Source organism: Prunus dulcis, chromosome 3, assembly GCF_902201215.1.
Source record: "Prunus dulcis chromosome 3, ALMONDv2, whole genome shotgun sequence".
Classification (NCBI taxonomy): Eukaryota; Viridiplantae; Streptophyta; class Magnoliopsida; order Rosales; family Rosaceae; genus Prunus; species Prunus dulcis.
The window spans coordinates 22,232,358-22,364,812 of NC_047652.1; the positions used below are offsets into that span (position 1 = coordinate 22,232,358).

Below are 132,455 nucleotides of genomic sequence, written 5' to 3' on the forward strand. Positions count from 1 at the left end.
GCCTCAAGTCAATGCAATCATCAAAATTCTGAGACACATCCCGCATGAATAACACATTGATCAGACTAAATTTGAAATCAGCCAATGATGCAAAAGCAGACATAAGCATACCCAAAACAGAGCGTAGCCGTTGGATATCTTCAGGGGAGGGAACAATTCCGGCACCACAAAAGGAAAAGACATCCTTGCACGTCTGGTATAACCTCTGAACCGGCGACATCTTCCGATGACGTCGCCGGCACTTCCTGGTTTTGTTATGCGAATTCGTCTCCACCGGCAATCCGTAAATCTCCTTGTTACCTTTGCGATTGGGCGTCGTCGTCTCAATCCCCATTCACACTCAAAATTCCAGCTTCAATCAAAACCCCGAAAGATATAAAATTTTCGATCTGGGTGTCTTGAAAAACTCAAGAAAATGCAAAATTTCGATCTGGGTGCATACCCAATTGAGGAAGAACTAAGAAACAGCCTGAAAACGAGAAAAACAGAGCAGAGGAAACAGAGGAGGAGAGAGAGTGGAGAGTGATAACAAAAGGTACGGTTTTGAGAACGGTTAGTGTGTACTGGATGAGTGGTAAAAGGAGGACAGAGATGTGAAACTTGGCAGCTCTGTTGAAGAAGGAGAAGGTGGGTGAGGATGGAATGGGTATAAAAGGGGACAAATGGTCCTAGGGTTAGCTGAAAGAGAAAGACAGTTGGTTTTGGTATGAGGGAGTGAAAACCAGGGGCCATGTTTGGCTTTCCAGTGGGCTGTTCCAACAGCGGATTTTTATCCACTCCCTCCTTCTCTTTGGCTTTCCTATGTTTGCCCCTCCTTTTTCTAGTTTTCACAGTCCACTCTATATACGGAAATTTATATTCTTATATATTAGGGTTTTTCTTTTTCTTTTCTCTGTTTTCATTTTTCATTTTCTAATTTTCTCTTCTTTCTTTTTTTCTACTATCTAATATCAAAATATTGAGGGGATCCCCAGTTTGCAACCCAAATCTTTCAATTTTAGAGGCAAAACCACCTTCTGATATGGAGAATTTAAATCCATTCCTGTATTTTTACACGTCTTCCTAAGGAAGTAGACTTTGTATATACCTCTAACTGTTACGTCAGATTCTAATAATAATTACGTAAAGTCAACAACACAGTAACGTATTTATTAACTTTTTGTAGTCTAACATAATATGTCATACGTGCTTACTCATCTTAATTTTTCAATTAAAATATTTATACAAATTTGTCATACAATTTCTATATATGTCAAATGCTTGTATAAATTTATGAAAATTGCATGAATACAACTTATATTCATTTTGATTTCTTGTAGGATGATTCCCCAATTATAAACAATTATATAATATATGCGTGTACTTACCAACCCTTATCTTTTCATGAATATGATAGTTTGATAATATGTTTGATCTAAATTCGATAATTTATTAAGGTTCGTTTGGGAGTGATTCTAGATAAATCATAATCATTTTTAAGGAGAAGCAACTTCCATATGCTTCTTCATATAATCACTTTTTGTGATTTTAAGTGATTAATCAACTTCCAAATGAGCCCTCACTTAACAAATGAAATATAAATTACAGTTGATATCATCTGCTAATAATCCGATATGATTTAATACAATATATAAAATTCGAATAAGAGCATTTCAAAGGGAGATGTCAAATACCAAACATCAAATTTAAATTTGATGATTGATGTGGTAATTTGACATCTTACATAGCTTTACACTCCACCCGATATGTCAAATTAAATTATTATTTTATTAAATTTTAGTGTTGATTCATTTTTAATTAAAAATAAAAGAAATAATAATAATAAAATATTCATATGACATCTTGCTTTTGGGATGTCAAAAATAACATTTCAACCTCATGTCTTCATTCCACATCAGCTTTGACATATCGGTTGGAGTGATGTGAGATCTTATTTTTAGTTGTTGAATGTCTATGTGGCACGTTTGACACATCGGTTGAAAATGGTCTTATAAGTTAACATTTAAACCTTTTTAGTTAATTAAAAGGTTTGTCTCCTTTTCTTATTTCGGAAGGGTATTATACTTCACCCACCCGTGACAATAAAAGTATAGAATTATGTTGTTTATCAAGAAGAAAAAAAGAACAAATATATTGTATGCATTGGTAATTGACATTGAATACGATGTAAAATAGTAAAAGAAATATTTCCCTTCGCATTATTATTTATTTATTATAACAAGATTGAAAAGGAAACTTAAAATACACAAAACCCTTGACTTTAAAAAAAATAATAATAATACACAAAGCCCTCATTCTCTTTACCCGAAGGGGGATAGACAAGAACCCAACGATCTTTATTTTATTTAGTAATAATTATTAACTTTATTTTCATTTTTGGATATATACAAACAAGGTACTAAGATTTGTAAAATGGCAAAGAGTTGGTGGGTTTGAATGGAATTGACTGCAAGAAAAGAAGATAAGCTCTGCAAATCTGCAGTGTTTTTAGTACGTTTTCAAAGCCACACCTTTCTCACGACCCCGCAGAAAGAAATATGAGAGTGGCAAAAAAAGAAAAAAAACCAGATGACAGATCAATCCCCAAGTTCTAACCTCGTGAACTTGTAAGGTCAAGGAGCTAGCATGTTAGTCTTTGTTAGTCTTTTGGAATTATGGCTCTGCCTCTCTCTGACGCTCTGACTCTCTGACTCTCTGAGTTGGGTTTCTGAAAAAGCTTCTGTTCATCCCCAGCTCATCAGAATTAAGTATGGAAAACGTTTTCTCGACCCCAAGAAAAAACAAATAGTAGGGAAAAGTTTTTGACAATGTATTTAAATATTTATATAATATTATTAGCTATCTACATATATAAGATGCCAAACGAGAGAGTGCATACGTACGTGGTTTTATTAAAGGATATCAAAGGTAGTTTTAGCTTTTATAACGCTATACAAAAAATTGGCGCACACTCATAAATATATACAAGAAGAAATTCTTAATTTGGACAAACGAAACTTACCTTGTGTTTGTATTGTTCTGCGTTGTATGTATGTAATTTATTTATTTTTTGAATGCGGAAAAGAGAATTACATGACAAAGTGTTTAGTTCATGTAGACTTAAAAATGTCAAAATATAAAGAAAAAACAACAGATAAGGGAAGACGATGATCCCAAATACAAAGGGAGGTGTCGTTGCTAGTTTTTTTCTTTCTTTCTAGATGCTTGGATGGAGGTTATATGTCATGGTTTTCAAATTTCAATTTCAACGTAAGCTACTATTTTCCTGAAATTTGACAAAAGGAATGGAATATGTTTCCTTAAATTAACGATGATATATATATATATATATACATCATACAGCTTTTATTAGTGAAACAATTCTAAACCTAATTAATGGGGTTATTGACTATTTTAGGATTTGGTCGTGAAAGCAAAAGCTTGACTGAGATCGATTCACACTCAAGTGATCGATTCAGGACCCGACTTGAGAGTTTTACGTACTACACATGCTTTTTCAGTTTGGTCTCTTTGATCTATAACTCTCACTCACTTATGTTGGAACGAAGACAGAGTGTAGTCAAGTCAACATGATCAATAATGATGTTGAAAAAACGTTGCCCATTTTGTGTATGTATGCATCATGCATGCGTAACACTTGATATATGAACACAAACATAATTATAGACGAGTGGAATGCGTGAAGCCCAATCAATCGTGTGTCACGTTTATTCATTAAATGATGTGACGTGTTACTTATTAAAATTAAATTAAATTTAAAATATGAGACATCATTAATTTGATCAACAAAATTTAGAGAAAAAGGAAAGAAAAGAGTCTTGTATGCATTTGTAACCTGCATAAATCCTTGGCGGATCAGCTGCCTGCTGAGCATGGTAACATTGCTTGCTTGCTTTGGTTTGTTGGACCTTGGAAGAATCGAGACCGACCGTTAAAACAAATGTACAAGTGTCGTGTACGGGTTGGGCGTCTATCATCATCGTATTGTGTAAGCAAGCAATGACCGCAGAATATAATAGGTATTGGGTGATGATGGATGCGTCTTTCATATATATATATATATATATATATATATATATCCTTTTATGGCCGGCCAGCCACCCCTCCCAAATACTCTAGATAATGGCGCGCAATTGGTCACGTGCCCAATGAAATCTTGCTTAGCGCTTCCACATGGAAAACCTCCTAGGGCACGTGGGATATAAGTTGGTTTAGTTTTACGTGGCAAACAACGACAGGAAGGAACACACAAGAAAAATAAAATACAAATTTTGGGGGGAAAAGAAGAAAAACGAAAGGTTTATATATCACACCCACCCACTATGTACTTGGCTTGGCCTTTTCAAAATGATGTCGGATTAGATGTTTTGTAGTTGTTTTAAGATGGCGGACATAGCTTGAGCTTCTTTTAAATATTTGGTTTCCCATAACCTAGAGATTCGAATTCGATTAGTCCGACGATACGTTTTGATATTATAATTAATCACACCATGCTTATTATTAAAATTGTGGAAAGAAAATTCATGGTTGGTCCTTATAGTTTATTGGATTTTTTTATTGTAGTTTATGTGATTTCAATTTTGGTAATTTGACCTGAATAGTTTAGTGCCCTCGCAATTTGAGGACACGTTTAAATATTTCGTTCAATTCCGAGTTAGAGTAAGCAGGTATCCCTAACATATTTAAAACGTAATTGGAAGAAAATTGATATAATTTGAAACATGTCATTGAATTAGGATAAATTTAAAATCACATAGATAAATTTAACATATTTGAAATTAGGAGGAGTGATAAAAAAAAGAGGGGCAAAATTAGAGACCAATAATGACATAGCAAAGTTAAAGACCACTAATGACATTTAAGTTTAAAGTCTATGATCCCATATGTTGAACTTGATTAAATTTATGAAAAATATATGATTCAGATTTCATATATATAAAAGAAACAAGAATCACATTCTATACCAATAGAAGTTTTCTTTCGTTCTCAATGATGAAGTAAGACTAAGCTCATGAGCTTATTATTCTAAGTTGGAACAAGTTGATAGAATTCCCTTTTTTACGTCCCTATGTCCCTACTGTGTGACAAAGTGGGGACGTAAAAAAGAAAAGATATGTATTATCCATTTGATGATTGATGCTTTTCATTCCAATTTAAATATTTCTTGTTCCAAAAAGTAGTTGCAAAGAATTCCAAAAATTGCCTATTCAAGTCAATGATGCGTTATATTAATTAAAATAAAATAAAAATGGTCTCTTGTAACTTTTTTTTTTGTGTGTGTGTGGACAAATCTCTTGGTCAACGGACTGATTTTTTTTATTTTTTTGTACATGGGTCCAAAAGATTGGGCCTTACGATGGGCCCACCAATGGCCTTGAGGCCTGATAGTGTCAAAGCTACGGCGACAAAAAAGCCTAGCCCAATATATCACCCGCCACGGGCTACCCGCCACCACGCGAAAGGGTTTTGGGCATTATACAAAATGAAAAGGGCATTTGTGTAATTGCACACCGTCTTCTAATGAACCAGATTTGTTTTCTCTGAATCTGAATTGCTATCACATTCGAGCTCTCGTCACAGGTCATCGTCTCTCCCCTGATTTTACCCTCTTTAAACCTGCGATTAAGCTCCGTCTGCTTCATTAGGGTTTTCATTTTTCTTTCATTGTTTTTTTTTTTCTGCAGAAGGGGGCCTCTGGTTTTTGATCATCCCCTTTCTCTCCTGCAACATCTTCAATTTTCAGATCGGGCAGTGGCAGATCGCGTAAATTTGAATTTGACAAAATGTACGGCTTCGAGGCAATGACGTTCAACATTCACGGCGGGTACTTGGAGGCCATAGTACGGGGACACCGTGCGGGCCTTCTCACTGCCGCCGATTACAACAATTTGTGCCAGTGCGAGACCCTCGACGATATTAAGATGCACCTTTCTGCCACCGAGTACGGACCCTACCTCCAAAATGGTGCGTTCAACATCTATCTTTCTCTAGTTTCTTCGATTTTGTGAGCCCTCTGTTTGTTTCCTGAGGAAATTGAACAGAATTGGAAAATGAATTTTGGATCGTATGCTTAGATTTAGGCGTTTGTTCTGGACTAATAGTCTAGCTTATCGATCTGAGATGTAGGTTATATTAGGGCTTGGATTCGGTGTTGGTTCAATTGAATTAGAATTAGTAAGAGCAGCACTATGATCCAACCTTAGTGTTTCACGAATGCTATGGTTTTAAATGCGCGAACTTTGCAGGTGGATTAATATATTAGGGTGCATTTGGATATGCGTAATACAAAAGGGGATTTGGGTTTGGCTGCTTAGTTTATATTGTTTGCATCAAATGTTAAGTAAAGATAAAAGAGTTTGATACTTTTTGTTAATGGATTGAAATAAAACTTTTTGTCTAAGTGATTAAAGAGTGAATTTGATCTGCACCTCTGTATAACTTCAATTGTGTTTCTGAAGAAGAGTATCACAATTAAGGTGTTCCAAAAATACGTGCATCATTGGGACTGTGTGAAACTGAAGGAACAAAAGTAGGCTCAACTTAATGGAAGACAAAAGGATCAATCTTTTTCCTTCTTATGCATACAACTACATTTGACAACTCTCTCTCTCTCTCTCTCTCTCTCAAGTCAATATTCATGCTCTGCTTATTTGACAACTTTCTTGCAGAACCTTCCCCGTTGCATACAACTACAATTGTGGAAAAGTGCACCCTTAAATTGGTTGATGAGTATAAGCACATGCTATGCCAAGCCACAGAGCCCTTGTCAACCTTTTTGGAGTACATTACGTATGTAGCTTGCTGACTGATTTTTGTTATTTTTTTTAGATGTAGTTTATTTTGTATTTTATTATAATATGAGAAAAGGTGTTGGGACCATAAACTTGATTTGGGCCTTGGCCGGGGTAGTACTGAGCATATAACACTGGGCCACTTTCTGGCCTTTATTCAAGGCTGGAGGATCTCTATGAAGTGTGAAATTACCACCTGTTGTGAACTTTATAAATAATTCATAACTAAAATTGAGTTGTGATTGGGAATTTAATGTTTCTTATGCTCCATCTAGATATGGCCACATGATAGACAATGTTGTCCTGATTGTTACTGGAACCTTGCATGAGAGAGATGTTCAGGAACTCTTGGAAAAATGCCACCCTTTGGGCATGTTTGACAGGTATTGCATCCTCATAGATTTCTGTATTTCATTTTCTTTTATTTTTCCTTGTATCTACGTGTTTTCTATGGCTTTTTTACATTCTATAAAACGCCCAACTGAATTTCATTTTTGTCTCCTCAGCATTGCCACCCTGGCAGTTGCACAGAATATGCGGGAGCTTTACAGACTGGTGCTTGTTGACACACCACTTGCTCCTTACTTTTCGGAATGTATTACATCTGAGGTACAAATTAGTGATCCCGTACCTTTATTTTCCAATTTTTTCTGTTTCTGTTTCGGTAGGCATCCTTAATAACATGTGTTATTGCATTGATGGATGAGATTTTTAATGTCATCATCAAGACAATAATGGAGCCTCATTAGTGTGTTCTGATTTTGTATTGCTCATTCTTTTTTACAGGACCTGGATGATATGAATATTGAAATAATGAGGAATACTCTTTACAAGGCATACCTTGAAGATTTCTACAGGTTTTGTCAGGTAAATTTTTATTTATAAATCAAGAGTTTCATTCAAATTTTGTATCTTCTCATTAGTTTGGTTTTGATCTTTTGGACAGAAACTAGGTGGCGCCACAGCAGAGATCATGTCTGACTTACTTGCTTTTGAGGCTGACAGAAGGGCGGTCAATATTACCATAAATAGGTATGCAAATATTGAGGTGCTGACAAGTTTTCTTGAGATCATAGCTTATGTGGTTTCAGCAATCTTTTCATGTCCTCATGCTATTTTTCCTATGCTGCAGTATTGGAACTGAGCTTACTCGAGATGATCGCAGGAAGTTGTATTCTAGCTTTGGTTTGCTGTAAGCTCTTTGGTCATCCTGATTTGTTGGTGGCTTTTATATTTTTAGGTTCTATTCTGGATTGCTATCTCTGATAACTATTTGCTTGTTTCTTACAGTTATCCCTATGGCCATGAAGAACTCGCTGTCTGTGAGGACGTTGATCAGGTATGCTGTGTGTTTCAAGTGGTTTTATTTCTTGCCTAAATGGTGCTCCAGCTCTTGCTCCGTCTTTTCATAAAGACCTTCTGCTATTTGGGGCAACAATAATGTGTTTCCTTCTGCATTATTATGTTTGAAGAAAAAGAATTAAAGTTAAAATTTATGACATTGTTTGTGTTCTCTGCATGATATCACCAGTCTGAATTTATTTCTGCCATACTTAACTTCCTTCTCATCATATCTGGTCTTGATTCTGTCAAATACCAACATCAGTTGGTTATGCGATCTCGTTACTCATATTCTTAACATTTTCAAGTTGTAGTAGTGGTTTTCTCTGAGCCATCTACTTGTTTGTTGTTGTAGGTCCGTGGTGTCATGGAAAAATATCCTCCATATCAGGCTATCTTTTCAAAACTATCCTATGGTGAGAGTCAGATGCTTGACAAGGCATTTTATGAAGAGGAGGTGAAAAGGCTTTGCTTAGCATTTGAGCAACAGGTTGGTACTGCAGTTACTGTGAATCCATGTCTGTTTCATTTTCTAGGCCACACTTATCCTCAGTTCTCCATTCAGTCACTTGACATCTTTGCCTTTCCTCTGACCTGCAGTTCCATTACGGTGTTTTCTTCGCATACATGAGGTTGAGGGAGCAGGAGATCAGAAATCTTATGTGGATATCTGAGTGTGTGGCTCAGAACCAGAAGTCCAGAGTTCATGACAGTGTGGTCTTCATATTTTAGTTGGATTGGGACTCGAGACAGATCATTAGAGATAATTATTTGTTCTTTTGCATAATCTTCTGTAAATCTCCTCCCCGTCTTATCCTGGAATGAATTGTAGAGATGGGGGTGCAGTTGCGTTGTTTGCAATATCTGGTGTTCCTAATAAGCACTTTTGCATATATTCCAATTGTTCTTTTTAGAGGGAAAATGCCTTAAATTCCGAGATCAAACATGTTTCAGTTGTGAGGATAAACTGAATTTATGTATTGTAATTTGAGATATAATATAGTAGCACTTATTTAAACTCATTACTATTTAGCATCTTGCATTTGGAAACGATTCTAACTTCCTGAAGGCTGTGGGCTGAACAGATTGAAGCTATAATCGTTGTCTGTAGATGTTCTCTTCCAAGTGGAAAAACAAAAGTACAATTAACAATACAAATGTGTCGGGGTTCGTCCAGTTGGTCAGGCTAGCGTGCCCCTTCCCTCACCTTTCAAATCTCCATCTCATAAATTTGATTCACTTAACTTGTATAAAAAAATATAATAAAAAGCGTCATGACACCTTTGTGATTGATCAAAATTCTATATCGACCAAACGTATATTGGTATGGTAAAAAACGGCATGACGTTTCTCTGATGGAAAACACACTTTCTTCGCCCGGACAGAATTGTAAAAAACCGCGACTTCTTTACCATTCTGTACTCTTCGCTCCCAATTGTTAGGGTTTTTATTAATATTTTTAAATATTCATCTTCGATGGAAGCGCCATCATCGTCATCTTCGCCGATGAGTGAGAACCAGAGGCCGTCGTTACCGGCAACAAGCATCACTGATGTGAACGTCGACTCGCTGGCTCAATGCGCCGGCTACCTCAGCCTCCGAGACCTCTCCAACATGTCCATGACCTGCACGTACCTCAAAAAGGTTGCATATTCCGACTCCATCTGGCAACGTTGGTTCAGGTCCAATTATAGTCTTTTTCAGATGCTATTTCCTTACGCTCTGTTTACTTCCTGTATTTTTCTGTTTACAGAAAACTCTTTCAAATTCATTTGTTGCAGAGAAAGCTGGCCCCGGCAAACACCTCCCGCCACCTCGCAAAGGGCAGGAGTGAGGGAAGCTTATTTGTGTAGGCGCAAGGATTTGCTGCAATTCAAGTTTATCAATCCCGTCGTCGCCGATTTCTATACCAATTCAAGTCCTTTCGACCATGTGTTATTGGACAATAACAATATAATCTTCTCTCAGGTAATATCATGCGTAACCCTTTCTTTTCCATGAATCTCTGAGTTTGAATAGTTGGGCATCTTTAACTTTGCTTTATGTTACTTACTTAGGGCTCAATGATACAAGTGATAACGATTGATAGCTGGTTAAGTGGAGTAAACTCACCTGTCACTTTAAGTGATCACAATGCAAGAATTACTTGCATGAGGTGGGCTGTGTGTGGTTTTTTAATCCTAAAATCTTGGAATGTTTATGATCTTTTAATCGTAAAATCTTGACATGAACTGCAGGCTGTTTCCACTGAATGAAACATCTTTATATCGAAGGGAAGCACAAAACGAGGAGAATGTTTTGGTAACTTCAAGTTCTGACCATTCCATTCGGCTATGGTGGAAGGTATTACATTAATTAAGAATATTTTTATACGCTCTTATTTGTCGGTTTTTTCATACCTCTGGTTTCTTCATTTTTAATTCAATCTTATAAGTTAGGATGGGTTAGGCTCTTAATGTTTTGCTCTTACCCAATTTATCAAGTATCTGTTTTTGTAATATATCGTTCCCTGTGTGATTTAGTCACTATTATTGTACTGTAATACCGTCGTCAGTAGTTTACATTTTCTGTCCTCTAAAGGTCCTAATCATATTATTTTGTCACAGGGTTCTTGCCGACGATGTTTTAGAGGTCACAGTGGCCCAGTTTCAGCCCTGTCAGATAAATTGTTAGGCAATGGAGCAGGAAAAGTATTGGCAAGTGGAGGGGAAGATGGCACAGTTCGCCTTTGGTCTCTAAGTTCCAGTGGGAAACGTGGCCAGCATGCTTTAAAGGCTACTTTCTATGGGCATGAGAAGCCCATCCGGTTGATGTCAGTTGCTGGGTATGAGGTTGTTCGTTAAGGGGTTTCGTGTTTCTATTTAGTAAAACTAAATAAAAGTTGTGCCATTAATGTCTATTTAACATCTAAAAGGATGATAAGCTAATGTAACTTAGAAGATAATTTCCAGATATCCACTGCATCTCATATGTAATCATTTACAAACGTTTCTGTGCTTTGGGTGACACTTCTCCAATTATACTGATCTATGTATTTTGGTCCTATTGATAGGCACAACACCTCTCTCTTGGTATCCGTTTCAAGAGATTCTAAGGTATCCTCAATTATCCATTCAATGCTGTTCTTATCGGATCTGGTCATCCTCGTGAATTTTTGTTATTTGTCACTGTCTGACGATTGCGGTTTGTAACAGGTGAGGGTGTGGGATACAAATACATCATCCTCTGTTCGTTCTTCATGCTGTGTGGGGATGACCTCTGTTCTTGGTGCCCCTATAGACATTAAGTGTCATGAACAATTGGTCTATGTTGCTGCTGGTTCCTCTGTTATGGCAATTGATTTGAGGACAATGCAAAAAGTTGTCATTGCTACAGTAGATGCAAAGCTGTACTCTTTTCAGGCAACGCCTTCAAAATCTTTATTCTGCGTAGGCAGCAATGGCAGGTATGGCGAGTAGAATTCCCTGGTTTCACTTGTTTTTATCCAAGTTGTAGAACTCGGTTTATTGAGAAAAAGATATGCCTGAATGGTGCAGGGCAATGCTTTATGATATAAGGAAGAACCAGGGAACCCTGAAATCAGAACCAATAGCGGAGTTAGATGGTGGACACACAGCGCCGTTGACATACTTGCACATGGATCCATACAAAATAGTTACAGGAAGCCCGGAGGATGTTTATGTTAATGTTTGGGAGGCCAACACTGGTGCAAAAACTAATTCCTTGGATTGTTCTCATCCAGATGAAACATCTACCAGTTTTGGGTGTCGTGCTCTGGCTGTAAATGGGTGTCGAATTGTTACTGGCATTGCCAACTATGATGAAGATGTGGGATGCTTATGCTTCAGGGACTTCACAAATGCTTCTTGTCCTGTCTTTAATCGTGAAGATGATCATGTTGCAAAGTTTTGGAACCCACAATCTTACAGTGATTCCGATAGTTCATATGACTGAATAAATTTTGCTATATATATGTTGTATACAAATATTGATCATATTACAAGTTTGGAGTTGGTTTCTAGCTATTGTTATTTGAGAGAATCTCTTCAACCATCTATGGGCGGCCGCCACCACCATAGCTGTTATCCTTCACCTTATCCTAATTACTGCCATAACCACCACCAACTCAGCACCAATCCTCGGCCTTGACGCCTTCCTGACCCACCAATCCATGGTCGTTAAAAATGTTGTTTCACACTGACTTCCATGGTCAATAAAAATGTTGTCCTTTCATAACTAACCGGAAAAAGTTGAACTTGCAGCTGTTATTGTCCTACAAACAAAGTATGGACCTTGGGTTTCACGGACAAATGTTCTGTGCATTTCTATTTATTCTCAACAGAGAAGACAATAGTAATATGGCAGTGGAAATCAGTTGAAAAGTTCGATTTTCCCCATCACACCAATCAATGCTCATAGAGTAATGCTCCGAAATAAAGCTAAAATGGCCAAATACAAACAATTGTACTCTGTTAGGTAAGAACCATTATTTTACTTGTCAATTTTACATATCGGTGGAGGAGACAATTGAACCTCAATCAAAAGTGCATGAGAATGTACGGATGAGCAATTCAGAGATCGTTTATATTTATCTATGTCATTTTGGAACTCTCAAAGTTTTTATATATTTTTTTTTCTCTTGTTATCAATCTCAGTCCAATAGGAATATAGATTAAAACGAGGTGAGATGCAAAATCCAAAAGAGTTGGTGTGGGAGCAAATTTCCCCCAAAAGAATATTCGCCAAAGATTCCCCTTTCTTCTTCGCTGCCTCTTTCTCCCTGCAAAATAGAACAAATAAGAGGACCACACCCAGGGGGTGTTGGCCAAGGGCCCTCCGATGCCTAAGTCAGTTCAATCGATCCGTAGAGAAACGATAGCTAAAATAGGGCACGGGATGTGTTTATAATATAAATTGGGTGGCCGGAGCCTTATGTAAAAGGGAGAGAGGAAAGAGGTGGCTAGGGTTTGAGAGGAACTCTCTGTAGAGATTTTAGTAGTAATTCTGACGTCCCTCATCCTTGTGCTTAACCAGGTATTTATAGTAGCTTTGGAGAGGTTGGTGGGGTTGGTGTAGTTGGTGCGGTTGGTGTATTTAGTGCGGTTGGTGTGGTTGGTGGGGTTGGTGTATTTAGGAGTTATCGATTAACCAAATCCCTAATTAAATTGGGGATCAAGTAACCCCCAATTTGATTAGGTAATTCCCAATTAGGTTAGGTAACTCCCAATTAGGTCAAATAATTCCCAAATTGATTGGCCTAATTAATTGACCTAGGGTTTTGATTTAATTAGGTTCCCACAAATGCCCCCCAGCTTCTGCATGGCGCGTGGTGGCATGTAGGAGATGTAAACTATCCGTTGGGCTGTCTAGCTGTAACTGGGCTTCCTTCGTGGACTTGGGCTCCTGCGTAGAGGAGGTGTTTGACTTGCCAATTTTATGAACTCCCAGGTTGGAAAGAATTTGCGATTCCTTGTAGGCCAAGGAATTTTTATTCTTATAAATGTAGGGCTCCTCCAATTTATTCTTCACATCCAAAATCCATTCCGATTTCATTAGTGAGAGAGAGTAAGCTTTGGAGAATTTTCCCTTCTTCTGGAGCTCTTGTCTTCATCGCACACCCAAGGTATTTTAGTTTTGAGTTATATATATATATTTATATATATATTTTCCTTTGTTCCAATTTTTGGCAACTTGGATCATGCTTCTAGCCGATGTGGGTAGCCGAATGGGATGCATGTCTATGCCTTGGAGCATGGCTGGAGGTGTTGGCAGTTCAGCAGATTTGGGTTTGCATATCTTGGGCTCGAGCATGGAGGTCCAGGGGCTATGGGCTCTTGCTGAAGGTGACTGGCTGGAGCTGGAGGTCTGGAGGCGCTGGGCCAGAAATCTGGATCAGGGCTGAATGCGTGCTGGGCCAGTGCTGGGAGAAGCGGAGTGGGCTGGAGCGAGGTGGGCTCGAGCTGTGCGTGTGGAGCGAGGTGCGCTGGGCTGTGCGTGCGGAGCTAGGTGGGCTCGAGCGAGGTGAGCGAGATGGGCTCGAGCTGGGCGCGGGCCAGGCGGAAGAAGAGCGCTGGGCTGAAGCGAAGTGGGCCGCGAGCTGGATGGGGTCGACGGGCCTGGTCTTGCGCGATGGGCCGAAGGCGCTGGCTGGGCTGCGCGCTGGGCTGATCCAAGCAGCCTTGTTTTTTTTCTGTTTTTGTTTTGTTTTTGCTGTTTATTTTTTATTTTTTATTTTTATTATTCTAACATATATAATTTTTTTTCTTTTTGCAGCTACTTGTTGATCAACCATGTCCTCCGGAGATGGTAGCAAGGCTCCCAGTTCTCAAGTCCCTTTGTATTTATGGGGAGGCTCCATAGTGCACAGCAAGAAGTTTGTGGCCAACTTGCATCGCGTCACGACTGATGCTCAGTTCCAAAAGTGGCGAGCTGATGCGTCTGCCATTCCGGATGACGTTCGAGTTAGGCTACTGAAGTCTCGGAAGGACAACGAGCCTTTGGTGGATGCGAATGATCCTGATGCTAGGATCATCACCTTCCGTCCCTTTTACTTCTCCTTGGGCTTCAAATTCCCGCTGTCAAAGCTTTTCAAGGAGGTGTTCTGCGCCATGGGGTGTGCCCCGAGCCAATGTACTCCAAACGTTTACCGGGCGATCATGTGCTTCGAGAATCTGAGTCGTTTCTTCATGTTGGAGCTGACGGTGCGAGAGTTCTTTTATTTTTTCGAAGTGAGGCACTTCGAGCGGTATGCCCAAGTTCGTGTCTACAATGCCAAGTTGTTCAACAGTTTTAGTCAAGGAGATCACGCTTGGCATGACGATGTGTTGGAGGTCAGCGGACGGTGGGAAGGCGACGTTGGCGACGGCCCACTCGTTCCTATCACCTACTGCGATGGTATGTCTCTTTGCCATTTTTGATGCGCTCCTTTTATTTGAATTTCTTGAAGTGTGGCTGACTAACTTCTGTCTTCTGCTTGCAATGAGTGACATCAGCAAGCAGTTGGAGTTCGGGCCGGATATGGCTAAGGTCCGTCGTGCTTTGAACATCCCTCCAAGGTTTCGCGAGTGGCGCTGGCTGTTGAGTGGGTACCGGGAGGAAGATGGTGGTTTGCCCCCTGTCGAGGATGTCAAAAGGTGGAAGTAGAATGGTCCTGACCTTGATGATCTGCTCGCCGGACAGGAAGAATGTTCTGCTGAATCTCTCTCTAAGAGAAAAGCTGCCGCCAAATCTCCGAGAGGTGAAGCTACCTCTCCGCATGCAAAGGATAGGTCTCCATCGAGGAAGAAACCAAGGCCTTCTTCTGCTGAGAAAACACAAGTGGGGTCTACTCCTTCATCATCTGCCAGGGTCAAGCATCTCGTGGGTGCAGACAGCACGAAGGTTGGTGGTATGCGCGGTATTCGGGGTGTTCTGCCCGAGTCTCCTGCTGACACGCCCGAAACCCATGATATGTTTCGTGAAGCGGCTCGTGCCCGACCGAGTTCTGCCGAGCGTCAAAGAGATGCAAACATTCCTCCTAGAAGTTCGAGTCGTTTGCACCGGTCCAAAGATGAAGGTCGAAACAGGAAGTCTGCCCGTGATCCAGAATCATTGACTCCTTTGGAGATGAAGTTGGCAGAGGCTAAGAAGATGAGAGAGTCATCTGCCCGGGCTAAGGGCTCTTCCTCCACGTCGGCAGTTGGTCCTAAGGTGAACAAGCCTAGTTCTATAGGGGATGCATGCATATCTGATCTGCTTAAGACGAACTTCTTGTCAAATCCATCGTCCTGTGCTGAGTTGGTTGATCACATCCGTCAAGCTGGCGATCTTGGTACTTTCTCGTGCCTTTCCTTGGAAAAACAAAGGGAAGCGTCATTCCATTTGATTCAAAAAGGACTGATTTTTGCTGCTGAGACTATTCGGAACTCATCTGCTGTTGCCCCCTCTTCTGCCCAACTCAGCGAGTTGGAGAAGAAGAATGCTGAATTGGCCTGCCAGCTTTCCGTCGAGCAGGCCCGCTATGAGAAGAAGTTGTCTGATTTGAGGGTGATGATATCTGGGCTGAAAAGCTCTCTTACCGAGAAGGATTCCGAGCTCAACTCTTCTGCTGTTGATTTGGCTAGTCGAAAAGAGGCCTTCTTTCGTCTTGAGCGTAAGAATGCCGACATCTCCCTTAGCTATGATAAGCTCCTTGCTAGATTTCATGCCTATCATAAGTCTGCTAAAGAATCCAAGTCTGAAGCCACCATAGATGCGTACAAGTTGGGCTACCTGCACTGTGCAGATGGGATTGATTCCTTGTATGCGATTGACGATGCAGACATCGAGACGCTCCTTCCCAACTCACCTCTTATAGAAGGGGAAGTTGAGGAGCAGGTAGTCGGAGAGGATGATGCAGAGGTCATGGTACAGGCAGATGGAGTTGCTGATGACGTAGCTAGTCAGGCGGATGCCGAGGAGGCTGCCGCGTAAAGAGTCTTCTGCTGGCGTCTCCAAGTAGACAAAGACTCTTTTTTTTTTTCTTTTCAGCCCTTGTAGTTTGTTTAGAATAACTGGTCTTATTTGACCATTTTCTTTTTGTTTGAACTTTGGCCGGTTGGTCTGTTTGTTATGGAGATTGCAGTTACATTTTCCAACTTCAATTCGCATATTTGACTTGTGAACTGCTTGAATAACCAGCCTATGTTTCGATTGCGCGTCCTCCCTTAGAGATTTGCGAGTACCAGGGTCCCCCTTAAAGGACTCCGGGCATGCACTGCATATCCCGTAGGACGATTTCCCTTAGGAAGTTGGTGAGCACCAGGGTCTCCCTTGAGAGACTCCGGGTGTATTCTGCATACCTCGTATGTGATTTAGTCGTCGCCCTGCGTCTCCCGTAAGACGCTGCTTATGGGAAACTTACATGATTATCCTGCCTCCCTTAGGAAACGGATAGGAACCTGGATATCTCCCTTAGGAAATTCCTGGCGCACCCTGCGTCTCCCTTAGGACGCTTTTTTTTTAGTGGGCTGCGTCTCCAAACGGACGCTTTTAGTCGTCACCCTGCGTCTCCCTTAGGACGCTCCTTATGGGCAACTGTGTGACTATCCTGCCTCCCTTAGGAAACGGATAGGAACCTGGATATTTCCCGTAGGAAGCATGGAGACCTCCTTTTAAGAAATTCCTGGCGCACCCTGCGTCTCCCTGAGGACACTTTTTTAGCGAGCTGCGTCTCCAAACGGATGCTTCTAGTCGTCACCCTGCGTCTCCCTTAGGACGCTCCTTATGGGCAACTGTGTGACTATCCTGCCTCCCTTAGGAAACGGATAGGAACCTGGATATCTCCCTTAGGAAATTCCTGGCGCACCCTGCGTCTCCCGAAGGACGCTTTTTTAGCGGGCTGCGTCTCCAAACGGACGCTTTTTAGTCGTCGCCCTGCGTCTCCCTTAGGACGCTCCTTATGGGCAACTGTGTGACTATCCTGCCTCCCTTAGGAAACGGATAGGAACCTGGATATCTCCCTTAGGAAATTCTTGGCGCACCCTGCGTCTCCCGAAGGACGCTGCTTATGGGCAAATGTTGTGTTTTGTAGGCAGATGAGACATTTTGGAATGAGAAACTGAACTTATATTGATATTCATAAGATTACAGTCCTTTATTCGAAAATGGAAACAACTTGATACAAAACTTAGAACTTCTAGCAGTCAGGAAGGAGCATTATGGATAATACTTTCGAAGATGGTGAGCATTCCATTGTCGCGGTATTTCCTTCCCTTCCATAGTGTCGAGTGTGTAGCTTCCTCTGCCCCCGAGTCGGCTGATCACATAAGGGCCTTCCCAGTTAGGGTTCATCTTTTTTGACCCTTGTCTTGGTGCAGTAATGAAAGCCTTTCTCAGTACGAGGTCGCCTGGTTGAAATCGTCTGATCTTAGCTCTTTTGTCGTGGTAAGACTTCAACTGCTGCTGATAGGAGGCGACTCGGATAATGGTCTTCTCACGCTCGCCCTCAAGTAAGTCGAGATTAAGCCTCATCTGCTCGGAGTTTTGATCAACACTGCCCACTTCCAGATTTATGGAGGGGACAGTAATGTGAGGTGGTATGATTGCCTCCGTTCCGAAGGCGAGGGAAAATGGGGTTTCACCAGTCGATCTTCGTTTGGTGGTGCGATAAGCCCATAGTACTCCGGGGAGTTCATCTACCCATTTTCCTTCGGCGCCTTCCAGCCTTTTCTTCAAGCAGTCTAATATGATTTTGTTAGATGCCTCGGCTTGTCCATTTCCTTGTGGATATCTCGGGGTAGACAAGTGTTGCTTGATCTTGTATTTTGCGAAAAAGGCGGTGATCTGCTTGCCAATGAACTGTGAGCCATTGTCAGTAACCAGCGACTGTGGGCAGCCAAACCGGCATATGATGTTTCTCCAGATGAATCGCTCCACATCGGCTTCTTTAGTAGAGGATAGAGCTTCGGCCTCGATCCATTTAGTAAAGTAGTCGGTGGCGACGATCATCATTTCTTTCTTGGCGGGCGCTGGTGGCAGGGGACCTACTAGGTCGATGGCCCATTGCATAAACGGCCATGGACTGTTTTGCGGATGATAGACTTCGGCAGGCAAGTTAGGGATTGGCTTGTATCGCTGACAGCGATCACACTTCTTGACATATTCAGCGGAGTCGTGACGCATGGTAGGCCAGAAGTAGCCTATGTTTAGAGCTTTCTGGGCGAGCGATCTGCCCCCAGAGTGGTTGCCACACTCGCCGTCGTGAATTTTGCAGAGGACCTCAAGTGTTTGAGGGTACTTTATGCAGGTGAGATGAGGACCGGAGTATGATCTGCGGATGAGCTTGTTGCCGAGCATGTAGTATCTCGCGGCCTTTTGCTGGACCTTTCTAGCTTCGGACTTGTCCGTTGGCAGGTTTCCATTTGTCAAATAGTCGATGATGGGGTCTTGCCAACTAGGGTCCTCGTCAATCTGCATGGTATCGATTAGCTCTATTTCTTCTATGCTTGGTCGGTCAAGGTGTTCGACCGGGATGGAGCGTCTGAACTGGGTATCCAGCGCTGATCCTAGGCTTGCCAGTGCGTCTGCATGAGCGTTCTCTGCCCGGGGTACTTGTTGAATGGTGAAGGTTGGAAATGCCTTCAACAGCTCTTGGACTTTGTCAAGGTATAGGATCATCCTTGGGTGCTTCGCCATATATTCACCTGAGGCTTGATTCGTGATCAATTGTGAGTCAGAGTAGATGGCTAGCTTTTTGATTGCGAGCTCTTTTGCTAAACGTAGGCCGGCAAGCAATGCCTCATATTCTGCCTCGTTGTTCGAGGTCGGGAAGCCAAGCGTAATAGCTTGCTCCAACAGGGTTCCATCCGGGGTGGTGATGACGACTCCTGCTCCAGCTCCTTTTTGGTTCGACGCTCCATCTACGCGCAACTGCCACATGTCTCTGGGTTGGCTAGGTTCTGCGGAGGTCCCGTCTGCTTTTGAACTTTCCTTCTTTTGGTTGACCAACTTCTCTTTTTCGGCCGATGGGGTGAATTCTGCTACGAAGTCTGCTAAAGCCTGGGCTTTTATTGCAGTTTTTGGCCGGTAGAGGAGGTCATATTGGCTTAGCTCTATAGCCCACTTCATGAGTCGCTGAGAAGCATCAGGGCTGTGGAGGATTGATCTCAAAGGAAAGTCGGTCATGACGATGACTCGATGAGCTTGGTAGTAGGGTCGCAGCTTTCTCGCGGAAACTACAAGAGCCAAAATAAGTTTCTCCAATTTTGGGTAGCGAGTCTCTGCATCGAGGAGAGCTTTTGACGTGTAGAATACTGGATGTTGGGCCCCCAGCTCTTCTCGGATGAGAGCTGAACTGATAGCTGAGTTGGACACTGCCAAGTATACGAACAAGTCCTCACCAGGGACCGGCTTTGAGAGCATGGGAGGTGAGGTGAGGTAAGTCTTCAGATTTTGAAAAGCCACTTCGCACTCCTCATCCCATTTGTCTCTTTGCCCTTTCTTCAAAGCTTTGAAGAATGGTCTGCACTTGTCGGTTGATCTCGAGAGGAACCGGTTGAGGGCCGCTGCTCTGCCCGTCAGACTTTGTATTTCTTTCATCGTGGAGGGCGATTTCATCTCGAGAATGGCTTTGATTTGACGTGGGTGTGCCTCGATACCTCGTTGCGTGACTAGGTATCCCAAGAATCGGCCGGAGGATACACCAAACGTGCATTTACTTGGATTCAACTTCATGCGATATTGGCGGAGCAAGCTGAATGACTCGGCAAGATTTCCAATGTGATCTGCACGTTTTGGGGCTTTGACCAGCATGTCATCCACGTAGACCTCCATAGTTTTGCCGATCTGTTCTTTGAAGATTTTGTTTACGAGCCTTTGATAGGTTGCTCCGGCATTCTTCAGCCCAAAGGGCATGACCTTGTAGCAGTAGGTCCCTCTTTCGATGATGAAAGAAGTTTTCGCCTTGTCATCCTCGTGCATCATGATTTGGTTATAGCCGGAGTAGGCGTCCATGAAGCCGAGCAGCTGATTGCCAGAAGTGGAATCCACGAGTTGGTCGATTCTCGGCAATGGGAAGTTGTCTTTGGGGCATGCTTTGTTGAGGTCTGTGTAATCGACGCAAACTCTCCACTTGCCCTTTTCTTGTTTTGCCACCAGAACAACGTTGGCAAGCCATTCTGAGTAGGAGACCTCTTCGATGAAGCCGGCAGCTAGGAGTTTGTCAATCTCGGCTTCGATGATAGCGACTCGCTCGGGTGCGAAGTTGCGTCTCTTCTGCGCCACTGGCTTGCATGCGGGGTTGACGTGGAGTCGGTGACAGATGATGTTCGGGTCGATGCCAGGCATGTCTGATGGCGACCATGCGAACATGTCTTTGTTGCTCTGAAGGAATGTGGTAAGCTCCACCTTCTCTTCTGGGCTTAAGCGCGAGCCGATCCGCGCCTTCCTGTCTGGCTGGTCAGGATCCAAGGGTATTAACTCGACGTCCTCCTCGGGTTTCCATCCTTCTTCTGGAGAGACCTCTGGAGGGATCTCCTCGACTTGGTCCTGACGCTTTGATTGCTATAAGATAGTAAGATTCGGTTGCTCAACCTCCTCCAGATTTGCCTGGCTCACGGGGAGAAACTGCGCTTGTTTGCCTTTCTTTAGCCCTTGGGCGGAGCATTTCCTCGCCATTGCTTGATCGCTGCTGATTTGGCCGACACCGCCCCCAGGGATTGGGTACCGAATTTTCTGATGTGTGGCGGAGGTGATGGCATTGATCTTGCCAATCCATGGTCTGCCCAGGATGCCGTTGTAGGGTGAGACCTCATCAATGACCATGAATGTTTGCAAGCTGATTACAGGTGGGGAGTAGACGTCGAGGTCTATCGTGCCCACGGTAACCGTTGTTGCACCATTAAAGCCAGTCAGCGATCTGGCTAATTTGTTGATCTTTGTCTCCAAGCCCATCTGTTGGATGACCGTCAGTTGCAGGATATTGGCTGCGCTGCCCTCGTCTGCATGGATTCGGTCGACCATGGCCTGAGCGATTTGAATGCTGATGACAAGGGCGTCGTTATGTGGCATGTCGAGGCCGATCAGATCTTTCTTTTGGAAGCCGATCACAGGATCGTCCTCTGCTAGTGGAAGGTCGGTCGAGACTTGGGAGATCCCAGTGGCCTGTTTGATCTTCCTCTTCTTTTCCTTGCTGGTCAGCCCAGACTCCTCGGAGTCGGCTAGGATGGTGTTAATCCTTATGACCTTCTGAGGCAGCTCTTTGGCGGTGTCTCGATCTTCAATTCGTTGGATGGCCTGCTTCGCAATGAATTCTGTGCAGTGACCTTCTCTCACGAGTTCTTCAAGATGCGCTTTCCAAGCGAAGCAGTTGTTCGTAGTGTGTCCGTGCGTTCCATGGAAGGCACAGTATTTGCTAGTGTCCCTCTTGTCCGGATCTCCTTTCAATGGTGGTGGTCTTCTTACCCAAGGTTTGTTCTTCACTTGGGCTAAGATTTGATGTATGGGGATGGTGAACTTGGTATAGTTCTCTCCTGCCGTAGCCTCCTCTTGTGGGTGCGACCTGCGCTTGTCCTTGTTCCTGTTGTTAAATGTCGCCTCTTTGGCTTGCCCGTTTAGTCGGCTGATCTTCCTGCTTTGTAGACTTCTTTGCGGCGATTCGATCATCATCCCAGAGCGCGTAGCGTTCCGCAGTCGCGTAGACCTCTGCCAGAGTCTGGCTGGGAGTGATAGTCAGCTCGCGGTACAAGTCGTGCTCAGCTGGAAGACCTTTCTTGAAAGCGGAGGACGCGATTCGGTCGTCACATCCTACAATGTTCGCCTTTTCCGCCTTGAATCTCTTGATGTAATCTCGAAGGGATTCGTCAGACTTCTTGCGCAGGTTGTACAAGTGGTCAGGGTTCTTCTTGATCGTCCGGTAAGAGGTGTATTCTTTGGTGAAGACGTAAGCTAGCTCCTTGAAGCTGCTGATCGACCTGGATGGTAGGGTGTGGAACCAGTCTTGGGCTGCTCCTCGCAAGGTTATTGTAAACACTTTGCACATTAGCGCGTCGTCAGCCTGGTGGAGGATCATAACACTTTTGAAGTGTTTTAAGTGGCTCTCGGGATCAGAATCCCCTTTGAAGTGTAGGAAGGAGGGCGTCGAGAATCGCTTCGGGTGAACAGCCTGCTCGATATCGAGGGTGAAAGGCGTAGAGTTCACCTGGTCCATCTCCTTGCGTAGTGAATCCTCGAAGTTTCCTCCGGTCTTCAAGTCTCGGAGTCGGTCATTCACGAGCTTCTCAACGTCCTCTGCACACATTGCTAGTTTGTTGCGTTGGCGACCTCCATGGGATGGATTGACTTCCTCATTGTCCTCCGAGGGTCGACCTTCTCGCCTGCGCTGCCTAGTTGGAGTGTTGGTGGACTGCGCCTGCGAAAGATTCTCTGTAGCTTGTTGACGAGAATTGGTTCTTCGAGAGTGAGTAACGGAGCGTCTTTCCTCATGGTCCTCATTGTGAGGGTTATCCAACTGGCCTCCCTGGGGGCCTAGCCTTTCGAGAACGCTTCTCTGCGAGTAGACAGCTGAACGCCTTTCTTCGCGATCCTCGTTGCGATGGTTGTTTGGCTGACCTCCTTGGGGGCCTAGCCGTTGATGTACATTTCCCTGCGGGCCCAAGCGGGCACGGACGTCGAGTCGTTCACCGGCGCGTTCGTCCAGCCTTCTCTCCTCGCTCGGTTGTCCAAGGCCAAGGTTTTGAGCAAAACCTATTTGGTTGATGAGCTGCCTCATTAGATTGCTTTGGTCGTCCATTCTCTGAGCTAGCTGGTCAACTCTTAGATTAACGTCTGCTTGACTTCGTGGATCGGGAGGAGAGAAGTGCGTGGAGCCCAACTGCACACGGGCTAGGTTTTCATTGGAGGTGTATGCAGGAGCGTGCGTCGCGCGTGGAGGCAATGAAGGGAATGCTTGGAGTTGCTCCAAGACCGGCCCCGGGTCGGCGGTGGTAACGAGTCCACCTTGATGGGAAGTTCCACCATGTTCGGCGGCGGTGGCCGGTGCGGTGGTGAGAGGTGGCGGTGCCACCATGTCGATCGCGGGATCGTGGGTGGAGTGGCTTTGGGCCGTCGCGGATCTAGCCATCGCGGCGGTTTTGCCTCTCGTGTTCATGCTTCCAACCATGGTTGTTTGGAAGGCTTCGGTGGATTGGAAAATAGGAGGAACGGATTCCTTGAGCACGCGTTGAGTATAACTCGTGCTCTCAATGAAAGCACCAATTTGTGGGAGCAAATTTCCCCCAAAAGAATATTCGCCAAAGATTCCCCTTTCTTCTTCGCTGCCTCTTTCTCCCTGCAAAATAGAACAAATAAGAGGACCACACCCGGGGGGTGTTGGCCAAGGGCCCTCCGATGCCTAAGTCAGTTCAATCGATCCGTAGAGAAACGATAGCTAAAATAGGGTACGGGATGTGTTTATAATATAAATTGGGTGGCCGGAGCCTTATGTAAAAGAGAGAGAGGAAAGAGGTGGCTAGGGTTTGAGAGGAACTCTCTGTAGAGATTTTAGTAGTAATTCTGACGTACCTCATCCTTGTGCTTAACCAGGTATTTATAGTAGCTTTGGAGAGGTTGGTGGGGTTGGTGTAGTTGGTGCGGTTGGTGTATTTAGTGCGGTTGGTGTGGTTGGTGGGGTTGGTGTATTTAGGAGTTATCGATTAACCAAATCCCTAATTAAATTGGGGATCAAGTAACCCCCAATTTGATTAGGTAATTCCCAATTAGGTTAGGTAACTCCCAATTAGGTCAAATAATTCCCAAATTGATTGGCCTAATTAATTGACCTAGGGTTTTGATTTAATTAGGTTCCCAGTTGGTAAACCTTACAAACCCAAAATCATATCCTCGATGTTCTTAAGAATTTTACATGCAGCCAAGCCAATACTCGACGTTATTTAATTTACATGGATATGCAGTTTCATGCTATGTACTTCTGATGTGCCAGTTCTGCTATTTACAAGTGACACAAAATTTCTTCCACATGAACAAGTTCTGTTTCCCATGTTGCATCTAAGAAAAGAAAAATAGAGAGTCCGAGGAGGAGGCATTTGCTTTTGATGGCTGATTGAGCAAAATGGTGCTTGCAATGCTGCTCCATGAGTTGTCTCCATCAGAGTTGGACGAGCAAACAAAAGGGTTGTCGCGGATTCCATCATAGAAAATTCCACTGAACTCATCATCACTACCAACCTGTGTCTGGTTCTTCGTTTCTTCACCGTCAGTACTTTCATCCTCCGAGAAGTTTGCATTCTTCTGAACCAGTTCTCTGAAGACTGAAGACTGAAGGAGTAGGCCAAGTGCGGTGGGAGAAGATGACTTGCTACCAGTGTTAAGTGGGACGCTACTTCTGGTGACTTTTTGCTTTTGAGGAGAGCTCAAGTAACCAGAGGCAAAAAGGTTTGTGTGTGAGAATGAGGGCTCCTCTGTTGGGATGTAGCTGTTGGCCATGAATGCTGGTATATTCTGAGGCTCTGCAACTGTCTCTGGTTCTTGAGTGGCTATCGGATCGTCAGCTCTTGGCTTTAAACATCTTATGTAAGAACTCAAGTCGAAGTTTGTCACAGCATTGATCCCTCTGTACTCAATTGCTGCAATGTCATAGGCACGAGCAGCTTCCTCTTGGGTGCCTGCAATGAATGATACATTGATTGTTTTATGATTTTCAATTACAAATACTTCACAAATATTCAAACTAGTTTTTGGACATTACATAATGTTATAATCAGATGCAGAAATAACTTACTGTAAGTGCCAAGGTAGAGGTACTTGTTTCCAAAAACTCTTCCTATTCTTGCTTCCCATCTACCATTATGATGGTGCCTGCAATTATGAACCAAATAGTCTTTAGAAACTGTTTGTTCGTTTGTAGTTTTTTTAAAGAAGTTGATTTGATTTGATCACCACAATATTAATAAGAATATTACCTTGCTACTCCTCTGTACTTAGATACACCTCTTGAAAAGCCACTGCTCTTTCTGAAACAAACATACAAATCATTTCAGGACACCGGCCAAGGAAATTCCTCAGTTCAGAAGTCTTTCAACACAAAACAAAAAATGTTTGAAGTCCTACCTTCGTAACGAGGCCAAAAACTCTTCTTTTGTTACAGTCTGCATTATCTCAATTTCTTCCTCATAGTCTGATATCTGTAAACAGCATCAAGGTGTGAGATCATGAATTTTTACCCCTTTTACTACCAAGCTACATATTGTGTGTCTGATCAGTGATCAGGTTCATACCGCGAAGTTTGTGAAAGTTGACGTTCCCCAATACTTAAGTGCAGCTAAATCATATGCCCTTGCAGCAGATTCTTCTTCATCATAAGCTCCTGAGAACACAAAGATTAATAAAAGATTAATATGTTTCACTTACAGAATTAGCAAGTAAGTTTTAAGACTCAAACTGAACAAACTCAACCATGTAGCAAAATATACTCACCAAGATAAACTGCTCAGTCCCAAGAATCCATTCCGAATCACAATGCAATAGAACACAACACAGGGAACCAGATATCAGCATCCAGGAGTAAAAGCAATAGATAATTAAACAGAGTGAAAGAAATGCAACAATGATATTTACCTTGTTTCCCTTTCTTCTTCTGCGTTGCATTCCAAGAGAGCTTATCCCACAAGTGGGCTTCAAATCGACCAGTCCATCGATGCCTGTTGACAAACAGTTTACCTTAATATTTCTACACATGAAACAAGAAGAAATTTCTGCCTACAACAATCATAACACCACTGAAATTTGTTTCAGATTCAAACCTGCTGACACCGCGAAATCTTGAACTTCTCTTCGTTGTGGTAGCAGAAGTTTGATCAGCTGGTTTTTGTGGGAAATGCTGCTCACTCTGGCTGTTGTCACAACTAACCGCAACTGCAGCCGGGTCTCTTCTCCTTTTCTTGACACACCGTGATTCCTGAGCCTCACGATCCACTGTGGTCAAGCGGAGCCTCCTAGTGTTCTCTTCATTCTTCACCATCATCTTCTCCATTTCCTATAATAACTAAGCACTCAGGATTCTTTCCTCTGCTTTCTACAATTCTGTTGTTTGTTCCTATGGTTGCTTGAACTGGAAGGATGCTCAACTGTATTATATAACATGTGTGCTAGTTTTGGCCTTAAGCTGTTTTGTTTTGTGTTGCCACAACAATATTACATCAACAAAGGAGACGATGATTTCGGAGCATCTGAGACAAATTTCAAAGTCCGTACTCTGTTTGGTAATCCCAAAGATCCAAAAGTCATTGTGGTTTTGGATTTGCTCATATGTGAGGTGAGGCCTCAAATTTTAGTGCCAGTTACGATTCTTGAAGGGTTTTCCTAGTCAATTCAATGAGTAGATTTCCATAATTCACAAACACCAAAAGCAAATCCTATAGATTTAAATATACCTACGGATATGCCAATGCGTATTTGTTCATATTGAAATTCCAATGCTTATTTGTTCATAATGAAATGCCAATGCTTACCCCATTTCAGCCCCCAAGCAGTCCACTCAAAGTTTTGCTTCATATCACAGGAAGCTCAGAAACAACCCTGAAATGACGATTATACCCCACTAAATGACAAGGGCATTTTTGATAGTTCAAGTTTGGTTCACATTTTTTTACCCCAAGAACAAGCGATACTCTAAATTAGTATAATTTACGAAGAAGTACTTGACTAATATAGTATGTGCTTCTTTAAAAATCATTTTCTAAGCTATTTGAGAGTGTTTCTGGAAAGACTAAAAGCACTTTTGACAGCATTTGACAACAAAGTTTAGAAATACTTTATGGAGAAACACCTACTATGTACTTCTTCATGAAGCACTTAGATTTTTTTCAATGGAAATTCAATATTTTTATAAAGCACTTGGATTTTTTTTCAATGGAAATTCAATATTTTTATAATAAACGTGATTTTATTAGAAGCACTTATAAACAGAAATACTTCTTAGAGAAATAGTCCCAAACGAGACTTTGAGAAATAATTGACTTTTCAACATTATTCTAATAAACCTACTTCTAGAAAAACATTTATGAACAAAAGTGCTTCTTATAAAAGCAAAATTTCCAGTGTAAGTTGGGTTTGTAGTGAGCTGGAAAATAAGACGGGCATCAAACACTGTCTCATTTTTTCATTTCCAAAAAAAAAAAAAGAGAAAAAGAAAAAAAAGAAAAAAATTGGCTTCTTCAGACCCCCAAACCGCAGAGCTCATCTCAGTCCCAAGTCACAGAGACCTCGACGACCACCATGGCGGTCATTACCACCGCCTTCTTCCTTCTTCTGATCCTAACTACCGCCATAACCACCACCAGCTCCGCCCCAATCCTTGGCCTCGACACCTTCCTGACCCACCAGTCCCGCCTTGACCGTCAAGCCACCAACGACTCCTTCCTCTCTCTCTCCTCCACCCTCAGAAACTCCCTTTCCCATTCTACCCCTCTCTCCCACACCCCTCACTCCCTCATCTCCTCTCTCCTCTCTCTCTCCCTCCCTCTCTCTCTCCACGTCCGCCTCGTCGGCTCTTCCTTCCCCTCCTCCTCCGCCTTCCTCCTCTCCTCCTTCCTCTCGGCCTCCCAATCCTCCAACCACTTCCACGTCATCGCCCCCTACGAAACCCACTCTCACCGCCTCGCCGTCCAGCACTCTCTTCACCTCGACGTCTCTCACTCTCCCTCTTTAGCTTCCCAACTCTCCAAAACCCTAAACTCTGAGCTCGAGAAAACCCCTTCCAGCCTCCGATCCCCGCTTCTCTCCATCCCCTACGACCCGATTGACCAGATCATCAAGCAGGACTTCGAGAAAGAGAAGCCCGTTTCTGGGGTTTACTTGTATTTTCTGAATTTGGGTCCCCAGTCCAAGCCTTATGCTTATAACTATGGATCTGGGGACTCTTCCGCTGCTTTCACCAAGTGTTTGGGGAGCATCTGGACTGGCAAAGACAGGTATATCTGGATTGACTTGGGTGCTGGCCCGGTCGATTATGGCCCGGCTCTTTCCGGTGATGGGGTTTTGCCCAGAGGTGAGTTTCATCCTCTCGCGGCATTGCACGGTCGTCCCAAGGCTCAAAAGGCGTTGCTTGCTGACTTGGCTTCCTTGGTTTGGAGTGCTTACCAGGTTCTTCTTGTGCCCTCTTTGAGAATTCCTGTTCAGTTTGAGAATTCATTGATTGTTCAGTTTATTCATGTTTATGGATCTGAGGGCAGTAAGGATTCTAGTGGTTTGGATTGGAAATCGATTGAGAGATCGTTTATGGATGAGGCCCATGATAATGGGTTGTTGTTGGGGGATCAGTCTTTGAGGTTCAAGACTTATAGAGTGAGTTACTCGGAGTGTCCAATTTGTTCATTTGCAATTTCTCGGTCTATCAATTCGTATACGTCGAGATTCTTGTTTGATAACTATACTTTGATTGCAAGTGAGTATTTGGACTCGAAGCGATTGCATCAGATATTGTCTGATTCAGCTGAGGAGTTTAGGAGGGTGGCAGGGTTTCCTGAGGAGGATTTCGGTAGGGTTCTTCCCGTTTATGTGTTTGATTTGGACTATAGCATGCTGTTGTTGCTCGATAGGTATCACCAATCTGTTGCTTTTAAAGACATGGTCATTGCAGTCAGGACGAAGAACACACAGACTGTCAGTGATTATAGCTGTAACGGGCGTCATGTGTTTACACAGACAAGGGAGCTTGAGCGACCACTTGTTGGTTCGATTTTACAGAGCATGTGGGGAGTGTCACCAACCCATATGCTGTGGAGCCCTAGGCACAATACTACATTGGTGGATTACACATGGAGTGTTGGGCAGACTCCGTTTGGGCCGTTCTCTGAGGTTTCATCATTGTCATTTGTGCAGAAGGATGCTGCTCGTAGAAATGTTCTTTTGACATCACTCAATTACAGCATAACAAGTGCTGTGGATGTTCTTGAATCCATAGCTGCACATGGTGGGGAAAGAAAGCTCCTTAAAAGTAGTCGACATGTTGAGTTCGTACAAAGGTGGAACTTGTTCAAGTACAAGCTGGACAAAGCAGTCTCTGCATTGTCACATTTGGATTTTGAGATGGCTTTGTATTACTTGAGGTCCTCAGATCACGACCTATATGCCATCCACTCTCTTGTCTATCATGCCTCCCAAGAAGTGGAGGCGTCCCTTATATGTTTCAAGGATCCACCAGTTCCGTGGACTGGGATCTGGTTGATTGCATTGGCTTTCCTTTTTGTCTTTTATCTTTCTAAACAACAAAAACTCTTCAGAAATAAAAGTAAGCAATTTTGAAGTTCTTGAGAGGAAATGAAGTTTGTATCTTTTGAATGCAATACATGTATTTCGGTAAGGGACATGATTCAGAGGTCAGGAACTAGTATTCAGTTTACTCATAACTTTACTGCATTTTAAGTTTGTACTTTGCCCATTATTTATCAAGTTCATAGTATTTGCCAATTGCAACCTGTAATTTCATCACTTACAGAATTGTCACTTATTATATGATGTTCCTAGGATTTCTAGGGTATGCTTCTTTTATGAGGTGGTTATTTTGTAATTGTTCTTTTAGGCTGACTTCCATGGGAACCACTGAAGATGTTTTATTTCAAGGTTTAACTTGCAGCTGCTATTGTCTTACAAACTAGTATGAACACTGGGTTCCCCGGATCAAAGGGTAAATAATATGTAGATTTCTATCCAACTGAGGATAGTGTCTTGTGGAAGTCGTGTTTTGCTTTCTTTTTCATTTATCTATTTTTTCCAGTGAACTTCCTTTTTAATTTATTGATACCCTCAAATGACATGTCTCGAGAAATACTTACCTGTATCAGAGTGTATATGGAAGTCCCTCGCGATGCTCCCAACCAAGATGGGATCTGCTGGTTTTTGGTTTTCAGCTTAGCCAACAATATATCACAGGGTTAAAAAAATTGAATGTGAGTGTTTGAAGTAGAATATAACCACATGAAATGAAAGGAATAGAAATGAACTAGAAAACAGAGTTCAAATGGCTAAAATACAATTGTGCTACATATTGGGCACGACCCACTCTATTACTCGTCAATTGTGCATCTTTGTAAAGGAGGCAAACTGCAGCATTTAAGTTGAATGAATCTAGGACGACGAACTTAAACCGAAAGTACATGATAATGTATTCCGAAATCATTCATACGCAACCGTGGAAATATTTACACTTTTTCTTTTTCTTGTTAATAATCACTCAGCCTATATTAATTTACATCGATATGCAGCATCAATCTCATCACGCCATGTACTTTTTTTATGCGCCAATTCTGTTATTTACAAAGTGAAACAAAATTTCTTCCACATGACTAAGTTCTGTTTCCCATGATGCATCTATGAAAAGAAAAATAGAGAGTCTGAGGCGTTTGCTTTTGTTGGTTGATTGAGCAAAATGGTGCTTGTAATGCTGCTCCATGGGTTGTTATCTCCATCAGAATTGGAAGAGCAAGCAAACCGGTTGTTGCCAATTCCATCATAGAAAATTCCACCGAACTCATCATCACTACCAACCTGTGGCTGGTTCTTTGTTTCTTCTCCGTCAGTACTCTCATCCTCTGAGAAGTTTGAGTTCTTCTGAACCAACTCTCTGAATATTGATGATTGAAGGAGGAGGCCAAGTGCAGTGGGAGAAGATGACTTGCTACCGGTGTTAAGAGGGATGTTGCTACCGATGACTTCTTGTTTTCGGGCGGAGTTCAAGTAATCAGAGGCAAAAAGATTTGTGTGTGAGAAAGACTCCTGTGTTGGGATGTAGCTGTTGGCCATGAATGGCATATTCGGAGGTTCCGCGACTGTCTCTGGTTCTTGAGTGGCTATTGGATCGTCTGCTGTTGGCTTTAGCCATCTTATGTAAGAACTCAAGTCAAAGTTAGTCACAGCATTGATCCCTCTGTACTCAATTGCTGCAATGTCATAGGCACGAGCTGCTTCCTCTTGGGTGCCTGAAATGAGATTAAAAAGACACATTGCTCAGTAAGTACAAATTCTCTTCATTATAGTTTTCAATTTTCTCTTTTATGACAGTTTATATTGCAGCTAGTTTTTGGATAATGTTATAATCAATTATGGAGATAGGAGATCAGAGATAACTTACTGTAAGTGCCAAGGTAGAGGTACTTGTTTCCAAAAACTCTTCCTATTCTTGCTTCCCATCTGCCATTATGATGGTGCCTGCAATATATGAACCAAATAATCTTTAGACGCTGTTTTTCCATTTGCAGTTTTTTCAAAGGAATTGATTTGATTTGATCACCAAAATATTAATCAGAATATTACCTTGCCACTCCTCTGTACTTAGATACACCTCTTGAAAAGCCACTGCTCCTTCTGAAACAAAGAAATAAATAATTCTTTCAGGAAATTGGTCAAGGAAATTCATCAGTGCAGAAGTCTTTCCACAAAAAGAGAAGTTCGAAGTCCTACCTTCTTAACGAGGCCAAATACTCTTCTTTTGACACAGTTTGCATTATCTCAATTTCTTTCTCATAGTCCGATATCTGTAAACAACATCAAGGTGTGAGATCATAAATTTTTCGTTTTTTCTTTCTCTAATGCTGAACTCCATATTTACATGTTGTAGCTGATCAGTGATCATATTTATACCGGAAAGTTGGTGAAAGTCGACGTTCCCCAATACTTAAGTGCAGCTAAATCATATGCTCTTGCAGCAGATTCTTCTTCATCATAAGCTCCTGAGAAACAAAGAATAAAAAGATTAATATGCTTCACTCACAGAATTAGCAGTAAGTTCTAAGGCTCAAACTGAACAAACTCAACAATGTAGCAGCATTTACTCACCAAGATAAACTGTTCAGCCCCAATAATCCATTCCAAAGCACAACACAATAGAACACAACACAAGGAACCATATATCAGTATCCAGGAGGAAAAGCAATAGATGATTAAACAGAGTGAAAGAAATGCAAAAATCAATATTTACCTTGTTTCCCTTTCTTCTTCTGTGTTACATTCCAAGAGAGCTTATCCCACAAGTGGGCTTCAAATCGACCGGTCCATCTATGCCTGTTAACAAACAATTTATGTTAATATTTCTACACATGAAAGAAGAAGAAAGTTCTGCCTATTAAACAATCAGAAAACCATTGAATTTTGTGTATATGTTCAAACCTGCTGACACCGCGAAATCTTGAACTTCTCTTCATTGTGGTAGCTGAGGTTGGATCAGCTGGCTTTTGTGGCAACTGCTGCTCACTCTGGTTGTTGTCACAACTAACTGCAACTGCAGGTGGATCTCTTCTCCTTCTCTTGACAGACCGGGTTGCCTGAGTCTCACGATCTGTTGTGCTTAGGCGACGCCTCCCAGGGTTCTCTTCATTCTTCACCATCATCAACTCCATCTCTTATAACAAGTCCTCGGATTCTTGTTTTCCTCTTCTTTCTTTTATTCTGTGGTTGTTGTTCCTGTGGTTGCTTGAACTGGAAGGAAGGATGGTTTTGGGCATATATATAACTTGTGTGCTTGTTTTGGATTTATGCTGTTTTGTTTTCTGTTGCCACAACTGTATTATATTAGAAAACAAGGCGAACGATGATATCAGAGCATTCGAAACAAATTTCAATTTCAATGTCCGTACTCTGTTTGGTAACCCCAAAGATCCAAAAGTCTTATGGTTCCATGTGGTTTTGGACTTGCTCATATGGCCGGTTTGGTGCTGCTGCTGCATGCCAGTGAATAACATGTGCAATGGCTTTTATGCCAGTTTTAATTCTTGTAGTAATTTACAAACACCAAAAGCAAATCCCATAGTTCATATTTAATTTCCAATTTGAATCTCCCTATTTCTTCTGTATTATTATTAGTTCAAAGATTAAAGATTTATATGAAGTAAAACATCATAAATGGAACTCTTCTTCTACAAGTTAAGATCGAAAGGTGAAAAACTTTCATCCATGCAGAACATATTTCCTGCAGCTGGCATGAAGGTGACCAAAGCCCAACAAACACAAAAGACAAGAAATGAATGCCGTGTTCTGACTCTGGTCCTTGATACCGACCAGCTGCTAGTTTCCTGCAAATTAACAAACCATGTTTATCTTTTATGTGCAAGAACACTCGAGAATGCCCTTGCATTTGTTTGTCTGCATGAATAAAAAAGTGGAAGATGAAATAATGGTTTTTTTTTTTTTAACAGTTGGGGCTGGTGGTGCTTTCAAATCCCATAGGGGTCATCGGAGAGTTTGGACTGTTTATGCCGAGTATTTAAATATATTCAGATTCTGATGCTTGTGGGTTGTGTGCGCTTTTTCTGAAGCTGATATGGATTTTGTTCCCCATACGTATAGACGACGGTGTTTTCTAGAAAGCAGATGCTTTGATAATATTCTTGAATAAACAAAATTATTTTTCTTAGAATATTACAGCTGATAGGGATATATGGCGCAAATGGACGGTCATGTACTTGTTAAATTGCACTAGTTTTAAAAGCAGAACCAAAACCAATACTTCGCTGTCGAAACTTCCTCTCCTCTTCCCAACTCAAAAACCAGTCCAGATTTGAGCTTTCGGAACCCTTCGAAAGCTTTCATCTCCAATGTGAGATACTCTCATCTTGTTATTACAAACAGCGGTGAAATGGATGATGCCATTTCGATCATGAGTTTGCTTCTAATGGAATGTTGTTGTGATTTCGGAGTCTGGAGACATTACAGTTCAGATATAGTTTTTGCTCATTGCTGCCACATGAACTATATAGCTTGGCTAGAACTTCAAAAATAACCCTTTTTTATTATTTATATTTTGTAATGGCCTTTCTTATTGAGAGGGGCGATAGTATACTAAACTCATACACATTATATAAATGCTAGAATCTGAACTCATGATTTTTTATGGAGGAGCAATTGCTCCAAACCACCACAATAGTATCCGGTGGCTCATTTGCTGAAAAAAAAAAAAAAAAAAACTTAAGTTAATAAACATAAAGTTGCACATAAATTCTATCATTTTTCTTGAAACATTAATCTTATTCTATTGTGGTCAAAACCTTGATCCTCAACCGTTTGCATCTGTTATTATAAAATTTTGATCCCATTTTAACAACATTTCTCTCTTAATCTTCAATAAGAATCACATGCTTACGTGTTTATGTTTTTGTCCTTTGGTCCAAAGTGGTATTAACCCGAACCCGAATAGATTTGGACTCTAACTGACATCAGATCCATACAAACGAAACGGGCTTGTGAGCTGTAATCGGGATCAACCGGTCCAACCCAATTATTAATTTGAATTGGGCTTCCCTGGTTTTCAAAACGACATCGTAACGCCCATATCGCTTCTCAATTGGCGCGCATTGGGCGTGGTGCGCATTGCGCACCGCCAGTTCAACTATATAACACCTTCAGCCTCTCGTTCTCAAATGCACATACTCTCTTCTTCTTTCACTGGTTTTCGACTTTCATGCTCTCAGCTATCTTCACAGTTGGATTTGATCCCTAGGTTGTGAACCATGACGGACGGCCACCTCTTCAACAATATCTCTCTTGGAGGCCGTGGAGGCACTGTGAGTCTCTCTCCTTCTACTCAGTCTGATGACTCTTTTTGGGGATTCGTTTTTCGATTTATATTTATTTTGAGTTTTCTCAATGCTATTTGAAACCTGGGTTCTCCATGTATATCTTTTTTTAATGTCTGTGGTTTCGGTCTCTTTAGTTCGGTCAAAATTTGGTGTAGAAATGCGAATTTGGGGTTCTGATAGCTGTGTATTCTTTCGGTTGGTCGCCTTGAAACCCTAATTTGTTCTTTCCTGGAGTTGTCTGATTTTTTTGTAGTTTGCTTGCAGAGAAAATTGTGATTTTTCAATTTTGATTAGAGCGAAAATGATAGGGTTGGGGATAGGGAAATGGGGTTATTTTCTTCGGTGTAAAACCCTAGTTCCATCGTGTTCGATAGAAGTTTCTTACTTTATATTAAGAGTTTCCCATGTTGAAGTTTTGAATTCGTTGCAGACAGTGAAACCTGGAACGTAATGACATAGGCTACTCTCTCTTTGTCCATCTTAAAAATCTCTAATTCGTTTAAGAAGATGTTTTTCAGTATCTTCAGTTTTTTTGATAAATTTTCACTTTTTCTTTTTGTTCATATTTCTTGATGTCTTTTTAATTGCTGGAGGAAAGGAGTGACAGGATGAATGTGTCAATTCTGTGGCTTAAAAAACCCTAAGTCGTTGCATTTCATGGAAGTACACATTGCTAATAGTCGCAAAAGGTTTTACAAATTTGTAAAGCTATAAGCCCACGTTATCATTTCATTGCAAAGTTTTGATATATGCATTATCATATGTGGAATGCAGAATCCGGGGCAGCTAAAAATATATTCTGGAGGGATTTCATGGAAAAAGCAGGGAGGTGGTAAAGTAGTTGAGGTTGATAAAGCTGACATTGTTGGGGCGACATGGATGAAGGTCCCAAGGACTAACCAACTTGGTGTTCGGATTAAAGATGGGTTATACTACAAGTTCATTGGATTTCGTGACCAGGTTGGTGAGCATTTGCGGAGAATGTCCCACTTCTGTTTTTGTTTGAAAACTTTTGTTATAATTTAACAAATGAAAGTGCATATGAACTTCTTGTTCGGGTCAAACCAAGCTTCCTCCATACATCTAATGCATGCTAATGGCAATTTTCAATTATGATAGGATAAAACTAGCTTTTTGTCAATAATGTTGTGCAGGGATGTGAACAAATTGCTAATTTTTGGCTTGTTTCCTCTATGCTTGCGTTGTAGGATGTCACTAGTTTGACCAACTATTTCCAAAATACATGCGGATTAACACCAGAGGAGAAGCAGCTTTCTGTAAGCGGACGTAATTGGGGAGAAGTCGATTTAAGTGGTCAGTGATATTTTCATCCATTCAAGTTGACTACCTCAACTAATTTCTTATCACTTATTTTATCTTTCTCACATTCATTGGTTATGATTCACTTGTTTCTTGTAAATTGGTTTTTCCATGGGGGGTTATTTTTTTGGTGTGGATTGTTTCTTATAGGATGGAAGTTGGGAAAATGCTTCCACCTTGCTACATTCTTAAGCAAAATGTTCTGCTGAGTCTGCTTGAAGTTGGTTCTTTTGTTTTCTTCTTTTTTCAATTCATCATTTATGCCCTTTAGGAGTCTTACAGAGCCTGGACATTTCCTTTTTGTACCTGATCCTAATGAATGGTCTTCCACAGTTCTGTTGAAATTCTTTACTTTTCATCCATGTATGATTTCTTCTGTGATGATGTGACAATCTTGGTTGTATATTTGGTTCCTTAAAGGCAGTACACTGTCTATGTGTCAGTTTGAGTGATTTTCAGTTCTTCTTTTGCTATTTTGCAGGGAACATGCTGACTTTCTTGGTTGACACTAAGCAAGCATTTGAGGTATCTTTGGCTGATGTTTCACAAACTCAGCTTCAGGGAAAAAATGATGTCATCTTAGAGTTCCATGTGGATGACACCACAGGAGCTAATGAGGTTTGTTGCTTATATTTGTGGGTTTTTTATATTTATAAAGATAGTAGGTTTTTATACAGTGATTCTATAGATACCCAGAATTAAATATAAGACCTGTTTAGCAAAAGATTTAGGTTTTTTGTTACAATCTAATAATTTCATTTTTGTTTACACTTATATTATTGATCACAGAAAGATTCATTGATGGAAATAAGTTTTCACATACCGAACTCCAACACTCAGTTTGTTGGTGATGAGAATCGCCCCCCTGCTCAAGTGAGTTTGTTCATGTCATGTGATACGACTTTTTTAGGTCTTTTAGTATTGATCTTGCGATTGATTTACTGAATCACTTCTGATTCAATGTTCTGTAGGTTTTTCGTGACAAAATCATGTCTATGGCAGACGTTGGTGCTGGAGGTGAAGATGCTGTTGTCACATTTGAGAGTATTGCAATCCTCACACCTAGGTAGATGTTAATGAGAATACCAGGGATACTGCACCTACTTCCTTCCGCACTAGACTAGCTAGCCATTTGTATTAGATTATGCTTCTATGTCATATGCTGCTAGTGCCAGGCTAACGGAAGTATTTGCTTAATGCAGGGGTCGCTACAGTGTGGAACTTCATCTTTCATTCTTGCGGCTACAAGGACAGGCTAATGATTTTAAAATTCAGTACAGCAGTGTTGTTCGACTGTTTCTTCTTCCTAAGGTTTTATCTTGGGCACTAATATTACTTGTTCACTTGTTCTGTTTTCAAAGGTTCTGTTGTACATGTTTATATAAGCACCTATGACGTTGTTCAATGTACATTAGTTGAGTTCTCTCTTCAAGGGCTGAAAAGATTAACAGCGTCATATTTACTCCATTCTTGTAGTCAGTTAATGTGTCCTTTGAATATTTTATAACGGATTCTTCTTTGCTTGTGCAGTCTAACCAGCCACATACCTTTGTTGTTGTTACTCTTGATCCACCTATCCGGAAGGGGCAAACATTGTACCCTCATATTGTTTTGCAGGTATTGTGTGCTTCATTGCCTTTATGATCATCAGTTTAAGTTTTTCCATAATTGCTTCCTTTCATTGACTTCTTCTATCTTGTATAGTTTGAAACTGACTTTGTGGTTCAAAGCGAGCTGTCGATGAGCGAAGAACTTATGAACACCAAGTACAAGGACAAGTTAGAACTATCTTACAAGGTAAGATAGTTCCTTCTCATCTTCTGAAGCTTGTAATGTAACTAACAGTTGTTTCATTTGTTTAACGACAGTGTGCCAGTTAACATGGGCTACTATTGTTTTATTTTATTTGAATAAACAGGGACTAATTCATGAAGTGTTCACCACAATATTGCGTGGCTTGTCTGGTGCCAAAGTTACGAAACCGGGAAAATTCCGTAGTTGTCAAGATGGTTATGCCGTGAAATCTTCATTGAAAGCTGAAGATGGAGTTCTATATCCTCTTGAAAAGAGCTTCTTTTTCCTACCTAAACCTCCCACCCTTATTCTTCATGATCAGGTAGAATTTGCATCCGTCGAGACTATATTGCTGGTCTAACCAAAACCTGATTGGAGTTACTTGGAATCTCACTTTTTTTCTTCATTCTAATACTAGATTGACTATGTGGAGTTTGAGAGGCATGGCGCTGGAGGCTCAAATATGCACTATTTTGATCTTCTGATCAGACTCAAAAGTGAGCAAGAACACCTGTTTCGAAACATTCAGAGGAATGAATATCATAATCTTTTTGACTTCATCAGGTTAGTATGAATACCAAGTAGTTTCCACTGTAGGTCATTGGTTGTTGGAATTCAAAATTTGACATTTTCGCACACATGCAGTTCAAAGGGTCTCAAGATCATGAACTTAGGAGAAAGCCAAACAGCAGATGGTGTGGCTCCTCTTCTTGAAGAGGCAGATGATGATGCTGTTGACCCACACCTTGTCCGTGTGAAGAATGAAGCTGGTGGTGATGAGAGTGATGAAGAGGTGTTACTTCTATCTTATTTTCTTTATGTTGGTGTTTTTCTTCTTTTGTCTGATTCTCTTTTGAGAGTGATGATGCTGCTGACCCTATTGCTATGTATAAAAATGCTTTCTTCTATAGTTTGTCCAATCACTTGATTTAGAATTTGCCTTTCATAAGAAAGTTGTGCAAAATTTGTATTTTTATGATCATTTTCCTCTAGTAGTCTGTGTGTGTAGTTAGCCCTGGTTGTTTCGTACATCCGTGTGTGCATTACACAAGTGCACCTTTGTGTTCACATGCTACTCTGGTTTCGTCACCACCATTTTGGAGTGTCTTGTCTCCAGTCCAAGTGTGTTAAACATGGTGAACTTTGGCAGGATGAAGATTTTGTTATTGACAAGGATGATGGAGGTTCTCCTACTGATGATTCTGGGGAGGATGATTCAGATGCTAGTGAAAGTGGAGCTGAGAAAGAGGCAAGTCATTTTGTTAATTATATTTGCTTAGATCTTTAAAGAAGGCTATAATGTAATCTTATATATAGCATTATTAGTATCCCATTTAACATGAATGGCCAATTTCAGAAGCCTGCAAAAAAGGAGCCTAGAAAGGAACCTTCAACTTCCAAGGTATCATCTTCCAAGAAACAAAAATCCAAAGATGGAGGTGAAGATGGTGCAAAGAAGAAGAAGCAGAAAAAGAAAAAGGATCCAAATGCACCAAAAAGAGCAATGTCTGGTTTCATGTTCTTCTCACAAATGGAGAGAGAGGTGGGTTTGTTATCTATATCTTATGGTACTAAGTTTGGTTCGGGTATGGGAAGATGTGTTTGCTGATAGGTTCAGGTTGATGAAACGGATTAATTTTGTCACTGTTGTGTGATAGTCTGTTGACTATGTTTTTGTTGACCACAGAATGTAAAGAAAAGTAACCCCGGAATTGCATTTACCGACGTGGGGAGAGTACTTGGAGATAAGTGGAAAAAGATGTCAGGTATGCATGATTCGAAAATTACATATTGTGCTTCCACAGCATTTTTGATAAAATCTGCCATTTACAACTTGTGCCATATTTTCCATCTTGCAGCGGAGGAGAAAGAACCCTATGAAGCAAAGGCTCGTCAAGATAAATTACGCTACAAGGATGAAATTAGTGGCTACAAGAACCCCCAACCCATGAATATAGATTCAGGGAATGAATCTGACAGCGGGTAGATTAAGGTAGAAAATGGAAGTAGAGCCCAGTTTTTGGTTCAAATGTACTTCATTTGGCTCATTTGTATTGTGGGATCTATAATTATGGAGCATGTTTGTATCATGTTTGGTTAACGTTATACATGATGAGCTAATTAGGGCATAAACTTAAAATCCCCTTTGTTTTGGGTGCCAAGAAAACTAGTTTCAGTTTCAGATGCTTTGAGCATGGCCCTGTTCAACATGCATTGCCACATGTACAGAAGCTTGAATCTCTCTGTAATTTTGAGTTTGTTTTCACTCTCATTCGTACTCTTCAGTTCCCACCAAATTTAACATAATTTATTAATATCTGCTCTCTCCTCCAAAATGTAAAATGTTATACATAGGAAATCAGAGGCCCCTTTTTACTAAGATATTCTTTCAAGAAAATTCCAGTCACTCTTTTTCATTTAGAAGTTGTCTGATCTGATTAGTGTTTGTTGGGTTAGCTATACGTTTCTTCAATTGTTTACAATTACCAGTTTAATACTACATTTTTCTCTTCTTTTTGTTTTTTGGGTCAGATTCTACATTTTAAAAAGAAAAAAAAAAAAGGAGAGAATAAAGTCTCACGAACTTTCATCTGTCATGGTCAGGCAATAGAACATGATGTAATAAATATTTTCTATTTAAAGGCATATCAAGCCTGCTAATACATCTACATGTCCTACTACAAAAGAAAAAGAAACCAAATGCTTAAAGATATAATTAAAACAAAATAAACAATAACAACATTTCTATACAATTTTCTCTACTTGTTTTGTCGACTTTATTTGACCTTCAATCTTAGTTGCATGTACAAATCGAAGGGTTATCTTTTCTTTTTATTGCTTAGGGTATAATAGTACTCCAAGATAACCCTTGGATTTGCAATGCATATTTAAATTAAAAGACAAAGTAAAAAGAAAAACAAGACAAGTAGATAAATTAGATCAACATTATTTCTTCATCGGCACTTGAGTATTGATCACACTTGAGCTTCCGGCCGGCATAATTTCATTTCGGTTCTTCTGACAGTTAGTATATATAGATGGATATGGATGGATCGCGAATTCTAGCATTTTTGGCCAACCCTGCAACCAAGTGTACCTGCAAAGCGTGTGAGCCTTGTAACGAATGTGCCTGGCTTTGCAGTCATCATGTCCAACTTTCCAAATCCATGGTTCTTTTTAGCAAATCCAGATTCAACAAAGAAGGCTCCATTCAACATGAGATCTCCTTCTGATCTCCATTGCCAATTCTTCCACACATCCACCGGCGCATAGTCCCTCTTCGTCACCTATAACATCAAATTCATCAGTGATATATATTACTTATAATTTTGAAAACACCATTGTTAATATTATGATTATGGAAAAAGCTTTGCTCCTCCTCAGAACAAATGGAACTTCGACACGAACCTCCTTTGCAGCGTGGTTTGGTGGGGCTATGAAACGGTTACCCTGGCTGATAATAGTTGGGTGTGAGCTACCTCCGATTGCATACATGAGCCAGTGTGTATAGTCATTGTTCACAACATGGATAAATCCCCATCTGCATCTTGGCATTCTCTGCACCAATCCCTTTCCAAAATGGTTGAACGCAACCGTAATTTGCATAATCGCATCCCCTGAAAATGAATCGCTCGCCCCAAACAGCAACACCTGCATCCACCATTATCATTAATAATTAAATTCACCTTGCATTCTCTATATATGATTATTTTTTTTGGAGTGCCAATAAATAATAAATTGTGTCTTACGTCATTGTGACGGGTGAAGTGGCAGTTGGAGATGGTGATGGCCGTGGAGCCTTGGATGACGTCGATGAGCCCATCACCGCAGTTCCACATAGACAGATGGTCGAGCCAAATGTGAGACGACCCAAAAATGGAAATCCCATCTCCATCACTCTGTGTTCTGGTCCCGAAGTGGTCCACAGAGTCCCTGATCGTGCCGCCGCTTCCCGGAACAATGTCGTGTATGTGGAGCCCATGTATGATGACATTCTGGACGAACTGGAGCGTGAGCCCAGCACCATGAGCAATGCGCACATTTGCCCCACGTGCGTCAATTGTCTTGTGGCTCGTCATTATGAGCTCCTGCGTCAACCTGATAGTCATGCTGCGTGCAAATATGATCCACAGCGGCTGCGGTTGAATGACGGCGTGGCGGAGAGTCCCTGGCTTGGGGTCGACGACGTTGCTGTCGGAAGGGTCGGTGACGACGTAGAATCCCCCTCTCTTGCCTCCACGTGTCCTGCGCCCGAAGCCCTTCACGCAGTTGGCCAACTTCTTCCGGTCGTTGGCCCAGTCCTTCCTGCATCGCCAGCAGCGGTCGATTGGGTTTGTGGCCTTGCAGGGCCCTTTGTATTTTTTCCCCAGTAGATGCCTCCCTGTGATGTTGCTTACCTGATCATCATCTTCAAAGTTTAAATCATCGACCCTGCATTATCATGCATGATCACGTTAACATCTATATTGGACACGGAAGATTCGAACATAGAAACTCGGTGCATGGTACTTGAGCTACAAGCCTCTCTTACGTTAACATATATAAGTTAAAATTAATGGTACAAATAGTTTTATATATAAGATACAAAATTGATAATAATAATAATAATAATGAATGGAGATGGTGGATGATAATGAATTGACTTACTCTTGAACACTTTCGTTGAAGTCGTCGGTAACTTTTTCAGGGTTGGGTTGATAGGCCTTGAGGGCAGTTTTCTCAGCTTTCAGCTCTCGTTCCTTCCAGACAGCATCAAACTGACCAACGTTGCTGTCGTTAGCAATGGATGCTCTCAGGCTTGGAACCAGTATGCAGAAAGAAATCATGAAAAGGACTAAATCGAGCTTCGACGCCATTGGTCCAAGTATAATTTGGCCCTTTTTTTTCTTTTCAACTTTTTTTTTTTTAAATCTAATTTTTTTCTTTTATCTAATTTTGATAGATATGGTCAAGGTCTATGTGATTGAGCCCAGCTGTTCACCGGGGTCTCAGATTCAGCCCAGCCAGACCTTGCCAAACTAAAAATTGGTTGAAACCGAGGCTAAACTGCTAAGTACTTGCAATACTATGTATTGCTTATTGCTTGGTTTGAGCAGAATGAAAATTTGGAGTTTTATAATGCAACCAGTGTCTAAATTTAGGAGGGCGCAGAAGATGGGGAACCACCTTCTTTCAACCAATGACGTTTTGAATAATTGAACTGGTTTGAGCTCATCATGGTAACAGAATCACTAGTTTAATAATCAACCACAGTCAAGTATTAATTAGCATGTCCTTAATTAAGTAATTATGGGTTATAATTGCTTTTTTAGTTATAACCATTCTTTTTGTGTAGCTCATCCTATCCACAAAACACCAAAGCATATTTACCAATTCTTGAGTTAAATTAGAAAATAGTTGGTTTGTTTTCAGCTACATGGTCAAAAGAATTTGAGTAGACCAATTTGCTGATGTGAAATTAGGCACCCTTTCTGAGAAAGATAACTTTGGCTTGGGCTCTGCTTCACCTTTTCATTTTCTAGTGCAAGATAAAGCAAAGGAAACTTAGCTTAGAATTACAAATAAGAGAATAGAGATTTGAAAAAGGCTTTCCAATCAGGAATTTGGTCTTGGTCTTTGTCAAATCTGTCTGACCATGTAGCTAAAAACAAATGCAGTTTAATAATTAATTGCCTTTTCTAACCTACACAGAAAGAGCATATTAGACATTCCTTCCTTCAATGAACAGAACATTGATGGGCGTACTCCAATTTATTCCCTGGCTACCCTTCATCACGTTCAATTGCAAATTGCACTTTCATTAGTCAGTGTATGCTAACAGAGAATCATAGATGCACTAAATTAGGCTCGTTTAGGACTGATTCTAGATAGGCCAATAATCATTTTTATGGAGAATCACTTCTTCAAATAATCACTTTAAGTGATTATATATGGAGAATGATATCGCATGGGAGGTGCTTCTCCCCAAAAGTGTTTTTGGCATATCCAAAATCACTCCCAAACGAACCCGAAGAAGCACTTTAAGAAGAAAGAAAGAAAAAAGTGATCATATATTTCATTTCCACTGAAAACCAAAACCACAAAAAGCTGCATATTTGTATAATTATATAAATTTGAGGGCTGCATAAGGTTTTGTTTGCAGACACCAGCACCAGGATATATGCTAGCTGTTGCCACAATATGCTGCAGGAAGGAATATGTAAATGCACTACAGCAGAGATATATTAATATTCACCTACTTTTCAGATGTATAAAGTTTTTCCATTGTGCATTCATGTGATGATATCTGATGACAACAATAGATCGAACAAACAGGAACTCAATATTCAAAGACAAGTTGAAGAAAGAGATATTATCACATCATTTTTAGAAAACAAAATTTCGCATTTTAAAAAGCAAATTCCCCCACAACACTTATTCTAACACTTTTGACCATATTTAGCTAAAATTCTTCCTTCAAACTGTTAAACTCAGCGGTTCAATTACTTCCCTTGCAATTCACTCCTTTATTCTTCCTTCCTACAGTTGAAAACCCTCCAAAGTAAACCAGCCATACTCATAATTTACAACCATTGGGGTACCCTTTCGGCTCAAAATCATGAAGAAATAAAATCATGGCAAATAAAATCCCTTGCGGCTCTCTAAAATAGCGAAAAACTATAAACTCAAAAGGAAAAATCACACCCAGAAAAGGGTTCAGAGCTGCCATGTCAGCCTAGCTATATAGCCCTGCTTTGCCTAAAGAACATGGCCGCAAGAAATTAAACTGGAATCTACCTTTTGATATTTGATGACAAAAATACCCTGACTTTTCATTTAAGATTAATTAAACTGGAATCTACTGTTTATATAGTTAATTAAAACTTCAGCATCACACAAGGGAATAAAGCATGCACCAAAAGTTAATTAATGTACATTAGCATGTTGGCAATGTTTTCTTTTAACTACTAGATAAAATAGAAAGGCAATAATCAAGTTTTCACCCTGAGACAAACAATCAGTGTCTAAGGTCATTCTGGGGATTAAATAAAACTTTAATAAAGATTCTACAGAAACAAGCATTCTCTCCTTAACTTTTCATATCTGACAAAGCAACAAACAAGCACAACAAAGGGTTTTCTTGTGTTTTTGTTTTGTTTATAAGCAGCATATAAAGAGTTCATCACCAAGAATGGAGAAACAGTTTTAGATATTTTCGATTCTTCAGCCGCTAGAGCCACCATGATTTCTCTAGCTGATGTCTATCATGTTGTGGCAGCCACTGTCCCTCTATATGTTGCCATGATTTTAGCCTATGTTTCTGTGAAATGGTGGAAGCTCTTCACACCAGATCAATGTTCTGGCATAAACAAGTTTGTGGCAAAATTCTCAATCCCTCTCTTGTCGTTTCAAGTGATTTCTGGGAATAACCCCTACAAAATGAACCTCAAACTCATTCTCTCTGACTGCCTACAAAAACTAATTGCTTTTCTAGCATTGACAGCAATCACTAAATTCAGCTCCCATGGAGGCTTGAATTCGATCATAACCGGTCTCTCTCTGTCAACTATGCCTAACACATTAATCTTGGGAATTCCTCTGTTAAAGGCCATGTATGGGGATGAAGCAGCCATGCTCGTTACTCAGATAGTTGTGTTACAGAGCTTAATCTGGTACAATATGTTATTGTTTCTCTTTGAGTTCAGGGCTGCTAAGGCAGCTTCTGTGACACCTTCATCAGAATCCACTGCAGGTTAGCATTCAAAGATTGCATTTTAAATTAATAGTATGACAAAAAAGCATCACAAATATCGTACACGTGCGGCTGCAACAGCACAAACCCCTCTTTTCCTGGATTATAATCTGCACTCACTAAATACAAATGGTTGAGTTGAGTCAGTTTCCATTTTGTTCCTCTAACTTCACTAACCTATGGTGACTCTTTTGGGTCCTGAACCGAATTCAGATTTTTCTTGATTTCAACTGGAATCTTAGCATATATAATTAAGGTCTGAAATACTATTCTGATATCAACAAATATCAGAAGGTTTTTCCTATAAACTATAATGGCCACATTTATATGTGGAAGCTACACTTCATTCTCCCTGAGAATTCTTATTTCTAACATGCAAAATGCATTACTTCTTAATATCAAATTATGTTAACATATTCTCACATCAACAACATTTTGGTCTGCTTTGTATTCAAAGAGGAGATGGAAGCCCCTCAAGAAGCACAATCCAAAGAGGAAGCAGAGGATGAAACAAGAAGCAGAACTCCTAAGAAAATCAAATCTATTCTCTTAACAGTCGGGAGGAAGCTTATAGCCAACCCTAACACACATGCAACATTGTTGGGTCTAATTTGGGCAAGCATACACTACAAGTAGGTACCCATCATGGTTCATTTCTATGCATATTTGTTAGTAAGAAGCAAGACCAATGTGTTGAATAATAATCTGTTGCAGGTGGGGGGTGAAACTGCCAGATATTGTCACACAATCAATTGCAATACTGTCAAATGGAGGACTTGGTATGGCAATGTTCAGCTTAGGTATGAAGTAATTCCTAATTACCTGCCATGATATTTGAAAAACAACCTTCAGATTTAGAACATGAATTAATTTGTGCTGCTTAATAGGCCTTTTCATGGCATCGCGTGGCAGCATAATAGCATGCGGGACACGAACGGGGATGCTAGCCATGGGATTGAAGTTCATAGCTGGGCCTGCGCTAATGGCAGTGTCCTCCTTTGCAGTTGGACTAAGAGGCAGAATTCTCAGAGTGGCAATTGTGCAGGTGCATATATATATATATATATATATATATATATATTTGGTTTTCTTTATAGTCTTTGGTAGACAGACACACAAGGCTGAATACTATGTCGTTTGCTGCAGGCGGCTCTTCCTCAAGGAATCGTTCCATTCGTTTTCGCGAAAGAATACAATGTACATCCAGACATTTTGAGCACCGGGTAAGTTTTGATCTTGTTCATCATCTCATATTATAAAAGTCATGCATATGATATGACTCAACTGATCTGGTTCTGTTTTTTTTTTGTTGCAGGGTTATATTTGGGATGCTCATTGCCTTGCCAATAGCATTGGCCTACTACTTCCTACTGGGACTATAAACTCTGCAGTTTCAGCATGAAGATAACAGATTTGAGGAACCCTTATGAAATGGTGGTCAAATCGTTGAGGGCAGTTTATGGGAGGAGGATCATTTAATTTATTTAGAATTTGTTTGACATGTAATATGGCTGATATGTTTCCTATATGTATTTATATATAAATGAGTGTATTTATTATTATTTAAAAAAAAAAAAAAACTAACAAAGTACATGCTTGAATAGTGAAATTAGAGAGTCATGTAATTCAGATTGTTCATTCAAGATGTAACAGAAAAATAATCATATTTCCAGATTTAATTATCAAAAACTCTAGAAATTTCGCAATATCAGTCCAATCTTCTAGAACTTACAAACTTGTGATGTCACTTTCACTGCCACCAACTTTTTATATTTTCACTTTATATAATTGTGATAATTACAAATTCACAATCATTTTGCAATATATTGACCCCAAAAAAAAAATCAATTTTCAAAGTCCTTTGCTTTTGGGAAAAGAATAAGAGGCTAATTTGGTAAAATGAACCAAGTAAAATTAGCTTGGCCGAAACGCCAAGCATCACGTGTATTAATCTATTTATAAAAAAAACCAAAAAAATGAAAAAGAAAAAAGAAAATCAACGCTAACAAGAGCGAGATCCGACGGCCCACGTGTAATTGAGAAATAAAAAAGGAAAGGAAAAACTCGCCGAAAAGAAAGGTGAAATTGAAATTGGTGTGATTTAGGGTTTTTGGTCCCCTTATATATCGTCCATCGCTGTGGTCATTTCTCACTTCCGCTTCTCAGAGCTACAGGGAAAGCTAATCCCTTCGCGTTTTCTTTGTTTGCTCTTTCAATCTTTGCTGGGCAAAATGGTCGGTCCTGGTCTTTACACTGACATCGGCAAGAAAGCCAGAGGTCTCCCTTTTTCAATATTATCTGATATATATATAAATTTTGTTGTTGAATTTTTTGATTGATGGATTTTTGTTAAAACTTATTTTATGTTATTGTTGGTGTGGCAGATCTTCTGTACAAGGATTACCAGAGCGACCATAAGTTCACCGTCACTACCTACTCTCCCACCGGAGTGGTCAGTTCATTCCCTCTCTTTTTACTCTGAGATCTGTATTTGTCTATGTATATTCACTTGTTCAAGCTCTAGGGTTTCGTTTCTCGTGTGTATTTTAGCTCCTCTTCGTAATTTTAGTCCATGAGATTGGACTTGCGGAGGAACCATTGGGCTCCAAGCGAAACCTCTAACAATAGGGTTCAGTTTCTGTTTAGTACTTTATCTGGGTAAATTTAAATTTTCCCTCTTTTTTTTTTTTGAAATTATAAATGTATTTGGGAAAGGTCTTGGTTACATTTAAGCAATAAGTGTTACTTATTGTTTTGTTGCAGTTCATATATCGAAATGTCCATGAGTATCCCTGGCATGCTATTCTTCTTAGTTATTTTGAATTTGACTGTGATCTTTTGGGGGTTTAACAATGTCATGTGTGGTAATTCTACTGCCTGTTTTCTGAGTTTAGGGCTTGTAATAGAACTTTTTGGCTTGCTTAGCTAGACTTTGTTGAATTTAAACAATCTAAGTGAAATTGCTCACCAAAACTCAATGTAGTAGCACTGAGTTTGCAACTGTTTAATTTGAGGCACCGTATAATTTCCCCTTTGTGTAACCATTATATGCTCTAAATTGACAATGTATTACCGCTTCATATCTGCAGGCTATCACATCCTCAGGAACAAAGAAAGGTGAGCTGTTTCTGGCTGATGTTAACACCCAGTTGAAGAACAAGAATGTCACAACTGATATCAAAGTTGACACAGACTCGAATGTAATTGCTACTTCCATTATTTTTCTTCCATATCACTCTTTTTTGCTCATACCCAGCTCCCATTGAATGTGTTGTGATACATTAAACAAATGCTGGTTCTGGATATTATCTTGTTTTAGTCACCTCTTTAGGGTTGTTAATATGTGTAACTTGGTTTTTTTTTTTTTCATTTTTGTTTTGTTTTGTGTTGATCCTTCTCTATCCAGTAGAATGATTGTTGGGCTATAAAGGAATTGATCAACTCTAGTACATTTTCTTAGCTATGATCATCATTTTATTGCTTTGATCAGTTTACCAAAGGTTTGTTCTGTTATCAGCTTTCCACCACTGTTACGGTTGATCAACCTGCTCCTGGATTGAAGGCAATCTTTAGCTTCAAAGTTCCCGACCAGAGGTCTGGAAAGGTAGGAAGGTTTTCATTTGTGTCATGCTGCTAAATTAAAATTTGATTCCTTGTCTTTTAAGTTGTAGAATATGCAGTAGAAATTGTTGGTGGATGCCGTTTCCTCCGATTATTGGAAGATTTCATTTATCAGGATCAGTTGTAAAATTGGTATCTAATTTGTGAGTGATTGTTAACAGGTGGAACTCCAGTATTTGCATGACTATGCAGGGATAAGCACCAGCGTTGGGTTGACAGCAAACCCTATTGTTAACTTTTCTGGTGTCATAGGAACTAATCAACTTGCACTTGGTACTGATCTGTCATTTGACACCAAGACAGGGAACTTGACTAAATGCAATGCTGGAGTGAGCTTCTCCAATGCAGACCTAATCGCTGCACTGACCCTGTAAGTATATTCATTTGCTTGTCAAAGAGGGCTTATTGATTTTACATACATTTGCCTTGTTATCGTCATACATAAGAGCCTCAATCTTCAATCTCTATAATTATGTCTTAAATGCATTAAATCAGATGTACTCAGTTTGGTGCTGTTTTGGCTTACGTCTTGGATTGTTGGTGCATTGTGTGATACATATATATATATATATTTTTTTTTTTTCATGGTACAGGAATGATAAAGGTGACATCCTCAGTGCATCCTACTATCACAATGTCAATCCCCTTGCTAACACAGCTGTTGGTGCTGAGGTGACCCATAGATTTCCTACCAATGAGAATACCATCACCCTTGGCACCCAGCATGCCCTGGATCCATTGACGACTTTAAAGGCACGAGTGAACAATTTTGGCAAGGCAAGTGCCCTTATCCAGCATGAGTGGCGTCCAAAATCATTTGTCACTATTTCAGGAGAGGTAGACACCAAAGCCATTGAGAAGACCGCCAAGATCGGGTTGGCTCTTGCTCTCAAGCCATGAGTGAGCTTACTGCCCACTGTTGCAGGGAGCAGGGGTAGAGGGATAGTATAGTTTTCTTTACAGCCCGACTTTATTTTGGTTCCAAATGTTGGTTTTTCTTGAAACAAGTCCATATGTTAGGGGAATCATTCCATTTTGGCGGTTTTGGTTTGTAAAAATAAAAATTTGATGGTATCAGACGTATTTTGTTACGTTTCTTAATTGCTGGTAACGGACAGAGGATGATGAAGCCTGTTAGTGGAGAGGTAGACTTTTAACTTTGTTCCCCATTTTGGTGGGTGTTTCATTAATCTTTTTATTTTCCTCCCATAATTGATCTTTGCAGCTTTGTTTTGCATCTGTCATTTTACTGGGGCACCTAGTTTTTAAATTGGAAAAGGCTCGTATTATTGGGCTACTGATGCGTGTTTGTGAATTAGGAACATTTGGAATGTCTGTTTTATTCTGTGATGATTTTAGGACAGTAGTAGGTTGTGTCCAATCAGGGATAAGGTGGGCAAGCAATTGGTGTGGTGAGCCGTTTTTTACTTTAATTAGTGGAACAAATCAGAATATGGGGACAAATTGTTCGATGGAGATGGTTGATTGAGCCAGTGAACAATTCAAAGTGCAACATCTCTGTGTGGAGAAACTCTGATGCAAGCACTTTTTGCTATTCCCGATCAATAAAACAATGACACGTAGGATATTTTTTTCACATATCGTCGTGTTATTGGTCGAGGATAGTAAAACAATGCAATCCCATCCCAGTTACAAGTTTTTTGCCTTTAGCAGTGGATAGAAAATTGAGAGCTAATTTCACGTTAGCAGGAAAATATTTTACATCAAAAAACTAAAAACTCCGGTGCTGTTTGATGCAAAGCAACTTCCTTTTCATCCGAGTGCAGGAAACAGATTAGATTTAAGATGAAAACAGATTAAATAACAGGCTAATTCAAAGCAGCATATATTTTACTTTAGAGTGGTATATCCTCCAACCGCATCTACTACATAATGTAACCATTAATTGTGTTCTATCACCAAGAGGAGAAAACCATAACAAAGTTTTGCATTTGAGTAGCAGTGAACAACCTATTCTTCAATACTAAAATTTTTGCATATTAGAAGTTTCAAGTATCCCTTCTACTCCTTAGCATAATCAGCTTGAAGGAGACCCTCCCGAATCTGTGAAGCAACATCCCTCACTGTACCTGGCCCATGCGGGATGAAAACAGACGAGGACTTCGAGGATGCTCCAATCTCCTTCATGGTGTCAAAGTATTGAGTCACCAGCACCATGTCCATGACATCCTTGGCTGATGTTCCGGGAACATTCTCAGAGAAGACAAGAACACTATCCCTCAACCCATCAACAATAGCCTGGCGCTGGCGGGCTATGCCAAGCCCTGCCAAGTACTTGGACTCTGCCTCTCCTTCAGCTCGCTTGATCTGCAGTATCTTCTCTGCTTCAGCCTTTTCTTTTGCTGCCAACCTGTGTCTTGCAGCTGTTGTGACACATAGAGAAACACATAAACTGAGCAATTACCTACTTACAGATTGAAATTTCAGAACAATGTGTCCGAAATTTTTTTCTCCTGAATGTATTCGTAACAAATTACTACTAAGAGAAGCAAATAAGTAATTCATAAAATGCTGCAAGTACATATATACATGTAAGTTTAAGTTACCTGCATTGATCTCATTCATTGCTCTCTTCACATGAACGTCAGGCACAATATCCACAATAAGTGTCTGGACTATTTCATAACCATAAGTAGACATCGCCTGTAACGAAAATGGTTACATTGTCGGTTCTCAAACTATGTCATGCAAAGATATAACCTTTTTATTTAGTTAAATAATTGTGTCAATCTGGTATTAAAAATAATAATAATTGTGCCACCTTTGCAAGCTCCTCTTCAACAGCTTTTGCTATGTCGCTCTTCTGCTCAAAGACAGCATCCAACTCCAGTTTGGGTACACTTGCCCTGATAACTGAAGAACAGAAAATTGTTAGCTGCTAATCAACTGGTACAAGCAAAAATGCCTACCAATCACATTATCTTCCAACACTTACCATCAAACACATAGGCCTGAATCTGTGAGTTGGCATTAGAGAGCTTATAGAAAGCATCCGCTATCTTTTCCGGTAAGGCACGATACTGAATAGATGCAACCACATTGACAAACACATTGTCCTGAAAACCCCATTGTTAAATACCGAAATTTGTTCAAGACAATTGTAAACACGAATCCGTCAAACATAATGAATTTCACAAGGCATATCCTTCAGGGAAAGTAAAGAAAAGGCTAAAGAATCTGAAAAAAAACCTTGGTCTTGGTTTCACATCGAACTTCAAGTTGGCGCACACGCAGTGATAGCTCACCGGCTATCTTGTACCCGAAACACCAGGGCAAGCAGTGACATCCTGGTTCAAGCACATTATCAAACTTCCCAAATTGTTCCCTCACAGCAACTTTTGACTGTTTCACTTGAATGCAACCAAGTGCTTGGCCCATTTTTCAGTTCTGCAACTAGTAATATGTATAATAAAACAGTGTATGAGAGTGGGAGACAAATTTCTTTGCATTATAGCAAGAAAATCACCATCCATGGCATAAAGATCCTTCTTTTATCCAAAAACATAAATTCAGAATGAGATCACAAGAAAATATAAAGCATTTAAGCATAGATCTAACGAAAATGAATATAACCAAAGAATAAATATAAAAAAACTGAAAATATCAGACTCAATATTACATAATTCTTTTATTTTCCTTTGTTTTCTCAGCAACCAAACAGAAATCTCACGTCAACTAAATGCACTTATTTCAGACTAATTCTGGTATTGGCTTTCTTTTTTCTTTCCCCTCTTTTGTTTCCTCTCAGAAAGACAAAAAAGCAAACAATATCAATTAGCACTAAAGGGAATGGCCGCATTGATTTCAGTTTTCAGAGAGTCAGAGTGTGAAGTACGAACGGACTCGAAGAGACATCTTTTTCGTTTTCCATTTCAAAAAATTTCTGAGCAACCAAAGGAGAGAAACAGAGTTCAAGTTGTACGGTCATCCCTCACCTTTGAATTTCTTGTAAATTGTTTTGATTTATTTCTTGTAATCCAAGCCAAAATTGCTGAGATACATAAAACCAGCGGCAGCAGCAGAGCTCAGTGGTTATATGACCAATTTGCCCTTCTACGCTGACACAGTCGATGGTAGTCTATTTACAGTATTGCCCTTTTCTGGCTGGAAGCCACCGGTATAAGTCTCTCTAGTACTCTACGGATATGAGTAGAAAGTCAATATTACCCCTATTCTGTTTCATTTCCCTTTCATGTTAATAGTTTTTTTTATTTTTTTGTTTTTTTGTTTAGGACATTTCATATTAAAAGGGTGCATATTAAACTCACACACACAACACGAATGCTAGGATTCGAATTCAAGACCTTCCCTGAAAGAGTAAATACTATAAACCACTACACTAGTGAATCATTGCATGTTAATAGTTTATTATAATAATAATAATAATAATAATAATAGGAAAGTATACTTTGTCCATTTTCATTAATTTATTAGTTTCCTTTACTTGCAATTTTCCATGTGACTGTATAACGTCATCAAAGTTTTTTTTTCAATTTTATTATTATTAATTTTTTAACTTGTGAAGTGCAGATAAACAAGGAGGAATTTCATTTTGATAATGTTTTAATGACGATTGAGATAAAAGAGGCTTCAACTCAATCCGACAGAGCAGACAATACAAGATAATTCCATTCTGAGCTTTTATGGTTAATGCCAAACACATGTTTTCAATTTTTAAGGTCGAAAGAAATGCAATAAACAATTCATTTCGTTTTATTTATTTATTTAAATTTTGATGTTGTTTGTTTGTTTCTGACTATATAATATATCAAAAGGTGGAAAGAACTAATAATTAATTAATGATAGTGATGTAAAACAATGTTCCAAAAATAGAGGCAAGTAATGGGGGTTGGTGGGTAGAATAACTTCTGTAATTGGGATGCTAATAAATTTTCATTAAAGAAGAGGTTATTTCGTTTTGGATGAGAAAAGTGGCCTCCTAAATATTATTCAAAGATGTAATCAAAAGGGGATGTGTATGTTAATATATGCTTTCCGTTTGTTTTTGGATTTGAACATTTGCCTTTTTCTTTTCCATTCAACAAAAGGCCAAATTAGTGAGCGATCTAGCTCAGTGAAAAATGGCTTTAACTTGCAGACCGGTGATCTCAGGTTCGAACTCCCATGACACCTCTCTTTATTCAAATTAATGTATGTGAGAAAACCTCTCTTAGCTCAAATTAGAAGGAAGGTCTGCATGCACCATGTGTTTTTCTCCACATTACATTTTGCCACAAGTTGATTAAAGCGACATAAGAAGTTGCAATATATGGAAAACTCTGTCGATTAGCATCAGTAGGTAAATGGGGCCTCATTAAATTTACACCCCTCACCCAATTTCACATACAACTAGAGACTGGCAAATATTATCTACCCCAAGTTTAAGGTTTTGACAAACTTTGGAGGATAAATTACCAAGCCTGAGCATTCATGCAAAAGAAAGTTTGCTCTATCATTTTACAGGAACAGTGAGATGGGGGCAGAGACAGCAATATAACTCTTCAAGAAGGAGAATGAAATGATTCTTTCGTGCTATAATTGAAAGAACAATCTGAAGATGGTACAATATGAGAGTTGTGTCTAAGATAATAAGCATACAGATAAATCGACGTCATCATTCTTTGGAGTTAGGTTTAGGTGATTTGTGAGGATAGTATGGGGAAGCAGGAGGACCATTTGGACTTGACAAGCTCCTTATGGGGTGTCCGTTCCTTGGTACAAATACTGCCTGCGTTCTAATGCCATTCTTAGCATTTGAGGTGGACCTGGAACGAGCTGCTTGCATGGTTTGGAAGTGATAGGAAGAACTGGCCATATCCTTGAGGTTTGGTAGAGGCTTTAGGGCTTCAACAACTTCACTCATCATTGGTCTAGCTTTTGGGTCACGGCTGAGGCAGTGGGCGGCCAGCTGGATAGCTTTTTGTGCACCTTTGATCGAAAAATGACCTTCAAGCCGGGGGTCAATTAACTGGAATAACCTCCTCTTGTCTCCAAAAAGTTGTCTCGCCCATTCCACAAGATTGTGCTCCCCATTGGGTCTATTTTTATCCATGGATCTTCTGCCATTTAGCATTTCGAGTAGGACAACTCCAAAACTATAGACATCACTCTTCGATGTCAGATGTCCTAAATCAAAAGGCCATGTTAGAATTAAGTAATTCCAGCTCGTGATTAAGCATATGCTCCTTTTGGCCAATGCTCATCACCAAGTATATAATAACTACAAGAACATAATAAAATTAGAAAAGCAGATGGCCTAAGTATGTGATCATTCATCAGAAGCAAAAGCCGGATAAAACAGCAAGTGCTGACATCTTAACCTAAATAAAACATAAAGTACTGACATCTTAACCTATCTTTTTGCATATCTGATGGAGTTGCAATTTATAAGACTTTCTCCACCAAAAGAAATAGAATTATAAAACTAAGCCTTCTATGTTCATTTTAAATGGGTTCAAAAAGGGAGGAGTCACAGTTTGGCACTCACTTGTCCAAGTTGTTTGACAGTTGAAAGAAAAAAGAGCTCAAACAAACATATTTTGTCTATCACCACCACTAGCTTGTAGTTCACATAGTTGTGGTAAAAGTAGAGTTAACAAAAGTATTGAATGCCAAACTCACCAGTCATCACATACTCTGGGGCTGCATAACCATAGGTTCCCATAACTCGTGTGGACACATGAGTTTTATCACCCTCAGGACCATCTTTCGCAAGTCCAAAATCCGAAAGCTTGGCATTGTAATCCTAAATTAACATTTTCCTTCAGAATGGAATAGGAATGGAGAAAGAAAAGGAAGTAGTTGCTCAGTTATAGTCACTTACCGCATCTAAAAGAATATTAGATGTTTTAAAGTCACGGTATATGACTGGTCTTTGAACTTCTTCATGAAGAAAGGCCAGACCCTTTGCAGCACCGAGTGCAATTTTCATTCTAATAGACCATGGAAGAGGCAGGGATCCTGGTAGTTACCAAAAACAACATTAAGAAACACTAACAATACATGACAGAGCAAATTCAACAGCTAACTGTACCAAATGCATTTCACTGTGTTAGTACGTGCTTGCAAGAGGTAGTTTCAAATTTCAATATACATGCAGTCAAATTAAAGAATGTGGAAGGACCAGTTGCTTACTTCTGAAGAGGTGGTTTTCCAAACTTCCCCTTGGCAGAAACTCGTAAACCAACAACCTTTGGTCATCTTCGATGGAGTAACCAATTAACTTTACCAAATTAGGATGGATGAGATCACCAAGAAAATAAATTTCAGCCTGAAATACAAAGAAATGAACGATTATGTTACAAATTGAACAGCAAAGGAGACTAGCATGTAATCTACGAGTTTCATTAAGAACTAACTACAAACATAAAGTTGGAAGTAGAATATAGTAGAAAGAAGGAATGCAGAAGTCATACAAGCCATTCTTTGTGACCCTGAAGTCCATCATGGTTGAGAGTCTTAACTGCAACCGTAAGCCCAGTACCGGGTTTCACAGGAGCAGTTCCATTTTCCTCGACCCAACCTTTGAACACACAGCCAAATCCACCCTCACCAAGAAGACTCTCAGGTCTGAAGTTTCTAGTGGCTTGCTTAAGTTCATTAAATGTGAATTTCCGGAGCTGAGAAGCAACCTTCAGTTCCTCACTGAAATAGGGTGTGGATGAAGTACTTCCACCATTACTAGTAGTTGTAGAGGATCCTCCACGAGTAAGTTCTCGATCTCTACTTTTCTCATTCGAAGATTTAGTTTCCGCTGATTTACACAAGGTCCAATCCAACACACATAAGTGAATCAGTGAATGATGCATACAAGCAGTATGCACCTGAATGAACGATGTTGGTATTTGTCTTCCCCTGTTAGTTGGGAATTTCCTAATGAATGCCAGACACTAGCGATGCGAGTGTATAACTAAATTGCTATTCAATCAACCATGTGTTCTAATAAAGTCAACATGCAAAAACAGTAAATGATCAATGCATCAAATTTGGTTGACCAAATAAATATACATCCGGCCTGCCTAAATCAGTTCTGTCTCGTGAAGACTTTTTCGTTCCAATACTAACTAAATGCCCATGAAACAGTTCAGCTTCTGATAATTTACACGAAATTCATCACCTATATAAAATCATGCAGTTTTAGAATGAAACGATTTGAAAAGGATTTAGCTTTGATAACATAAAACCTTCCCTTAACAAAATTGAAGAGCCTCTTACTTATTTTAGCTGATTTATCACCCCAAAACTTTAAAAAAAAAAAAAAAACCAAAAAAACCAATCCCCATCTCGAAATTAATGTTGCTTGACAAAAACTTGACAAAAAAGAAAAAGGATAATAACGAATTACCAAAAGAAATAGTAGTTCCAGTCATGGCGCTATCAACTTTGGATCTTGAAGGCATGCAAGTCCCAAAACTGAACTTAACCCAACATCCAGTTTCCTCCACTGCCTCATCTTTCTTCTTCTTTCCCTTTGATTTGCTCCCATCCCAAGTCTTCACCTTGCTATCATTAAGGACCAAACCCATCTTCTTCTCAAGCTCTTTTAGATTCAGATTCTCATGGCTCAAAGACCAGAAATTTTCGAATAACACAGAGAAACCATTCCAACTCACCTGTCACAAACCAAAACCCACCAAAAACACTTGAAAAACTCTGAAGGTTCACAAAAATGCGACTTGTGAACAAGGATCGAACAGTTCTGTGTTCAATAACTGAAATTGAAGCACACCCAGTTGGTCAAAAAGGTCAGGAGAGTGACAGAGAGAGAGCGGGGGGGGGACAGAAGGCGTAGAAAGAGAGGCTGCTTAAGAAAGAGGGAAAGTTTTTCGCTAATGGGGCAGGTCGGGCGGTTTGAAACAGAGCAGGCGGGCAGGTCGGGCATGAGAGAGAAAGGAGAAAACCTCACACTGCTCTAGGACAGTAACTTTGGCATATTCCGAACATCAAATCAAAACTATGGTACTTGAGAATTTTGCTCACTTATTATCAGCTTTCTACTTTTTCAATCTCCTTCTTTTTTTTTTGTCGTTTGGGAATTATGAACGATTTGATGAACATATTGGCAAATCGGACGAGCACTGCACACTTTATGCAATAATGCAATTAGAGTCATACAGGTTCAGAATTTATTTGTTTATTTCAAGTTTTGTTTTTATAAATATTGTTGAATTGTAGTTTACATTACATAACAAGTTGTCTAATTTAATATTATCTTAACAGACGATTATTAAGAAATTAATTTTGTCCCTGAATGGATATCAAATCAAATGTCTATCCAATCATCTTTAAACAACTTCAATAATAAATAAATAAATGGAGAATTAATTAAATCGTCAACTACTAGCCTATATTACTATCTTATTAGTATCTTTTAATTAGTTTTCTACATTGATCTCATCTTCAATCTTCAACTACTAGTCATCTCCTTGCATAAAATATCTCAAGTTCACAACTCCTTCATTTTTCACCTCATTTCCCACAAATTTGCACCTGCATCCTTCATACCATACCATATACAGCACTAATTCTTGTAATTGTTAAAGAGCATTTTCATTTTTTGTCCAAAAAAGATTGCAATTTGAGACTTTTCGGTATTCAATGTCCTACATATTTACGAACAATTCTGATTAATAATGGCAAGAAGCACGCAGTTTGCATTGAAATTTCAAAAATTCCATTACTTTGTGCGAACGGTATGAAAGATGAGTACATCATTAACCCTAGAACATGCTCATCAGACCTTTTTTTTTGTTTCATCAACTAACTTTACCTTGCTAGGTAGTTCACGTCTTACACTCTTCTTACATAAATCAGTAATCTGCATTTCACCAGTAAGCCATACAATACAAGTCATAGTCAACCTGAACAAACTATTTTGGGGTTTCAATCATCAACTTCATGTTTCAAGCCATGGCAAGTTTCCTGCAATCAAATATTTGCTTGGAAGATCGCCCGCAGATGGTGCAAGATATGTAATTGTCTTCCTGTAATGTCATATACTTGGTTAGCTCACACAAAACCGGATACAAAAGGTGCTTCTAGCAAAGTTGTTATTGTAGCTCAGAATTCAAACCTGTGAAGATCAATGTCTGTGATATAAATAAACCCAGCAACATTACTGCAAAAAAAGAAAAGAAAAAATGGTTAGTGCTAAATACTTAAAAGACTCTATGGTTATACTCTATAATATAACATGTCATGGTCAAATTCACATCCCTCAACTGAAGAACGAACATTGAATTCCTTGTCTCACCTGCAAGAAGGAAGTACCATAATCTTTTTTCTTTTTTTTTTTTAGCAAATAATTTTTCATACTTGTAACAGTTCGGGGGGTAAAAACGTCTACTATCCTATGTAAAGTTCAATTAATACTGAACAAAACCGATCAATGTTATACTTTACTCAATCATTATCAATTTTCCATCAGATGGATTTCTATGAATTACCTAGAAATAATTTGATCAGGATCCTTAGCAAATGAAACAGCGAGAACCGTCTGGAGCAAATCCCTGTTAATATTCACAGGCACCAATCTTGTAGGATCTGCGGCAGGCTCTGCACCAATTGGCAAAGCTGAACGTGGGGCCTGTGGCCCGCCACCAATTCGAAAGACAGATAAATCACTGAAATTTGCGATATTAGAATGCGGGCTCAGATCATTTGCAAGGCCATAAAAATATTCCTGTTAGAAATATCAGCACACATGAGCCTTCTCATGAGGAAGAGAAAATAACACAATGGCAACATATTTCTGAAACTTGGTTGCATAAAAGATGCTATTCACCCTTATCCTATCTTTCTGGAACTTGGTTACATAAAAGATGATATTTACCCTTATCCTATGACTCCTGGATTTTTGACGGAATTTCGCATTCCTGGATACAACACCCCCTGATCTTTGAAGTTTAACAACGTCCACACCGGGCTTGTTCTTTAGTACATCTCTGAGCATGCTGCAAAGCTTTTCCTGCATAGAATTTAAAAGAAACATGTGTACTGTCATGGAAGCCAACATATAAAACCTTTTTGTTAAAGCTATAAATGTTTTAGGAACAAGGATGTATTAAAAGTAAACCTGGATATGGAAACTTTGTGATAGAGTCAACAAACAAAAACAAAGAGGGAGGGGAAAAAAAGCAGAAAAGCTCGCATAATTCACTAAGATGTAATCAGGAATAGAAAAGAAACTTGAACATGAGGGATCTACCTGTCCCAAAACTAAGACAACATTGGCATCGAATGTATCAATTGCATGAAGAAGCAACTGCAAGGAAGATAGAAAAGAAGAGACTATCAAACACAGATTTCATACACAGGAGATTTATACAAGCGTTTCTAGATTAAATCAACAGTCATCCTGTAGTGTAAGCAGCCTATAAATTACCTCATAGCCTTGACCTTCTATCCATCCCATAGTGTTGATCACCATTCCAGCAGCTCGAGATTCAGCATTAGCAGAAAATTGTCTCTCTATCACTTGAGCAAGCTCCTTCACAAGTACTTTGTATAAATCTACGTTGTTACTGGAAAAACAACGGATGTCTAAGGATGTAATAAGTAAAAACATTGACGAACAGATTCACTATTTAGTTAGAGTGAAAGAAATTGGCAATGGAAGATTTTTTCTTAGGTATTCTAGTATCAATACAAGATATCAAAACATAGGCCAAGAAATAACCATACAAAAAGATTACCTAGGAGTTGTGTGCCCATAGAAATAAACAAGGGGAATTTCAAGAGGAATTCCTTCAACCGGATCAATAGGCATTTCAATAGGAGTAGCGGCAATGCATCCGGGAATTGTTATAGCTCCTTGTCCAATATCCAAGTCGACAAAAGTAGGCTTCCATCCCTGCTTAGCTGCCCAACTAAGAAGCATTTTGGACAAGGTACTTTTCCCAGAATCTGTAGGTCCCACAACAATCACCCTCGGGCCCTGATCACAAAGAAGCTTATAAGCCACAAACGCATATGCACATACCAAGGGTTACAACAATCCTTCGTAACATACACCAAAAGACATTTTTTAAATTAAATTGTCTTGCATTTCTATATAGTCTATACACTTTATGCCATGAGTTCATTCCGATTATTCATTCAAAACTTGAGGTGTCAAACATTGAACTTTCAAATACCAATACTCAAGTTCACTAAAGAATGACACTGGTTGGGGCACAAATACAAATGAGGAACATGTAGGTACCTGAGGCTGAGAAGAATTGGAGTCTTCAGGCGGCGAGGCTTTAGCACGGTTTCTCCGTTCTTCCAGTACGGCATGCACATTTACATAACTGATGTTTGGGGTCTGAAAAATTAAAGATTGGAAACACCATCATTCTCTCATTCACATTCTTTATTTGTGACAGAGATATTGGGGAGCAAAAACTAAAAAGCAAAAGCCTATGAAATTACCTCATCAGCGGTGTAATCGGTTTCCGTACTGCCGTCCATCTCAATTGTTGCTCCATACCAAGTAAAAACCTTTAACAATCAAAACCCATAACAGAATGCAATTAAAGACATGAACTTGCGTAACGTAAATTTCAAATGAAAACAAAAGGAAAGATGAAGAAGAAGGAAGATGTTACAGCAAACTTGAGCCTGGGTGGGAAGGTGAGCCAGATTTCAGGGGGGAGCTCGGTGCCAAAGATCTCGGCTGTGCCATTGAGCAGCCGAAGCTTGAGAGGCGCGTCGTTGCCCACTTCGATTCTAAGTTCGCTCTCTCGTTCCAATTTCACCTGCTTTGCTCCACCTCCTTGCGCCATCTCCTTCTGCTAGCTTCACTCTCTTGGTATTCCGTATTTGGGGTTCACCAGAGTTAACAAGTTTTCAACTTTATACTCAGTAAGTTCCTTTCGTATTCCGGCTCATGCCTCAAACGAAAAGGGCCCGTTGTTCGAAAGGTCTCAAAATTTAATTAGTGCTTCAAAATAATTATTATGTATTTGCTTTTTATCGCAAATGGTGAATGGTGACTTATATTTGTGAAATTATTACCTTTTTCTTCTTATTATTTTTGTTGTTGTTGATATTATGAGCATCTCCAATTGATATGTTAAAAGTGTCACATAGACATTTAATAGCTAGAAATAACATCTCACATCACTCCAACCAATGTGTCAAAGCTGATGTGCAATAAAAGTTGGAGGTTGAAATGTTATTTTTGACATCCCAAAAGCAATATGTCAAATGAATATTTTTTTGTTTGTTTTCTTTTTAATTAAAAATAAATCAACACTAAAATGTAATAAAATAATAATTTAATTTGACATATCAGGTGGAGTGTAAACCTGTGTAAGATGTCAAATTGCCACATCTGCTATCAAATTTAAATTTGATGTTTGGTATTTGACATCTCCCTTGAGATGCTCTAATGGTGTTGCCGTTAGTTTCCATCAAATATTTTGTTCAATTACTAACGTGGCACATGTTTGTCCCCATTTTGCACGTCCCTCAGTGTCCCTTCTTTGTATTATTGATACTTGTATTTTGATTTAATACATTATTTATTCAGATTTCATCATTTTCGATTTTACCCTTCTCATTGGTTTTATTTTTTATAATAACCAAAATTGAATAAAGTAAAACAATTACTAGTCTGACATCTCCAAATACCTTTGTCGTGTTTCCAACTCATTTTACACCATGAAAGATCTCAAATCTCTTATTTCCCCCTCACCTACAAGTGCCCTGTCACATCCCGGAATCGGCGGGATATCGGTAACAAGACGGGATTCGCTCCGGTTTTCAAGAATTCCGGGGCGGGTCTTGTCAATTTGGTATCAGAGTCATTCTGCCGTGTGGTGCGAGTGTGCCGACGAGGACATCGGGCCCTTAAGGGGGGTGGATTGTAAGATCCCACATTAACTAACGGAGAGGGGGTGATGTGCCTTATATGTGCACACCCGCATCCATCTAGCACGAGGCATTTTGAGAGCTCACTGGCTTCGGAGTGGTAGGAACTCCCAAGTTAAGCGAGTTGGGGGCTAGAGCAATCCCAGGATGGGTGACCCACTGAGAAGTTGCTCGTGAGTTCCCAGAAATAAAACCGTGAGGGCAGAGAGGGGGGCCCAAAGGGGACAATATCGTGCTACGGCGGAGTTGATCTCGGGATGTGACATGGCCGCCGTGCCTATTACTCAACAATAAGGGTATTTTAGTAATCAAATTGGTTTCAATTTCAATTCATGGTAATTTAGTGAACAACTTATAAGAAATTAATATCACTCCTATCCAAATTCGATATGGTTTAGTAAACAACTTCAATAGGAATCCAGATCCAAACTTTTCTCAATTCAATTTCTCCTCATCCGATTACATATTAATAAACATGCCATAAAGCAAATGCATATACAAAGTAAAGAAGGGTATATCCTAAATTTGATAAAGGATATTACTATATTTGTTTCTAAAAAAATTATATGTGATTCGAACCACTTGAAAATTATAACGAGTGAACTTAATGTCTTGAATAATTAATATAAAGAGAAATGCAAACTAATTTCAATTAAAAAAACTACGTTGATTTTATGAACCCTAGGATACCCTTTGTTGTTCTCGGCTAGGATCCCTTTGTAGAAAGGGTATTTGAGATTGTTTAAAATATATATATATATATTTAAGGTCAGGCATATCCGCTAAACGCCAAAAGTATGTTTGGATGATTTTCCCGCGACTTTCTTGGCTGCTTTTGTAACTTTCTTGGCTGCTTCTGTGGTCCTTCAAAGAAAGCTGAAGGAAAAAGTTGCGAACTTTAATATATTCAATTTCTTCAGCTTTTGAAAGAACATGGTAAATTCTTGGCACCTTCATAAATGGTTTATATAAGACTTGAGAATTCTCTCCAGTCTCCCACACCTCATACCCTCAACCATCACAATTTTTCCAAGTGCATGCTTCCGCCACTATCACTGCAACTGTGATAACCAAAACTTGCCTGATTTGCAAAATGTTGCCAACTTATGATCAGAAGAAACCTACAAAAACAACTCTTCCTACTTTCAACACTCGCAACCCAGATGCTAGCCAAACAATAAACTTGACCCCATGCTTTGTTTACTTCAACCTCACAATTTGTTCCCTTACAACGCTCTACCGGGCGTACGAGCACAGCGACTATCCAGTGGTGGCTTTCGTCGTGTTCGTCTACGTGTCGTATTTCGTGTTGGACAAGTGTCTAGCAGTGTACACTCAGTTGCCAAGAGGCGAGCAATCCGTGAAGAAAGAGTTGTTGAGGTTCACCCTTTGGGGGTTGTCAAGCGCCATCCTGTTCGGGTTTGCATATCAGTTTGGGACGTTTATGCACTTGTCTGCGGTTGTGCTCATGTATTGTATTGCCGTTTCCAGCAGTTTGCTGCTCTTCTATGCCTACTACATCGTTGATGACCAAAATCACAACGGTTGCAGTTTTTGCGCCACCATGCCTCCTCAGTCTTCTTGTCCTAACCAGGAAAAGCGTAACAATTCGGACAATGTCTAGCAAAAGACCTAAGTAATAATATATTTTTTTTGGCCATAAAAGCTAAGTAATAATATTTATTTGTTGTAAGTGTGGGTTAGCATAATTGGCCAAAATGTTCAGTTTTCGTTTTCATGTATTGAGTAATTTAGAATATCGGTATTGTTATAATATAAAAAACATCTTGTGTGTCTAATTACAATTATAACTAAATTGCAATTCAATCAAATTATGCATTTTGAGCAACATCTCTTATGTCATTTGTGTAAATTGGAGAGAACTTGATAGAATAATTAGGCAATTGAAATAAAATCAAAAAGTGGAGATGCGGGGTATCGATCCCCGTACCTCTCGCATGCTAAGCGAGCGCTCTACCATCTGAGCTACATCCCCGTTTTGATCTTAAGTTTGTGTGCTAAATATTTACCTCGTATTATCATGATTGTCAGACTGGTGAGCTTTGTTCAAAATGAACATTTTCACGCCTGTCCTGAAGAGACCAGCGTTCCAAAATGTTGAGACGATTTCTGCTACAAGCTTCTGCTACTCGTCGTCTTCCCAATGGATATTTTGTTCCGCCATATTCAGCTCCTTTGTTTCACAATCGTTCAGTTTCTTCTTCATCCCAAATCCCACACAGTCCTTTCGTCGAACACGCGGAGAACGACCCTGACAAAACCACTACTCAACCCACTACCTCTATTACCATCGACCGGTCCGGCCTATACAACCCACCTGGTAACCTCCACTTCCCCACTTTATTTTTATACTCATCCGTAATTAGCTTTCGATAATGGTTATTTATTTAAATTTCATGGCAGAGCATTCTCATGAACCTTATTCGGACTCCGAGCTCGCCAAGCACCTCAAGGGCATCGTCAAGGTTTCTTCTTTTCGTTTATTTTTTCAATTTGTATAACAGTGAATGTTGCTATCGGAGTGACAATGTGTTGCGAATATGCTTTCTCGGTCAGTTCCGTGGTGGCCCAATCTCAGTTGCTGAGTATATGGAGGAAGTTCTGACAAACCCAAAAGCTGGGTTCTACATGAATCGAGATGTGTTTGGAGCAGGAGGTGATTTTATAACCTCTCCGGAAGTGAGCCAGATGTTTGGGGAGGTAAATTTTCTCCTTGTTGGGTTCTCAATTGCTCACATAGTCAATTAGTTCATTGAATTCAATTGGCATTTTCTTTTTGAAGAGAAACTGATTTGTCATTCTCTCTGCTTGCTTATTTGAATTTAGATGGTTGGTGTTTGGGCCATGTCTCTCTGGGAACAAATGGGACAGCCTGCTAGAGTGAACCTAGTTGAGCTAGGGCCTGGAAGAGGAACTCTCATGGCTGACCTTCTTCGTGTATGAACTGGCTCCACTCATTTAAATTTCTGGTTTAATGTTGTATAAATGGAACTACAGTAACATTATTTACTTTATTTGTTGTGTAGGGTGCATCAAAATTCAAGAACTTCACCGAATCCTTGCATGTACACATGGTAGAATGCAGTCCTGCGTTGCAGAAACTTCAGCACCAGAAGCTGGAATGTGTAGATGAAGACGTAACGGCTGGCAAAAGGACTGTAAGCATGTTGGCTAAAACTCCTGTATCATGGCATGCCACATTGGAGCAGGTTCCTTCAGGAGGTATGTAGTTATGTTCTTATTGGTATTTCAAGAAAGAAGAGCTTATTTGTCCCTGTGTATTAGCAATTGAATGAATGACTTTAAATTTGTGCTTGTGCAACAACTTCTTTACAGAGTTTATTTATGTATTGTAAATGAAGCTTTTGTTTACTTTTGATAAGACTATCATGAGAAGCAAAAAGGACGTGTACTAATTCTCATTGACTAATTTTCTTAATTGTCATGCCAGTGCCATCTATCATCATAGCGCACGAGTTCTATGATGCTTTACCAGTTCATCAATTTCAGGTTTGTTTGATCCATTTCTGACCTATATCTCCAAATGCTTATTCCATGAGTATCCTCTTATTCTTTTAATCGAATTTCTTAATATTTTTCGTCAGAGGGCATCTCGTGGCTGGTGTGAGAAAATGGTTGATGTTGCAGAAGATTCAACGTAAGGATGTAATACGAAGTCTGACAGAATTTGTATATTTAGCAGATGTAACAATTGGGTTACTTGATTGATACTCATAAAATATTGTTTAGGTTTCGCTTTGTTCTGTCTTCACAGCCCACACCAGCAACTCTCTATCTAGCAAAACGCTGCAAGTGGGCTGGAAATGAAGAAATAGCAAAGCTTGGTCATATTGAGGTTTGCCCCAAAGCAATGGAGTTGACTGAAACTATTGCTGAAAGAATTGCTTCAGACGGTGGTGGAGCTCTTATAATTGATTATGGCCAAAATGGAGTAGTCTCAGATAGTCTGCAGGTCTGTTGCCTTGCCATTGCTAGTTTTGGTAGTCTTTTACTATTCGAGCGATGCAAACTGCTGGTTTTATTTATAACTTTTCCAAAATTTAATTTGTTGCAGGCAATTCGGAAACACAAATTTGTCAACATTCTGGATGATCCAGGGTCTGCTGATCTCAGTGCATATGTTGATTTTGCTTCCATCAGGCACTCTGCTGAGGAAGTTTCAGGTGCACCATCTCATCACAGTGAATCCTTTACCATTATATTTCCATGGATTAGGTTAAAGTAAAGGTTGGAGATATATATTTTATGACATTGTAATATTTATACAGGAGAGGTTTCTGTCCATGGTCCAATCACTCAGTCTCAGTTTCTTGGTGCTCTTGGGATAAATTTCCGAGTGGAAGCATTGACACAGAACTGCACAGAAGAACAATTTGAGTCTCTAAGGAATGGATATTGGCAACTGGTTGGCGAAGGCGAGGCCCCCTTCTGGGAGGGACCTGATGATAAGGTCCCCATTGGAATGGGTACTCGGTATCTGGCAATGGCCATTGTCAACAAGAAACAAGGTGTGCCAGTTCCATTTGAGTGAGAGTGAACCTGAGAAAAGAAAAATGTAGCATTTTTCGATGAAATTAATTGTGTGTAGTGTACATTAGTAAATTTAAGAATGGACTGAACCAACTTCATGGTTGAGGTTCTTTCAGATTTTGGTTTGCAAATTAAATTGCATTTTTGTAATGTGTCAAATAATATAGATAGGAATTTTAATGAATTCCTTGCCTCATGTCCAACTGTAACTGTATGGACTTGATGAGTTAATTATATTTAAGATTTTTTATATTCCATACGTAATCGGATGAAAATTAAAAATGTGAAAATGGATTTATGAGAATGGGAAACTCTCCAAGACATGTTTGTAAATGTTGAACACGAACAAACACATCCAATAGCCAAACACATTCAATGGATTCATTGCTACTGCCTACTGGGAGTGTTCGAATGGGAGCAAGTGGCAGGCAAAACGACAGGTCATTTTGCCATCTGAGCTATCCCCCAAAGTGGGTCCCACTCTAAATGGTGGTTAGCTTTCATTGTAAGAAGCATCGAAGAAATCACTGAGACAAACAAAACCCAAGAAAGAAAGAAAACTGTTGAATGGTTGGTCTTGGTAGAGTGGTCAGTTATTAGTTAGCAGAGAGAGATCAGAGAGAGAGAGAGAGAGTCAAAGAGAGAATGGGGTCGTTTCTGTCAAACCTACTTGGAGGATCGACGGCGTACAACTCAGCCGAGTCATCGGAGGAGTCTCGGGTGACGTCGTTTCACTCATCCGCCAGATGGCAGCTTCACTTCAGTTCCCACAAGGATTCTTCCCAGCTGGTACTTGTTGAATTTTTCATTTTTTACTTTGAGAGGGATTTGAGCTTAAAGATCTGATTTTGTTGTTGTTATTGTTGACTTAATTGTTGGGTTGTTGTTATAATTGGGAATGAAAAGCTGGTGATCGATTTCTCGGCGTCGTGGTGCGGACCCTGCAGGCTAATAGAGCCGGCCGTCCACTACATGTCCACCCAGTTCACCGACGTTGACTTCGCCAAGATCGACGTCGACGAGTTGTCTGTAAGTCCTTCCCGCCCCCCATTTCTTCCATTAATCTCAATCTCAAATTTGTTAAATTGGGTTTTCTTTTTCTTAATTAAAAAAAAAAAAAAAGGAGGTGGCACAGGAATTTGGAGTGCAGGCAATGCCGACGTTTGTGCTGTTGAAGAAAGGGAAGGAAGTGGATCGAGTGATCGGTGCCAGAAAGGATGAGCTTGAGAAGAAGATTCAAAAGTACCACTCTCTCTAAAACCCACATCCTGCTTGTGTCGCTCTTTCAGACTTGAGTTTGTATTTGCAGTTTCAACTTTGTTGGTCATTTTTATATAAATAGATTGATTGGGAAGCTTTGTTGTATGAACATGAAGCAGCTAGCTGTAGGAAATCTTAAATAAATAAAAAGCCTCAAAATCACAATTAAATTTCTTCTTTGTCTTTACATTATTACAAATACAAATACTATGGAGAGTTGGAGTTGCAAAGGAGAGGCTCAGACTGTGTATGATTGCTGAATTGTGTCTATGTCCAGGCCCTTGTTTCTCACCACTGATTCCACATGCCCTTTCAGGGTACTTAATTCTCTCAGCCTGCAACCCGAAAACAAACATAAAAACACCATTTCAAGTTTCAAATCATTCATATCAAACTCAGCAGTATATAGAGGCATATCATCTAGGGCTGAAATCGAAAACAATGTGTGTTGTCCGGTACCTGGCAATTTCAGCTCGTCTCTTTGCCTCTTCAGCCATCTGATTCAGTTCTGAGTAATTACTGCGGTCGCCGAATATATTGGCTTCTGGTGGGTGCAGCCCATGGAGGGTCCTGTGTGCATGTGCCCATTTTAGCTCCCTTTCTTCCTTTCCGAAATCCTTCTTCCTCGTGAAGGCAATCTGCAAAACATATAATTCCACAGTAGAAACAGTCAAAGCAACTCCACCATTCCAAATAAATAGGTTTACTCAATTTATTAAGCTAGAGAGTCCTTTTGCCTGCTATTCATACCCTTTGATCAATTATGAGATCCCACGCTCTCCCGCTCAGAGCATATCGGATGACGAACTTGATAAAATCAAGTGGGAAATAGAAGACGAGGTTATATAGCCAAACAACGCCAGCCCACCCCCACCCAATTCCCTTAATTGCAGCAAAACTCCAATTGGCATAGACGGCGATCAACGTAGCAATCTGCTTGACAAGAAGATTAGATTCAATTCATGATTGGATAAACTAAGGATGTTGTTCCCCCACATAACCAAATGATGCAAGCAAAAAAGCAAAAATTTCACTCACCAGCTGAGCAATAACAAAAGCTGCTACAAGTAACAGACCAGGACGCTCAACAAAAGACCAACTCCGGGAACGGGTGACGAATATGAGGGCCTGACTGATGGTGCTCACTTGCAGGTACACTGCCGAGGCAAGCTTCCTGTTGTCATCCTCGTTCTTGTGCTGGAGGCTTGAAACCCCAAATGTGCGCTGAAATAACAAACATAAGCTTTTAGCCAAGCAACTAAGTCATTATTAACAAGATCCATAAAAACACAAGAAATAAAGAAGACTTACAGGGAAGAAGTCTGTCTTGCATGCTGCCCAAAAGAAAATGACCGTCATCATAGCCAGGTAACCACCGAGGATGATTCCGGTTGTAAAGATCTCTGACAGTTTCCAGCTGTCTGGGAGAGGAGAGGGTTTCACCCTATCCTTCGATATCGTCATGATGGTACCTGGAATGCAATACAAATTTGAAGGGTGGATGATCCGAAGAAAATAAAGAGAAGGAAATTGATCTAAATTGAACAATGTTGTCCTCTGATCCATTGAATTACTTGGAAACTATAAGACAGATACTAACCATCATTGAGAATTGCAATAATCAACACCATGAAAGGTGGGAAGTCAAATTGCCATATGAGTGCCAGTAACATGAAACCAAGCTGTCACAATACAAACAAATTAAGTGATCACTATACCAAATGTGCAAGAAATGAAATTCAATAAAAGAAGTTTCAAAATAGCTTACCACAATACGGATTGTAATGGAAACAGCATATATCTGCAATAAGAAAGAAGCCAATTAAGGTATGTGGTTTTGGATTTGGTTGGTAAAACAGCCTGACACAGAAAACAATTGCTGGCTAATTTTGAACATTGGCGTAAACAGGACCCAGGCTCACCGTGTAATTCTTCATCCTCTGGAATATGGACCTACTGGTTAACACGGCACTTATGATGACGCTAAGGCCAGGTTCTGTCAAGACAATGTCGGAAGCACTACGAGCTGCATCAGTTGCATCAGCGACAGCTATGCCGATATCGGCTTTTTTAAGAGCAGGAGCATCATTAACTCCATCGCCAGTCATTCCACATATGTGCTTTCTGGCTTGCAATCGTTTGACAATTTCATACTTGTGTTCTGCAGGAAAGATGCCAGAGAACTAAGCAGAAAGAATGGTAGAAGTAGGCTCCAAAAACCCACCAAAAACAGCAGAGAGAGAGAGGGAGAGAGAGTGAGTACCCGGGAAAACACCAGCAAACCCATCAGCTTTTTCAATAAGTTCATCAACTGGCAAAGTAACAATTGACTCATCTTTGTTCTGTCCTAACAGACTGGACGATGGATACATGTTGGTTCCCATACCTAGACGGCGTCCTGTCTCTTTTGCTATTGCCAGTTGATCACCTGATTGCAATTGAAAAGGTACAAGCAGCAGATCATATACCAATCAGATTGATGACCAAAAGTCAGAACTGGATTTTGTATCAAAATAACATTGAAGGAGATGTACCTGTAATCATCTTAACATTAACCCCAAGGTTCAATGCCCTTTTAATTGTCTCTGCACTATCATGTCTAGGCGGGTCAAACAGAGGCATGAGGCCAATAAATTGCCAAGCCCCTCCCTGGCTCTCCTTCCTTCCATCTGGAACTTCCTGTGCATAAAATGGTAAAAGGGAAAATAAGCCAAAAGAACAAGAACTATAAAACATGGTAGACATGAGAAGGAAGTTGACAAGATAACCAGAGATAACGTGTGGGATGATATTACCTGGTATGCTACTGCTAGGGATCGTAAACCTCGCTCCGCAAATTTATCAATCACAGTATGTACTCTACGTTCTATCTCTGATTTATTGTGTACAAGATTCAAAATCTAAGAATGAAACCATAGGTATGAATTACTACAATTAGCACTAAAAGCACTAAACAGAAAAATAGCAGCAGATAATCATACCTGCTCTGGTGCACCTTTGCTGACGCGATGCATTTTACCTTGACTGTCAATATATGTCAGAGCTGTTCTCTTATCTGTTGGGTTGAATGGAAGGAAGTGCACCTCTTGAATGCTGGCTCTGGCCTATTTTACAGTCGAAAGAAGAAACGATTAAGCGTAATATGCAAAGAAAAACAAATACCAAAATGTAATGTTGAAGAAGGTTCAACTTATTGTTCACTTTAGCATATGTACTTAATAATATACCTCCTTCGGATCAGCCAACATTCCCACAATAGCAGCATCTATTGCATCTTGATTTTCCATTCGGGAGGCTCGAGCAGCCATTAGAACAACGGTATCTGCATCCACCCCTTTAGCAAAGACCTGAACAAATAAATTCATTAAACGAGTTGAAAGAGGTATATTGATGAAGGAAGTTAAGAACCTTACAACACCAACCAACCTCTAAAAGATTTTTGTCAACCGAAAGCTTATTCAATGTCAGAGTGCCAGTTTTGTCACTGCAAAGGACATCCATGCCTGCCATTTCTTCAATTGCTGTCATTCTCTTAGTGATAGCGCCCTGCAACATTTATTTTGAGATATGAAGATATAGCAGCTCCTTAAAAAACCCAGATAAGTAAAATTGACAAGCCTATAACATCTCAAACTTCCTGCAACTGACCTGCTGAGATAAGCGATGGGAACCAATAGCCATTGTCACAGATAAAACTGTGGGCATAGCAATGGGAATTCCTCCAATAAGTAGCACAAGCAGATTGTCAATTCCTGGTCGGTATTTGCGATGTTGAATTGGGTACATGACTATGATCTCAATAATCATTCCCACGGCAATCGAACATATACAGAAATTCCCAATGGCAGTCAACACCTACACAGCATATGAAGAAGCAGAATACAGATACAAATGCAAACTGAAATTCTCATAGCTAATGTTTGGACAAAGAAATTCATCTTAGCATATGCTTACCTTTTGAAAGTGGCCCTGTTGATTCGTGGTGTCCACAAGGTGAGCAGCCTTACCGAAAAAGGTATGAACACCGGTGGCAATTACCACTGCTTCAATCTCTCCCTGTTTGCATGTTGAACCCGAATATACGCTGTCGCCGGGGCCTTTTGTCACAGGAAGTGACTCGCCTGTAAGTGCAGACTGCAAAAACCAAATACAAAAAAATTAAGTAAAAAAGTTGCAGTGAATCAGATTAACCTTAGTTCAGGGAAGTGAGCAATGGAGTTATCAAAGCACCTGATCAATTTTCAATGGATCGCCATCAAGGAGACGAGCATCTGCAGGAATTATGTCCCCAAGTTTAATGCTGATTATATCACCAGGAACAAGAATGGATGCGTCCTCCTCAATCCACCTCCCGCCTCGAAAGACCTGACTTAAATATAACATAGTTACTAAACTGAAAAATCCCACGAGACAAGAAATGAACACTCTAAATTATAGAAACAATAAACAACTATGAATGATAGCCAAAGTTAGAAGATCACAGTTAACACAAGCAGAGACTATTCTGCTAAATACCTTGGCTTTGGGGGCAAGATGGGCCATAAGAGCAGCAGCAGCATTTCCCGCGTTGTTCTCTTCTATGAAACTTATAGTTGAATTGATAATAAGCAGAGTAATGATCCCAACAAAATCTTGCCAATCAGGAGGCTTTCCCTGTAAAAAGCAAAACCCAACAACAGGTTAATTCTACTTTTTTGAAAATAGGTAATAATTCTTTTTCAATATGCACGTGGTTCATGAGAAAGCTCCAGATTCTTTGTTTACCAGTTTTGCTCAACAGGTAGACAGAACAAGACCAAGAAAATAGAAAAATAAAAAGGTACTCACTCCTCCATTGGCAAGCGCTATGGCCATGATAGCTGCAGCTTCCATCACCCATGACAGAGGGTTCCACATAAACCCCAAAAACTTCAAAACCTTACTTTCCTGTATAACCCAACATTACAAAATCAACCAACTAGTTATTTTTCCAAACGGAGGAAGAAATATTAACACGTGGTTTAGTCTTCAGCTCTCTTTGTTTTCATGGAAAATAATTCCAGAAGATAATAAAAAAAACAAAAATTCCTTCTAGGCATCATAAAAAGAAAAGGCGGCAGATTGATCGCAAACCTAGAAAAAATACTTCTTTTCCTGAATAGGAAGGGAGAAACATTGAATTTAAAAAAAAAAAAAAGCAGTACCTTCTTCTCCTCAAGCTTGTTGTACCCAAAAATGACCAACCTTTGCTCAGCAGCCTCAGATGTGAGCCCATGTCTGTTGCACCTCAAGGTCAGAAAAACCTCTTCAAGAGGCACGTTCTCCTGAAATCAAAGAATTATAGAATTCAGTACAGAAGTTTGAAAAAAAGACCACAAAACGCAAAAGCCGGAAAATAAAAATCAAAACAGAGAAGAATTCTCAGTTATATTCGAATTTGAAAACAGAGTGATGGGTTGCTCTGTTTTGGTACCAAATCCACAGCTTCCTTCAATACGGCGTCTAAAGTTTCAGATTTTCCATCCATCTCAGCCATTTGATTTCAGGTCCTCTGCAGAAGGAGTAGAATAAGTAGATACTACACAATCACAGAATAGAACATAGAGAGACAAAGCAGAGCACTCTGTTTCTCTCTGTTTCTCAGTTATTGAACTCTGTTTATAATTATACCCTGTTTCTCTCTCTAAGATCTTCAAAGAGGCAATTGTTTGTAGATTAACAAAGAAGATCATGTATTTGGTAGGCACATACTGACTAATATCTTCTATTAAAATCTTTTTTTTTTCTTTTGGTTATAATTTTCCTTATAAAAAAAAAAAAAAATCTTAATGGTGCACAGTACAGGTGTTTGATGTTGTTATGGAGTATGAACCTTGTGGTTGGTGCACTCGATGGAATTTTTGTGTTTCTGATAATATTTGGGTGATTTTAAACAGAAACGTCTGCTACCGTCTACTTCCATAGTTTTCTTTGCTGAATGGTAAAGCTTGTATCCACTAAAAGTTAAAACCTACTGGTGCCGACGTATTCCTACTACTACCATTTATGATTGGCGATTGATTTGAAAAACAGAGCAAGAAAAGACAAGGAAAGGAGAAAAGAAGAAGGAATGATGAAAGAAAGCTCCAAATCATTCGAGCCTTAATTGTGGCAAGTTGGACTTGGTTAAGAGAAACGACACAACTACCACGTGTCAGTGTACAATTAGCATTTTACCATTTTTACTAATTTCTGCATGTGGCAGACTTAGCATTTCTTGCAAGTCAAGTTAGTTGGCTAAAACAGTGGGTTTGTTCATTTTCCTCCTCTCTATAGATATTATCACTTGCATAAAAATAAAAAATAAAAAATAAAAAAATTTATGAGACGGGGAGGAGGAGAAAGAAAAATGAAACCTTATGCTTTGGATGGACCCTTTGGTGGATGCCCATGTTTGTGCGATGCAAACTAAAATTATATATTTGGGGACCATTTTGCGTACGTGTTGTGGTATGTGATTGTGATAGTGAGAGTGATACATGAGTTAAAAATCCAAAGCAGATAGAGACCAGAAAATCCTACCCTCCACAAGACGATGGAAGAGAAGTCCCTATTAAATTCAAAGCTTTGGCAATTGGCACCACACAAGGAAGTGAGAAAATTGTGTCATCTTCTCTGTTTTCTGTGTCTTTCTTTCTCCTCCTCTACTGCTTTTCTTCTTCTTCTTCTAAACCCTTTGTTGGTTTTTTTGCTATTTGGGTAAACACTAGAATCAGATTAGGCGACTGATGTTTGTCCAGGAAACTCTTTGTTTAACTTGGATTAGTTGAAGAGTGGCTCAACAAAATATGTATATATATATTCATACCTGGTCTCTCTCTCTCTCTCTCTCTCTCTCTCTCAGAGTTGCGGACACGTGTTTGTCCAGGTTTCCCATCCACAACTACTATAGTGACTGGTCTAATTAACGCTCAATTTAAAAACACTTGTTTTCTCCTTAAACAAAATATTTAGTAACATTTGTCAAACTGCATGCTCTCTCCGAACCCTAATGAAAACCTGAGATATTTGCATCTACAAGCATGTAATACGTGGACGGAATAAATTCTAAAGTGGACGAAAAATTAATGAGCTCCTTTAACTTTGATGCCCACCACTGTAATGTAATTATCCTGTTGGTTCTTTTAATTATGTTCCAAAAGGATAAGCTCAACAAGACAAATCAAAAGCGAAACTGATTTATATCTACTGATTTCGATGCTTGCTCAAATACCATATGGAATATAAATCCAGAACTCACCCACCCATGCCAAAACACTATTTGATGGATGACCAACCATGCATCCTAAATTAAGGAGACCCTCTACCCCTAAATTATTTAAACAAAGACTGAATTGAGGAACCTAAATAAAGACATAAGACATTAATTGAGTCAGTTGGTTACGACAGTGTACCAGTCACTTTGCATCCAAGTTGACGATATCTTTATACAAATGAATGAAAAAAAAGAAGAAGAAGAGTACAGAATTTGGTTTGGACTATCCCTACAGAAGGAAAACCAGATCTGATCACAACCATTGTTGTGAAATGCATAATGCTACGGTTATGGGTGGGCATACATGGTACATGAATGGATAACCAAAGAAATCTAATTAAGGGAAAGCTAAAACAATACGGCACCATATTCTATAAATTAGTCATCTCCATGATCTCCCCTTAGTTTGTCACAACACGTTATTTCAAAATTACTGTAACCAAACATTTTTTTTCGCGAATATTATTGGTAGGTATAAAGTCATTAAAAAAAAAGGCAGATTACGAACCAACTACAGAATACAAAATGAAATACAACGCACTCCATATATCAAAAGGCAAGATTCTAGAATAGAAACAAGCCAAATTTAATTGAGAATTGCAATCCGATGATTGCAACCTGGACAAATTGTAAACCCCACTCAAAAACTAAGCCCCAATGAGAGTGGTAAGAGCATAACGATCAACTAGGTGAACTTTTTGTTTGTTTGTTATTGATTTGATTGATTTCAAATATCAATGAAATACAGAGCAATTCATTACAGAAATTCTTGTTCTTCTTTCTCATTTTGCTCGAGCTATACAGGAGGAAGACGGAGGAGGAGGGCCCCACGAGAGGCGGACATAGAGGGAGAGAGAGGCGATTGGGAGTTATTGGTAGGCGGTTCTGGTGGTAACGCTGCTAAAGTAATAACGCTGCCTAAACTAAAGTGATAAATTACAAGATGATATAAAATTGAACGATTTAGTTTAAGGCGGAACAGTAAAAACGGCCCGTCTTTTTTATATCGGATAGCGGGGCAGAAACGACTTTATATATTTTTCGTAATAGCAAACTTCCCCCTGATTATTTTTTCTTATTTGAAAAGTTTTTTGCAAATTAGGACGGAATTTGGTATACAAAGAAAGTACATGTACCATAGACTGCCTTTTCAATAGTAGGAAATCCTCGCACAAACATTCCAATGAACTTTTTCATATTCTTGTGGCAGGCGCTCTCAATTTCTGACTAACATGGTTACCTTCAACAACATTTGTCAGTGGCTCTCAATTGTCGGTCTTCCAAAATTTCTCTGAAAGTTCTCAAAATTGACATCGGTTGTTCAACTTCAACCAACCAAAGTTCAGTGTATATCATGGTGAAAACAACCAAAGAATGTTTAAAGACAAGGAAAACAAAACGGGTGGCTGGGGAAGGTACTTGCTACTTTCCGTTAGAATTAGCATGCTTATGAAAAGGCCAAAGATTTACCAGGCGCTCAAGCACTGCTGCACTTTTTGAGAAATAACCTGAAAATCCTGCTGGAGTTGATGGTGGAGGAAAATCTTCCGCTGGCATAGCAAATGAGCGTATCATTTTCTCCATTTTATCCAAAGTCAGATATGATCCTGCTTCTTGCAGCCTCTCTGGACCCATAACCGGTAGTGTGTGCTCTTGACGCAATGAAGCAGCCTTACTGTCATTGTTCTGCCAAGCAAAAGAGGAAACACAGCTTAGTTTGTTGGACAGGCAAAAACAACTTACATGGTAGATTTCATTCCTCAATAACCAATTTTGTCTACTTTATTGATATTCCTGTTCTCTCCCTTCTAGAAACCCTTTTTGATTCATTCAGTACCATTTCTATAATTCAGGATGTATTACCTCCAATGGTGATAGATCTGCACCACGGCTAAAGGTCATTTCCACGCGAAATCTTTTTGGGTCTTCAAGAGCTACCTGCAATTTCATTCAGTTTAAAAATATATTGGTCTCAGCGTTTTCTACATACACACACACACACACACACACAAAACACTAATTTACAAAACATGAAAAGGAGTGGCTGATTTGACCAGTAACATACACGAGCTTGTCTTATAACACTAGCTCTGAGAATTGACTGTGACACAAACTAAAATAACCACGTAGAAATACCTACCCTCCAAAACCTATTTACTCACCGCTGTATTCTCGAACATCCTCAGCACTATATAACTCATGTAGTCAAGCTCCTTAGTTTTGAATAAACGCTCCAAAGCACTATAACAAACGAGGCCATCTTCTCCTTGAAGAGATTCGTCCAGGTTACAGTAACGGAGAACATTCATGAGAGAGTGGATATGAGATTCCTGTCATTCCAAAATCTAAATTAATTTACATGAACTCAGTTCAAATATAAAACTGCACAGAAAATTATATACTCACTGATGTAAAGTAAAGGCGCGTCCGCACATGGCGTTCAGGTGTTCTGACATTGGCGTACCTGAGAAAGTAAAGATAAATTATCAATCTAGAATAGATACTTCGGTTCATAGAATAGTCAACAACAAAAAGGAAGAGGGGGTGGTGGGGTGATGGTCTCTTATATTACTTTGGATCCAAACGATATTGGGTCTCTTTATCATCATCGTCATCCTGATCGATTGATATCTCACTTGTCGTACTAGATCTTCTCGTATCTTCGTTCTTAATGTAAAGCTTTGATATGTCAGTTGCGCTAGATTTTCTGTCATCATTCTTAACATGAAGTTTTGGATGGTACTCCTTATCTTCCTTTTCAGAATTGGTCAACTTCGACGTTTCGTCCTGATTACTCTTCGGTTCAGCTACACTGATGGCTTCTTCACGAGTATTCCTCAAATCAATCATTATCTTACCCAACAAACGACGAGCAATCTGAATGAAAACGAAAAGAATATAGCATATCAACAGGGAGTAAAGATACAATGTGGAATGAATATGTCGGAAAACGATCAATGTACAAGAAGCAGTTGACCAACGAGAAACTAAGGCCAATGCATAGATTGGTTCTTTTTTGCAGTCACATGACCATCAAGTGGCTTCATAAAGTATTAAGGAGCCAAATAATGCGCCTAATCTGTCTATTACTGTGATTCCAGATTCTCTTAACATAAAGAGTAATATGAAAGGAGCATGCTACAGGAAGGCTACCTTTGAACCAATCTTGAGCTTCTGTGTTGGGTTAATGCCATACTCATTTGGGATGACTCCATCTGCAAGTAACTGCAATTACAATACCACGGAAGACTCAGTCTAATTGTGATGATGAACCCACCTGAACTAACATTTGGCATGCCTACCAAGGAGAAATGATTAAATACGCAAGAGACTGATTTCCTAAAAGCTTATACTGAACTATTTGCTCATGTAAACTTCTGAGGCTTTCATTTGAAAAGGAGACCAATCTCTTTAAAGCTGTAAGGCGTGAGGCTCAAGAACAGAATGATGAAGAGTCCAGCAGACACACTTTGCTATGTAATAAAAACATACTAGTGTCTTGATTATTTCTGTACCTGAGCAACTTTAAAGAGTTCATCCAGACCTTCAAGATTAAGATGTGCATTGTGCAGAAGATCATATCTGTCAAGTGATAACAAATCAGCCACCTTCAGCAAAAAGAACTCTGGAAAGACCATTGGCATCCAGAGATAAACTTTGGGTTGTGAACTTTTGATAAACCGGTAAGCTCGATTTTTAACTTAATTTATGTGGGGATGCAGCATAAGATAGATATAGAATTCAAAGTGCTTAGCTCAAGTTAATAGAAGCTAAACAAATTTTCCTCGCATTCTGCTACATTACATAGTCCTTCTGTATTTACTAAGCTAGTTTGAGAATACTATGCCCACAAAATTCATGCATGTACTAACATGTCCTGATATGTTAAAAAAAAAAAAGAGTCCAGAACAACATTATTAATATGGCATTCTCATGCTATATACAATATGATAATTGCAAAGTCCCACATGAGCCGACACCTATGTCGAAATATAATCACACGAGTAGTAGCTAATTGCACATATTTGGTACATCATATAAAAGAGCAGAAAACTGAACTTACTTGCATGAGTCATAAACATCCGGGATTTGTGTTATGTCGAATCGTCTGCCAGAAAATCCAGTGTCAACAAAACCGTGAGTCTATCAATATTACACTGTAATACTTAACAACTAGAATCTTATTCTCAGCAGTCGCATCTTTATGAGCCACAACTAAATTTTTGCTTAAAATACTAGGTAAGAGAAATTTAAAAAGAACCCGAAAGTTAATATATCAAAATCTTAAGATTGATGCCCCAAAAGAGATTTCATATCTTCAAAAAGTCCTTTGCACTGGCTTGTGGGCAAAGAATTTTAATAGATGCAACCACAACAATCTACACTAGAGACAACAACCAAAGTAAAATAAAATAAAAACAGATGGTAGCACTTACTCTTTTCGTTCGTTGTACAAGTCCCTTACAAGCTTTCTCCAACGAGCATACATCAAAAGGAATCCCTCACTGCCACATGGCAACCCAGCAGCAATACGATCAACATCGATGTTAGTCTTACCAAGGGCCTTTGCTTGGTCATAAGGAAGTATCACATCATATGAGCTTGTCTTTGTAAGTTCCTCATCTTCATCCTTGGCTAGCAGTCTTACTTGTTCAGTGACCTTCTTAGTCAATTTTACCTATTCATTAGATAAGAAACATTAAGGAAAAAAAGGCGATGGTAATGTTAAGGATGATTTGGATCGTTTTAAAACAGAACTGCTGCAATCTGCCTGTTAGAATAAGCAAAAGGAAATAGAATTGCACATAATATCTTATGCACTAACAACTGCATCAACTGGACTTTTCACCCTGTGGAGTGGAGCGACAAAAGTTTTGAGAATCCAACACAAGGTTACAACATGATGAGTATCATTATCATAGGTGTCAAATGAAAGTTATGTCTGCAGCCAAGGCACTTAACATGACTCCATCAAATTGATCAGGCAATCATAATCGCAATCTACTCTCACTGTTCAACTCTTTGAGAATATGAAAAATTCAATGTTTTTTTAGTCTTATACAAGACGAAAAACTAAAAGTCTTTGGGTGTCCCCTCCAGTCAAGAATTTGGGCCTCACAATCACTAGCCAATATTTTCCAACATTTGAAATTGACATACTTCAGAAAAATGAGGAATAATATACTTTATATCAGGAGCAATACAACTTGTAGATAAGCAAACAGAATGCATTTACCAATTTGGGTAGAAGTTCAGAAGCATTTGAAGGCAGTCCACTTCCATCAGCCATCCAAGGAGATGTTGCATTGTTATGAACCGTCTTCGCACCAGAAGTAATAATTTCATTCAACCTAGCCTGCAAATGCATTATGCGAAAAAGGGAAGCCCTCTCAACTATGTGTCAAGAATCACATGATCACTTTCATGACATTATTGTTAAAGAAGCATTCTCAATCATCGGCTATCCAATTCCCCTGTCCTCCTAGCCTGTGAAAATGTAAGACAAACCTTTGCTTCTTCCATCTCAACACTTGCATTGTCAAGTCCATCCAACATAGAGGAGTCCTTGCTAACCAGGGAAACCTTAAGATAGAGAATAAATTCAGTCACACAAACTCAACTTCCAAAAGCAGTCACAATTATGTGAAAAAGCTACAGACCAGGATTGGTGTTAGCTGCCCTTCTAGATCAAGTAGGCCTTTGGCAAATGCAGCTGCAGACATCTGTAAACAAATACCTTGTAAATAACGTGACTCATCGATGGTGACAAACTCAAGGGTCAATGGTCATAAATTTAGGAAATTTACTCCACTTAATTAGCAAATAAACAAGATAGGAAGGAAAAGGGAGCACGATATGAAAACAAGATAATTGTGAGCACTAATGAGGCTATACCTGCACACGGCCCTCATCAGAGCTGTAGATTTTAAGATCATGACGATAGGTGCTATGGAGGCGAAGAAGGCCGGTACCTTCACCTGCAATTGTGTAAAAGTTCATTATGAGAAGAAGTACCGACAGTAGAAAGCTATTATCCAACTTCTAATCAGTCAACAATCTTCTAATAAAAAACTAGCTGATTGTAATGAACTCTCCGTCTTCCTTGCAAACAAAATTTGGAAGGAAAGAATAAAGGGGAAACAAAATCTTTGACATATATGTTCCCACTAAACAGGCACATGTTACAAAATAAAATGAAAATAATAACCTGGATACATATTATTCCGAAAATATCTACCCAGTTCCTCAGCCTGCAAACATGTGAAAGAAGAGAAAAGAGTAAACATCGGAAAAATGAAATATAATAATATGTTTTTTGGACAAAAAGGGTTCGTACATGTGTTATAAAGAATGACTTCTTATACTAACTGTTGGAGAATTGATCATACATGGAAATACAAATTGCAACCCAGGAGCACAACGAATGATACAAAAATAAATCGATACCTGCTTTCTGCCAGCATGTGTAAGGACACCCCCATATTTAAGAACCATTAAAGCTTCAACTGGGCGTTCTTCCTCACCTTCACCATTACTTTTTGCCACTTTAACCCACTTTAGTGGCTTTAGTTGAACCTTTCTATAAATTCCAGAGAAATGTCCCCCCTTGATAAACATATGCATGAAAACAGCATATGATTATAACCATAAGGCAGTATAACAGTATCAAAATAATTAGATGAATTATGCCAATCCGAAGTCAAAGAAAATATAAATGTGTGTGTGCATCCTTGAATCGAGACATTTTTGCAACTAGTCAATCTTTATTGGCATTGATCCAGCACTATTGGCTTAATTTAGGAAATATATTCAGCCCAATTTCGGACAACTCATACGTTATAGGTAATCTTACATAAATCAATATAGATTGATTTACTATGAAAAGAATGTTAAGTACAAAAAAGTGAGCAGTTCCCATATAGTTGGTGGAAGTAATGAAAGAGTTGGGCCACAAAACGTTTCAATTTTTGTTGACAATTGCATGACACAATGAGCCACGTAACAGAGGCAGATAAGTAAGAAACTCATTTTAAAAAATACACGATCACTCATGAACCCCTAAAGCCCAAAAGGTGAATTCGATTCTTGATAAAATAAAGGGAAAGAGTAACGAGATTATTATAACTGAATATTTTTAATCACTAAATAAAAAATTAAAAGTAAACTAGATAACCTCCTCGAGCACTGCTTTAACTTGACGAAGCTTTTCAGCATGTTCAATGTCTTCTGCCTCACTATCACTTTCTCGACCTGGTCTAGACAATGTAAAGAGTCCTCATTAATTCAGAACCCTCACCAGTATCATGATATGAGAACTAGGTAGCAATTAGAATTAGTGTTTCCTGTAATGACTTCAAACATGAATTTCAAAGAATGGGAAAACGGGTAGAAGGTGAGTTTCATATGAATGACATACATCAACCATTATTTATTACAGTCATGATCTCTTGGACCACAGGAGTCCAAGAGATTGTGGTCACCCACCATTGGATATTAATCCAATGGTTCAAAAAGGTTTCTTAAAAGGAGTGCAAGAGTGAGTGAACCGTTGAATTTACATCCAACGGTGAGTGACCACAAATCTCTTGGACCCATATAATCCAAGAGATCAGGACTGTTATTTATTAACTAAGATAATGAAAAAGTTTTAATGTTACAATAGATACCTAGTACGAGGTACAAGCATTCGTGTGGCATCCAACAAATCTTGCAATTGGATAGCACTCTTCAGTTTTGTCTGTAAAATGAGAACCCATACAATGGTCAGTTTATACAAAATGTTGAACAAAATACATAAAAAGGTCTAAAAAGAGAAATCAACCACCTCGGATCTAGGTCGTCCCCCGTTGTACTTTAGCATCAAGTTCAGGAGCTTCTCCTCAGTAACCTTCAGCTTTACCTTCTGTTTGGGAGTTCTATCACCACTGGCCAAAGAAAAACAGAGACACGAAGAGAAAATAAGCAATTCAGCTACAAGAAGAGACAAGAAGTAAAAAGCTGAGAGAAATAAACATACTGCCGAATGATGGCAATAACACAGCGTAGCTCCTCCAACTGCCCAAATGTTCCAATAATTCCACTTCCTTGACGAGTTAGTCCCTCAGAAGGTTGGCTTGGTTCATTGACCTTCCATGGTAACGTTGGTGGAATTGCAGAAGAAAGATGAGGAGCCTTAGCATCTAAAAATATCTTCCTGAGCACACAAGCAGCATCATCGTAATACCTGTATTGCAAAGTAACATTAATCATTTGTGACAAAAGTGAACATGCACTTATGAAATTTGAAACCACACAGAAAAACCAGCTTTAGAGAACTTTCATGATTAATCAAATAATTAGGAAGGAAGTAGCGACCATTACTTGTAAGAGTTTTTTACGAAACTCCATCCATTCACATCACAAACATAGGAACGTCCCTCACAGCGCAAAAGATCAAACCCACAAACCTGCAAACAAGTAGAAGAATTGAAAAATGAACCCAAAGTAAAAATAGTTAAAAATAGTTAATCCTCACTAATGCAGAACATTCACTAGAACAACAACATAAACAGGTTCTATTGCATCTAGGAAACCAACTCACATGAGGCTGGAAGGTAATTTAAGTCACTAACTCTAGAGTCTACTCAATTAAGGAAAAAGCTGACTGCAGCAGAATTCCTTCTTTTTTTTTTCTTTTTTTTTTTTGGTCAGACAGTTTTGAAAAAGGAACAAATAAAACAAACATATCCCAATACACGTAAGATTAATGCAACTATCAGTATCAGCAGACAAACTTGTCTAGTGGCACAAGCGAGAGTATTAACGCAACATCAAAACATTTACTGAAACTAGTAATTAGCCTTGTGATTCCAGACTATTTAATACTACAGTTAAACATACCGCTTGCCTAAATGCAATGCAGACATCCCTTGCCATTTGCTTCTCGGTAGGTGTCAGTAAAACAGGATACCTCACCTGTCAAATGAATTAACAAGCAAACATCACTCTTTCAACCCCCATTCAGCAATAGCAATGTATCATTTCACCCCCAGTATTTCCCGGTTGCAGCATGCTATCTGTTAAGGGATTGATCATCACATCACTGATTGAACCAGGCATTATAACTATTTTCATTCTAAATATGTAAACAGAAAAACTATCAACATTGGTATTCCAAATCAATTCAAGTGAAAAAATGTGCCTGGTGTTATAGATCATTTCAGAATAAAAGATTTAAAAAGATTACAAGCATCTGGAAATCAAAGAATTCATATTATACAGAGAAAGAGAGAGATAAAGAGATAGAGACATAGAAAAGAATCGGAAGAACAAGAGGCAGATCAACCATACTATCTTACATGCAGTACTTACTTCCTTGCCATCAGGATTTCTCATGACAACACCATCAACAACAGGAGACTTCCTTGCCTCAGCATGTGCATATTCAGGGCCCACTGTATACACCTGTATTATTTAAGGAGAAGAGGAAACAATTACTTATGAAAATGAACCATTTAAATGTCTAAGTATACAACCAAGTTAGGACAAAATAATGGTCTCAAACAGCGATTATGCACAGGGAGAATTGTATGAGCAGTCTCTATTAACAGTGCATAAGAAAACTCCATTCCATGCTGTCAGTAAATATGATGACATGAAACTTGAAATGTTAACGATATGTTAGATTAATGAGAGCATTTAACCTCATTTTCATGTCAACTTAGGAACTATGAAAGATCTCAAACACAAAGCATCCAACCTTGACATCTGTTCCTCCAGTTGGCATGAATTCTTCGTATATATAAGAGCCTTCACGTCTCACTCTTCTAACCTCTGGATGGAACTCACTAGAGCGGTTACCAACCTGAAATCAGACAATGAAAACATATCAATCATGGATAATGAACATATAAATTCTAAGAACTCATAAATACAGTAGTCTCAAACTTGATACATTACTAGCCACATTCACATATCGGTAGGATGATAGTATAAATGCCCATATTTTATTTGGTAGTCATATTATGACTAATGACTAATGAGTAGTAAAGCTGATTTATCCAAACCTCCTTAAATCCAGATTTCCTTTTTGATGGTCAAAATTACCCCAAAACTCGATCTGACCACAAAGTGAGTAAGTTTGGTTTGGGTAGCAAGAGGCAAAAAAGACTATCCATCAACCAGGACTTCCCTAACCTTTCTCATAGATGAAATCACCTTGGTTTCAAATACTTTTCGTATCAACACATTCGCGAATACAAAACTCTCTTTTGAGCATATCATACAATAGGCAGTTAAAAGCTCACCTTCCTAAACAATTCCTTCATTCCTCCACCTGCCGAACTCGGATAATATATCATTATACTATGATCATCCCCTTCATAGAAGCAAAAGAAAAGAGTCACTATCAAGTGCAAGATAAAGTTATGAAAAAACAACAATAATAATGGATACTCCTGACATTCTCTCTGTGAGTAGTGACTAGGTTTAAGGATTTAGCAAAAACAAGGTTCAAACAGAAGCCAATATGTGATGACAAAAAATAATAGAACAACTTATTCATATATTTAGAAACAAGCTGACCTTCAACAGGCTTCTCCACAAATGGCTTCCAGAAACGATGACCATGAACCTCAACAAAATCTTCTTCCTCAATAAAATAGTCCAGCTCCTGATATGGTACTTCTCTATTTACAAGGGCATATCTGGGAACAGGGACTCCATGCATTTCAAGATGCTTGAATCCACCGAAGTTATTCATTAGTTATTGACATTCTATTTCTATAAACAAAATATATTAACAAAGAACAAGAAAAAAAACATTAAGTTCGTGCATGAAGACTCGTCCACTTTTGACATAGTAATTCTCTATCAAGAAGAAATTCATAAGCATACCTCATACACCTTCCTACGGTCATGGAGAAGGTGTTGCTGCTCCAACTCATTTACTAGAAAAGGTCTGGATAAAAAGAACAGATATTTAGATAAATAAACTACTTTTCCTTACAGACAAGACAAAAAAGAAGAAGGAAAAAGCCCTCCATGAATTCAAAGAACAAGGGAAAAGTATGTAAAGAGACCCTTTTAATGCAGTGAAAAGGTTCCAAAACCGAACTGAATAGAATTGTGAGTTTCACAGTACATACACACACACATACATATGATGGTTGCATTTCATAGAATCTGTACATGAAGAACAACATAGCTTACTTCCTTAAAGCAGCATATGCCTCAGCCTTTTCCAGAGGATAGCCGGAGGAATGAAAAGCAATCAAGCAGTCACAAATTGGCCAGCTGTAAAATACAGTAACGGGGTAACAAATTAGTCACTTAAAATTTATGTATTGAAATAGTCACCAAGTTGATGACACCAGAATCTGTCAGCAATAACTATTCATGCCGCAATCACAGGCTCATAAACAAACACACACATTTTATACTGTCACAAAAACACATACAGTTAAGGAAAACAGATACCTTTCAATCGGATCTTCAAGAATGACCTTGTCCCCAAAATGTGAGATCTACCAGAAGATTCGCAACAAGACATGTATGAGATATAGCAGAAAAACTGGCACTGCGTATATATTTGCGTAATAAAATGATGAGCAACACTAAAACATTACAACGTGCAAAAATTTATAATTAGATCCAACTCGCAACAAGAACAAATTTGAGACGCAAATTGAATGAAAACAAAAGCAATACCTCAAATTCACCAAATGCTTGTAGCCTTTCGAGAATCTCTCCCATCGGCGCTGAGAACACCTACAGAAAACGAAGAGGCTCATTGCATACATACATTGTTCAACTTATTTACATCTCTGGTTTCGAAGTGTGTACAAAAATGAGCAAAAAGGAAAAGAAGAACCTCGGAGCCGCATTTCACCTTCTTTTCCATCACACAAACACCAATCTTTATCTTCTCTCCCATTTCTCTTTCTTGTTCCTCCTTCATCTCTCTCTATCTCTTTCTCTCGCTCGCTCGCCAAGCTCTTTCACTGGTTCTGCTCAAATCCAAAGTAAAACATCAAGAAGCTCATCAGAGACTCACCGCCATTCTATTTATATATATGCGTGTGTGCGCGTGTGTGTATATATTAATGCATGTGATGTGACTATGCGAGTGTTAAAGATTACCACATAGGCAGTTAGGCAAAGGTCAGCTGGCCGCGGAAACTCGGAGCGCCGACTCCAACTCGGGCGAGTCACGGGAAATAGCGGAGAGAAAAGCTGAGGTGCTTTTAAGAGCCAGTGGAGTAGAGATTTCGGAACAGATAAAAATGAAAAAAATGAAAAAAATGAAAAAAAAATTGAAAAAAAATTGTATTGGATGTGTTTGGGTTTGGAGATAAACATTCTTTGGATTCTGGAATATACAGCAAAAAGGAGGGACCAGGACGTGGAAAGGTATATCTCATGTGATTTTTTGGATTTTTCCAAATGCAAAGTGGTTGCTGTCCAACGCCTCCACTTTCCAATCCCATCCCTCCCTACACCAAGCTGGGAAATCAGCTCTGGCTTTGGATATGGTCCATTTCTTTTACTTTATTAATAAGCTTTTTCTTTTCCTTTTCCTTTTGCACCTAAACTAATACTATAAAAAAATGTATTTATTAATTTGACTAGTGCTTTGGTGTGTTGGGTTTGTTGAGTACCTAATAATAAAATAATGATTTGATTTGATTGGAGGACCAACGTTCCAGATCGTCTGACCAAAATCCACTGGATTCTGGCCATATTCTACATACCCTCTTTTTTATTCTTCCGACTAAATAATTAATAATTAAACTTGATTGTTCTTTAAGTTTATCCGTGGAATTTATTTATATTTGCATGTGTTTAATTGTGGTGTGCCTTGTGGCCCAACTTTAATTTGGGCACATATGGCATTTTCGATGGTTTGCAAAAATTGGACCCGCAATTTTATTTTTCATGGTACGATGTGACAATCGTTCATTGGACCGCTAGATAGACGCGGCGTCAACGCTTTGAAAATTCATAAGCATGCTATTATTGAATTACTATTAAACAGAGTCAAAGTGCAACGTGGTGCAATTTCCAAACGTCAAGGAAAGGAAATATCCTCTGTCTAATCCAAGGGCCTGGTTGGGAAGACTCAGGGTGCGGCGCTAGTAGTGGGGACCACGCCGTCGCCCCTGGTATTGGTCACAGCATCCACAGCTAAATTAAGAATTAGTAATATCGACAAACGAGTTAGTGCGGTTGGTTACAGAGGTGAACTCGCTCCCTTGCACCAAGTTCGAATCCCCCCCCCGCGATAAATTTCATTAATTTAGATTATCATTTGTATAAAATAAATACAGAAAAAGGCAGCTGATTAAGATTTTAATTATCATTTATCACCCCGAACTCCACATTCAGCCTAGTGCACCTTTCAGAAACATGAAATCACATCCAGATAAGAAGATCAAATAAAAAACTCTTGTGATTCTGTGAATGCATGCAGCACTCACAAAAATAGTTTTTTAAGACGACAGAGATGTATTTGTTTGTTTCTTGAAAGCAAACGTATTTGGTCGTGACTCAGACTGACAAACAAAATTGTTAGGTAAAGAAAACAAGGGGGGTTTTCACGTTTAGTACTGTATTGTCAGGTCTTTCATAGCCATCAGCGGCAGCCTCTTCATCTGGACCATCTGTATAGTAGTTAAGCAATTAAATTGAGTCAACATTTATGAGCAAATACTTCTGTGTTGTCTCCTGTATCTTCCCGACATAAATAACCAGTTTAGCACCAAGAAATTGCTTACCAAGTTTGTCAAACATGTCCCTCGCATAGATAACTTAAGCACCAACCGCTTGTTTGCCAATACTAGTTCCTGCAATGTATCCGCCAGACCAAGCGTTCTGCAGCAAAAACAGCCCAAGGAGAACAGAGTGATGATTTTGAACTAACATATGATTATAAATGGCATGGTAGAACATTTTCAAAGTCTAACATGAGATGGGGAGCTAGACCATTAATCATGAATTTTCTCTCTTTGACTATTACATTATGCCAGTTGCAATTTCGATTATAGAACAAAGAAAAAAATTGCATTGGCCATCCTTTGATTTGAGCAGAACAAAAACATGCTTAAACCTGTCAAGATTATCAAGGACAAGGTCAAAGTCCATTATGATGATGGACGACAAGATATTAGATGGGAAAATCTCCACCAATGGTTCTTACGAGTTGAATATTTGACCATGTAAACCCAAATCTTGAGCAAGGCAATGTTTTCAACACCAACAATTTATTCTTAGTGCCAGACTTTGCATGCAGTGACTTTAGAAGAAGGCCTCTGAAAATTTAAGTTAATATTCAAACATACTACAGTTATGGTATTAACAACCTGTTAAATGGTTATAATTTGTCATTTCTTTTATATGAGAGGTCTTTTACCTGAAAATTGAAACCACCAGTTATCCCATCAACGTTCAGTACCTGAAAACAGATGTTTACTTTTCAGCACCATAAGTAGGACACCATGTGCCTGTATGTACATGCACGAGTGCAAGTATGGATTGTTTTTTATTTTTTTCCAATGAACAAAACAAGTATTTTCCATGCATACTACCTCTCCAGCAAAGAATAGATGTGACTGGATTTTGCTTTCCATCGTATTCATCGATATCTTCACAAAAGCAAGAAACACAATTACACTTCTAATATGTGTGTGTGTGTGTGTGTGAGAGAGAGAGAGAGAGAGAGAGAGAGAGAGAGAGAGAGAGAGACCTCAGAGAGTGGAACACCACCAGCAGTGACAAATTCATCCTTATATTGACTCTTCACCATGAAATGAAGCACATATTTCAATAAGGTGCAAAAGATTTGTCTTAAAGAAAAAACTTGGGGGGTGCAGAGCAGGTTTACCAAAACCTACCTTTCCTGTAACATAAAAGTTGCAATGCTTTAACATATGTGCGAGAGAAATTAATGAGTTCTTTGAAATGGAAGCCCACAAGGTATCACCAAGTAAACCCTACACACGAATATTGAAAGAAAAATATATCTATGAGGCTAATTTCTCTTTAAGAGTGCAACATATCATGTTTAAGCTTGGAACAAAAATAAAACCTGGCGACCCAATATATATATCCAAAATCTCTTCACAAGGCCAAATTCTGAAGGATATGAATTGGACAGTTTTTGCTTCTGCAGGGGTATAGGCAAAAAGCAAGAGAATTGTCAATTCAAGGCACAACAAATTGCAAGAGTATAATGTAAGTGAGAAGTATTTAGAATAAAATTAAGCGTATTGTGTCACAGTCCTAACATAAGTGAATATATAAACATGGCACACGTCTTCAGTTGATAAGATTGTCACACCAACTTCTTCCGAACCTAAGGCATTATGTCACTACTGGTTCACACCAACTTCTTCCAAACCTAAGTATTTGTAAGTCCACCTTCTTATGCAAAACCCAGATACATAGTTGGGTGTGCTCAATTATAAACCCACCTAGCCCCATCGTTACTCATAAAGAAACTAGTTCCACAGTTTCACTTTGACCATGACATTTGATTAAATAGAAATCTACAAGTTCACCAAGGAAGCAATAAGAGTTAAGACCAAGGACTACCGCAAACCAATTTTTGTGTTGGGTGAGGATTGACTTCAGATGTTCTATATGCACATCAGGTGTGAAGTCTACAATAAGAGTCCCTGCATCCAGATGCTACCAAGTTGAGAAAAAACAATATTTCAAAGGTAATGAAAAGATGCGGCCGGAAAAATAAAATAACAAAAGAAGAAATCTCCTTTCCTTTGTATCCTGAACTGGATAAAACACAGGCACCCCAAGCAGATAACCGAAGAATTGCAGGCCCACTGAATCCCCAGTGCGTGACCAACACAGGTCCAACCTACAGTTCCAAATATTTTGGATATGGCACATGAATTATTGAAAATCTAAATGATGGCAACAAATAAAACATGCCTGCGTAAGCTGTGGTATATTCCTTCGGGCATTCTCTATTTTCAGTGTTGCCTTAACTTTAGGGAATGTAATCTGAATGTGATTACAAAAAAACAAAGGGTTAAGAACCATACACAAGCTTGTTTCTCTCGAGTACACATGTTTCATAAGCAAATAAAGACAATGATGGTTAATAATTTGATACGCAGTAAGCAAAGGATTTTGATCATTATGAAAGAAAATTACCCCTGACAAATCTGCCAGCCGTGGATCCTCAATCTTGAAAGTAAATAAGCTTGGTACTGGATCTACAATTGAATGACCAAGCTGAGATGCAAGACTGTAACCCTGACACAAGAACAAAGACATTTCAACAAACTCAATCCATCAACATGACAAGCAAAGGAATAAGGATCTATTACAACCTGCTTGCTATTACCGCTGGCAATCAAAAGATAATCAGCTTCAACATATTCAGGGGAACTGAAGGTGCGCTTTTCAATCCCTAGAAGAAATTTCCCTCCAGCAGTAGGAGATGCAGTTATCACAGCTTTTCCAGTCTGCAGAGAAACTGGTTGAGGAACCAATTTCAGCACAAACAACTTGCAAGTCATACTGTTAGAACTCTGCCACTCAAGCATCCTGATTTGGATGTTAGATAAATATTATAAGACCGAGAAAGGAGTAGAGAGGACTAGTTGTCTATGAAATGACAACATACTGCTGAAAATAACTTCTTGCCAAATAAAAGCCATCTTAGATGTAGCTTTTCAACAAGAGCCCCATAAAGGTTAATACAAAGGAACAGACTGAAGTGATCAAATAGCAGCATCATTCCATCAGTGGACAAACATACCTCCCAGTCGTGTCGATTCAGACATGAGACAATCAATTATCGTAGACGAACTGTTGCTGACAGGAAATACCCTTCCATCGTCCTCAATCTACGGTCAGCAGAGAACAAATTAAACATGCACAATAAACACACGTGTAAAGAAACTGACATGTAGCTTGGTACCAACCTTCAGCCTAACCCCATGTTCAGAAAACCAGGACATGGTATCAACTGGCCCATGCACATTGAAGAATGCTCCTCTCAATTCTTTATGACCCCTAGGGTAATTTTCTGCCAACATCTACGACCAAAATCATCATTCTGAGCAAAACCAAAATGTATGCATGCAAGATGTTCTAATTTCAATTTAACCTCATGTATTTACTACCTTATTATCAACACAACGCCCATTTGTCACATTGCATCGGCCTCCTCCAGAAATTTTTACCTGCCAATAACAAATGGATAATAAACCAACTTGGCTTAATAATCTCCGATTCTTGCCGTGAAAAAAAAAAAAAACCTTGTGAAAAGAGACTTACCTTGGATAGAGGCTTTCCTTTCTCAATGACCACTACATTGAGATTAGGAGCCAGAGTTTTAGCTCTAATTGCTCCATAAACCCCAGCTGCTCCGCCCCCAACTACCACCAGTAGCTCTTCACTTGTCTACCCATCAAACAACTCAAACAAATAAGTTCAAAATCTTCTAAAGAACATGAAGATAAAAAATTGCGTCTTAGAAACAAAGATAGATGAAAAAATTATTATCATGCTACCTTATTTTGAGCTCTGGGGATGGCAGTCGAAGTAAATTTTCTTTTATTGAGGGTTGAAATAAGACCGCCATTGTTTTTGGTGGTAGTTGCAGCTTCTGAGCAGACCCTAGAGTGAAGGAGGACGAAGCGCGCCAAGGTGAAGCTCATGGGCGCTCCCTCCTGTCTATTCGATTTACGATGCCAGTTGCTTGCACCGTCGCTGCGGATAAAGCAAAAACGGTAGGGTGTGGGATTATGACGTGGCAGGAGTCATACAGAACGACGTGTCGTTGCTATCCCTCTCTTTTTTGGTCAAACTCCTATCCCTCTCTTGGTTTTCAATTCTTCCCCCAACGGCTTCAATACATGCACGCAGACGTATACGTATATGAGCCGGTTCTTCTGCAACAGTAGCATACAAGCATGGAAGCGATGCATGTCTTTAGCACAAGGCTGCAGCAACATGCGCAAACTCAAAGCCACCCACGCCATCTTCATCACCAATGGCCTCCACCTCAACAACTACGCCATCAGCAAGCTCATCGCCTTCTGCGCGCTATCGAACTCTGGTGACCTTTCGTATGCGTCTCTTCTGTTCAACCAAATCCAGACCCCAAATTCTTACCTGTACAATACCCTCATCAGGGCCTACTCTCGCAGTTCTCAGCCTCATTTGGCTGTGCATTATTTCCTTCTCATGTTGAAACAGAGCAGCTTGGGACCCGATAATTATACTTTCAACTTTGTCATCTTGGCTTGCGCAAATTGCTCTTGGCTAGTTTCGGGCAGGCAAATTCACAATTGGGTTGTTAAAAATGGGTTGTTTTTAGTGGATGCTCATGTTCAGACAGCCCTCGTTAGACTTTATGCCGAGTGCAAGGTTTTGGATGAATCCAAGAAGGTGTTTGATGAAATTCCTGAGAGAGATGTTATACAGTGGAATGTTCTTATGAATGGGTATGTTAGGTGTGGTTTGGCTTCTGAGGCTTTGAAGGTTTTCCGGGATATGTTGGTAACTGGGTTTGAGCCTGACAACTTCTGTGTAGCTACTGGGCTAGCGGCTTGTGCTCATTTGGGGGCTCTTCGGCAGGGGAAGTGGATTGATGAGTATGTTAAAAAGAGGACAGGGTTGAAGTCAGATGTGTTTATCGGGACTGCGCTTGTTGATATGTATGCCAAGTGTGGTTGTATAGATTTGGCTGTGGAAGCCTTTGAGGGAATGACAAAGAGGAATGTGGTCTCATGGGCGGCTATGATTGGGGGTTTTGCAGCACATGGATGTGCAACTAATGCAATTCATAGCTTGGAGAGAATGCAAGTGGATGATGGTCTAAGGCCCGATGGGGTCGTCCTTCTTGTAGTGCTAATGGCTTGTACTCATGCAGGTCTCCTGGAGAAGGGTAAGCTTCTATTAGACAACATGAAAACTCAATACGGGATTGTGCCCAAATATGAGCATTATAGCTGTGTTATAGACTTGCTCTGTAAGGCAGGTCGGTTAAATGAAGCACTTAAGCTTATCAGAAGAATGCCCATGAAGCCACTTGCTTCTGTCTGGGGTGCTTTACTGAGTGGGTGCCGAATCCATAATAATGTAGATCTTGCAGAGCTTGCTGTTAAAGAACTTCTACAGCTAGAAAATGATGTCAGGGGAGAGGAAGTCGGTGCTTATGTTCAGTTATCAAACATCTATTTGGGTGCACTGAGAAGTGAAGATGCAATTAGGATACGGAAGATGATCGGTGAAAGTGGAATCAAGAAGACACCAGGATGCAGTATGATAGAGGTGGATGGGAAGGTTAATGAGTTTGTTTCAGGAGACGTATCACATTCACATCAAGCATGGATATGCGCAATGCTGGACCTAATATGTGCTGACTCAATTCAGGACCCTTTCTAGATTATGTTGAATGGTTTGCATACTTAACGGTTCTGGATCCTCAAGCGTTATGACTTCTCATTGCCCATGGCTGCTCAAATGTTCGTATCAAGCTGGTTTCACATAGACTTCACCCGCTACTGGGCAATGTCTGAAGGAAGATGCATGGTTAACGTAGAATTCTTTCCTATAACCGATCCTATATACCTTATTTCATATTATTAACCCTTTAATCACAAGCATTGAGATGACAAGTATTCCTGGAAGATAATTATAATTTAAAGATTTATCTTTGCAGGATGATGGACTCTCAGTCTTCGATTACTAAGTGCTTTTGGTCACCACCTGCAACAGAGACTGGTACGATGGTAAATCTGCTTAAAATTCTTCATCTGATCATGGAAACACTACCAGATTTAATAGCACCATCCCGATTTCCTAATGTATATCAACTCCATGAATTATATGTTATAGTTTTAATGAGATTATAGATGGATTGGTTTCTCATGGATTCTACTTACTGATCTCAATTATAAACTTCAACCTCGCATTAGTAACCATACAATTGGAATACAGTTGGTTGTGCTAAATGAGACTTGTCTTATTTGTTCTCATACATCAAGAATATCAAAAAATGAACAAAGTAATTGGGTCTAGCCCTGAAAATTTTCATGAACCAATTTACTGAATAATCATCTAGAAAAGACATTTCCTTTGCTTTTGTGCATGATTTGCTACTTCCCCTCTGTAGCGATGTGAATGATGAGTTATGGTTATTCCACTCTACTTCCTATCTGTGTTTGCAAATTTGAGCAGATTCAGAACTGAACGTATAGAATAAGTGGGCATCTGATGTTCGCAGGTTTTGCAAATTCAGTCCAGTCACAAGTCACTTGCTGCTGGTGAGGGACACAAGACAACCATTGTTAAACCAGCATGGATATACAAATAAACAAGGTATATGTTTTATTACATTCAGACATGAAAACGTTTTCATTAAAACGTTTTTGGATTTGTATATGTGGGTCTATTGATGACTTAAATATGTTGAGAAATAATATGCATCACATTATCAGTAAATATGGTACAAAATAGTTTCATTACAATTCAAAAAGCTTAGTAGAATCACCGATATATCTAACATGTTTAGAACCATCAAGATGAAGACATGAAAACCTGTTTAAGACCTTGAGAACTACGAACCTTCAGATGAAGAGGGAACCACAACAACATGCATATCATGGTTGTTTGGAGGAAGATGTAAACGAATGGGATACAGTTTCCCATTCAGTGGATTACGAGAACACACAACAATTTCCTCTAGCCCGGTCTCTTCCTTCAACTTTTTCTTCAACCCCTCTACCTCGCTACCCTTGAAGGAGAAGGAAAACTCTTCAGCTGAATCCTCGACATCTCCTTTATCATTAGCCACATGATAGTGGATCATTCTCCCTGCATCTTTCATCGGAGAACCATGATTGAATGACTCACTTGACTGCATTCAAGAACAAACAACAAAATCATCCAACTTATCACAAAAATACAATCAAATTTGATAGCCACGGAAAAATTAGAGTCGTCTTGTCGATCAAAACAAACCTCTTCTTTGGAAGTTCGTGGCGACCTAAGCTCAATCTTGGATGGAGATGTTGGTTCTGTAGGTTCTGCAAGCAGTTCAGGTGGTGGAGGGGGCGGGGGTAGAGCCACTGGTCTACGTTCTGGAGATTCAGGCTGGCGTTCTGGAGATTCAGGCCGAGGTTTCGGAGATTCAGGCCGAAACTCTATAACATCTATATCCCACAGAACCCAGTCCTGGCTTGCAGTTCTATGAGGGACATCATGGGTGATAGAGTTTCTCCAAGGCGGCACACCCCCATTTGCCCGCAAGAATTGGCCGTAGGGAGTCTTGAGCCTGACCTGACATCCCTCTCTTATAGGCTCCCATTCTAGAGAAGAATCCAATCTCTTTGGCAGGGTTTGTAGGACTTTCTTGCCTCTCAATCCTAGCCTGAACGGCATGTTGGCGGCTGTCAAATACTTGCCATAACAGCTTTTGAAACGTAAAGTGTTTGAATTTTTGACAAACTCCACGGTCCATCTCGCATTCCTCACCGTTCCATCCCGATCTTGGCATACCGACTCATGATCGTCGTCTGCTAATAGATATTTGTCGTGGTGGCTTCGTAAGCGTACCACTCTGGCTGTTTTGAACAACTCCATGTTTGTCTGAAAACAATAAGATTGATCAATTACTATGATTACGCACAGAACACAGAGAACCGATGGATTGAACAAAATGTATAACGTTAATTGTGAAGAGTTAAGAATGGTGATTAGTTTTTGTCTGAAATTTTGAAATGTAATTTGTATACCTTGAACTAAAACGGCAAATGATATGAAGCAAATTGGCGTCTTGCGTGATTTGTTTGTTAATGGCAAGGAATTAGAGGCAAAGGTTGACAAAGGTTGAGGAAATTAAGGAAACTATATATGAGAGGAAGATATATTAAGCCTAAGGGATGGTCTTATCTTATGGTTGAAAACCCAAATCAAAAAAGGTCGTTCAGAAAACAAACGCAAATACTGGATTTGGAGGAGCGGTGGTTGGGCATCTATTAGGCGTGGTGATCCAATCCAAGTTCAAATTCCAAATTTATATTTTCTGTTTTTTATTTTTTATTTTGTGTGTCTCTCTAATAACACCATCACACGTCTAATTTGACCCAACAATTATTTTACACCTTAAATTACGTGCTTTAATACTTGGAGAAATCTTCGTATATTCCGAATACACCAACCAGTACACATAGGACATTTAGAAATATTCTATACTCTACCACTTGACCTAAAAACCCATAAACCATAACATGCATTGCTTTGGTGGGTGGTGTGCATTTTTTTAAAAGACTTGCAATATATCTCTTCACCGTATCAATTACATCTTATCTAATTTCATGGTACTATTTATTCATTTGTTCAAACGATGGGCGCTTGTTAATTTATTTGTCATTACAAATGCAAAAAACCAACAAATTGCTAAATAGAAGAAGAAATTGAGTCAGTTGTATAGAAAAATATGGTCCGACCAAAATACATGAAACCAAGTTACACAAAGATCTTTTCTTTTTCTTTTTTCGATTACGAGTTACATTAAGATCTCGAGATCATAAGGTGGCAAATTCCGACATCAAGCATGCTAATTTTTTTTCGTATATGAAGGTGAATTCTGTTTGGGCGATGTAAGATCAATCTCCAGTGGAGATCCGGGCTCTGTTTGATCATGATCATCATCACCACCAGTACTACCAGCGTTATGATCACTATTAATATTTGTTTGTTCTCGTTGTCGTTGTCGTTCTTGTTGTTCTTGTTGTTGTTGATCATCCAGACGAATCTCCACAACATCCACATTCCACAAAATCCAATCTTTCGTTGTACTTCTCCAGTTAGGATTGTCGTGCGAGATGGAGTCTTTCCACGGCGGTAAGCTACACCCATTTGCACGCAAGTATTGCCCGTTGGCCGTCTTCAGCTTCACCTTGTATCCTTCTGCCACGCTCACAGGCTCCCATTCCACTATTGAATCCAATGTCCTCGGTAGGGTTTGCAATACCTTCTTGCTTTTGATTCCCAGAAGGTATGGCGTGCTTAAGGCTGTTAAGTATTTCCCAAAACAGCTCTTCAATCGTAACGTGTTCGAATTTTGGCTGATCAACTCCACCGTCCACTTTGCGTTCTTCACCGTGCCGTCGCGGTTCTGCCAAACCGAGACTTCATCGTCAGCGGCTAACAGGTATTTGTTATGGTGGCTTAGGAAGCGTACCACCTTGGCTTGCTTCAGAAACTCCATAACATATGCATGCACTGATCTGAACACAAACAAGAATTAATTTTAGGTTCATCCATATTATTACATGTGATATTAACATGCATGCATGCATGATTGAACAAAAAAAGGTGTAAGATCAACATTTTCTAATATATCTGTGCTAGCTTGAAATTAAATGCAATTAATTTGTACCTTGAATGAATATGCCTTGTCTTTTGGTGGCGGTCGCGACCGGAGCTTATGGAAGAACTAGAAATTAAGGTGGATTGATGTGTTTATTAATGGCAAGGGAATGGGGATTACAGAGGCAGAGGCGGCCTGAAGTTGAGGAAAGTACTTGATGAAACTATGAGGGAGAGGTATATAATTGAATTTAAAGGGATGGTTATGATTTTATTTACCAAAACAAAAAAATGAACTGAAAATTTTAAGAATTTTATATGAAGCCTACGCGTGAAAGTAAAGAATTTTAAGAATTTTGCACATGTCCCTCACTCATAGATATCGGCTAATTGGGTAAGAACTAATTAAGACCATATAAATGTGTGGTTCCTAATTCGTAGGGAACTAGTTAAGATTTTTAATTCGTACGGGACTAGCATAAGTTAAATGTGGGGTTTATCCTCTTCGAGTTTGATTACGAGGTCCACTTCCCAAACAATACTAATACGTTCTCAAAATCAGGAGGGTAGTTAGTTGATTTAATTTCAATTCTTTGCTTCTCCAAATAAATTTTATTAGTTAATTTTAATGTTAGATCTCTCTGTTATTGAAATGAACCTTTGTGACTAATGACTTTTTTTGACTGAATTATGAATGCAATCTCAGAATCTCTCAACAAAAAAAAAAAAATCATCAAGTTCACTAACACATAAGAAATTAAAAAAATATGTGGATTTGATTGGCTCAAAACCAGGAGAGGGTAGTTGATTCAATTCCAATCACTTACTTCCTCATTCCAAGTAAACATGTCATAATATTGAAGCTATTCTTGATGTGAGTTATGTTGTCACATTAAAAATTAAACATAAATGCATGACCATTTTAATCTTCAATTTATAATTATCATGATCATAAAATTTGATTTTCAATTATAATTCCAATATTTATCTCACTTATTTTTTTTTTCAAATTGAATACAAAAACAGAAAACTAGATCTTCAGACTTCTAATTGTTGTGAAACTTATAGAGTCTACTTTCTTTGTCATTCTTTTGGCACAAACAAGATACAAAAGAAGAGTTATTTACACTAATATACTTCATATATTATAACAATTTCTCTGCCATGGGAAAGGCAATTTAAAAGATGGGTGATGATTTCTGTCCACAAAACACACTTGATCTAATTCCAATGTTGATTTTGGCACATCATTAGGCCCAAGCCAATTAGCTTAATTAGTAGTTAGCTTCTTTAATTGATTGAGGGGCATACAAGTGATTTTCAGCTAACCGTACAACTGTGTATAAATATATAACTCCGAGATACTCAAAAATCAGTTCAACAAGATCTACATTTGAAGAGAGAAACATTCAAATTTTACTTGGTCTTCTAATCACAACTCAGTCTTATCAATCGCAAATCCAACCTGCTTTTTGATGATCAAACCAAACCAATATCTTATATTCATCTTTTTCAACAAAACAAACACTCCAATCAATCTGGATTGATGATCATTAAAACCATCGATGAATGTACATTCTACCCTACAATGACGATCAAAGGAGGCACAAGCCAAGCCTGTGCTGCGTGCAAATACCAAAGACGACGGTGCGCTAAGGACTGCCCTCTCTCTCCCCACTTCCCGGCCGATCAGCCCAAGATGTTCCAAAACGCACACCGTTTGTACGGCGTCTCCAACATAATGAAGATCCGAAAGCAAGTTCATCCCGAGCAACAAAACGAGGCGATGAGATCAATCATATATGAATCCAACATGCGTGCCAAATTTCCAGTCACTGGCTGCATGGGCATCATAAACCAATTGAACTTCCAATTACAACAAGCCATCGAGGAGCTTCGTTATGTCAGAACACATCTCGTAATTTGCAAGGACCAATGCCAATATCGAATCCCTCCCTCTCCCCCACATTACTCATCATGTCCTTCCTCGCAATTGCAACTAGGAATGCCTTCCAACAACGACGCCTCCGCCGCTCTGACAATTTATCAGCACCAATATCAGTATGCTTCTGCTGGTGGCGGTGCCGCAGGGATGTCCTTTGTGGCTAATGAGTATCTTGCAAATGGACTTAGTGCGGTTTATATTGACGACAATGATGTGGTAAAACCACTTAGGGTTCAACATCCTTATTATAGCGATAACAATGTTGATCAACTTATGGCTGTTCAGTCTAATTTGGTTTCCTCACAAGCCTTTCCTATCCACCAAGAAATGGATGTTCCTCACGATTACGATGACATTCCATTTGATACAATTGCTGATGATCGGCAATCGTATATCGAATCCAAAGAAGCCTGTGAGTCAAGGTAATTTGTGCTAGCTCCACACATTTAATCTTATATATATATATATATATATATATATATATATTAACTAGTGTAGTGGTTCGGAATAATTCCTCCCCCAAGAAAGGTTCTCGGTTCCAGTCCTAGCAACCGTATAGTGATTAACAAACTTAATTAAACTTATTTGCAGTGCTGAATCATCGTTCAAGGGTACCACGCAATCTATTGAACAGGTGTCACAGAATGATCTCAAGAGTGCGGCAGCATGCTTCAGCCTAACAAGTGTGAAATAGATAGCAACGGGAACAAGTGAAGTTAATTTCAACACGAGCTCTCCTTAGTTTTCCATTCTTTTTTACTACTTTATTTGTTTTCACATTCTAGTGTTAAAAACCTCATAGATTTGACATATTTGTTTGCACGATTCATTGAATAAGAGAGATTTTTTCATGGCCTGAATTTGATGTGATGTTTTGGATTTGAAAAAAAAATTGTAGGAATGCCTTAGCATTGCTTATAGGGTTGCCAGTGTCACACTTCTCCCAAGATCGCATGTCTACACAACCACATTCCAAATAGAAACTACCAGGGTTCTATATGGTTGTTAGTTTATGTATAAATTTTAGTGTAATCCATTCTAATTAGATTAGGCACCCAATATGGATTTAGCCAAGGGCAAAACTACATATAGGCTGCCTTAGGCTGTAGCCCGGTGCGACTTTTGTCCCAAATAGTTTTGACAACACATAATTTTAAGATTTCGACATTTTAACCCACCTCCGCCAGCTCCAATGTGTGCATGTTCTTCAATTTTTTGACTGGCTAGTTAAGAAAAGTCATAGTTTTCTAGTTTAGATCATGTTTGCATCACTCAATTAGTTTAATTTAGTCGGTCTTGGCTTGATTTAATTTCGTTTTTTCGGTTAACAAAATATTAGGCCACCCCTTTGATTTCTACTTCCCCCTTGGAGTTAGCTATACTTCATATTTGATGCATGCCTCATATCTCACATGTGAAGTATGATTTCATAAATGAAGAATAGAAAAAAGTTGTGTTTTGTCTTATATTATGTTAATATTCAGAAACAACCCTGCCGAATATCCTCATCAACTTGGGTATAACCATCGTGCAGAATTTGCTCCAGGTGAAATGGTAAAGCATGAAGATAAATCAAACCCTGCACTGCACGAGTAGGATTTACGCACCGCCAACTTGGAACTTGGGCTAAATCAAACATGTTGGCGATAGATTGATATGAAGTACACATACAAGATTCCCTTGTCATTGCCAAATGGTGTTTCTGAATTTGTACTTAATAAAGAAAACAGATGTTTACATATATTAATCTAACAGATTTACACATACATCTAATTTAATCAAGGGGACGTCATAGGCTATAACTGAGGAAACTAGTTGTCAAAACAAGGCAGCTAACGGGGTCTAGCCTAGTGAAAAAAGATGAGATATTTAGTGATATACCCATTTCTAGCACTAATATTATAAATAAACCCTACACAATTGAATTCCTATAAACAAACCCAAAAAAAACCCAAAAAATGATAGCTAGCCTTATTGAATTTAATATTGATTATTAAATTACTTTGATGCCCTATTGAGTGCTTTTGGTATTTTTATGAGATTTTGGGGTTGGGCTTGTTTTAAGAAATTGATGGCAGTTTTGTAATTTATAAGAAGTTAAAAGCTTTTTTGTTATGTTGTAAATGGGCTTTGGGTGTGTTTCTAAAGTCCATTTTATATAGGGTATTTTTATAATTTGGGCCCCCATATTGGGTATAATAGTGAATCTCCCAAAAAAGATCTTGATTTGTAGACCAGAGATTTTAAGTTCGAATCCCCACGATATCATAATTGTGTGTGTGAAAAATTCACATCCTCTATAGTTTAGACAATCGTTTTGCTTGTCCTCGAAAAAAAAAAAAGTCAAAAAAAGCCAAAGAACCGTCTTTCCATTTCATGTAGTCTTTTAACACCGTTGCAGGCCTTTGGTCTCTCATGGATTACTCTATTTGAAAGCTCACATCTCAAACCAAAGCCAGATAAATAAATAAATAGAAAATTGTTATAAAATGAACGGAATATGTGCTAAAATATTGAGCTGCACGTAAAGTAGATGAGACACAACATTTAACGAGGTTCGGTTATGCCTACGTCCTCGGAGAGCAGTAGCAGTAACTTTTCCATTATATAAAATAATAGGGCTACAACTTTAGTATTTACAATATGTGTGGCTCACTGAATTTTCTCTCTTGGAGAATTTCTCTCTGTTCTCTTTCCTATCCACTCACTCACCTTCTTTCTTCCTCCTCTTCCTCTTCACTAAGCACTCTCTTCTCCTGATGGAGGTATCTATTTATAGGCCTAAGACATTGGCTGTTCAGTTCACAAGATAATTGGCAGACAAACATCATTAATATTCTTCAATCAATTGAGTAGTGGGGCTTGCCATTTTGGGATCCACATTGTTGACTTTACAACACTCCCCCTTGGATACCACAAATGATATGTTAGTTGCATCATTAAAGACTTGCTTGGAGAAAACCTAGTGAGGTAGAAAACTGATGGAAGGAAGAAAGAAGAGTACAACAATCTGTATAGCATACTTCTGGATGCTCCCCCTGATTAATATCTCCCCCTGATGTCTTCATGACTATCTTTTGGAGTGAGAATCTTTCGGAGTGAGTGGAGGATGTAGCCATTAACAATTCTCGTAGTTGAGTAAGTAAATATATTTCCAGTGAGCTATCTCTATGTAAATCATAGAAATTTTCAGAGTCCGCATTTCCAACAAAACTTAGGCTATTTGTAAGTTCACTTGAAAGAATATGCCCGTACATGGTGTTATGCGGAGATAGCATCAAATATACCTCACATCATCCCAAAATGATGGTGATGGAGTTGAGCTCTATCTGGAAAATATGATGTCCGGTCCAATATACTTCCGAAAAATCCTTAAAGTGTCCAACGGATAATCCTCATAAAAATGCTTCAATACTTTCTTAGTATAAGCAAGAATCTCGTTGGCATAATGCTCGATCTTTAAGTCGAGACAAATATTTCTTGAACTCTTCAGAAGCTTTAATGTGTTGCAAACACATTATAATCAATATACTCACTGAGGCAATTTATGCACATTAACATTGAGTACAGATTTTGTGCTTCAGGCACATGTCATTCAGGGACTTGCTTCATGCAATTTCAATCCTTTCAAGGATTTTGTTTAAAGGGATTAAACTTTATGACACATTATATAGCTTTAACCCAGCTATTTATACATCTTTAGGGAATCGCTTCTGGCAATATGCTCCGTGCATTTAATAACCCTTAAAGATAACATGTTGGTCTCCGTAAATGTGCAATAAAGGGGCACAATTGAATCTATAAATATGGAGAAAACCCAACATTCCTTGTTTATGCCAAAAACATTGTGTCATACAAAGTAGGTATATTCCCTTTTATTCCGAACACCCAAGTATAACTTTCAATATTAACAAATTTTGGGGTTCGTATTGTGGGTTTGTTCTTTCACGTTCATTCTTATCTATAATGGAATTACCTCATTCCATTTTGGCCAATGATATTGTCGACATTTAATAATTGAACGTGGTTCCAATCAACACAGCCCATTGATGATTTGAGTAGCTACTCCAAAATCAAAATTTGTCATTCATCAATTCATGATCCCACCATTCTCATGTGCATGCGCATACATCAATTATAAGCATTTCTTTGCTTTTGGGTACCCAAGCCACTGCAGGGGGCTTTTATTATGTGAGAATGTGGATTATAACCTCCAATGGAGCGTTATTTTATAGTAGGGCGTGGATAATCTCCATTTAGGGAGTTGGAACATTTAGAACCCATATATCTGTCATGCTGCAGGCATGCCACAGATTAATACATACATGTCAATTAATTTCTGGGACTTTAACCCATACAATTTGCTACGCATTAGGCGTGCACAATATCAATATTGACATGTCAAAGGATTGTCCTTTGGGACTTCAATCCACATCATTTGCTACGCAACAGGCGTGCATCATATTGATCACTGCTATACCCATATTTTGTTCTTATGGGACTTTAATCTGTGCAGTGTATTATCAATGTATCCAACTTGCAATCTGTAAAATTTGCATTAATAATTCATGGATACATACAAGCCATTCTTTTGGAACGGACTTATCTCCCCATTTGGTTACCTTTCAAGATAAAATATCAAATAAGTATATAAGCATAAAATAACACAAGTATTGCTTACATCCTTAGGTGGGAGAAACTTTTCTCAAGTATCATTCAAGCTCGTATCGGCCCAGTAAATATAATGTAGCGCTTGATGATCTAGTTATATCCTGCAAGAGCAAAAATCACAATTCTTCTCTCTGTCAAAAACAAATAACCCTCAGAGTTAGGATCACGCATGGATTCTTTCTTCGGATGTTCATTCTAAAGAAATAAAATCCCTTATGAACAGAGAGTTATAAAAAGAAAGAAAAGATACAAAAATTGTGATATTGATTGCAAGGTAAGGTAAGCAATCAAGGAAGGAAGCTGGTGGGAGCAGACAACAAGCTCTCATTTCTCCTAGTCTAGAAGGACCTCAGGAGATTAGAGCATAAGGTCGCCTTCACAGTTCCCTGATGTAGCGGAAACGTGATCAGGGATAGTCTTGCTTCCTGAATGGATGATCAGAGATAGTCTTGCTTCTCGGGCATATTGAGTGCTTACTGATAAGAAAAACAAGTAGATATCGCATCACTAGGTATGGAGAAAACTGGATGTCTTCTGCAAAGAAAATTTAGTAACACATTTATACACAAATAAGAGGAATAGGTAGAACCGGTGAATTTCAAATTAACCATAGGAAAATTGCGAGATTCTCGGGGTGCTTTTGAAAAAATAGCTCCGTGAAATCCGCAAAGCAAGATCAGCTTTGACGAAAATAATACTTGAAAACGCCGAAAGTGCCGACAAACATTAATGGAGGCCGCGTGAAGTTTTGGAATCTGGAAAAGAAAAAGAGAATATGGGGATCCGAGAAGATATTGGGATCCTGGAAAAGTTGCCACATTTCCGTCTATAGATATTGCTTATACAAAACTTGATTGGAGCAATTGCGTTTCAACTCAACTTCCTTCATTTTCTGAAACTTTAGTTTTTCTAAGACTTTCTTCGAAACCTTCTTAAAATGGCTTCCTCTTCTTCCTGCCCAAATTATTTCAATTTAAATGATGCTCCCACAACAACCAGTGACGCCAAAGTTTGGCGTCCATCCTTTGTATCCCAAAATCGTCATCTCACAGTTAATGATTCTGTGATGATGAATGATGCTACTGCTGTCATAGTAGCTAGGAATTTCATTACTCCAATGGATGAAATATTGTTAACAGGGAGGTCTGAGGAAGAGGCTATTGATGACTCAATGGCTTCTAGCATTCAGAGTGCTGCTTCTGTTTCTAACATGGCTGATCGTTTGCGTGCTAGAGCAAACGAGGTTCAGAAGCTAACAACTGAAAATTCGTCTCTTCAAAGAATGCTTCATGAGTCTCAACAGGAGGTTGAGAAACTTAAAGGAGAGAATAATGCCTTGTTGAAACTGGTGAGTTCGTACTCCGTTGATACACTGAGAAGGCTAGACATGCTGCAGGTCTCCAATGAAAGAATTTTGGGAGACCACGAGAGGCTCATGGCTAAGCTTAAGAGGCGCCGTCCTCTTCCTTCAGAGGCTTCCAGAACATAATGTAATTTTATAGATTTTACAGGGCCTGCACCTTCATTGCAGGTGGAAAAAATCTATCTGTTATATGCTCCTTTCCTGTTATAATAATTGCGCACATTCTTAAACTTGTACCTGTGGTTTTTACGTCTTTTCAAAATGACGGTTTGGAACCTTGTGCCTTATAGGTTCAAATAACCACATTGACTTTCCCAAATTTCATATTTCAACGCATGTGAGCCCGTAACTTCTGGCCCGGGCTAAACACATACTCAGAATTTATTCGCCCTTTTCAAATGGACATGAAATATGGATTGAGTAAAAGCCACGCTAATATCGCAATATAGTAGTGAAGAGCATTAACTACTATATACCCACAACTTCAAGTTCAGGATCTCTCATATATTTGGATCCATGGGCTTTCGACCCAGATATAACAAAATATGTGGGGAGCCTCAATTCATCATTTGAAGTTTATACTGATATTATCCATTTCGCGGTGTATTCTTAACAACCGGAATTCACAAAATATATTTCTTCCTTGAGGTGTCGATTATAACAAAATCGAACTTTATTAAATTCATCATCTTCTTATGCCAAAGAAATATGTGGTGTACCACAATCTGCAATAATACCTCAAGGGTTGTCCATTTAACTGTTGGAACTTTAGGTTCTCAACACTGTTAGATTTTGAACTTCAGGCCAAAGTCACATATTCTCATGGTATGGACATTCAATCCCCTTAGATTTTGAACTTCGGGCCAAAATCACATATTCTCATGGTATGGACATTTTTACAATTTTCTGTACATATTTCGGGACTTCAAGTCCTTACATAATTGTCCATATTTTGAGAAACTTCTGGCATCTCATTTAATTGCTCATCCATGAGTTTAAGGAACTGCAGGTTCCCTTTTGTATATAGTGACGGTTTACCCAAAATGGTTAATATTTATGCATACGTCACTATCCATGTATATAGTACTATTCATCAAGTCATGAATACGTATCTATTCATGTGTACAGTACATTTGCCAGTACAGTTGTTATCCATGTGTACGGCACTATTAACCAATACGGTACTGTTACATCATTAAGGAACCCCAGGTCCTTATTTACATGTCAAGGATCAAGGATCTTCAAGTCCGATCTCTTGTTTACAAGTATAGTACCGGAGAGACTGCCAGCTCTTATATCATTATCATCATCAAGGATCTTCAGGTCCTGATGTAATTGTATGATGAGGATCAAGGAACTTCTGGTCCTGATTTGTATACTATAAAAACTCATCATACCACACAATTAATCCATAAAATAAATTGCTTGTAAATAAATTACTGGTATGGACGATAAACCCGCACCATACTTTAAATAAATGTAAATGTGCGGTAAAATAAATTCATAAATTAAATTGCTTGTTGTATGGACGTTAATCCCGCACCATACCTTAAATAAAATTAAATGTGCTGTAAAGTAAATTCATAAAGTATGAGGGTTAATTCCACATCATACTTTAAGTAAAAGTAAATGTGCGATAAAGTAAACGTGCTTGTATGGGCACTAATTCTGCTCCATACATTTAAATAAAAATAAAGGCATGGACGATAAACCCGCGCCATCCTTTTAAATAGATACTGTTGTATGGGTAATAAACCTACACCATACAGTAAATAAATTGTATGGGTAATGAACTTACACCATACAGAAAATAAAATAACTGTGTGGATAAAAACCACCACTAAAAATATAGAAAGTAAAACCGTCCGTTAAAGCTAATAATAGAATTAGCACCACTAAAAGTTGTAGGAAGCTTTTCCAACCTTTTTTTTCTTCGTTGGAATCTTATCAACACCATGATTCATTAGTTTGAAAGCTAGACAAATTGTGTTGGCTTTTCTTCTTTTCACTTGCAAACTTCACTAGCTTTGGATGTTAGTATGAGTATTAAATTGTGTGGAGAAATAATAAAATAATAGAAAAAGTAAGAGGCAGGGAGCTTATCCTTCCAGTTGGTTTGCTCGTATATCTCTCTAGCAGACCACAGCTCCTCCACTACTTTTCTTCCTTACATCAACATAATGGTTAGTAGTATAAATAATAGTGTAGCACAAAAAATTATACCTGAGAGCTTCTCGTGCTGATAACGTGTTATAAAATGAACGGAATATGTGCTAAAATATTGAGCTGCACGTAAAGTAGATGAGACACAACATTTAACGAGGTTCGGCTATGCCTACGTCCTCGGAGAGCAGTAGCAGTAACTTTTCCACTATATAAAATAATAGGGCTACAACTTTAGTGTTTACAATATGTGTGGCTCACTGAATTTTCTCTCTTGGAGAATTTCTCTCTGCTCTCTTTCCTATCTCTTTCCTATCCACTCACTCACCTTCTTTCTTCATTCTCTTCCTCTTCACTAAGCACTCTCTTCTTCTAATGGAGGTATCTATTTATAGGCCTAAGACATTGGCTGTTCACTTCACAAGATAATTGGCAGACAAACATCATTAATATTCTTCAATCAATTGAGTAGTGGGGCTTCCCATTTTGGGATCCGCATTGTTGACTTTACAACAAAAATTTATATTAATTAGAAATGCATACGACACACAAACGTCTGTCGCACTACTAAAGTCAATGCACATTATAAACTCCTTAAGAAGTTAACATCACCAAGCTTGTGCGTACTTAATTACTCTAGGAATAACATTAGAGGCAGAGAGGTGAAGGAAGAAGCTGTGTACTTGGAATCTTTTGCATTTTAGAAATCATGGATTTGGCAGCAGAGATAGGAAGAAGCGTGAGGACCTCTTTTCATCAACATGCATCGAGTTTCAGGAGCACTTCAGACGTCAGATCCATCAACGACAACAACACCGACAACAACGACGACGAAACTGAGTTGCAGTGGGCTGCAATCCAACGGTTGCCCTCATTTGAACGACTTACCGATGAGCAAGATAACAATGGAGGAGGTAATATTACTAAGAGGGTGGTTGATGTCACAAAGCTAGGAGCTCTCGAACGCCACGTGTTCATTGAGAAACTTGTCAAGGATATTGAGGGAGATAACCACCGTCTGTTGCAGAAACTCAAACAAAGAATAGACAGGTAATTGCACTTGCTTTGCTCAGTGATATGAATATCTATGAGAAAATTTTCTTTTATGAAATTATGAAATAGGATTACTTCTCGACTCATCATTATTATACCAACTAGTTATTAGTTTAGAAGTGCTCTCTGCTCTTTTTTTTTTCCTTGAAAAATATTACAAGTTCGAATACCGTTTTTTCATATAATAAAAATAAATAAATAACATCACCACCGTCACCATCACCATAATCATTGCATTTAAAAATCCTTTTTTTAAAATATCCGACTAACCTTTTGCATTTTATTTTTAGGGTGGGATTGCAATTACCGACTGTGGAAGTTGGATACCAAAATTTGGTTGTAGAGGCAGAATGCGAAGTGGTTCAAGGAAAACCCATCCCAACGCTATGGACCGCCCTCAAAAGCATACTCTGTGTAAGTCTTTTCTTATTATTATTATTATTATATAAAATATATATGTTCATGTATATATTGCTAACCTGGCAATTGGCAATGCTTAACATGTGGATGAATCTTGTTTTATATTAGAAGCAAACAAATACATAAGATCGCTTAATTAAGGAAGAAAAAATCGCAAAATTAAGGAAGAATGATCTTTCTTGGAGTTAGCTTATTTTATATTATCATGATGTTCATGACTAGAAGTTGCGAAAAAAGACTTTTGCCTTGGACTGTGGTTTTAGGATTTATTTTAAATCTTTTTAATAATCACCCCCCATCTCTTAAGTAAGGGTTAAGTGAAGTTAATCTTCATCCACAGTCCAAATAAACTTTGGGTTTTGCTAATTTTAATAGTAACATGGTTACTGAGTCTGTCCCATGTAACAAATAATCATAATTGCATTGTGTGAACGTTTGTAAAATAAATCATATTTTAAGAGGTAAGAGGTCTCGAGTTCGAATCTAGCTTAGGAAGGGTCATGGTTCTACTTTTTCTTTCTAAGTATTTAAAAATTATAATCCCAAAGAGAACTGAAGGTGATGCCAATTGTTACAACAGGGTATAACACAGATAATTGGTTGCAAGCCTCAAGCGTACAAATTAGAGATTCTCAAAGGTGTCAATGGCATCATCAAGCCATCAAGGTTAATAATAACATAAATCCTTTTTCTTCTATTTTTCTTGACATGAAGAAGTAAGAGATTTATGGAGTGGTATTTTATGCAGGATGACTCTATTGCTTGGCCCTCCAGGCTGTGGGAAAACCACTTTCTTACAGGCACTTGCTGGGAAACTTAACCACTCTCTCAAGGTTTTCTAATCATTTACTAAACCTATACAAAAGCTAGCTTAACTTATATGTGGGGAAATTTAGCAACAGCAAAAGAAACAAAAAACAAAAAACAATCAATCAGATGTACATTTCTGACTTAGAAACAGAACAATGAGCTGACTAGCTCTAAAGGTCTGATAAATGTATCCATAAATTTCTAGGTCCGAGGAGAAATTACCTACAATGGTTACAAGTTCAATGAGTTTGTTCCTCAGAAGACATCAGCTTATATAAGTCAATATGACTTGCACATTTCTGAGCTGACTGTGAGGGAAGCACTCGACTTCTCAGCACGTTGCCAGGGTATTGGAAACAGAGCAGGTAGGCCAATTTGTGCATTTTATTATGGCCAAGAATCATAATCTTTAAAACTAGTTTCAATTCATCTTATATAGAAGCTTTTTTTCTCCATTGAAGATATAATGAAAGAAGTCAGCAGAAGGGAGAAGCAATCAGGAATTGTCCCAGAACCAGACATTGACACTTATATGAAGGTATGAATTTTTCAGAATAGAAGTTTCCAAATTAGTCCATTTCTTGTTGGCAATCACTGATGACAACTTCACTAACAGGCCATTTCAATTGAAGGGTTGAAAAACTCCCCCCAGACTGACTATATAATGAAGGTAATTCTCATAGGACCAAGTCCTACCCCTTCTCTTATTAACAGGAAGTTTGATACAATTTGTTTTTCTTTTGTTAGATTCTTGGGCTAGACATTTGTGCTGATACAATCGTAGGCGACGCAATGCAAAGAGGAATTTCGGGTGGTCAGAAGAAAAGACTGACAACAGGTTTTACAAATTACTGATAAATTCTGTTTATATGTTAACATAGTTACATTTGAAGTTTATTCTCTCATCATATACTAAAGTTTCTTGATCTTTTCCTCCCTTAGGGGAAATGATGATTGGTCCAGCAAGAGCTTTCTTCATGGATGAGATATCAACAGGCTTAGATAGTTCCACTACCTTTCAGATTGTTACTTGTTTGCAGCAACTGACACACGTAACAAACTCCACCATTTTGGTATCACTTCTTCAGCCAACACCGGAGACCTTCGCTCTCTTTGATGACATTATCTTGATGGCAGAAGGAAAAGTTGTATATCATGGGCCTTGCAATAATGTTGCAGAGTTCTTTGAGCAGTGTGGTTTTCGCAGCCCACCGAGAAAAGGCATTTCTGACTTCCTGCAAGAGGTGGTTTCTCGAAATGATCAGGCAAAGTACTGGTACCATGAAGACCAACCCTACAGTTATGTTACAGTTGACAAGTTTGTAAATATGTTCAAGGATTTTCATGTCGGAAAGAAGCTAGATGAGGAACTTCGCAAGCCTTTTGACAAATCTGAGTGCCACAAAGATGCTTTATCATTCAACATCTACTCATTAAGAAAATGGGAACTATTAAAAGCATGTACTGCTAGAGAATGGCTTCTTATGAAGCGCAACTCGTTTGTTCATGTGTTCAAGTCGGCACAGGTAATGGATAGTTGTGACAATAGGTTAATTATCAAACAACTACTTAAATAATCAAACATTTAAACACTTGCACTATTTCATTTTGCAGCTTGTCGTCGTTGCGCTAGTAACAATGACGGTCTTTTCACGTACATGGATGAATATTGACGATGTCCATGCAAAGTACTACATGGCTTCTTTGTTCTATGCTCTCATTAGACTGATGAGCAATGGGATTGCAGAGTTATCAATGACTGTCTCCAGACTTGCAGTCTTCTACAAGCAAAGAGATTTCTACTTTTATCCTGCATGGGCTTATTCCATTCCAGCTACCATTCTAAAGATTCCATTTTCATTGCTAGATGCTTTTCTTTGGACATCCCTTACTTATTATGGCATTGGTTACAGTCCTGAGCCCGAAAGGTACATCAATTCTTTGAGGCTAAATTGCTCACTCTTTCTTTTTTCCTTTGTGGCTTTCTAAATGCATTTGTTTTCATCAAATGTCAGGTTCTTCAAGCAAATCATTATTCTATTCCTCGTGCATCAAGTATCTATATCATTTTTTCGTCTGATCGCATCCTTGGTTCGAACTCCCTCTGTAGCAGCAACCATTGGTCTTTTCTCCTTAATAGTAATGTTTCTATTTGGTGGCTTCATAATTCCAAAATGTAAGGAATGTCACTGGTGATTTCAGTAGAAATTTGAAAATTTTGTGCCATTTCACTCAATCTAATAAGCATTTCCCAAATGCAGCTTCCTTGCCTACTTGGATGGAGTGGGGCTTTTGGCTTTCTCCACTAACATATGGAGAAATAAGTGCTTCAGTAAATGAATTTCATGCTCCAAGGTGGCAAAAGGTAAAGGAGGAAATCATATCAAGGTAGCTTAATTTGTGTTGAGAGTTAATATTCACTGGTTGTTGTTCCTTGCAGGTTTTATCTTCAAATGTCACTATAGGCCAGCAAGTTCTAGAAAACCGCGGTCTCAATTTCAGTGACAGCTTTTATTGGATATCAATAGGAGCTTTACTTGGATTTTGGATGGTTTTCAACATTGGGTTCACCTGTGCACTCAGTTATTTAAAATGTATTTCTCTTTACCAAAGAAACTGTTAGGAAACGTATGACAGATTTAATTCTGTATACCAATTTAATTCTCACCTTTGAAGATTTTACTGACATTTGACATTTTGCAGCTCCCGGAAGTTCTCGAACTATCATTTCTCATGAAAAGTTCTCCCATCTGAAGGAAAAAGAAAATTTAGATAATTCCTGCCAAGAAAAAGAATTAACTTGTGTTGATACTCACATAACTGCTGCAGAAGCTACAAGCATAGGTGAGATGCTTCTTCTTACTATCCTTTTGTACTTGACATCATTAAAAAATAAATTTGCTAAACTACAAATAATGTTTGTACATCAGAAAGCAAGCTATATATAACAAATTTTACAGGCATGGTCTTACCCTTTGAGCCCATAAGTATATCATTTCAGAATGTGCAATACTTTGTTGATACACCCAAGGTGAGTACATTCTTTATGAGTTCCTGATTCTACAAGAGAGTTGTATTTGAATCAAACTGATCAGATTCAGATTTCACCCTTATATCCCCCAGAAAATGAGAGAGCAAGGTTTTCCTCCACAACGACTACAGCTTCTTCAAGACATAACTGGTGCATTTAGACCTGGAATTCTTACAGCTTTGATGGGAGTTAGTGGAGCTGGAAAAACAACACTGATGGATGTCCTTTCTGGAAGAAAAACTGGTGGAAGTATTGAAGGAGACATTAGAATTGGAGGGTACCCAAAAGTACAAGAAACATATGCCAGAATATCTGGGTATTGTGAACAAAGTGACATACATTCTCCACAGATTACAGTAGGAGAATCTGTACAATACTCGGCTTGGTTACGCTTGCCAGCGCAGATTGATAGGCATACAAGATCTGTAAGATTCCCTTTAAACTTATAAGGCATGTAGTATGTCAAACATAATACTTCAAATCTAAGAATTAGACCTGGAGCTAGTTTTCTTAGACATAAAGATACTTCAAGTTTGTCTATTTGTAACTTAGAACCAAGAAGTTAGCATGGAGTAACAACATAGCTTCCATAAAATGAACATATTTTCATAAATTTATCTCTATAAATCTCTCAGAAAAAATATACATACATACATATACACACTTCTGTATATTGTTTGTAGCGAGAACATATAGGGGAAAGAACAAAAAAACTTTCAAGGAATGCTAGACTTTTATAAAGATAAAAAATTCTTCTAGTTATAAAGATTTCCTGATGTTTTGAGTTGTTCTATCTATTTATCAGCAATTTGTGAAAGAAGTTCTTCAAATGATAGAGCTTGATGAAATCAAAGACGAATTAGTTGGCATACCTGGTGGTAGTGGTATATCTGCAGAGCAACGCAAAAGGCTGACAATAGCAGTAGAGCTTGTTTCAAATCCATCCATAATATTCATGGACGAACCGACCTCTGGTTTAGATGCCAGAGCAGCTGCTATAGTTATGAGAGCTGTGAAAAATATTGTCAGTACAAGGAGGACTGTTGTATGCACAATTCACCAGCCAAGTATTGACATATTTGAAGCATTCGATGAGGTAATTGACTAATATAATTCTATACATGAAAAAAGATATGAATTTTTTGCTAAACAGGGCAAATAATATATCAGTTGATACTTTGTACAGCTTATTTTGATGAAAAGAGGAGGACAAATAATATACTACGGAGAGCTAGGCCAAAATTCAAGTAAGCTTATTGAATACTTTGAGGTAAGTTACTTAATTACTCTTAACACTCTTTTCCTTTATTTTCATAATCTAGTTCCACAGGTCAATTCTGTCAACTCTGCATTTTAACTCACCTTCTGTTACAGGGTATTCCCGGGGTTCCGAAAATTAAAGAGAATTACAACCCAGCAACATGGATGTTAGAGGTCACCGGTCTTTCTGCAGAAGCTCAAATTGCCATAGATTTTGCTCATATCTATAGAGGATCACATCTATGCCAGTGAGTTTACTGCATTAGCATATACAACATATGAGCTTTTAGGCATTGTTAACATGCTAAAGTTTTGCATTAATAGATTTCCAAGACTCTAAATTAAGCACAAAGTTTGTTTGGCAGTCCAGCGGCTTAAACATCAATGCTTATGCTATGCTTACTTTTCGCACACTTCTTGCTCATGTTTCTAGATTAACTAATGCTCAAACCCAATGTTTCTTGTTCTATTCAGGAAGAACAACGAACTAGTTAGAGAACTCAGCTTTCCAGAACAAGGCTCAAAGGAATTACATTTTTCTACTCGCTTTCCACAAAATGGATGGGAGCAATTCAAAGCATGCCTATGGAAGCGGCATCTCTCCTACTGGAGAAGTCCGAGATATAACCTGGGGAGATTGATATTTACTGCTGCATGTTCTTTGTTATTTGGAGCACTTCTTTGGCAGAAAGGGCAGAAAATGTAAGTCCATTTAACAGAGATAATATCATTTAATTTCTTACATCAATGAATTACTAGAAGACCATCAACGAACCTAGCAGTAAAGAAAAAAAATGTTGGTGTCACATTTTAAACTAGAGGTTAATATATCTACCATCTAAAACACAGTTTTTCCTTTGTTCTGAAGAGATGGCGAACAGGAATTTTTCAACATTCTAGGATCAATGTTTGTTTTACTTCAATGCATGGGAATTGGCAACTGTTCCTCTGTTTTACCATTCATAGCTACTGAGCGCAATGTTGTATACCGAGAAAGATTTGCTGGAATGTACTCGTCGTGGGCATATTCGTTTTCACAGGTACTTTCCAAATTCATTCCTAGAGCATAATATTTTAGCAACTCCAAAGTTTGATATGAGATTCAAAACTATAAAGGGTTTAACAAAACTCTTCCAAATGTTGCAGGTGATCATAGAAATTCCATATATATTGATACAAGCAGCTTTGTTTTCGACAATTACGTGTCCAGCCATAGATTTCCAATGGTCACTCTACAAAGTATTTTGGTATTTCTATGCTATGTTTTCTACCTTCCTCTACTTCAATTACTTCGGTATGTTGCTTGTTTCTCTGACCCCAACATATCAAGTGGCTTCAGTATTGGCAAGTTTCTGCTACACTATGTTCAATTTGTTCTCGGGTTTCCTCTTACCTGGACCAGTAAGCTAACTCTCTCTTTACTTGTTCAGCATGAAAGGAGTTTGCATATACTAGTATACGAAAACCCTGAGAAAGTTTCCATGCAATTGATTTTGAAACTTTCTTCCCAATTGCAGAAAATTCCTGTATGGTGGGTTTGGGGCTACTGGATTTGCCCTCTTGCCTGGTCCTTAAAAGGTGCTCTCACTTCACAGTATGGAGATGTAGAGAAGGAAATAGTAGTGCATGGAGAGCAAAGGACAATCAGTGCCTTCTTGGGAAGTATTTATGGGTACAACTATGATGATCTAGGAGTTGTAGCAATTGTTCTTCTTGCATATCCACTAGTTTTTGCACTTGTTTTTGCATGTGCTACAGAAAAAATAAACTTTCAGAGGAGGTAATTATGCCTTCCACCTGCTGAAGCTCTGTAATGCATATATGTAGTATCCAATTCAATAAACTTCAACGTTGAGGACACGATTGCCCCACAATGGCCATTTCAAAGTTTATCCTAGTTAATTTGAGGTTCTAGTAAGTTTTTTTTCTTCTCTTTTGGTCCTATGTAGTTTCTTCCTTCCTACTAAAAATCGGGCACATATTATTCAATTGTATCAAGCCATCAGCAGTGTTCGAAAAATCGGCCTAGGCGCTAGGCGGGCTCCTAGGTGCTAGGCGGGCGCCTAGACGCTAGGCAGGAGAACACTGCCACTATATCACCCTAATCTATGAGTGTGTCTCGATTTTGAAATAATAATCAATAAATACATTGAACCGTGAAGATTTCAGAAAATGAAAAGTAAAAAAAACAAGGGAACTTACAGTGACGTTCCGTGGAGATGGAGATGGAGATGGATCGCGCCGATTAGAGAAAACCCTAACCTGAGCTTGATCCATGCAGAGAAGGAAAGTTCAGAGTGTAGGAACCGAAGCAAAACCCAAATCCAAGATTGCATGGCTAATTCAGAGTAGCCATGCGGCTATACTCTGTAAATATTTAAAATATTCAGACACATTTAGAAAGTATAGCCGGGCGGCCATACTATTTAAATATTCGAATATGTTAAATATTAAAAAAAGTATATTCGAATATATTTTAAACTTGTAGCCGCACGGCTATACTCTTTGAAATTTTGAATATTTTTAAAAAGTATAGCCGAGACTGTTTAAATATAAAAATATGTCCACAGAGAGGGACTAATCATCATTTTGTCCACACAGAGAGAGAGAGAGAGAGAGAGAGAGAGAGAGAGAGAGAGAGAGACCTGGCCATGATGGGGATATAGCCAATGTACAAGGCTCCCCATCAACCCGAACAGGGAATGCAGCAAAGAGCTGTATCTTAATTGACTGCCCTTGTGCCAGCCCTCGAGTCCAGACAAATTTTTTTTTGTTGCCTTTTTTGCCTACAGAAGAAATCCAATTAACAGTAACAGTATGTTATTCATACAGACTGAAAGTAATTAAAAAATTTCTGAAATTAAGTAAAATATTTCAATACTAATTACTGACTAAAGAAATAATACCTTAAAACTAATTACTAATCAAAGTAATTAAATAAGGCTAATATATTACTTAATTACAAATGTTAAACTAAACAAACTAATTTGAAAGAATTTTTTTAAAACAAATTCAACAAAAAAATTTAAAATAATTAATTACTATATATTGAGTAATTTATGAAATTAATTAAAATATTTAAATACTAATTATTCACTAAATAAATAATAATTGAAATATAATTAGTAATTAAATAAGGCTGAGATATTTCTTAATTACAAATATTAAACTAAAAAAACTAATTTTGTTTTTAACAAATAAAAATAAAATAGGTATATTCGAATAAATATAAAATAAAGTAATAAAAAAATAAATGTTCGAATATTTTTAAAACGTATAGCCGCCCGGCTATACTAGTTAAATACTAAAATATAATTACAGAGTACTGCCGCTCGGCTATACTCGTAAAATATTAAAATATAATTAAAGAGTACAGCCGCGCGGCGATACTCTTTAAATATTAAAATATAGTTAAAGGGTATAGCCGCCCGGCTGTACTCTTTAAAGATTAAAATAAAATTAAAGAGTATAGCCGCGCGGCTATACTCGTTAAATATTAAAATATAATTAAAGAGTACAGCCGCCTGGCTGTACGCTTTAATTATACTTTTAAACCACAGAAATTTAAACCTTAAACCTTACTTAAAGACCTCAGTTGGCTAAACAAATGAAGGCAAATATATTTTTCCAACTAATCAAGATAGTAGAGAAATCAAACCTGAACAGGATTGCGAAGAATATTCAATCGTTGCCCCAGTGAATTCCCACACTGAGCCCCACTCTTGTTGATAAAAAGTAAAACTAACAAGGGTCTTGCATCTGGTGACAAATCAAACAACTAGGATTTTTGTTTCATCATTCTTATTGCTTGACGAGCTCCATTTGAAACTAGGCTTAGAATCCAATTTCCTATCTACATCACCATCTTGGTGCTGCAAATCCACATTTACAGTACCATTACGGTTTTCCTCAATTTCATGAGAACCATTAACAGCTTGATGAGTATCAACTGCGCTTTCTTTGGACATTACTACCACTATTTCCCTTGTCAACAGAGGTTTCATTTCCATGCTTGGACTTGTTGCTCTGACTCCTAATAGTTGCACGTACTGAAGATGCTATTTCATTGGGGCCCCGAGTAATGGAGCTCAAAAATCCACCAGCGGAAGTCTGGCTCAATTCCTTTACATGAAGAGGGTTCTGAATGGACCTAAATCACAAATATGACCTGTTTCATTGGACACGCTACTGTGGCAATCCACATGTACCAGTCTTTGACACCACAAGCAGCACCATATTGGGGATCCACCAAGAAAAGACCCATGTAATAGCTGCAGAAATAAGTTTCATCAGGTTGATATGTTACCTCGTTCCAACGGACAGCCCATTGGTGCATCACATGCTTGGATACACACTTGCAATCCTTGTGCGCACTAGAAGAGCAGCTTAGGTGAGGTGCTGCAACGGACTAAAACTGTCTGAAGCTGTCATAAGCCCAGGAGTTTGAGAAGGGCTCATGGACTTTAAGCAAACACAGCAATTCAAGTTCTCTCCATGAGATACCGATTCTAAAACCCACGTATGAAGAGCTATAGGAACTTTGTGACCTGCCTCTGGATTTTTCTTTGACCTGGCTATTGCTTTCATCCAACTTAGATTGATATTTCTCCTCCATTGGCTATAGTCAAAATTCCAACTAGAGCAGCGATAAGGCAGTTGGATTCTTGTTGTTCCAATTGGAGAAAAAAAATATCAATGTCACCATCATGATCCATCCTCAATGACTACTTGTATGATCTACATTCACATAAGCATCAAACTGCCCAATCCCAGTTTAATTAGGCTCAAACTCATATATCCTCCAATATGGTTTCATTTCATCATTCAGAAACATTATCAAAAGCCTTAAACTCATTTGACAACCCAACTCATCATCCTACTTAATTCATCATGTGTAAGTGCAACAAAGAATCGAACAATGCTTTTGATAGGTGCTACTTACTGTAACCGCTTCAACCTGTAAAAAACTGAAAACGATTCACAAGTAAAACAAATATTATTCCAAATACAAAGCATGATTAGTTTCATATCAAAATTCAGAGAGATACAAAATACATGTAAACATGAAGGAAATACAAAGTCCACCACAGTTGCATCAAAATTTAGTGATATTTTAATTTAAATGACAAAACACCTCCATCTTTAGAGAACAAAGCAACACACAAAACCCGCTTCATACTTCACTTTCTATTCCAATTTCTCGGAAACCAAACGGACTAGTCTAAAAGCAAAGCATATCTATGAGTGTGTCTTGATTTTGAAATAATAATCAATAAATACATTGAACTGTGAATTTCAGAAAATGAGAAGTCAAAGTTTTTGAAAAAACAAGAAGGAACTTACAGTGACGTTCCGTGGATGACGTCGCCGATCAGAGAAAACCCTAGCCTTAGCTTGATCCACGCAGAGAGGGAAAGTTCAGAGTGTAGGAATCGAAGCAGAACCCAAATCTTTTGATTGATTTTTGGGCTTCTTTAGCTCTAATTTGTATATATGTTTAAAACGTATAGCCGGACGGCTATACTATTTAAACTTTAAATATTAAAATATATTTAACGGTATAGCCGACCGGCTATACTATTTAAATATTCGAATACATTTAAAACGTATAGCCAAGCGGCAATACTATTTAAATATTAAAATATATTGAAACAGTATAGCCGATCGGCTATACTATTTAAATATTCGAATTTATTTACGAGATATAGCTTTAAATATTAAAATTGAAGAAGTATAACCGTTCGGCTATACAATTTAAATATTCCAATTCATTTACGAGGTATAGCCGCCCGGCTATACTATTTAAAACTTAAATATTAAAATATATTTAAACCATATAGCCGGGCGGCTATACTATTTAAATATTAAAATATATTGAAGAAGTATAGCCGTTCGGCTATACAATTTAAATATTCGAATTTGAGAGGTATAGCCGCCCGGCTATACTATTTAAATATTAAAATATATTTAAACAGTATAGCCGGACGGCTATACTCTTTAAATATTAAAATATTGAAGAAGTATAGCCCCTCCTCTGCTATACTATTTAAATATTCGATAGCCGAGCGGCTATACTATTTAAATATTCGAACATATTTAAAACGTATAGCCGTGCGGCTATACTATTTTAAATATTAAAATATATTGCAGAAGTATAGCCGTTCGGCTGTACTATTTAAATATTCGAATATATTTAGAAAGTATAGCCGCACGGCTATAAGCTTTAAATATAAAAATATGTTTATATTTCTTTCTATGGAGGCTGAGCCCGTGTAGGCACAAGGGTAGCACCTTCTGTATGAGCTCCAAGCTGTGACTCACCAACTTAACAAAGCCATTCATGCTTCAATTCACCCTTCTACACAGCTTGTGTCGCATTTCCGAACAAAATGTCAAGACACCCGAGAGAAAAGTGAAGCAAGGATTTCTCAAGAACAAGCCAAGGAATGACTGATTTAAAGTCCTCTCCCCTCCCCAACTTGTCTGGGGAGTACAGAAATTGCTGGTTTTTCTTCATTTTCTTATTAACGTTATCAAATGGAATGAGATAGAAAAAGATTTTGTTTTTCGGCTTCTTTGTATTGTCTTCGCTGGTTCTTTTATCTGACAAAACAGAACCCCACTTGTGGTTTGGTTTGTTTTTTTTCTTCTTAACTTTTAAGGCATATATCATTTGGTCGTTGAGTTCAAATTGTCAACTTGCCGCATTCTATTCTTGTACGTCCGATATTGTCGAGTAAAGTCAACCATGACGAACCAGCCAGAAGTTGCTGCATTCCTATTGTTTATTATATAAAGTTTGTATTTTTATTGATTTCCCTGATCTTTAATATCCATGGATTTTCAAAAAAAGGAAAACGTCAACTGTTTCTGGGGATAAAGACAACAACCCAGGGTTGATTTGCACCAAAGCTATTATGGAATAATTGAACTTATTATTTGAAGTGGGGTAAGGATACCTTCTTAGTTTAACATATATTTGGAACCATGAAAATCTAGAGAGAGAAAACCAACTGGGTAGTTGATTCTGTGGAGAATATTGCATTTTGTTGTTTATTTGTTTTGTTCATATTTGGGCCATTGGTTGACGGTACAGTAACCGGATCATTCAATTCTCTATTGGAAAGATAGAGAGGTGTTTTGTTTTGAAAGATGAGTGGAATTTTTAGTACTATTGTCGTCTTCGTGTTCTGTAACCTGCTGCTGCTGCTCACTGATTTTTCTTCTTCGCATCCCTTGTGTACTAATATGAGTAAGTGTTTCTTTGTTAACATCTTTTATCTGGTTTTCCTTTTCTTTTGTTAAGGGCTTAATGCTTTGTTTGGTTGTGCCAAAAAAGACAGAATTTTGCATTCCTAACGCACTAATCCTTTTCATTAGTTTGGTTCAAAGTTTCATTTCTTTGTAAGTCACTGATTAGTTTCTTTGTCTGCTTTGTTGAAATAGGGTCACCCTTCACCCCAAAGGCCCTACTTACTTTCTGTCAATACAATGGTAGTGTTTGCTGTAATTCTACTGAGGATATGCAATTGCAGAATCTATTTAAAACAATGGACGTTTCTGATCTTGGTTGTGCTTCTCTTGTGAAATCGATACTTTGCTCGGTAAGAGAATCGTATAACTTCGTTAAAGATATAATTTTCATTTAGTATCAGCACCTTTTTACTTGTTATTACTAGCTACTGCTGTTAAGTGTTATGGAACCATTGGGCACCAGTTCATGTGTATTTGAATCCCACATGCTTTGCAGAGATGTGATCGGTTTTCTGCAGAGCTATTTAGGATTGAATCAGTACCTCGTAAAGTTCCCATTCTCTGCAACTCAACCGTTTCACCAAACTCAAGACAGTACCAACATGGTGGAGTTGACTTTTGTTCCAATGTCTGGGATGAATGCCAAAATGTGTCTCTATTAAATTCTCCATTTTCAATGCAAGTTGGAGGTGGAACACCATCTAATTCTACTTCCAAGCTGAGTGATATATGGCAGTCAAAAAATGATTTCTGTAACACATTTGGTGGATCCTCAGAAAGTGAGTTGTTCTGTTTTGACGGCGGACCTGTGTTGCTAAACAATTCTGAAATTCCAACTCCCCCAAGTGGTATGTGCCTTGAAAAAATTGGAAATGGATCTTATCTTAACATGGTAGCTCATCCTGATGGATCAAGTCGTGTCTTCTTATCTGACCAACCGGGTAAAGTCTGGATGGCAACTGTTCCTGAGGAGGAATCAGGAGAAATGTTGGTGATTGATAAATCAAATCCATTTCTTGATTTAACTGATGCAGTGTATGCTGATACTGAGTTTGGAATGATGGGATTAGCATTTCATCCTAACTATGTGCAAAATGGTCGTTTCTTTGCTTCATTCAACTGTGACAAGGTTAAGTGGCCAGAATGTTCGGGTAGATGCTCATGTAACTCAGATGTGGGATGTGATCCTTCAAAGCTGGGTTCTGATAATGGTGCCCAGCCATGCCAGTATCACAGTATCATAGCAGAGTTCACTGCAAATGGTACCACGTCGCAACCTTCCTCGGTAAATTTCTACATAATTTTAAATAGTTTTTTCTTGTAATTGTCAGCAATGACCCTAATTGATACTGTTTTGGTCTGTATTTCAGGTTACTAGTGTAAAACCACTGGAAGTCAGAAGAATTTTCACTATGGGCCTTCCATTTACTTCCCATCATGCAGGTCAAATTTTGTTTGGACCTAAAGATGGGTTTCTGTACTTCATGATGGGAGATGGTGGGAGCATAGGCGACCCATACAATTTTTCACAAAACAAGAAGTCCTTGCTTGGAAAGATTATGAGGCTTGACATAGATAACTTGCCAAGTGATTAATGACTTAAACTTACAAGGCTTCAGGACACCATATTCTGTGTGTGTGTGTGTGTGTGTGTGTTTTTTTTTTTTCTTTTTTTTTTCTTTCTCATGTATGCAAATACTTGTTTGCAGGTGCAATGACAATTACCGACCTTGGCCTGTGGGGAAATTACTCTGTTCCTGGAGATAATCCATTTTCTGAAGATAAGGAATTGCAGCCTGAAATTTGGGCTTTGGGATTTAGAAATCCTTGGCGATGTAGTTTTGATCTCGAAAGGCCTTCCTACTTCCTTTGCGCAGATGTTGGTCAGGTTCGGGACAGCAACTGAGACTAATTTTCCAATGTTTTATATGTTCTTTTGAGTAGGTGCTAATCCATTTTGGACTATTTTGAGAAAACCATATATGCATTAAAGCACGTCATTATATACCTCAGATGAAGGATGTCTTACAAAATTGCAGCCAAAAATACAATAGCTTGGTCAGATTTGAAAAGAGTTCTGGTCATATGATTGCATTATGTTCTCTATCCATGCAGGGGGGGCTGCAAACCATATGATTCTCACATTTTGTCCCTCAACCAAGGATTAAGCTTTCATTAGTTCATTTACCTTCACTATGTATAGCTCTTTATTCTTCGATACGTGCATGTTTTCTGCACATTCTTTTTCTTGTTGTTGCAAACTTCTCAACATTTATCCTTTTTCGTTTTTGTTCCGGGTATCATCAGTGCTTAAAATAATGGTTTTATAGGATCAATATGAAGAGGTTGATATAATCACCAAGGGTGGAAACTATGGATGGCGTATCTATGAGGGTCCTTCTCCATACAATCCCCCAAAATCTCCAGGAGGAAATACATCTGCCACCTCCATTCACCCAATTTTCCCTGTAATGGGATACAACCACTCTGATGTGAACAAGGCTGAAGGATCTGCATCCATCACTGGCGGTTACTTTTACCGATCCACAACAGATCCATGCATGCATGGAAGGTAAGCCAACCATTTCCGATTTCGATAACCAAAAAGACTTCATAAAATTATCTTTAACTTAAACGGTCTGCAAATTATGTTTGCAGATATCTTTATGCAGATTTGTTTGCTGGCGGTATATGGACAGGCATAGAAACTCCTGAAGACAGCGGAAACTTCACGAGCACTAAAATTCCGGTGAGTTGTGCTCTGGACTCTCCTATCCAGTGCAGTGCTGAGGCAGGAAGTTCTCTCCCTGCACTGGGGTTCATATTCTCCTTTGGACAGGATAACAGAAAGGACATCTTTATCCTGGCCAGTTCCGGTTTGTATAGAGTTGTTAGGCCTAGTCGCTGCAACTACACTTGCTCCAAAGAGAACGTTACATCCTCTTCCCATCCAAAATCTGTTCCTTCTCCTGCTCCTTCCGCTTCATGCACAAGAAGGCAGTTAAACAATCCATTTGTACTGGAGCTGCTCATCTTCTTCTCTACATTTTTTGGCTTTTTCTTGTAATCTTTCCTTGGATTTCATTTTCACTTGCCTGCTTGGATATATTGATATTTATCTTTTGCAATTATGTTCGCATTTTTGCCAAAATACTTGTAATATCGAAAAAATTGTACCAAAAATAATAATAAAAATAATTTGGAAGCCTAGAAATTATCCTTGTGGCTTTTCCACTTTATATAATTGTTATCCAATATCACAGGAAGCCCATAACCAAAATGGATTGATGTCCGAACGAACTATTGTAGGTTTTCTTTTTCTTTCCTAATACAATCAATAATGGAGAAAGGGGCTTCAAACACAAGATCTCCTGCGTAAAAGTAATTACCTTAAGCCAATTGACTTGAGCTACAAACTCCTTGCAACTATCATAAATTTTGATTTTGAATGAAGTTCGGCAAATACTTTTCACATAAGATGTGAAAATTTGCAAATTTGAAGAATATATAAAGTCGATTCTACCACCCTACTTAAAGACAAAATAAACAAGGTCATTTGCAAATCGTTCAATTTTGCAAATTTCCAGTCTTAAGTTGTGTTTGGGGTGAGCTGTATTATTATTACGTTCCTTGTTGTCACTGTCGCCTCGCCCCTGTCTGTAATTAGCAGAAGAAAGAAAGAAGCCAAACACAGCCTCCCTTTTTTTGGTTCCAGGAAAAAAAAAAAAAAAAAATCCACAGATAAACGGTCTTCGTTTACATGTAATCAATCTTGTTCAACCATGCAAGTCGGCACATCTTCTTCCTTCTCTCTTCCATTACTGCCCCACAACAAAACCCATAATTACACCTCCATACCCTTCACCTTCAAGGGGCGAAAAGGAAAACCCAGAGCCCGGTTCCCGCCTATTGCATTCTCAGCTTCTTCAACAACCAAACATGTCTGGAGGAGAAGGCCGCAACTCAAAACGACGCCGTCCTCTTCACCCTCCCACCAACTTACCCAGAAACGCCACCCCAGAAATCAGCAAGGACCCTCCCATTTGGACCACAGCATTGACATGGACGAGCTCTTGTCATCAATCGGTCAGACCCAAAACGAGCAAGAGCTGTATTCTCTAATGTCAACCTACAAAGGGAGGCAGCTCTCAATAAGGTTCATGGTTTCGCTGCTCTCGCGCGAGCCTGATTGGCAACGCTCGCTCGCTATTCTCGATTGGATTAACGAGGAAGCTCTGTACACTCCTTCTGTGTTCGCTTACAATGTTGTGATACGCAATGTGCTTCGCGCCAAACAATGGGAGATTGCACACGGCCTGTTTGAGGAAATGCGCCAAAGAGCGCTTGCACCCGATAGGTACACTTATTCAACTCTTATTACGTCTTTTGGGAAGGCGGGTATGTTTGATTCTGCGCTTTCTTGGCTCCAAAAGATGGAACAAGACCACGTCTCAGGCGATCTTGTTTTGTATAGCAACTTGATTGAGCTATCGCGTAAGTTATGTGATTATTCTAAGGCGATATCGATTTTTTCAAGGTTGAAGAGGCTGGGTATTATGCCGGACCTTGTGGCTTACAACTCGATGATTAATGTGTTTGGGAAGGCTAAGTTGTTCAGAGAGGCTCGACTTCTGCTCAAAGAGATGAGGGCAGTGGGTGTTTTGCCGGATACAGTTAGTTATTCAACGCTTCTAAGTATGTATATTGAGAACCAAAAGTTTGTTGAGGCATTGTCTGTGTTCTCTGAGATGAATGAGGTTAAGTGTCCCCTTGATCTCACCACCTGCAATATTATGATTGATGTTTACGGGCAGCTCGATATGGCTAAGGAAGCTGATAGGTTGTTTTGGAGCATGAGGAAGATGGAACTTGAACCCAATGTTGTTAGTTACAATACTCTTTTGAGGGTTTATGGCGATGCTGAGCTTTTTGGGGAAGCCATCCATCTTTTTCGATTGATGCAGAGAATGGATATTGAGCAGAATGTTGTCACGTACAATACGATGATTAAGATTTACGGGAAGTCCCTTGAGCATGAAAAAGCGACAAATCTTGTGCAAGAAATGCAGAACAGAGGGATTCAGCCAAATGCAATGACATACTCAACGATTATATCTATATGGGGTAAGGCTGGGAAACTGGATAGGGCAGCAATGCTGTTTCAAAAGCTGAGGAGCTCCGGGGTTGAGATTGATCAGGTTCTTTATCAGACAATGATTGTGGCGTATGAGAGAGTAGGTTTGGTTGCTCATGCTAAGCGTTTACTTCATGAGCTCAAGCGCCCAGACAATATCCCTAGGGAGACTGCAATCACCATTCTTGCAGGAGCTGGTCGCATAGAAGAGGCTACATGGGTTTTCCGCCAGGCTTTTGATGCTGGGGAGGTGAAGGATATATCCGTCTTTGGTTGCATGATTGATCTTTTCTCAAGAAACCGCAAGTACGCAAATTGCATTGAGGTGTTTGAGAAGATGAGAGTGGCAGGATACTTTCCTGCTTCGAATGTGATTGATCTAGTTCTCAATGCTTTTGGAAAGTTACGGGAATTCGAGAAGGCAGATGCTTTATATAGGGAGATGCAGGAAGAAGGGTGTGTTTTCTCTGATGAAGTTCACTTCCAGATGCTTACTCTCTATGGTGCAAGAAAGGATTTTAAGATGGTAGAGGCACTGTTTAAGAGGCTGATGTGTGATCCTAACATCAACAAGAAGGAGTTGCATCTTGTTGTTGCCAGCATCTATGAAAGATCAAACAGACTTAATGATGCATCCCGGATCATGAACAAGATGAATGAAAGAGGAATTTTGAAATCATGAACCTCTTTCGAAGTCCACAACCTGTGTTTTATAAATTTTCCCCTATAACTGTAAATGCGTAGTTCTGCTCTTTATTCTGTAGATATTGTACTTAGTGACCAGTGCATTCGCTGCAACAAAGTTAAATTACCAGTATGATAGTATCCACATTTTGGACTCGGATGTATGTTCTATCTATACATACATGCAGAAATTAATGTAACCCTGTTTTTTCATAAATTGTAGATTTGCTAAAGTGCTCTAATTTAATCAGGGAAGCGACTAAAGACGGGGCTCTACACTATTTTTAACCCCTTTTGATTGGAGCCTGGCCTCTATACAATCAATTTAGACTTTTGGTGCTGCTGATACATAAGAGGAAATCAGATGGGAGTGGTCAGGTAATCCTTAGCTTCACTTGCTAAGTTGCTATTTCATTTGAGATCTGTCTTACCCAAAAATTAATGGTTTTTTTTTTTTTTTGGTATATTCCTGTATAGATAATATCTTGTTTGAGTTGAACTAATCAAGGATGATTGTTGCCAGCAAGCTGAGAAGACTTTGGAGAATCCTTTTCAGAATCACTTCTGTGGAAAAGCTAAAGAATTGGGGATTGGTTTTGTTGCTCAATTAAAGGCATGTTTCTATCTAAGCAAGTTAAAGTCTCCTGGTTACAAGTTGTGTTTTCAGTCTCGTCACATGTTGTGCTGATAATTTGAGGTTGGTAAATCGTGATCCTATTGAGAAAAAAAAAACCCCTATGATCTCAATTATTTCCTTCTACTGATTTTCTGCCCTTGCTTCCCCTTTTTGCCGGTAGACCTAGTTAGTTAAAGCTTTTGAACTTATTCTTCTATAGCATTAGCATATGAGCTTACAAGAGTTACAAGAGATATACCTTGCTCCATATTTAAGGTTTTGCAGCATATATACATGTTCAAACGTGCATTATACCAAAACGCATTGACAAACATCCTTTATCTTTTCGTATCATTTGCTGATAAAACATCCTAATAAAACTGATATTTATTTTCTTTCTTTATTGTGCAAGACCAAGAATCTTATCTGTATTAGAATTTCATGTCTGCAACATGCTATTTCATTGCTGAATATTAAAGCCTGCAACATGCTATTTCATTGCTGAATATTAAAGCCTGAATCTCTAGGAGGCCCAACCTCAAGTTGGTGCATGGTCATCATCTTATCTGATTTATCCCTCTTGTGTCCATGTCACTCCTACCCTAGATGATATAATTAATGAACCAACAAGTCTTAGATTTTAAGAGGTTATGCCTGCCCCTTCAATGTGGACGATGGCCTACTTTCCAACAAATGCTGCAGCTAGTTCACCATAAACTCTCTCTTTTCTTATACAAGCTATACTCAAAATTATTCTAAATTAATCTAATAGATTCGATTAATTTCTAGGTATGGTTGGTAGTTGAGGCTGGAGAGGGGCCCCCCCAATCCCAAGTTGGGGTCCACATGAAATGTGAATACTAAATACTAATCATGTGGGTTAGTCAAGACGTGCCATTGCAAATTCGGAATCAGCATGCTAAACGTTCCTCCTAGCTTTTCATGATTATAATTTCCTGAAAGGGTCTTTTTCACTTTTCTTTGTGGTTACTCAGTCTACGTCCACATGTTAGCAAAGAGGAGGAAAGGAAGAGGACGACGAAGAAGAAGAAAGTTGTTTGCTTCAACCTAAAAAAGAAAATTTGACTATGTCGCACGTGAACTTGTTTTGTTAGTTCTTTTGAAATAGACTTTAAAAACACACACAAAGCCTATATGAAATGGATTTTAAAAACACACCTAAAGCTTATTTACAACATAACAAAAAGGTTTTTAACTTCTTTTAAATTACAAAACTGCTATTGATTTCTTAAAACAAACCTAACTTCAAAACCTCATAAAAAAGCCCAAAACATTTAATGGAGTATCAAAGTAATTTAATAATCAAAATTATCAATAAGGCCAGCTGTTAATTTTTTGGATTTGTTTATAGTAATTAAATAGTGTAGGGTTTATTTATATTTTTAGTGCTAAAAATGGGTATATGACTAAATATCTCGATAAGTAATGTCTAAACTAACTCCTTACTCTTTTCAGAAATTTTCTCCTTCAGATTGGGGACTCTTCGCATATGTGCCATGTTATGTTATGTATTTTTATTTTTTATATACTTCAAAATTGTTTATTCGTTGACGTGGGCATTATGATTCCAAGTTTCGAACTCATAGTTGACATTAAAAAAAAGAGGGATCCGCAATGACGTGATGCAATAAACTTAGTTCCGAGAGCATATTTGTTACTTAAAAACACAACTTGGATACAAGCGAAAAGATTACCCATCTTATCAAAAAACAAAAAAAAGATTACCTAACTGGACGAATGTTTAAATTTGACGTTATTGTCTTGGTTGACCCTGAACTTGTTGCAAAAGACCCCAATTGTTTGTTACATACGGGTCAAACCTTCAAAAATTATTCTCAGTATATACCTTGATTTTTGCGTTTTCCATTATTGAATCCAAATTATGTAGTAATAAGAAATGAAAAGAAAAAAAAATTAAAAACCCCACAATTAATCCCAACAAAGAAAAACCGAAAAATGGAATCCCATTTTGTTTCAAGTTTGTTTTCTCTTTTCGGTTTAAACTAAAGTCCGAAAACAAGAAAACGACATTTAATGACTATTCTTATACCGTCAACATGAATACAAATCACTCGCATAGTTTTCCTTATAAAACAGAAAGCA

At 38.9% G+C, this 132,455-nt stretch overlaps 26 protein-coding genes and 1 non-coding gene across 35 annotated transcripts in view; 14 read left to right on the plus strand and 13 right to left on the minus strand.

Annotated features, from left to right (window-relative positions):
* Window positions 1-813, minus strand: part of LOC117623143 (plant cysteine oxidase 2-like) — a 3,391-nt gene extending 2,578 nt beyond the window's left edge. Inside the window, exon 1 of the mRNA XM_034354013.1 lies at window positions 112-813. Coding sequence (XP_034209904.1) covers window positions 112-334 — 223 coding nt within the window. The 5' untranslated portion in view covers window positions 335-813. The remainder of the gene's footprint in view (window positions 1-111) is intronic.
* A 4,745-nt stretch (window positions 814-5,558) lies between these two features.
* Window positions 5,559-9,154, plus strand: LOC117621445 (V-type proton ATPase subunit d2). Its single transcript, XM_034351926.1, has 10 exons — window positions 5,559-5,964; window positions 6,669-6,789; window positions 7,067-7,174; window positions 7,298-7,400; window positions 7,578-7,658; window positions 7,738-7,823; window positions 7,924-7,983; window positions 8,082-8,130; window positions 8,488-8,622; window positions 8,733-9,154. The coding sequence occupies exons 1-10, from the start codon at window positions 5,784-5,786 to the stop codon at window positions 8,862-8,864; spliced, it is 1,056 nt and encodes a 351-aa protein (XP_034207817.1). The 5' UTR covers window positions 5,559-5,783; the 3' UTR covers window positions 8,865-9,154.
* Window positions 9,155-9,419: 265 nt separating this feature from the next.
* LOC117622345 (histone-binding protein RBBP7-like) lies at window positions 9,420-12,157 on the plus strand. 2 transcript variants are annotated; one of them, XM_034352994.1, is made up of 8 exons: window positions 9,420-9,814; window positions 9,914-10,100; window positions 10,190-10,287; window positions 10,370-10,475; window positions 10,739-10,956; window positions 11,185-11,227; window positions 11,327-11,577; window positions 11,669-12,157. In XM_034352994.1, exons 1-8 carry the CDS (start codon window positions 9,609-9,611, stop codon window positions 12,084-12,086), a joined length of 1,527 nt encoding a protein of 508 aa, XP_034208885.1. In that variant the 5' UTR covers window positions 9,420-9,608; the 3' UTR covers window positions 12,087-12,157. The 2 variants fall into 2 exon arrangements, with proteins under 2 accessions (XP_034208885.1, XP_034208886.1); XM_034352995.1 differs by having other exon boundaries at window positions 9,590-9,776; window positions 9,886-10,100.
* A 12,364-nt stretch (window positions 12,158-24,521) lies between these two features.
* Window positions 24,522-27,420, minus strand: LOC117622613 (AP2-like ethylene-responsive transcription factor At1g16060). 2 transcript variants are annotated; one of them, XM_034353355.1, is made up of 9 exons: window positions 27,095-27,420; window positions 26,387-26,619; window positions 26,202-26,284; window positions 26,061-26,069; window positions 25,862-25,950; window positions 25,695-25,768; window positions 25,547-25,597; window positions 25,366-25,442; window positions 24,522-25,249 (listed from the first exon to the last, which is right to left on the minus strand). In XM_034353355.1, exons 2-9 carry the CDS (start codon window positions 26,614-26,616, stop codon window positions 24,633-24,635), a joined length of 1,230 nt encoding a protein of 409 aa, XP_034209246.1. In that variant the 5' UTR covers window positions 26,617-26,619; window positions 27,095-27,420; the 3' UTR covers window positions 24,522-24,632. The 2 variants fall into 2 exon arrangements, with proteins under 2 accessions (XP_034209246.1, XP_034209245.1); XM_034353354.1 differs by having other exon boundaries at window positions 26,387-27,420.
* Window positions 27,421-27,609: 189 nt separating this feature from the next.
* LOC117622692 lies at window positions 27,610-30,053 on the plus strand. The gene has a single exon (XM_034353454.1). It carries the CDS (start codon window positions 27,861-27,863, stop codon window positions 29,886-29,888), a length of 2,028 nt encoding a protein of 675 aa, XP_034209345.1. The 5' UTR covers window positions 27,610-27,860; the 3' UTR covers window positions 29,889-30,053.
* A 683-nt stretch (window positions 30,054-30,736) lies between these two features.
* On the minus strand, window positions 30,737-33,132 carry LOC117622329 (AP2-like ethylene-responsive transcription factor At1g79700). Its single transcript, XM_034352977.1, has 8 exons — window positions 32,748-33,132; window positions 32,560-32,642; window positions 32,418-32,426; window positions 32,223-32,311; window positions 32,043-32,116; window positions 31,896-31,946; window positions 31,714-31,790; window positions 30,737-31,561 (listed from the first exon to the last, which is right to left on the minus strand). The coding sequence occupies exons 1-8, from the start codon at window positions 32,975-32,977 to the stop codon at window positions 30,954-30,956; spliced, it is 1,221 nt and encodes a 406-aa protein (XP_034208868.1). The 5' UTR covers window positions 32,978-33,132; the 3' UTR covers window positions 30,737-30,953.
* Window positions 33,133-34,988: 1,856 nt separating this feature from the next.
* Window positions 34,989-40,581, plus strand: LOC117622875 (FACT complex subunit SSRP1). Its single transcript, XM_034353671.1, has 16 exons — window positions 34,989-35,137; window positions 35,927-36,112; window positions 36,361-36,466; window positions 36,954-37,090; window positions 37,262-37,345; window positions 37,444-37,538; window positions 37,675-37,783; window positions 38,003-38,089; window positions 38,177-38,269; window positions 38,391-38,588; window positions 38,685-38,830; window positions 38,912-39,059; window positions 39,417-39,515; window positions 39,624-39,809; window positions 39,954-40,032; window positions 40,126-40,581. Exons 1-16 carry the CDS (start codon window positions 35,084-35,086, stop codon window positions 40,251-40,253), a joined length of 1,935 nt encoding a protein of 644 aa, XP_034209562.1. The 5' UTR covers window positions 34,989-35,083; the 3' UTR covers window positions 40,254-40,581.
* A 300-nt stretch (window positions 40,582-40,881) lies between these two features.
* Window positions 40,882-43,351, minus strand: LOC117622781 (pectate lyase-like). Its single transcript, XM_034353555.1, has 4 exons — window positions 42,914-43,351; window positions 42,016-42,697; window positions 41,675-41,917; window positions 40,882-41,553 (listed from the first exon to the last, which is right to left on the minus strand). The coding sequence occupies exons 1-4, from the start codon at window positions 43,120-43,122 to the stop codon at window positions 41,329-41,331; spliced, it is 1,359 nt and encodes a 452-aa protein (XP_034209446.1). The 5' UTR covers window positions 43,123-43,351; the 3' UTR covers window positions 40,882-41,328.
* Window positions 43,352-45,407: 2,056 nt separating this feature from the next.
* LOC117622502 (probable auxin efflux carrier component 8) lies at window positions 45,408-47,628 on the plus strand. The gene is made up of 6 exons (XM_034353192.1): window positions 45,408-45,998; window positions 46,456-46,630; window positions 46,713-46,798; window positions 46,886-47,043; window positions 47,145-47,221; window positions 47,314-47,628. The coding sequence occupies exons 1-6, from the start codon at window positions 45,488-45,490 to the stop codon at window positions 47,378-47,380; spliced, it is 1,074 nt and encodes a 357-aa protein (XP_034209083.1). The 5' UTR covers window positions 45,408-45,487; the 3' UTR covers window positions 47,381-47,628.
* A 419-nt stretch (window positions 47,629-48,047) lies between these two features.
* Window positions 48,048-50,856, plus strand: LOC117621294 (mitochondrial outer membrane protein porin of 34 kDa-like). The gene is made up of 6 exons (XM_034351685.1): window positions 48,048-48,275; window positions 48,383-48,450; window positions 49,088-49,198; window positions 49,516-49,602; window positions 49,781-49,989; window positions 50,213-50,856. Exons 1-6 carry the CDS (start codon window positions 48,230-48,232, stop codon window positions 50,517-50,519), a joined length of 828 nt encoding a protein of 275 aa, XP_034207576.1. The 5' UTR covers window positions 48,048-48,229; the 3' UTR covers window positions 50,520-50,856.
* Window positions 50,857-51,436: 580 nt separating this feature from the next.
* LOC117621293 (hypersensitive-induced response protein 2-like) lies at window positions 51,437-53,699 on the minus strand. 3 transcript variants are annotated; one of them, XM_034351684.1, is made up of 7 exons: window positions 53,576-53,699; window positions 52,830-53,033; window positions 52,576-52,696; window positions 52,402-52,493; window positions 52,187-52,283; window positions 51,962-52,003; window positions 51,437-51,886 (listed from the first exon to the last, which is right to left on the minus strand). In XM_034351684.1, the coding sequence occupies exons 2-7, from the start codon at window positions 53,016-53,018 to the stop codon at window positions 51,642-51,644; spliced, it is 786 nt and encodes a 261-aa protein (XP_034207575.1). In that variant the 5' UTR covers window positions 53,019-53,033; window positions 53,576-53,699; the 3' UTR covers window positions 51,437-51,641. The 3 variants fall into 3 exon arrangements, with proteins under 3 accessions (XP_034207575.1, XP_034207573.1, XP_034207572.1); XM_034351682.1 differs by having other exon boundaries at window positions 51,437-52,003; window positions 52,830-53,027; XM_034351681.1 differs by having other exon boundaries at window positions 51,437-52,003.
* A 1,209-nt stretch (window positions 53,700-54,908) lies between these two features.
* Window positions 54,909-58,679, minus strand: LOC117621292 (probable serine/threonine-protein kinase PIX7). The gene is made up of 6 exons (XM_034351680.1): window positions 57,985-58,679; window positions 57,056-57,393; window positions 56,775-56,910; window positions 56,464-56,600; window positions 56,262-56,385; window positions 54,909-55,766 (listed from the first exon to the last, which is right to left on the minus strand). The coding sequence occupies exons 1-6, from the start codon at window positions 58,163-58,165 to the stop codon at window positions 55,255-55,257; spliced, it is 1,428 nt and encodes a 475-aa protein (XP_034207571.1). The 5' UTR covers window positions 58,166-58,679; the 3' UTR covers window positions 54,909-55,254.
* A 611-nt stretch (window positions 58,680-59,290) lies between these two features.
* On the minus strand, window positions 59,291-62,533 carry LOC117623589 (protein CLP1 homolog). 2 transcript variants are annotated; one of them, XM_034354636.1, is made up of 10 exons: window positions 62,228-62,533; window positions 62,052-62,120; window positions 61,843-61,944; window positions 61,334-61,575; window positions 61,024-61,162; window positions 60,847-60,903; window positions 60,472-60,606; window positions 60,086-60,321; window positions 59,713-59,757; window positions 59,291-59,623 (listed from the first exon to the last, which is right to left on the minus strand). In XM_034354636.1, exons 1-10 carry the CDS (start codon window positions 62,402-62,404, stop codon window positions 59,536-59,538), a joined length of 1,290 nt encoding a protein of 429 aa, XP_034210527.1. In that variant the 5' UTR covers window positions 62,405-62,533; the 3' UTR covers window positions 59,291-59,535. The 2 variants fall into 2 exon arrangements, with proteins under 2 accessions (XP_034210527.1, XP_034210528.1); XM_034354637.1 differs by having other exon boundaries at window positions 60,086-60,225; window positions 62,228-62,494.
* Window positions 62,534-64,479: 1,946 nt separating this feature from the next.
* LOC117622571 lies at window positions 64,480-65,277 on the plus strand. Its single transcript, XM_034353302.1, has one exon. The coding sequence runs from the start codon at window positions 64,588-64,590 to the stop codon at window positions 65,116-65,118; it is 531 nt and encodes a 176-aa protein (XP_034209193.1). The 5' UTR covers window positions 64,480-64,587; the 3' UTR covers window positions 65,119-65,277.
* A 140-nt stretch (window positions 65,278-65,417) lies between these two features.
* TRNAA-AGC lies at window positions 65,418-65,490 on the minus strand. Its single transcript has one exon. It is a non-coding gene; the product is annotated as a tRNA-Ala (tRNA).
* A 104-nt stretch (window positions 65,491-65,594) lies between these two features.
* Window positions 65,595-68,323, plus strand: LOC117622932 (protein arginine methyltransferase NDUFAF7 homolog, mitochondrial). Its single transcript, XM_034353751.1, has 10 exons — window positions 65,595-65,835; window positions 65,919-65,980; window positions 66,072-66,215; window positions 66,342-66,452; window positions 66,542-66,737; window positions 66,967-67,025; window positions 67,121-67,173; window positions 67,266-67,488; window positions 67,591-67,699; window positions 67,805-68,323. The coding sequence occupies exons 1-10, from the start codon at window positions 65,610-65,612 to the stop codon at window positions 68,065-68,067; spliced, it is 1,446 nt and encodes a 481-aa protein (XP_034209642.1). The 5' UTR covers window positions 65,595-65,609; the 3' UTR covers window positions 68,068-68,323.
* Window positions 68,324-68,588: 265 nt separating this feature from the next.
* Window positions 68,589-69,491, plus strand: LOC117622933 (thioredoxin H2). Its single transcript, XM_034353752.1, has 3 exons — window positions 68,589-68,855; window positions 68,973-69,095; window positions 69,190-69,491. The coding sequence occupies exons 1-3, from the start codon at window positions 68,712-68,714 to the stop codon at window positions 69,322-69,324; spliced, it is 402 nt and encodes a 133-aa protein (XP_034209643.1). The 5' UTR covers window positions 68,589-68,711; the 3' UTR covers window positions 69,325-69,491.
* Window positions 69,467-75,320, minus strand: LOC117622931 (plasma membrane ATPase 1-like). Its single transcript, XM_034353750.1, has 21 exons — window positions 74,779-75,320; window positions 74,510-74,629; window positions 74,154-74,252; window positions 73,842-73,979; window positions 73,557-73,691; window positions 73,281-73,460; window positions 72,975-73,181; window positions 72,753-72,872; window positions 72,554-72,673; window positions 72,308-72,430; window positions 72,122-72,226; window positions 71,861-72,005; window positions 71,590-71,754; window positions 71,249-71,487; window positions 71,095-71,127; window positions 70,927-71,008; window positions 70,638-70,798; window positions 70,365-70,550; window positions 70,077-70,259; window positions 69,786-69,964; window positions 69,467-69,661 (listed from the first exon to the last, which is right to left on the minus strand). Exons 1-21 carry the CDS (start codon window positions 74,839-74,841, stop codon window positions 69,565-69,567), a joined length of 2,880 nt encoding a protein of 959 aa, XP_034209641.1. The 5' UTR covers window positions 74,842-75,320; the 3' UTR covers window positions 69,467-69,564.
* A 2,406-nt stretch (window positions 75,321-77,726) lies between these two features.
* LOC117620775 (inositol hexakisphosphate and diphosphoinositol-pentakisphosphate kinase VIP1-like) lies at window positions 77,727-89,089 on the minus strand. Of its 3 annotated transcripts, none has more exons than XM_034350986.1 (31): window positions 88,720-89,089; window positions 88,469-88,586; window positions 88,288-88,347; window positions 88,057-88,103; window positions 87,790-87,873; window positions 87,475-87,538; window positions 87,163-87,316; window positions 86,886-86,956; window positions 86,339-86,443; window positions 85,951-86,043; window positions 85,480-85,554; window positions 84,961-85,046; window positions 84,617-84,823; window positions 84,425-84,524; window positions 84,267-84,337; window positions 83,774-83,855; window positions 83,047-83,205; window positions 82,808-82,850; window positions 82,495-82,577; window positions 82,260-82,322; window positions 82,108-82,182; window positions 81,836-81,955; window positions 81,036-81,277; window positions 80,663-80,707; window positions 80,115-80,181; window positions 79,753-79,824; window positions 79,172-79,476; window positions 79,006-79,063; window positions 78,762-78,929; window positions 78,463-78,537; window positions 77,727-78,285 (listed from the first exon to the last, which is right to left on the minus strand). In XM_034350986.1, exons 2-31 carry the CDS (start codon window positions 88,535-88,537, stop codon window positions 78,022-78,024), a joined length of 3,207 nt encoding a protein of 1,068 aa, XP_034206877.1. In that variant the 5' UTR covers window positions 88,538-88,586; window positions 88,720-89,089; the 3' UTR covers window positions 77,727-78,021. The 3 variants fall into 3 exon arrangements, with proteins under 3 accessions (XP_034206877.1, XP_034206876.1, XP_034206878.1); XM_034350985.1 differs by having other exon boundaries at window positions 88,451-88,586; XM_034350987.1 differs by lacking the exons at window positions 86,886-86,956; window positions 87,163-87,316; window positions 87,475-87,538; ... (3 more) ...; window positions 88,469-88,586; window positions 88,720-89,089 and having other exon boundaries at window positions 86,283-86,399.
* Window positions 89,090-89,917: 828 nt separating this feature from the next.
* On the minus strand, window positions 89,918-94,307 carry LOC117623317 (uncharacterized protein YtfP). The gene is made up of 17 exons (XM_034354248.1): window positions 94,119-94,307; window positions 93,883-94,008; window positions 93,729-93,788; window positions 93,528-93,641; window positions 93,362-93,449; window positions 92,931-93,076; window positions 92,752-92,853; window positions 92,527-92,598; window positions 92,353-92,452; window positions 92,170-92,252; window positions 91,664-91,741; window positions 91,470-91,568; window positions 91,322-91,372; window positions 91,164-91,220; window positions 90,989-91,030; window positions 90,354-90,450; window positions 89,918-90,239 (listed from the first exon to the last, which is right to left on the minus strand). Exons 1-16 carry the CDS (start codon window positions 94,263-94,265, stop codon window positions 90,388-90,390), a joined length of 1,428 nt encoding a protein of 475 aa, XP_034210139.1. The 5' UTR covers window positions 94,266-94,307; the 3' UTR covers window positions 89,918-90,239; window positions 90,354-90,387.
* Window positions 94,308-94,418: 111 nt separating this feature from the next.
* Window positions 94,419-96,429, plus strand: LOC117623156 (putative pentatricopeptide repeat-containing protein At3g28640). The gene is made up of 2 exons (XM_034354026.1): window positions 94,419-96,150; window positions 96,275-96,429. The coding sequence occupies exon 1, from the start codon at window positions 94,486-94,488 to the stop codon at window positions 95,995-95,997; it is 1,512 nt and encodes a 503-aa protein (XP_034209917.1). The 5' UTR covers window positions 94,419-94,485; the 3' UTR covers window positions 95,998-96,150; window positions 96,275-96,429.
* A 123-nt stretch (window positions 96,430-96,552) lies between these two features.
* On the minus strand, window positions 96,553-98,580 carry LOC117623157. 2 transcript variants are annotated; one of them, XM_034354028.1, is made up of 4 exons: window positions 98,349-98,580; window positions 97,576-98,202; window positions 97,180-97,471; window positions 96,553-96,872 (listed from the first exon to the last, which is right to left on the minus strand). In XM_034354028.1, exons 2-4 carry the CDS (start codon window positions 98,194-98,196, stop codon window positions 96,859-96,861), a joined length of 927 nt encoding a protein of 308 aa, XP_034209919.1. In that variant the 5' UTR covers window positions 98,197-98,202; window positions 98,349-98,580; the 3' UTR covers window positions 96,553-96,858. The 2 variants fall into 2 exon arrangements, with proteins under 2 accessions (XP_034209919.1, XP_034209918.1); XM_034354027.1 differs by having other exon boundaries at window positions 96,553-96,875.
* A 471-nt stretch (window positions 98,581-99,051) lies between these two features.
* On the minus strand, window positions 99,052-100,177 carry LOC117623159. The gene is made up of 2 exons (XM_034354030.1): window positions 99,998-100,177; window positions 99,052-99,845 (listed from the first exon to the last, which is right to left on the minus strand). Exon 2 carries the CDS (start codon window positions 99,824-99,826, stop codon window positions 99,173-99,175), a length of 654 nt encoding a protein of 217 aa, XP_034209921.1. The 5' UTR covers window positions 99,827-99,845; window positions 99,998-100,177; the 3' UTR covers window positions 99,052-99,172.
* Window positions 100,178-101,473: 1,296 nt separating this feature from the next.
* Window positions 101,474-102,566, plus strand: LOC117623158 (LOB domain-containing protein 27-like). Its single transcript, XM_034354029.1, has 2 exons — window positions 101,474-102,294; window positions 102,464-102,566. Exons 1-2 carry the CDS (start codon window positions 101,474-101,476, stop codon window positions 102,564-102,566), a joined length of 924 nt encoding a protein of 307 aa, XP_034209920.1.
* A 6,414-nt stretch (window positions 102,567-108,980) lies between these two features.
* Window positions 108,981-118,427, plus strand: LOC117622548 (pleiotropic drug resistance protein 3-like). Its single transcript, XM_034353267.1, is given in 21 exon segments — window positions 108,981-109,003; window positions 112,291-112,375; window positions 112,558-112,717; window positions 112,814-112,890; window positions 112,969-113,022; window positions 113,100-113,190; window positions 113,295-113,878; window positions 113,967-114,280; window positions 114,368-114,528; window positions 114,614-114,717; window positions 114,793-114,946; window positions 115,056-115,154; window positions 115,283-115,383; window positions 115,476-115,808; window positions 116,189-116,479; window positions 116,570-116,653; window positions 116,758-116,891; window positions 117,118-117,345; window positions 117,512-117,683; window positions 117,790-118,044; window positions 118,161-118,427. Coding segments are annotated over 21 exon segments (3,771 nt in total).
* A 5,194-nt stretch (window positions 118,428-123,621) lies between these two features.
* LOC117622549 (HIPL1 protein-like) lies at window positions 123,622-126,990 on the plus strand. Its single transcript, XM_034353268.1, has 7 exons — window positions 123,622-123,895; window positions 124,090-124,247; window positions 124,394-125,182; window positions 125,268-125,484; window positions 125,607-125,785; window positions 126,228-126,469; window positions 126,556-126,990. The coding sequence occupies exons 1-7, from the start codon at window positions 123,796-123,798 to the stop codon at window positions 126,962-126,964; spliced, it is 2,094 nt and encodes a 697-aa protein (XP_034209159.1). The 5' UTR covers window positions 123,622-123,795; the 3' UTR covers window positions 126,965-126,990.
* A 968-nt stretch (window positions 126,991-127,958) lies between these two features.
* LOC117622004 (pentatricopeptide repeat-containing protein At5g39980, chloroplastic) lies at window positions 127,959-129,713 on the plus strand. Its single transcript, XM_034352514.1, has one exon. It carries the CDS (start codon window positions 127,959-127,961, stop codon window positions 129,711-129,713), a length of 1,755 nt encoding a protein of 584 aa, XP_034208405.1.
* The last annotated feature ends 2,742 nt before the right edge of the window (window positions 129,714-132,455 follow it).

Bases quoted from the DNA above. Each gene is read 5' to 3' on its own strand.
- LOC117621445 (XM_034351926.1), top strand. From the start codon at position 5,784: ATGTACGGCTTCGAGGCAATGACGTTCAACATTCACGGCGGGTACTTG. The intron at 7,659-7,737 runs GTAAATTTTTAT...TCTTTTGGACAG, and splicing joins ATTTCTACAGGTTTTGTCAG to AAACTAGGTGGCGCCACAGC. The intron at 7,984-8,081 runs GTAAGCTCTTTG...TGTTTCTTACAG, and splicing joins TATTCTAGCTTTGGTTTGCT to TTATCCCTATGGCCATGAAG.
- LOC117622345 (XM_034352994.1), top strand. From the start codon at position 9,609: ATGGAAGCGCCATCATCGTCATCTTCGCCGATGAGTGAGAACCAGAGG. The intron at 10,288-10,369 runs GTGGGCTGTGTG...CATGAACTGCAG, and splicing joins GCAAGAATTACTTGCATGAG to GCTGTTTCCACTGAATGAAA. The intron at 10,957-11,184 runs GTATGAGGTTGT...TCCTATTGATAG, and splicing joins CGGTTGATGTCAGTTGCTGG to GCACAACACCTCTCTCTTGG.
- LOC117622613 (XM_034353355.1), bottom strand. From the start codon at position 26,616: ATGGAGAAGATGATGGTGAAGAATGAAGAGAACACTAGGAGGCTCCGC. The intron at 26,285-26,386 runs GTTTGAATCTGA...GTTTGTCAACAG, and splicing joins AGATTTCGCGGTGTCAGCAG to GCATCGATGGACTGGTCGAT. The intron at 25,598-25,694 runs GTAGGACTTCAA...TGTTTGTTTCAG, and splicing joins TTTTTGGCCTCGTTACGAAG to AAAGAGCAGTGGCTTTTCAA.
- LOC117622692 (XM_034353454.1), top strand. From the start codon at position 27,861: ATGGCGGTCATTACCACCGCCTTCTTCCTTCTTCTGATCCTAACTACC.
- LOC117622329 (XM_034352977.1), bottom strand. From the start codon at position 32,977: ATGGAGTTGATGATGGTGAAGAATGAAGAGAACCCTGGGAGGCGTCGC. The intron at 32,117-32,222 runs GTATAAATATGA...TGTTGTTTACAG, and splicing joins CGACTTTCACCAACTTTCCG to ATATCGGACTATGAGAAAGA. The intron at 31,947-32,042 runs GTAGGACTTCGA...TCTTTGTTTCAG, and splicing joins TATTTGGCCTCGTTAAGAAG to AAGGAGCAGTGGCTTTTCAA.
- LOC117622875 (XM_034353671.1), top strand. From the start codon at position 35,084: ATGACGGACGGCCACCTCTTCAACAATATCTCTCTTGGAGGCCGTGGA. The intron at 38,589-38,684 runs GTAGAATTTGCA...TTCTAATACTAG, and splicing joins CCCTTATTCTTCATGATCAG to ATTGACTATGTGGAGTTTGA. The intron at 39,810-39,953 runs GTGGGTTTGTTA...TGTTGACCACAG, and splicing joins TCTCACAAATGGAGAGAGAG to AATGTAAAGAAAAGTAACCC.
- LOC117622781 (XM_034353555.1), bottom strand. From the start codon at position 43,122: ATGGCGTCGAAGCTCGATTTAGTCCTTTTCATGATTTCTTTCTGCATA. The intron at 42,698-42,913 runs GTAAGTCAATTC...ATGATAATGCAG, and splicing joins TTCAACGAAAGTGTTCAAGA to GGTCGATGATTTAAACTTTG. The intron at 41,918-42,015 runs GTAAGACACAAT...TGGTGGATGCAG, and splicing joins ACTTCACCCGTCACAATGAC to GTGTTGCTGTTTGGGGCGAG.
- LOC117622502 (XM_034353192.1), top strand. From the start codon at position 45,488: ATGATTTCTCTAGCTGATGTCTATCATGTTGTGGCAGCCACTGTCCCT. The intron at 46,799-46,885 runs GTATGAAGTAAT...GCTGCTTAATAG, and splicing joins TATGGCAATGTTCAGCTTAG to GCCTTTTCATGGCATCGCGT. The intron at 47,044-47,144 runs GTGCATATATAT...CGTTTGCTGCAG, and splicing joins TCAGAGTGGCAATTGTGCAG to GCGGCTCTTCCTCAAGGAAT.
- LOC117621294 (XM_034351685.1), top strand. From the start codon at position 48,230: ATGGTCGGTCCTGGTCTTTACACTGACATCGGCAAGAAAGCCAGAG. The intron at 49,199-49,515 runs GTAATTGCTACT...TTCTGTTATCAG, and splicing joins AAGTTGACACAGACTCGAAT to CTTTCCACCACTGTTACGGT. The intron at 49,990-50,212 runs GTAAGTATATTC...TTCATGGTACAG, and splicing joins CTAATCGCTGCACTGACCCT to GAATGATAAAGGTGACATCC.
- LOC117621293 (XM_034351682.1), bottom strand. From the start codon at position 53,018: ATGGGCCAAGCACTTGGTTGCATTCAAGTGAAACAGTCAAAAGTTGCT. The intron at 52,494-52,575 runs GTAAGTGTTGGA...TCTGTTCTTCAG, and splicing joins TCAGGCCTATGTGTTTGATG to TTATCAGGGCAAGTGTACCC. The intron at 52,284-52,401 runs GTGGCACAATTA...TTTTCGTTACAG, and splicing joins TTGAAGAGGAGCTTGCAAAG to GCGATGTCTACTTATGGTTA.
- LOC117621292 (XM_034351680.1), bottom strand. From the start codon at position 58,165: ATGGGTTTGGTCCTTAATGATAGCAAGGTGAAGACTTGGGATGGGAGC. The intron at 57,394-57,984 runs GTAATTCGTTAT...TGTGTAAATCAG, and splicing joins TGGAACTACTATTTCTTTTG to CGGAAACTAAATCTTCGAAT. The intron at 56,601-56,774 runs GTAAGCAACTGG...GGTAACTACCAG, and splicing joins GGAAAACCACCTCTTCAGAA to GATCCCTGCCTCTTCCATGG.
- LOC117623589 (XM_034354636.1), bottom strand. From the start codon at position 62,404: ATGGCGCAAGGAGGTGGAGCAAAGCAGGTGAAATTGGAACGAGAGAGC. The intron at 60,607-60,846 runs GTAGATCCCTCA...AATTCTATGCAG, and splicing joins TTGTCTTAGTTTTGGGACAG to GAAAAGCTTTGCAGCATGCT. The intron at 60,322-60,471 runs GTAAATATCATC...TATTTCTAACAG, and splicing joins CCAGGAGTCATAGGATAAGG to GAATATTTTTATGGCCTTGC.
- LOC117622571 (XM_034353302.1), top strand. From the start codon at position 64,588: ATGTTGCCAACTTATGATCAGAAGAAACCTACAAAAACAACTCTTCCT.
- LOC117622932 (XM_034353751.1), top strand. From the start codon at position 65,610: ATGTTGAGACGATTTCTGCTACAAGCTTCTGCTACTCGTCGTCTTCCC. The intron at 67,174-67,265 runs GTAAGGATGTAA...AATATTGTTTAG, and splicing joins GATGTTGCAGAAGATTCAAC to GTTTCGCTTTGTTCTGTCTT. The intron at 67,489-67,590 runs GTCTGTTGCCTT...AATTTGTTGCAG, and splicing joins TAGTCTCAGATAGTCTGCAG to GCAATTCGGAAACACAAATT.
- LOC117622933 (XM_034353752.1), top strand. From the start codon at position 68,712: ATGGGGTCGTTTCTGTCAAACCTACTTGGAGGATCGACGGCGTACAAC. The intron at 68,856-68,972 runs GTACTTGTTGAA...GGGAATGAAAAG, and splicing joins ACAAGGATTCTTCCCAGCTG to CTGGTGATCGATTTCTCGGC. The intron at 69,096-69,189 runs GTAAGTCCTTCC...AAAAAAAAAAAG, and splicing joins TCGACGTCGACGAGTTGTCT to GAGGTGGCACAGGAATTTGG.
- LOC117622931 (XM_034353750.1), bottom strand. From the start codon at position 74,841: ATGGCTGAGATGGATGGAAAATCTGAAACTTTAGACGCCGTATTGAAG. The intron at 73,461-73,556 runs GTGCTTTGATAA...TGGTTTTTGCAG, and splicing joins ATCCATTGAAAATTGATCAG to TCTGCACTTACAGGCGAGTC. The intron at 69,662-69,785 runs GTACCGGACAAC...TTCGGGTTGCAG, and splicing joins AGACGAGCTGAAATTGCCAG to GCTGAGAGAATTAAGTACCC.
- LOC117620775 (XM_034350985.1), bottom strand. From the start codon at position 88,537: ATGAAGGAGGAACAAGAAAGAGAAATGGGAGAGAAGATAAAGATTGGT. The intron at 87,539-87,789 runs GTAAGCTATGTT...CTTTTTATCCAG, and splicing joins GCATATGCTGCTTTAAGGAA to ACCTTTTCTAGTAAATGAGT. The intron at 78,538-78,761 runs GTGAGTAAATAG...ATGAAATTGCAG, and splicing joins GGATGTTCGAGAATACAGCG to GTAGCTCTTGAAGACCCAAA.
- LOC117623317 (XM_034354248.1), bottom strand. From the start codon at position 94,265: ATGAGCTTCACCTTGGCGCGCTTCGTCCTCCTTCACTCTAGGGTCTGC. The intron at 92,253-92,352 runs GAAAGGAGATTT...ATCTGGATGCAG, and splicing joins ATCCAGTTCAGGATACAAAG to GGACTCTTATTGTAGACTTC. The intron at 90,451-90,988 runs GTAAAAGACCTC...TTTTTGCTGCAG, and splicing joins CTGGTGGTTTCAATTTTCAG to AACGCTTGGTCTGGCGGATA.
- LOC117623156 (XM_034354026.1), top strand. From the start codon at position 94,486: ATGAGCCGGTTCTTCTGCAACAGTAGCATACAAGCATGGAAGCGATGC.
- LOC117623157 (XM_034354027.1), bottom strand. From the start codon at position 98,196: ATGGAGTTGTTCAAAACAGCCAGAGTGGTACGCTTACGAAGCCACCAC. The intron at 97,472-97,575 runs GTTTGTTTTGAT...TCTTGAATGCAG, and splicing joins CACGAACTTCCAAAGAAGAG to TCAAGTGAGTCATTCAATCA.
- LOC117623159 (XM_034354030.1), bottom strand. From the start codon at position 99,826: ATGGAGTTTCTGAAGCAAGCCAAGGTGGTACGCTTCCTAAGCCACCAT.
- LOC117623158 (XM_034354029.1), top strand. From the start codon at position 101,474: ATGATCATTAAAACCATCGATGAATGTACATTCTACCCTACAATGACG. The intron at 102,295-102,463 runs GTAATTTGTGCT...ACTTATTTGCAG, and splicing joins AAAGAAGCCTGTGAGTCAAG to TGCTGAATCATCGTTCAAGG.
- LOC117622549 (XM_034353268.1), top strand. From the start codon at position 123,796: ATGAGTGGAATTTTTAGTACTATTGTCGTCTTCGTGTTCTGTAACCTG. The intron at 123,896-124,089 runs GTAAGTGTTTCT...TTGTTGAAATAG, and splicing joins TCCCTTGTGTACTAATATGA to GGTCACCCTTCACCCCAAAG. The intron at 124,248-124,393 runs GTAAGAGAATCG...CATGCTTTGCAG, and splicing joins TGAAATCGATACTTTGCTCG to AGATGTGATCGGTTTTCTGC.
- LOC117622004 (XM_034352514.1), top strand. From the start codon at position 127,959: ATGGACGAGCTCTTGTCATCAATCGGTCAGACCCAAAACGAGCAAGAG.